We start from the raw sequence: 108,563 nt of genomic DNA on the forward strand, positions 1-108,563 counted from the left end.
TCCAGCAACCCGTGCGCATTGGCGACCTCCCAGTAAGTGGCATAAATCTCGCCGGCGCCTGGATTCGTGCAGAGATGATTGAAGTTGGTCGCTCTTCCGGCATGCAGGAGCAAAAGACGCAAGCAGTAACGATTGCGATCCACGCTGTTCGTAGAGTTTGGGGCCGCGTAGTGCAGTCGGTCGATGGGTAACGCATCTAAATCCAATGCGCTATGCCGGCGATTGTAAGCGGCAATTAAATCAGCGTGCCTGGCGAGAGGTATAAGCTCATCCCATAAAAAAAAAAAAAAAAAAAAGCCTGCCTTTCGAGCGTGTTCTGGGGCTCTCAGGACAGTCCTTGAAGGTGATTTTGGAGTAGCCAAATTGACCAAATTTACATGCTCGAGGTGCTTGGACAGGTCCAGCAGCAGGACTATAGATTCGATAAATTCGTGCCAAGTCAGCATGGAGACCAATGTCGATATAATAGGTAACAAAGGCGCACTTCACATACACTTGGCTGCACGCTGTGACCATGTTCTCGATAGTTAATGTACGAGGGATGCAGTGGTTGGGGAGGAGCAAAGGGAATGGCTTTGAGTGGTAAGGCTCAAGCAGCGAATGTGAAAGGGTGAAGGGGGTGTTTGGCAGTAGTGGATGTGGGAGGGAGTTTATTTTTGGCGAAGCGAAAATTGTGTTGGCATCAAGAAAGAGTATTGCAAAGGGCTATCGATCCATGAGTCATCGAGAACTTAACATCGTATGTTTATCAAAGAAATAGCACTGATTTATTAGATGTGTAAAATAGTCTTGACTAACCCGTCGAAGTCATCGAGGGGGATGCTCATGGAACCCTCTACTGGCTGCCTCACTTTGGGCTTGGGATCCCATGCAGTGACGGAATCATCCGTGAAGACGCTTTCGTCGATGTTCTCCAGGCCATCAAAGTCATCCGCAAGGATACTCACATTATCCTCCATTGGCTGCTTCACCCCGAGAGGCAATTCCCATTCTCAAGACTTGCATGTGTATCTGCACTTGGGCATGTAGTAAGGGGTTCAGAGTAGGATGGTGGTAGGTGGCGGTGATAGAGACGGACGGAGAGAGAGAGCGAATGAGAGAGAAAGACGGAGAAAATATGTTTATGAGGGAGAGAGTGGTCTATACGACATGGCAGAGCACCCTCTACCCAACTTTCTGGATAAGGAGCCTTGGAAAAGGTATGAATTAAGGTTAGAGTTACTACCTAATCCTTACAAGCTTGTTTTTTATTTACGCGTATAGAACATGAATCTCCTTCGTACTGCCTTTCCGTGCAGCCTCTCATCCTTCATTTGTACCTTTCTTCTTTCTTTTCCTCCTCCGCTGCATCGCGTCTTATCTTGGATCATCCATTATTCTTTTCCGCGCTGTCTCTGCCCTCTCGCAGGCTCTTCACGCACTTTATACAATCTTTTTTGTCTGTTCCTTCTATATCAGCAGCTCATGGGAAGGCATGCCTGAAGGATTGAGAGAATTCAGGTCCTTCTCGGGGCATGCGGGACCGTCAACATCGTCTGCTACTTGTACTAGCTGTGATAAACCTTCCCCTTGGCTTGATGTCTACTAACAAGCATCTGAGTTGTCATATTACTCACCCTGTCGGCGCCGGCATTGAGTGTCGTCAATATAGCCCGACTTCCAAAGAGAGCTAGCTGCAAGGGCGCAGCCCAATGTCCGAGTAGTTTTTTTGATGAGCTGATTTACGCCCGAGCTGCTTCAAGTGACGGGGTTGGGTGGATTAAAGATATACTGCTCCGAGATCCTGATCAAATCGTCGTGCGGACCTGAAATCATTATTGACTCCGTGCCATTGCCAATATCGCAGCCATTTTGCGGAAGGCTGGTTGAGCGGATCTTCCTTTGTTCGCATGTTATCTATAAAGGGCAACGTCTGTACGTGCGGCCGGTCTTTCGAGAGTTCTTGAGGCAGGCATCCTTGATCTGGTCAGGGGTCCCTCGATGCACTGCTGGCAAGGCTTAACGAAAATCGCCCCCAAAATTCGATGCTCTTGGCACCATATTGAATGTCCAGCTTCTGCATGATGTCGTGAAATGTGGCATCTACCTCTCGAAAGATATGTCGGTGGTGCATTGGTACCTCATTCCAAATGATAGCCTCTACTTCACGTTCGTCTTTATAGAAATGCCACCATCTGGCACTCTGTTAGAGACATATCAACAACTGGATTCTTCCCTTCCCACTTCAAAATATCAGCCTTTGCCGCTCCCTTGGGGAAGCATGGACAGCAGAGTCCCTCTTCTTTACAGTGATATCAGCCTTCTTGCGCTTGGCTCGAAATGCACAAACAGCCAGAAAGGGGATTTTCGACTAGCCACTCTCAAGGGTTGCACTTAATGAAGCGCTGAGGCCGTGGGATGCAAATGAAAGAAAGGAAGAGTGGTATGGGCATGTCCTAGACCAAGTATGCGCTGTGGTTATCATGACGCGACATGAGGGACATGGCGACATGACTTACCTCTTAGGGCAGCCATAGTATCTCCGTAGATAGTAGTTCTTCTGGGTCTTTTCGTACTTAAACCTAGGCACGTTGTAGGGTGTAAGTGGTGGCAGTGAGAGAGAAAATGAGAGAGCAAGAGAGAGAGAGAGAGAGCGAGCGAGAGGAAGAGCGATAGAGGGAGATCGAGTGTTTTTTTTTTTTTGGTATTTTTATTGATAATGATTGATGAGCACCAGCTGCAGTGGTCTGTTTTCTACTGTCATCTACTGATGGCCGAGCCCTGCGCTCGAACGACGGATAGCTAGCATCTGCGAAATGGCCTTCCCTTGTGCATCTCTGAGGGCAAGCACCAAGTCCTGTTGTGTCATTCCATTCGAACACTGCTGAATCACCACGACATTGTGAGCGATCTATGTATGCATCCAACGTTGGCGATAAGATAGATTGATTAATTTTCAACCAAAGTGCAGTCTAAATATGCCACACCCCCGTTTGGCACTCTATTGCAGCTCATGGTGATCAATACCTGTGCCAAGGCGCGTCGACGCGCAACCACCTTACTGTTCTCCGACTGGTGCCATGCATTCTCCTGCAGATATGTAAGTTTGATGGACACATGCTCTGCACGTGTGGTGATGTCCTCCGAAAGTTGAAGTGTCCTTGCCAGGGAAAGTCCTACAGTCAAGTCACTTAGTCCGATTTCTTTTTGCCTCGCCTTCCTTGAACTGCAAACCACGATATACTGACCATAATGAGTCTCCTCGGCAGATCCAGTTGAAAGACAGTACTTATATACGATACCAGACGTATCACGACCATCGCATTTCAACTGTAAAAAAAAAATGCGCATCAATCGATGATTTGGTAAGTGCATATTAGGCAGTACATGCCACTTGGGTTACAAGTACAATTTTTGCATACCTCAGTCTCCAGATGCAGGTTAATAACATTATGATACACAGTCAGACTGCTGGTCAGCTCATGAAAATGGGTTGCAAATAACACAAGAGCATGCGTGTGAATCAACTCTTCGCAGACAGCAAATGCGATCCCAAGGCCATCGTAGATGGACGTGCCTAGCAGATACAACACGAATAAAATTTATGGACATATATTATTTCGTGCGAATGAATTCGACGTTCAGGCAAGACTCCAGGGCACTTGCCTCGGCCCAGCTCGTCAATGACGACGAGGCTGTTCTTGTTGACGTTCTGTAGAATATATGCAGTTTCCTTCATCTCCATCATGAACGTCGACGCATTGAGTTCGATGCTGTCATCGTTGCAGATTCTACTAAACAGCTTTCATTGGCAGAAACGCGCGTCAAAACAGACTTGACAAGGCGCAGTGGGCCCCTAAAAATTATGCGCATCCGTTTTCGTACCCGGTGCATGATGCGAAACGCAGCGTATTCCGCTGGTACACTATCAGATAAAGCGCCAGCAAAAGATATTAATGACGCATTTAAATAAAGTATGGATACCATGCAGAAATTGCAAAGACAGAATAGCATTCGCCCAGCCAACCTACAAGCTGCCAATTTGAGCCATGACCGTTAAAAGTGCTACTTGTCTTAGATAGGTTGACTTGCCGCTCATGTTCGGTCCCGTAATGATTTGAAAAGTGTTGGCTGAACTAGCATAGGTGTCATTTGCTACGAATGGTGCAGAGTAAAGTTTCTCGATGATAGGATGTCGGCCTTGCTTGATAACAATCATGTCTGTGAACTCGGGCCGGACATAATTATTCACAGTAAGGATATATGCAAAGGACAGAAGCATGTCGATCATGGCAACGGCCTCTGACGCATTGTAAAGAGCTCCGATCTTGGATCGAATGCTACTGGAAAGATCACTGACTATTTTATCGGACATCAGATAAACCTCCGTCAAGGAATCGTTTATCTTGGCATTTTTTTTCATGAGTTCGAGCGTCGTGAAGATTAGGATCTTGTTTTTCTTGACAACATTGATAAATATCAGCGGGAGCATGCCGACCTCAAGCCGATCCACACTTGTCGAGAGGTAGTAGCCCATCGTCATACTGAACTGTACTTTAAGATTGATGTTGTACTCCTCGACGTATCGATTGACGGCCTCGAAAATGTCATTGATGGTTTCCTTGTATGTTTGACGTGCAACGTCGAGCAGTCCGTTACATCCTGCCTTAACAGCGAAACATCGCTGATTGCGCAACCCAACTGGCGTCTTTTCTTGCACCATGTTCTGCTCGATGACGCTGTCGATAAGGTCCCCTAACTTTCTGAGTCGGAAATCGGTCAGAAGCCGATGGACTGTCTTCAGGAGCCGGTTTTGGCATGAGTGCATGGCTTCCGCAACTTTCCTGATAGACTGTAGCGTATGCTTTAGGTTGATGATGTGGTTGATGCTCTGTTCGGAATGCTTGACACTGAGTTTAGCTGGGACTTGTATGAACGACGTTATGAGATGATCGACGTCTTTAATTGCCTTGAGCGAGGATCGAAGTGCATAAAAGGTATCCTCAGCCTGGGAGAGCTCTTGAACGCAATCCAAACGTGTGTTGATGGCTTTCTCGTCCGTGAGAGGCTGCAAAATATTAGAGCGAAGCAGCCTGGATCCCATGGGCGTCATGGTTGCATTCAGAATACCAAACAGCGTCTCTTTGTCGTTCCGGCTTGATAGGTTGATTGTGAGCTCGAGATTCCTAGCGGTGGCGCTGTCAACGATCATGCTCCCTTGACAGATCTGATATTTGAACAGGACAGTGTGGTTGAGAAAGGTGGCGTTCCGAGTTTCCTCAATATGGTGCATGACCGCGGCCGTTGCCGCCAAACAAAAATACTTTGTAGGGATATCAAGCAACAACGACGCCGAATCCTCCTTGATGATATACTTGTTGATGTACTGAAGCCCTATATTCATAGAAACAGCCGGTCAATTAAGGTTTTGGATGATACAATTTTGGTGGCAAAGGGCAAGTACGCAACTGAAGCTCTGTACCAACTGAATCGTTAAAGAGACGACGAGCGACTGGGATGATGATACTGGATGGAATATTTTCCTTAATAATATTAACCAGCTTTGAATTGACAGGATCCATAGCTGTATTCGGTACCAGGATCTAATAGGAAACTCCCAATGTCTCTGGTTAAACCTCAGCGTTGGCGTGATGCTTTTTGGTGGCGCGATTGATCCTGCAGCATCAAATGTACCTCAGAAGGCTCGTAGAGATTCAGTTTTTGCAGGGTTCTGACATACGTCTGCGAGTCTGCTATCTAGATGCGGAGCAAATTGTGAGATTTGTTGCTTCAGAATAAATGCTTAACAGATAACCGAACAAAGGAGTGATTAGGATACCTGACAAAGGATGACCTCGCTGGTTTTGAGGTCGCAGAAACACATTCCGACCTCTGCTCCTGCCCCTCGACCCTCGACGACTGCAACGACGAAGCTGTCTGTGGCCTTTGAGGAGATGCTTAGGCAGGAGCCCCTTGAGATACGCGAGGGAGCACCATAGGTTCTGCTGTTCTTGGTCTGAGATCGAGTACATACGCCTGAACGGGCGGATCGTCCGGAGAGAGAGCCAGTATTAGGAGGTGAGCAGGGTGTGGATGACAGGGAGCGGTTTTGATGATGATGCAGGAAAGGGCCCCGGTGCTCTTGAATATGCGGAGTGTATGGGGAAGAAAAGGATGATGGATTGGCAGACATTGGTAATGCACAATAAATAAGAAGAAAGAGAGGTAAAGAGAAGAGAAGGGGCAGCGAGGAATGTGTCCCTTTTTCCACTTCATTTTCGTGCCACCAAAAAGACAACGAGTCTTGTACCTGCCACTGCTATTGGCCAGGGCAACCTTCGCACACAACCCCCATTGAACAACTTTACACATCCTTTCTTTCTCATCCTTTCATCATTCCATTCTCCCATTCTCCCACCATATCTACACCCTTACATTCGCCCATTACATTCTCTTCCCCAGTCAGATTCTATTCTTCCCACACACTCAGCAGCAGCTGATCAAAGGACTTGTTATGGCATCCAGTTCACACCATGTATCCTCCCCAGACCTACCTGTCACTACCACCGCTTCACCTGCGCTTCCCAGGCTGACCCAGTCCCGTTCACCTCATCAACAACAGCAGCCCCAGCAGCCCCAGATCTCACCCTCTCTACGATCACCTGCGACCTATACCCGCACCATAGAGACGCCTTCCATCCTTGTACCCTCACCTTCTGCAACCCTCAAGACCGCCCCGAGAGTAGGCGTTCTTCCTCGGCCTGGAGGTGGCATGAGCCCTAGCACGCACGCAGCAGGGCAAAAACCCTCACTGAAGCATCACCAGCAACATCCACAAAGCTCGAAGGCTCAAAGGCTTCTATCATCGACGCAGCGATCCATGCCACAGCAACTTCAACAAAGTATGAACATGACAAGCGATTCTCCAAAGGTAAACAAGCTCAAACATTCAGGAAACAAAGGAACTGCTTCCTCTTTTGAAATGCTTTCTCTTCATGGCTTAATTGGTTCTCTTTGACCGTTGGCAATCTATATCTGGAGCAATACTGCTGCTCAATGCAATATTGAGTGTATCGTATGTGGATTTGGAAGTCGTGGTATCGTGGTACCTACTCAGCACATCCACGATCCCTCGTTTCTCTGTAATCATGAAACTGCATACTCTCCTTCTTTGTGGGATTGCCACACAAAAAAGAAGGCTGCTCATCGTTTCCTCTATATTCCATTCATTAGTCACAGTTGAGTGTGAGCCCGAGACTGCCGGTCGTTCAGGACAGTATACCGGCGCTGAGCGAAGAATCTGCACTAGGGCACGGGCGTGAACAGGGACAGAATCAGGGTCAGGGTCAAGGATCATCGCCAAGCATGGCCGCTGTCGGAACTGGCGTACCAATGGTCCCTTCGATGCCTTCACGGCCAGTTTTGCCGCCATCGGTGGCGACAACAGGATCATTTGTCATCGCACTCTCCTCATCAAACATATCTCACGCTGCTAACACCTCGACCCCTAAACCTCGCACCATACCCCCAACATTGCCACCAGCGAGGGCGCATGGGATTCATGCGCGTCCCTTAGTACGACCATCGTCAACTCTGCTATCGAATTCCCCAACAACCCGTGCAAGAGCGTCTTCCCACGCCTCAGAGTCTTTTCGTGCGACGCAGTTAGGCTTCGCCGGCGACAGTTTGATCAACACCACGCAGCCGCCTGTACCACGCGACTCAGTATACCCAGCTCCAGCGCTCCAGGCACCACAACAGGCACATCAGCCTAGACAGCGGCAGTCAGTGTCCTCTGTTCGATCTCCTGTGGATTCTGTAGGTCACTTCCGTCCTGCGCCTCCTCCTACACGTCATTCATCAAGTATTGTGATTCCCAGTATACGATCTCCAGTGACCGCCAGCTCTGTGCAACAGACAATAAGTGCTCCTACTGCGGAGTCAACGAGCGAGGACAGATCGAAAGATTCCACGACGCAGGAAACGTGCTCATATTCTAGCACCACAGATCTAGGTCTCGAGGAAGAGGAGGAAGAGGACGAAGAAGACGGCATTAAATACCTGGAAGGAGGAAAGCAGAAGAACTCGCTACAGAGGAAAGGCAGGAAGAGTTTAGAGAAGATGACAAGGTTATTGGCTGAGAAGAGGAAGAGGTCTCGACAACTGAAGACCTTGACATCCATGCCCTCAGAATCCTCTTCGGCATCGCCCTCAGCAGAAGCTTCCACAGCCATGAAAGCAGATATAACAGCACCGAAGCGACAGTCATTGTGGGCATCTCTCTTTGGAAACGGTACGCACTGCCTTTGGTATATGAAATAGCGAATGCTTACGCTGAATTGCAGGCTCTAATGCCTTCGTCCTTTATTGCAGGTAGCGCAGAGGCAAAGCCAGTCCTCTCTGATTCTCTCGTCAGGATCAACCAATCGACGCAGTCTTTGGTTTCTTTTACCAGCCATGACAAGGAGCAACAAGAAGTGGTGAGCAGCTCGTCTGAAATCAGTGCGCCCATCTCCCCGCGGTCAAAGGAGAGGTTATCTGAGCCCTCTGCCGATAGCGATGGTTCTGAAGAGTTGGCATCCTCGCCTAAACAATTTTCATCTGGAGAATCTATTGCAGAATCATCGACCGTTTCATCACCAGGCAGGGATGATATTCTTGAGGTCAATATCATTCGACATGAGCGGTCAAGGACTCTTCCAGGAATACTTCCTCAGTGGGATGGTAGTATCTTGAGGTCGCTCACCAGAGCTCTTAGTGCAAAGAAGACAGTGACGCCGCCACTGGAAAGCGACAGTAGTGATACCGATGTCACTGCTGAGACCGCCGCCGAGAATGACGGCACTGCCGCGGACGATGAGGATGGCGATGAGGATGCCGACGAGGATGCTGGCGAGAGCCTTGAAAGCGTCAATACTGGAAGTTTGTTATTTGAGCCACAACAGGTCGCCATGTCGGAATCCGCCAAGAGTATCTCGGAAGAAGCTCAGTCAGCATCGCTCAGTGCTCCAGCCAGGGCAGCATTATCCATACGCACCCATGTTCCACGAGAGAGAGTCCTGATTGCCGAGGCGCAGGTGCAGATAGGCGATGATATGGACGAAGACAATCCGTTTACAGATTCGCATGCGCTGACGATGACGTCTTCAGGCGTATATTTATCTGCCGTATCTAAGGACCAGCTATCAATTGCAAACACATCCGCAGGATCATCGCCCTCACCATCATTGTCGTCCCTGTCATACTTCACTGGGTCAGTGGCGTCTGGATCGACTTGGTCTCTACAAGGATCGCGACAATCTTTGATGAAGATGATTTTTAAATCAAGGACAGAAGCGGTACCTTCAGGAGGTGGAGAGGCGACTAGCGGTTCTGAATTATCCGCGGAATCTCTTTATCGCAAAGGCGAGGGCTCTCCAGGATCAGCAGGGCCTTCGACACCCTTGCAGTCGCCTCAAGTCGATCTATTTTCCGATTTCGAGTCGAACGCAGCCCTGGACACAGTTCTGGACGTCCAAAACACTGACGTGAAGCGTCGGTCCTTTGTCATCCCTGGCGCCTTTCCGGGTGGGGAGCGGGCTTCGGAGGAGACAGCGACAGAGTCAGAATCTGGATTCACGCAGTCATATGTTCCGATGTACACTGCCTCGGAGGGCGATTCTCTGGCAGTTGATCAGCCTGAGGAGCCGGCTCACTATCCTGACAAGGACATCAGTAGATGCTCGGATTTGAGGGAAGCGCAGCAGAATTATGGCAGTGACTCTAGTGAACATGAGGAGGAGATGATCAGCACCCAGCCTTCCAAGGGTTCATATGAGCGGGCGTCTTTTTTGCAGATGCAGCACTTGCCCCACTACAATCCTTCATCTTCAGCGTCTTCGCATCACTATCAACTGTCGTATTCGCAGGAGCTGACCAGTCCAGCAAGAATAGTCGCTAAGGCCAATGATGAGCAAATGGATCAGGAGTCTCTCCAGATTGGGGTATATAGGACTTCGGTGGCATCGTCACAAACTCCTACACGTATCTTAATGAAATCAAAGTCCCCAGCTCTGCACAAAACCAAGCAAGTGCCTGATAGCCAAACAAAGCGGGAACATCCATCGCCGTCGGTCCTTTTGATTGCTCAGACCTCAAAAGAATCGGCTTTTGACTCAGTATCTGTGTTCTCCGAGAACAGAGTATCTTCCGGGAGTCCCGCTATGCTTTCTCTCGCAAGTAGTAAGAGTGATATCTTAGGTACCCAGTCAACTAGCTCTCGTAATTCTGGAGCCACAGTCCCCGACAATTCGATCGACTACTGCCGCTACAAGGAGGAGGTGATCGACGTCATTGTAAAGAACCCCAAGCCGAACTGGAACCATGTGCAGGACTCAAAAGATTGGCGTCTGAAGGGTACGGCTAGAGCAATTTTTAATAAGGGCTCGGCAGCATCGTATGGCGCTGTTGAACCTCTTGTAGTGGATCTTGTCTCCTCAGGTTTGCGCTCCGTAGGACAAAACGTCTCATCACTGTCAACCTTCTCCTCCTCAGACATCGTTAAGCAGGGGACTATACCACATCCACAGCAAGCCGCCACGCAGGTGCCCCGCACTCATTCATCACAAGTCAGGACGAGTCCTCCACCACCCCCACCGCCGCGCAATACCAGGCGACCTCGTTCAAAGACACTGAGTCGACATGCGTCAATGGAAATCAGGCATCTCTCAGCCGAAATTGCGAAGGCGCAGCTTGCGAAAAGCGATGTAAATGCGACTGACACGACAGTGCCTAGTGGGGAGCAAAAGTTCCAGGGGAGTGACACCTCGGGCAGGCCGGATAAGGGGCACATTATGGAGGAGATGGGGTCTGAGCAAGCACGGAATTTCAACGAGGACTATCTTTACTTTCAAAACGACAAAACTCGACAGGACTTTCGATCCAATGCCATCATGTCGCAGGGGAGTGCGAGCAACTATGGTCAGACATATAGAAAGGATAATAGCGCTATCAACTCGTACTTGGAGCCTGTGGAACAGCAACCTCAATTGCAGCACCGACCGTCATCGACGCAGTACTACCCAAACCAGCAGCAGACAGGTACTTCAAACACCCTGGTGGCGACTTTACTGGAGCAGATTGCTTCCTTGCAGCAGCAACTGTTGCAACAGCAACAGCAACAGCAGAACTACCAATCTCTTGTCCAACTGAATGATGTGGAAGCTTTCGGATCCATCTCGACGGTACCAATGTCCATGATGGATCAGTCTGAAGGCATGACCATGAACAGTTACCTGCTTGGCAGTGGCCCTGTCAAATGTGTTACCCAGGACCAAGGCCAGCCAAAAGGACATTACGATGATCAGTCTGCGCAGTATATCAACCAACCTGGACAGGTCATGGAGAACGGTCAACACTCTCAGTATGACTATATCCAGTCATCTACGCAGCAGGTGGAAAACGACCTGTATCCGATTCAGCCCCAGCAGGAGGAGCCTCAGCTTCAGCCCCGACGCAACCATTTCTACGATGATGACCAACTGCAGTTGCTGCAACAGCAGCGCACTGAAAGAGTACGACAGCTCTCGGACGAGCACCTTATCCAAATGCCGCGCAACTCTGAAGAGTCGCTCCGAGGGTTTTATCAGCACCAGCAAGATCCGATGTTGGATATGCCCCAGGATCAGGGCTATGGCTTTCAGAATCCTGTTAGCGCTAACGATATCCAGACCACGTACGATCACGATGGGTACCAGAATCCATTCAATGACCAGCAGATGCAGGATCAGCTTCAGTATCAGCAGGGGTTGCTTCATGGACAGCCCATGACTTTTGGAGAAGGATACGACTTGATTCCCGCCCGAGATTCTACGGAGCATGGAGAGTTGAGGCTAATTGTTGACGACCGCCATATGGACGACTATTATAACCGCCATCAACACGGGAAAAATGAGGAAGTTCAGGAGCAGAAAGGGTTAACGCTACAGCAGCTCCGACAGCAGCATCAACACAACCAGCAGAATCAGCAGACCCAGATGCACAGCCAGCAGTATCGCCACTCAACAGATATCCACTACAGCAACCAGGGTAGCCAGGATGGCTATCAGCTTCTTGATGTTGCAACGACGAGACCTTTGTCGGGTGGAATTCTAAACACGAGTATGAGCCATGTAACCGGCATGGTTGCGGGGTCAGATTTCGGATATAGTACAGGAGCTCAATCATTGAACCCATTTGCACCTAATTACATGTCCCATGGGCAGCTACAGCAGAACAATGTGCGACGCCATCACTCGATGCATTATCCCCCACAGACTGCTGTTCTAACGTTGGGCACCCCTGAGCCTCAGCAGCAACAACAACAACAACAACAACAACAACAACAACAACAACAACAACAACAACAACAACAGTGGCAACAACAACAACAACAACAACAACAACAACAACAACAACAACAACAACAACAACAACAGCAGTGGCAACAACAACAACAACTACAGCAATTGCAGCAGTTGCAACAGCAGCAACAATCTTACTCAAATGTGCAGCTGGCACACCAGCCTCGGCCGCCGGTTTGGGCACCTCAGCACCTGACTTGCTTGCCATTCTCGTCCAATATGCATCGATGTCAGCTCTCAGACCTACAGCAAGAGATGCCTAATCTACCACCAGTGAAGGAGCTACTCTTGCTCTCATCGTCAACTTCAATTATGAACATGGGTGACTCACCTATGATCTCGTCATCCGGATTGGGTAGCTCTTCAGGATCGTCTTCGGCACCACTGTCGTTGCTCTCAAATGTTGTGCAGCAGGAAAAAGTCCGGATCGAGGGTAAGACGTCTTCGCAGAACGGTGCAGCAGGTTGGTCGGAGAGACCCTTTTCACCAGTTCTTCCAAAGGCCAAGGATGACCACCATTCAGCCATTAATAATTTGACGAGCCTCGCGGCGACAATGATGGCTTCATTGACACCAGAGGCTAAGACGGTTATGGAGATGTCTACAAGCGCACCAGATTCGCGTATGCAGACGAAGGAGCAGACGGAGAGGATTCGGAGACATTTTGATAGCTATCTTGCGGACCCAAAGCGGCGAAGCCGGCATTTAGATATGGAGGTGAATGACTCAAAGGATCAGATTGGATACGATGGTACGGATGATAGCCATAATGGATATGTCATTGACCGCGACGACCCTATGGATGCGACCTCGAACTCGGATTCGGAATCGGACTCGGAGGATGAGAACGAGAAGCAGGGTGTACTTATGAGTTGTACAGCGGATACGCTCTTAGCAACAGGCGCCAGTACGTTGGGTAGGAGCAAGACTATTGCCAGCACAGGGATTAGTTCCCGAGAATCGAAGGGATCTGCGCATCGGAATTCGACTCGTTTAGTTCCAAGCAACGGCAGCGGCAGCGGCAGCGGCACGAGTGGTGAGGAATATGACATATATCGGCCTGCGAAGGATATTTTGCTCCGACATCATTCGAGTTCTGGAAGTCTGCGGTCTGTGGCACGGCATGGCGACCAGAGGCGTTTGCCTCTAGAGAGCGAGCCTCAACTGAAGACTGATAAATATGAGACACCGGGTGTTCATGTGCAGCCGACAGGCCGTATTGGTGAGCATGGTGTTAGGGCCGGCATGGAGGTTGTAACTGGAAAGCAGCGGGTTTCACCGGCAATAGGGTTTGGAGTGACAGAACTGAGCTCGATATTGTTACCTCAACTACCATCTCAGCAGCAGCCTTCGCAGAGCCAACGACAGCCGCCACTACAGCAGCAACAGCAGCAACAGCAGTCTCGCAAAAACTTGCCGGTGCCGCCTGTAGCATTATCGCGCCCTCCTGTGAGTTACAAGGTCCCGGTGGGAAGTCCCCGTCTTGTGTCGATATCATCGGCATCTATGCTGACGACGACGAACGGGAAGACGGTGATGGATGAGGAAGGCGGTGACTGGGGGTTGACTGCACAGCCTCGACGGTATAACAGCGTGAAGCTCGGGATGACTGGAGTCACAGGCGCGACACGTCGTGCGATTGGACGGCCTGTTGAGCGGGGACATGGCATTGAGCGTGGACCTGAGGACTGTGTTTAGCCGTGCCTCATTATTGACAGTTGAATGCAGATCTTATCTTACCGTGAAAAACGTGCATTGCACTGTCTGCCCTCAATATGTGCATGCATTAGTCATATATCTACAACCCATAGTTAGGCATACGTATTTCAAAAACAGTGGTATGCCTATTCCATTCTCACGCATATTTGGGGATGTTGCGCTTTAACACCCCGATCCACCCCTATACCTCCCTCTACCTCCCTCCGTTAGCCTTTCGATTCAAAAGATAATGCGACAGAGCAGGGTATATTCTGTGCGCACGAATAAAAGATTTAATTTCAAATATCGGAAAGCCGATGCACAGCAGAAGCATGAAGCACAGCAGAAGCATGAAGCACAGCAGAAGCATGAAGCACGACTGAAGAAAGCCGCGAGCAAACAGGCGCGTCTAGGATAGCTCATCGATTCCATCCTCAATCATATCCGGGACACTGGAGCCATCTTCAAGCTCTCGAGATCCAAAAACGATGCCAAGGGGCCACAAATAAAATGGTAAATTGAAGATGAATTGGAGGGATGTTTCGACGCACTGTGTTTTATATTACATCTTGATATACATAGCATTCTAGTATGGCTCAAATTCCAATTGGGAGTAGTTTTTCATTTACGCCAGATCCCCCAGACACAGTCGGCCGAAAACCACCTAATGATAGCTCGGAAACGACCTCGCACTAATCAAGTCTAAAGTGGAGGAGCGAATATCTTATGCTCCTCCTCTTTCCCCTCGTTCAAAACCGCCTTGCCCTGGAAGCGTTCCACTAGGCGGACATCTGCTCTTTTCCCCACCGCCGTAGTCAACTCCTCCTAGGGTTGTTATCGCTCGAAGCCCTTGACCACTCCTCTGGCTTTCATTTATGAAGAGAGAGAGTGTAGAAGATATGTAGGTTTTATTGTAGCGATATACATATTTTTACAAGAAGGGTTCGGTGTGTGGGTTGTGGATGACGGATTCCCATACCACTGGTATGTTCTGTGGCCGGATCGCATGCAAAGGCGGTGGTGGGCTGCTTGTATTATCAGGGGTTGAATTAAAGGCAGCGGCAGAGGTATGTAAATTGTCCGAGGGCAAACTTAGGGTGTCGCTGGCTAGTAAGCTGTGAGGGTTGTTGCTCAATACCGTGTTCGAAGAAGTGGGAGAGAAAGAAACAGGGGTATTGGGGATCCACGATGCAAATGCCTTTGAGATCGAGCCGTATCGTGATTGTATCGAATCCTGTGCCAGTTCCTTCTCGGAGATCGATTTTACAAATACTGGGCGCGGGTGTGTCGAGAAACGGAACTGGTGCTCTACTGGGTCGGAGATCGGCTCCAATGGTGCTGATGGTACGATGCGGGAATGACGCGTCGAAGGAGAATGCAAGGGTATAGAAAATGGATAATCCATCGAATAGGCTGCAGGCTTTTGTGGACCTCTGTCAAATGAGTAATAAGGTATCTTTTGCAGTTCGTGGAGACCAGAATCGGTAAGGTGGTTGGAGGATTCGAGTATTCCTGCAGTAATGCCAACGTCACCGCCATCAACTACAATGTCGCCAGAACCGTTGATCGCCTCGTTTTTGCCTTGCTTCGTTATCTGACCTGCTTTCCGCTTAAGGACTACACAACGATAGTAACCAAAATAGAACGCGGCTGCTAGAACAGCTAGTGCCCCTAATGCACTTCCAGCAACAAGGCCGATGGAAGGAGTCTTTGATGGGGGCGATGTTGTCGTTGGTGTGGTGGATGGTGGAGCGGAGGAGGGATCAAAGACAAGGCTATCGGGAACACTCACAGCATATGCAGGATTATCACTCTGCCAGGATCCAGCAATTCCTGAGTTCAGGTTAAAAGCTCTGATAGTTGTTTTGTTGGCCGTATCTGTAGACTGGACAAAGGCAAAGGCGGTTTCGCCGTTGTAGCCGCCGATGGGCTGAAAGATATCGAGGTTGGATGTTGGGATGGGATCGGTCATCTGAGAGCGGATGGGCGTAGTAGCAGTGGTGAGATCCACGCTTGCGACCGCTTGTGCAGCCTATCGAAACAAAAGACCGGCGTTTTTAGTGCGAGGGTTATCTCCAATCTATACAAAATACTGCGATCTGTCAGGTATTTACCCCGTTACAGATAAAGACAAGAGAATTGGCAAAAGTTCCCGTGAATGAGTCGATGGTATCATAGCAATAGACCATGATGGACGTGTTGTAAGATTTAATGCTGGCTGTCGGGAGTGCGGAGGCGATTTTCGAATTTGTAAACGGGACTGAGAATGCATTGCTGTTGCTGGTGCGGGCGGAGGATGTCATGGACAGGAGAAATAACTGGCTGTTGAGAAATTGTATACTGGTCAGGTTTCCATAAGTCGCCGCGTCCTGAATTTCATTCGATAGAGTCATTGTGTGAATAAAGTGAGGGGTGTTAGCGTGGCTGAAAAGTGTCCAAGGAGATCATTAGTCATACTGTCTATCTGCATCCTTGCTCCTTACAATAGCCCACTGAGGTCCTTGTCGGAGCTGCAGGGCCGTTCTGTCTAATACGCCGAACTGTACTCCTGGAGCGTCAGAGTCGATGTATGCATGTATAAAAGTGCTATCGCCTGACGCCTCCTTGACAGGGAAGAGCAGTGTGTAAAGGATGATGACGCCCAGCTGTAGGGTTGTTGAACATCGATGTTCTTCCAACCACCAGTTCCTGTGCTGCTTACGCCATCGTTGGCAGGGAAAGATGGATTGTACTGCAAGCCAGAGATAGCCCCAGAACCTCCTGCAGACTTTATGACGTTCTGGCCCAGATATGTGAAGATGCCCTGGAATCAACGGCAGAAAAAGCGATAGAGGTAAGAACAGATGCCACAGCTGTGATATAGTTAGCTGATCTTTTTTATATTGTTATATTACCGTACTATCTACGCCGCATGCTTGGCTCTTCTGCGATTGTGTGATATCGTAAATGGATGTCAATCGAACTGTCGAAACAACTTTCCAGCTCATGTCCACGAGAGAGACAGGGTCCAGATTCGACTTGACTAGAATCAGCAGCAGCTCCTGTGCAGCAGCGCCCAGTGCAGAAGAGTTGAATCCTGTGGAAAGTCCATAAAGCGCATGTCCATCGCTGGCGACGCAGAACAGCTTCAGCACGCCCATGCGAGCGGTGATAGTGATAGGGAGGGTGAGTGTGGCCCGATATGATAGTGGATATGGATAGATATGGGTTTGAGGTGAAGAGGAAATGAAAAGAGAGAAAAGCAGTTGTCGCAGGTAGAAAAACACATGCGTGCTACTCATTTCCTCGGCTCTCACTTGTTACCGTTGTTGTTTGTCTGACTACCGGCGCTGCGACTACCCCAACAGTAGTGTTCAAGCCCAACCAAGCGAGTTTTGTTATAGGTAGTATACAACGATTTATTGATGTCCAAACACATTAGGATATGCAGTTGATGAAGAGGAATGGATGCTAAAAGGGTACAAGTCGGTGGGTCGATAGGATGCCCAAGGGGTCCCCCCCCCCGCTTGATTGGTTTCTGTTACCTCGCCTTGGTCATCTCGTTTTCTTTGTTCTTCTCGTTGTTGTCAATCGCCGAGTCCGTCTGCGACGCCTGGGTCATATATGTACGCATGCGATCCATCTCCATCTCACTACCTTCCAAGTGCAGAGGCTTCATCAATCTGATCTTGATCTTCTTGTAGATCTCTGCAAACGCAATAAAAATCACCAGGGATGCCAATACCAGGCCCCACTCATATGTCATGGCTGAGTGCTTGAAGACGTTGTGGTTCAGACCAGGGATGTAGACGACAGGGAAGACAAGGAGGGTACCAACAACAATACTCATCCAGAGCATCGTGTTGTGCTTCAACGTCTTAAGGTTCTCAATTGACCAGCCAGTCTCGCGAAGGGCACGGCAATTCACAGCATGGGCAAGAATCAAGAAGGTCATGCAGCAGTACGAAGTCGCACGCGCACGGAAGACGCCCTCACAAGACGCCGAATAGTGAGAGTTGCACCCAGATCCAAGGTTTCCATCGTTGAATCCAAAGATGACGATGACGAACGACGCGAATGAAAGGGCACCCATGGCCAAGCCGTAGATAAAGGTATCCATCACAACCTCAAACGAGAACAGACCTTGCTTGGCAGACCGTGGGGGCTCTCGCATGTTGGACTCACTTGGTGGCTCCAGTCCAAGACCCATGGCAGGAGGAGAGGATGTGATCATGTTCAAAAACAGAATCTCGACAGCGCTCATGGGGAAGACCGCCATGTTATCATTGTCCTTGAACGCCAAGCCGATAATTAGAACCACAATCTCTGCAACGTTTGCAGACATCAGGTGCTGGACGAACTTTTGGATGTTGGCAAACATGCGGCGGCCTTCAGCAACAGCCCTGACGATCGTCGCAAAATTGTCGTCCGTCAATACAATATCCGAGGCTTGCTTTGCAACATCCGAACCAGACTGGCCCATAGCGATTCCGACATTGGCAGCCTTGAGCGAAGGCGAGTCGTTGACACCATCACCGGTCATGGTAGCGAACAGGTTGCGGCGATGGAGGGCAGCGATCATCTTGACTTTGGTGTTGGGTGAGCAGCGGGCAACGACACGTGGGAGTTCAACCAGTCTGTCGACTTCTTCGTCTGACATGGCATCGAACTGAGCGGCTGTCATGATCAGGGGGTTGTTCTTAATGGAAACGTCCTCGGGAATGATAGCGACCTCCTTGGCAATCGCAGCAGCCGTCGAAGGATGATCGCCCGTCAGCATATGGACACGGATACCGGCCTCATAGCACTGAAGCACAGCAGGACGGGACTCGGCACGCGGAGGATCATAAATACCAACCAGGCCTAGGAAGGTCATGCTGGATTCTATTTCGTCGCGGTCCAATGCGCGGACAAGATCTGCGCCTGGGATAACTTCAAGTTTGCGGTACGCCAACGTCAGGACGCGGAGGCCCTTCTCAGCCAACAAGCTCATCCTCTCCATGACCATATTCTCGAATTCAATGTGATCATCCTTCTCGCCTACCAAGCTGTGTTCGGCATCACCCTCACACCAAGCAGTGCAGCAGGGAAGAACACGCTCAGTCGCGCCCTTTGTGAAGATGTAATGGTCGCCAGAAGACTCTTCGGTAGGGGGTGCCTGGTAGAGGACCGACATGCGCTTGACAGAGGAGTCGAAAGGGAACTCGGCGACGAGGTTGAAACCTTGCTCTACCAACTCGGGCTTGGCCAGACCAGCCTTGTGGGCAAGAACCTGGAGAGCAATCTCTGTGGGATCACCAATAGCAGACCATTCCCCATGGGTCTCTGGGTGGAGTGTACGACGGAGCTCAGCCATGTTACAGAGGGAAGAGGCCTGGAGAAGACGGAGATAGTGGTTGGAGCCGCTTCCGGCGACGCTGAGCTCCTCCTTGGCTGGGAATGCGCCGTTGACTATCTCACCCTGGCGGTAGATCTCGCCTTCGGGAACAAAACCAGTACCGGTGATGCGGTAAAAGCCATCGCCTGGGAGCCACATGCGGACGGCCACCATTTTGGACTGGGTCAATGTGCCAGTCTACGTTCATAATCAGAGATGCGCCGAATTAGTAGCTGCATTTATGAATTCTGTACCGATGAAGTAGCTGCAGCAACATTATTAGCTTCATAGACTCTTACCTTGTCTGAGCAAATATTAGTGACAGCGCCCAGACTTTCCAAACTAGATAGACGACGAACAATAGCCTTGACACTTGCCATACGACTGACACCAAAGGCCATGGTCAAGGTGACGACAGCGACCAGTCCCTCGGGAATGATGGCAATGGACACCGAAATAGCATAGATAGCAGTTTCCTCCGAGTACTTGAATCCGTGGACACCAAACACAATGATGACAAGCATAATGGCCGCCGCAAAGACAAAATATGCCATCTTATTGAGGCGCTTCTGAAGAGGGGTCTGTTCGTCGCCATCGACGCTCATGAGCGAAGTTGCGATCTTTCCGATCTGGGTGTCCATTCCAGTGCCGATGACGATACCCTTAGCACGGCCCTTGACAACAGTGGTGGAGGAGAAGACCATGTTGAGGCGATCGCCTAGGGCCTCGTCGACTTTGTCAATCACGGCCAGGTTTTTTTGCACCGGTAGGGACTCGCCTGTGAGGAGGGCCTCGTCGGTCTCGAGGTTGAAGACCTCGAAGAGTCGACAGTCGGCTCCGATGACATCTCCGTCCTCGAAGATCATGATATCTCCGGGCACGGCCTGGTTGTTGGGGATGGTGAGGCGAGTTTCGTCGCGGATGACCTGGGCCGTGGGCGAGGACATATTGCGGAGGGCCTCCATAGTCTGCTCGGCGTTGAATTCCTGCCAGAAACCGATTGCAGCATTCGTGATAATAATGAACAAAATCACACCGCCTTCAGCGAAATCCCCTGTAGCGAACGCCAGGACCTGTTTTGTCATTGTTTTGAAATGTTAATGGAGTAAGTGGCGCATTCCGTTCGCCGGAAAGATGGATCTTGGGATAAGGAAAGAGGAACTTACAGTGGCAATGAGCAGGACACAAACGAGAACGTTGGCTACCTGGCGCAGGAGCACCTTGTACCATTTGACACCGCCCTTGCCCTCGAGTTCATTGGGTCCGTGGGACTTGAGTCGGTTGGCAGCTTCTTCGGAGGAGAGACCTTCAAGGATGGAGGTGTTGAGTTGTTCGACGACTCGGTCGACAGAGTAAGAGTGATAGGGCGTCTCTGGCTCGAGATCGATGGTCTTTTTACCCATAACCTTGGCGGGGTAGAGGATAGGAGGAGATGTTTGTAAAGACGAGGCGGGGGGTCGAGGAGGAAGGGAGTGCAGGCCACGGAGGTCACGAAGGGGGGGTGGAGATGGGGTCGACTGCTGCGGAGGAGGGGATGGATTGGTGAAGGAAAAGGAAAAGAAAATGGAAAAAAGGGAAGAATGGGGAGTCGACTTTTTAAAAGGAACGAGGGGACGCTTCATTTTCCCAGCAGCAATACAGTTTCAATACAGTGGAGTAGAGTAAAAATAAAGCGCAGTGGGCCAGAGTAAGGCAGAGCAGAGTAAAGTAAAATGTTTGAGACTCGCTATCGGCCCCTGGACCGAGATACCCTCTCCCTGGCCATCAAGGGGGCCATCCATTGCCGCAGCACGCGATACTAGGGGGACCCAGCATGATTCCTTATCCATCGAGGGCTTGTCTGCTTGCCTGCTTGCCCGCTTGCCTGCTTGCCTCAACGGGCATGGGTGTGTACAGAGATAAGAAGAGGGGGAAGTGCGGACGGCACAGGTCATGGTGGGAAAGGATGTGGTCTAGTCGAGGGAGGGCAGAAACAAGGTTAGCCTTGCAGCCGAACCTTAATCGGCCGATTGAATTGCCTGTTAGATCAGACAATAAGCCAAGAACTCGGTAAGACGTACACGCTTGCCTCTTTGGGGATGGGCTGTCTTAGCTCCTGCCCTATGAGAACACTGCATACGTACATCGGACAAAGGGCAAGAGCACCACCACAACACATCTTCTAGAACCCTAGAACCATTAGGCTGCTGTCAATACCAGCGATGTAGTTCGATGAATACCATTCATGCCTCCCATCCCCATGGATCCAAGTACGCGTCTCAGCCGACATACGGGACATGTTGTAACGCCGATCTGGAACAAATAAACACGGACGGACATCGGAAGAAACTAATCAAATCTCCTCCTGAGTATGCGTGGAGGCTGCATCTTCAGTCTGGTGTTGGTAGTAGAAGCCCGTTGCGATGTGCACGAACCCTGTCTGTGTGTTCCAAAATGGCTAGTTTACCGGGATTAAAATGAATCTATTGCCTCCCAACGCCGGCTCTTGTCTTGTCTTTTTTTTTTTTTTTTTTTTTTTAAAAAAAATAAAAAATAAAAAACCGCCCAGCAGGGACAACAACCCAAATGATTTCACCTTTCAACGTGGATCAATCAATTGGCCCACCAGGCTGGTTCTGAAGATACGATTCGACGATCTAGTCAACCTCGTGCCTGAATCTATGGCTGGTTCTGAGCTATGCGGGATGAACCTTGAATATCTTGTTTTTGTATCTTTACCGAGGAAAAGCGAAATACGAACCTGCTGGCTGTTGTTCATAGCCCTGTTGGCCATGGAAGGACTGGAAGCGGAGGAAGAGAAGGTTGTTTTTCCTGTGGCTCCACCGGAAATCATCAACGGATCAACAAAGTCGCGTGTGTTTCTGTGCATCAGCCAATCATCGTGCGCCCTGCGGAGAAATCCCCATGGCATTGGCCAACCAGATTGCGCCCTCGAGCACGCGCCAGCTCCCTTTTCCTTCTGCCTTCCGAGGCACAGGATCTGTTTCGTATTCATCCGTAGTCTACCAATGTATTAACTCCAGACCACTGCCACCTGTACACTTGTCTTTATGTGCATCAGCGACCCATTCGACATAGGGGTGGACGGAGCTGATATGGCCGTTGAAAAAAGGCCAACCGACATGGAAATCACCAGTTCCCACATCCATGCCGATGTAATATCGCTGTACTATGGATAAATCCCATCGATTCTCAACGGTTCCTATAGGGAGAGAACCCGAGACCAAAATCAGGCGGCTGCTGCTAACGCCTAGCAAGACGACGCTTGGGTGAACGCGGGGCCACTGATGCGATAGTCCATGGCCTTCACTGCAAACTCTCCGAGACGTTTGCCTAGAAGAAAGTTACCCTTTATCTGGATGGTCCACTCCCACTGCGCAAAAAAGGGGCGCGCATGATAGGAGAGCTGAGCTGATCCTCAAGCGGCAGTGGGTTGCCTACCACTCCCTCGTCCGAACAGAAGTTTTGATGAATCACTCCATGGTCCACTCGACGCAAGCTCAGCAGCTCCACTGACCCCAATTAACACCTCCTCAACACCCATTCGAATCATCGGCGTTACTGCTTTTCCTCCCATGGGCATTATGCCTCCACCAACACCGATATCTCGTTCTCGAAAGACCAAGATTATCAAGGAGATCCAGAAGGCCAAGCGTTTCTGGCAAACCGCCAACGGACGCATTTCTTCGACTGACCTAAAGCCTTGGCTGGGATTTTTGGTGATGTACCGGCGAATCGGACGTGTGTATCTCTACCCTAGCCTCGCCTGTGTATGCCGCGGCAAGCGACTCCGACTATCTTTCCACATGGCCGACACTCTCTTCCGACAAAGCCCCCAGAACAGGTCTGAGTTCCAACGCATCAAAGTCTCGATCGATATCCTTCAATAGCTTGCTCTCAATGCAGTGATGTGGATCGTAGGCGGTATAATCACAAAAAATGACTACGTCAAGAATGTGAGAGGTTACAGCCTCCTCAAAAATATCCAAGTGCTAAGAAACATCCCAAATGCGCATGGCCTTACAATGCCTCATCTTATGTAGGAGTATTGCAACGCTACAACGAGTAAGCTGAAATTGCCGAACTCACATCCGACCAGTCATTGCGACGCCATTTTTGACATCTTCTTCCTGAAGCACGAAGTCCAGACTATCTTCGATCCGGACACTCGTTTCGTTCCAATGGAGTTTGATGGCATAATGTACGACGCTGTTCTGGAGGTGGACGCGTTTTTGGCACAGTTCAGGGCTATGAGACGTCGGCATCTCACATCGGCTTCGCCCCTAATCCTCCTGCCACACAGACAACGCGGAATGAGAACATGGTGCCGAACCAGTAGCGAATCAAGACATACCAAACTCCACCAACCCCGACTCAAGCACCCGCACCAGCCACTCTAATGCCAACCAAAGCCAACCAAAAAGAGAAAGCAGAAACCGAAACCCATATTCAACCCGTCGTCCAGACGTGCGAGAGCCATTCCCTCTGGGACCGTTGGCACGGACACATTCAAGTCCAGGAAACAAGCAACCATCATGGACACGACTTTCAATGTCATTTCCGGGACAGTTGTATTGGACTGCGGCACTCTTTCGGCAAAGCTGAGGATCGGTTTGTCCGAGGTCATGGATTCTGACGAGACTGAACGGGATCGGTTCCACAAGCACGTCGTTCACACAATCCAAGAGGTGGTACGCGCTGCGACAGACGCAGTCAAATACGCTCAGCGGGCGATTACGGCGTACATTGGCGCTCTCACGGCTCCCCGCCCTGGTCTGACACGATCAAACATCGACTACGGGAGGGAATAACTTGTCCAGCTTAGCGGCTTCTGCAATAGTGCCTTTTTCCAAAACATCCTCAGCGATATCATGACCATCCATGACCAAGGGGACACAGCATTAAGAGGCCCACGAGCGGATATCATGGTCAATGCCTGTGTGAGGGAAATAGCAAGGAGCTACAGATGTATCCATTTCAACGTACAGTCACCTAGCAAAACTAATTGGTCACTTTAATTCTTCTAGCCATGGAGCAAATAAATACATCTTCTCTTCAACACGACTTTCCTTCTCCAAGCACAATCGACAGCAGCTTGAGTAACCACCTTGGAAGATGGCGCCCCAGTGTAAAACTGCGCGCTGTCAAAGAATTGGCACCAAGCATATGGCTTTCGCAAGATAGAGGACTGGCCAGCCAATTCCCCAGATTTGAACCCCATCGAGCATGTCTGGTCCCTCCTTGGTACCGCCCTCAATCGACGACAAAGACAACCCCGGGACATCGCAATCCTGGCGATAGCTCTAATTGAGGAATGGAATGCTACCACAAGAACAGCTGGCAAGGCTGGTTGACACGATGACCCAGAGACTGAAATTCGTGAAAAAGTACAGAGGTGGAAATGGCAGACATTGAACGAGCCGCAACCCTTTCCTTCAGCATACACCATCCTGACATTCACCAAGGATATTTCCCTAGAGCTTCTCGACAGACATGAAGGCTTCCATAGCGACTGCATACCTTTTTAGGTGCGTTGTATATAGGTAATTTGAAAAAGAATGCGAAAAGCGTGGATGAAAATTAAAGTTGCCCAATAATAATTGTTAGGTGACTGTACAAGAGAGGAGGCACCTTTTAATGTCTGTCCACAGTAAAAGAAATGGCCTTTCCACCTGCGAGACTACATGGCATGGGTGCCTTACACCATTTTAGCGCAATCGTCTGAGACCAACATCCTTCATTCTTATTCTTATAAAAACACTTTTGTCCCTTTCTTTTTCTCTTTCCTCAGACCCACATTCTCACGTCATCACATCCTCACATTCTTGCATGCTCTTCCTTATTTCCCAACCATCTTTCGCTGTCGTTTCTGACGGAACCTTTTCTTTCTCTGCTCTACAATGGGCATCCTGGGCTTGTGGCCCTCTCTTAGAAGGAAAAGCTACGAGGCAGCTCTCTTAAACACCTTTGAGCCCGGTCGTAAGCGTCTTATCGACGTACAGACGTGCATTTTCTCCACCATTCGCTGCACATATTCATCATGCGCCGTGGACGACGAGGTACACCTAGTTGCCGAGCGTAAACTGGGAGGGCTTGCGACTTTCTCAAACTCGGTTCTTTACCTGGATGGCTCTCCAGCAGAAAAGATACTCACTCACAAGCAGCACAAGCAGCACAAGCAGCACCGGCGCCAGCGCCAGCAGCTAAACCCCTTCGATCAGCGCCACGCCGAGCCAAGATCAATCTCTTGGCCCCAAGAGAGCCAGCTCAACGCAGGGGGCAACGGAAAGGGTGCGGGAAAACGCGCGCGCAGCTGTGTGTTCGCAAGCACACTATTTCCTACCGATTGTGGCGGCCAGGTTTAAACTATTTTCTCTCTTGATACAGAAAAGTCGGTCTTAAAACTTACTAAGACAAAGCAAAGGATATAAAGAAGTAGACAGACAACACGCGGCTGTATTCAAATATAAAATTAGATTATGCCTTATTAATGCTGTACTTGTTTGTAAACTGGTTGATCTATGTATGCGAACCGCTTTTTGGTCCTGATGTAATGTCGGAGATGCGGATAAAGAAAAGAAAGAAAAGAAAAGAACCCCCCCCCCCCCCGATGGTATAAAAGGATCAAAAATGCTGTGTCTGTAAAAGCTCTCGTCTGCTGATGTTCCCGAAGCGAGTCTACTCCGATGTCCTCACAGGCACTGCATTAGGTGCGGCAGAGGTCGTTTGGACAACACTGTTACTGTTGCTGCTGCAACCGCTGTGATCGTTGGTATTCAACGCGCTCTGAGGTTCCTCATCATGAGAGGGGATCGGCTGATGCAATGGGGATGATACATCTGTCTCCTTCACCACAGCCAGCGAGACAGGCGTGCTGTCCACAAATGAAACATCTGTAGATATTGGCTCTGACGGACATGCCAGGGGAGAGGATGATAGCGGGACAGTTGAAGGAACGGGAGAGTAGCTTGCACCTAGCAAGCTGTGTGGTAAAGATTGATGATGATGATGGAAATGGTGGTGATGGTGCGAAAGATGAGGCACCGTGAGGCTTCCTGTAGACAGGCTTCGCTCCGGACTGGCGTTTCTGCTGGGAGCCCGACTGGTGTTCCGACTGACGTCGCGAGAGGTGCCTCTGCTGTTAGCATCTTCTTCAGATTCAGCGTATGTTGGCAGATGGATCCTCTGAACCATCAACCGCAGCAGGTCGTCCTCCGCAGGGTCCATGTTTCTCTCGGAATCGAACGAAACCCTAGGGGTAGTGAACGAGGTGAGATATGATGGTAGCTCACCGTCGAATCCGTCTGCTTCCTCCTCGGGATCCATCTGGTACTCGTCCTCGAATGCTAGGACCTTGAGTCCGATTTCGTTCTCAACTCGGAAGCGCTTCGTTCCGTCTGTGCCTAGGATTGAGAATCGCAGGATGTGTCCAACCTTCATGAGCCCATTGTCGGCCGAGGGATTACACTGGTTTAGATCGGATCCCATTTGCGGCATATCGAAGAGCAGCACCTTGTTCCAGTTCCATGCCTCAGTCTCGTGATTAGGAGGTCTTTCCCATCCTTCACTTTTTTGGATCTTGACCAGCCTCATATCGACCCGCTTACGTCCATCAGCCCTGTAGACCACTCGCTCCCAGAGTCCGACTTGCAGTACCTGAACATGCGTGCGTGCAGTGGGTGCTGTGATGGAGACCTGCAATGGGATCTTTGTGCTATGAGGCACTCTAACCTGGGGCATTGTAATCTTGTACTTGACCTTGTCCTCAGGACTACTGGCTGCACGACCACCTCGCTGATAAGCACGCGAGGCCTGGACAGGATGTCGACGATGGATGGTGACGGGCATTGTGACGGTGGAGGAATTGAAGTTGGTCAAGCCGGGCCTGGTCAAAGTTGCGGTGAGTCGGTAGGCAACCTTGCCGTGGGTTGTTGTCAGGGTCTCAGGCAGGGTATCGGGGAGTTCGAGCGCGAATGGGTATGCGTGCTGTCCCGACTGCAGCAGAGTGGGTGGTTGCTTGTGCTGGTGTGAAATGAGGTTCCAGGTATGCTCGATATGAGGGGCAGTTGTGTGCCGTGTTGCGGGCGAGTACGCATTGTCTATTGATATAGCAAAGTAGAGCAGAGCAGAGCAGAGTAGATATGAATGATTGGATTCCATGATTAGTAATTGGTATGGTCGAGAAAGAAAGACATGGAGAATGAACAAAGTCATAGTGGATCTGTCTCTGTCTTTCTAATAACGCTTCTTCAATCGATTATTGTCCCGCGTACCATCGATCCAGGTCACGGACGATCGGCCAGAGAACTCAAGCTGGAGGGTCTTGACTTTGATATTCTTGTACAGGTTCACATAGACAACTCCTTCTAATGTGGTGACCTGTCCGTTCATGAGAACGATCTCTGGCTGAGCCAGTTCGATTCTAAGGGTCTTGGATGAGACCGCAGAATGGTCGCCGCTGTGGCTGCTCCCGTGAGAAAAGAACGAAAAGGGTGAAATGGAGTGTGCTTGATGGTGCTGTTCAGAGCTGGCGGTATGGCTTGGAGACGCCGTTGCAGACAAGGGGCCTGAGGATGGTAGACTGGCGTCTGAGAAGCTGGAGGGGGACCTTGCACTGTTCGGAGTAGCAGGTGGGTGTGCGAGGACGGTTGCGGTTGTTGATGGGACGGGTGGTGTTGAGGATCGACTGTAGCTCTGAGGAGAGTGATCAGAGAAGTGCCGGGATGGATGGTGGTGGAGTGTGCGATGGTTCTCCATAGAGTCATAATCGGTATCCTGGTCGTCTTCGTCGAGGGCAATGCCTGCGCCATGGTGGTCCATGTTTTGGTGGTCCTCTGAGGGTGCAGGAGTGGCTCCCTGGGCCCTCATGGCTGGGGGCAGCCTGTCAAAAGACGAGGAAGATGAAGAGGAGGGTGCACACATGGGGTGTTGGTCTGGCGAGGAGAGGGGCGACTCTGCTGGAGAAGCAGTTGCGCTTGCGGTGTTGTGCCCACGGTAGAGTAGATGCATTGTGTCGCTGTCTGGTCTGTTGCTGTGTGTCCTGTGAAATGATGAAGGATGTTACTATTCCCTACAACATAAGTCTTTCCTGCTGAAGATGGCTGTCCCTTGTTTGTCCTTGATTGTCCTTGGTTGTCTTTGGTTGTCCTTGGTTGTCCTTGACTGCCTTGAGTATTCTTGACGGAAGGAGGAGTGTGTGAATGGAGGGAGGGAGGAAGAAAGAAAGAAAGAGAGAAGAAGAGAGGGAGAAAAAGAATTTTTTATTGGTTTTAGAGTTTTGGCCCTTTGTACCGCCCAATTGGTAAAGACTTTTTTTTTTTTTTTTTACCCTCAACGACGATGACATCCTCCCTTTGACAAACAGCGACAGCAGCAACAACAACAACATCATCATCAACAACAAGACTGGCTGACAGGCAGATGGTCATGACTCTGATTGTTTGTTGTGCTGCAATGGCATATGTGTATGTGTAGATGTGTAGGTGTACTCTGTCTCCTCCCGTACTGTGTCAAAGGGCATTGGCCAGCTCCCATGACCGCGGCGACCACCATTTGCCGCAGTCTCATCATTGGCCACGCTCATATTTTGCCATTGTCGCTGCCACGAGGAAGAAGGGTAGCCAGGTTGGAGGTTCTCTGTCGGTCTCTTTCCCTCTTTGTTGCATTGACATGTGTGTGTGTGTGTGTGTGGCAAAAAGAACAAAAAAACTGGGTCCAGTGGACTCGGAACCAAGCAGCATGCAGGTAAACATCGCATGTCGCATGGCTACAGATGCAAACGATAAATACCCCTCGAAGATCTCCATTGCATCGACGGTGTTCAGGGGTCTGTGAATGTGCTGCTTGTCCTACAATGGCTAACCGACGTGCTCAGTCCATCCTCCGTCATTTCGGTTTCAGTCGCCGAACAAAAAAAAAGACAAAATAAGACTCAGTGGCTCCCACGCTTTCACAGAAGGAAATTAAGCAAAAGCTACAAAGCGACAAAAGACGTGCTTCTTCTCTTCATGGCGACATTCCCTTTTGGACTCCTCTTACACCCTCAATGGGTCCAATGGCTCAATGGGTCCTCCTTTGAGGATCGACTAGACTACGGCAGTAGTCGCCATGGATATTACCGTCGACCTCACGAAGATCTGTCCTATCTATTCAACATGCAACGTACAGAGTCTAGAAAGTCATCGCGGAATTGAAAGCGCGCTTTTTTTTTTATCTTTTTTTATCTTTTTTTATTTTTTATCGCCGCTCTACTTCGGCGTCTTCGCCTTCTAGTCTTCTAGCTGCTCCGCCCAAGACTCCCATCGCCGTCCCACTTGCCTCTGCCTCCCCATGGTCGTCCTCCAGCTTCTCTTCCGCATACGCAGGTAGACCTGTCGCCTCAATCACACTCTCGTACGTCGGCAGTCCCGCCTCCGTCTCGCCCGCTGCCTGTGCTAGCGTCGATGCATCCACCAGTGCCGTCGACACCACTCGCACCACTCGCACAGGGATTTCCTCTGTTGCAACCGAGCACCCGTACGCTGAAGGCTCCGATTCGAATGTAGGCGTCGACAGCTGAGATACATCCTTCAATTGTTCCGACAACGGTGGTGCCATCTCCTCCAAGAGCCGACTTGATTCATCTCTCTGCAAATGATGGCGACTCGCAACCGTCGACGACCCACTGCCTTCCCCATCCTGCAGAGTCCCTTTCTCGTCCGCGACATATCTGGGCCGCTTGTCCTCTAGGTCCATACCAGTCGCTTCTTCGTCCTCCCCAATGATTTCTATCTCTATCGTGTCACCTTCCTGATCCCATAGTGTCGGCTCCTGCTTCTGATCTCCTTGAAATGCAGCATCCTGTTCCTCTTGCCTCCCCTCTGGTGCTGCACTTGGTGCTGCTCCTGCAACCATTTCCTGCCCTACTGGGCCCTGTTCCTCCAATGCCTTTGGTAAGTCTGATCCTAGGACAGACAGCGGCGGTATTGACGATGGCGGCGCAATCGCATAGGTATCTTCGTCGGTTGTGTACTCAATCTCGACCCTTAACGCATGACTGACCTGCAGCCAGTTACTCTGCACATCAACACAGAAATCGGGCGAAAGTACCAGCTGCAGGTTCAGCGTCTGCCTCTGTAATTCCTCAGTCGGTTCCTCGAAATAGACCTCAAGCGGTTGTGCGATCGCCCGGGTTAAAAGACGCGGTGCTGGGGGAGGTCCAGCTGAGTAAGGAGTTGGAAGAGATGCATGCTGAGATCGTGGTGAAACCGCTGACGAGTGCGCTGAGGTGGCGAGAGGTACAACCGCCCTAGGAACAGCCGCGAGAGATGATGTCCGCTGGTATCTAATATGATCATATCTTGGTCCGTTTTAGCAAGCTTGGGCTATGATCTGGTGATGCTCATAGAATACCTTGGTAGCATGTTCCTTACCGATCCGTCTCAATCTGCTCAAACACAATTTTGGCCTTGCGCAGCCTCACGTTTCGAGTCCTCGGCTTGGCATATAACTCCACTGCCAAGAGTGTGTTTTCGCAGTGCAGCAACCGCGGCACTTTGATTTGAATCTCGACCCCGCCACTGTCCAAGCCCATGGCCAGTCTTGGCTGCAAATGAACCGAGGGGTATACAATCCGATGGATTAGAACGGGTCGTCGCAAGATGAACTGCTCCGTAACTGAGGTACTGGTCCCCTGTGCAAACGTCAGCTCAAGGCTGATCTGAAGCTCATATCGAATCTTGCCGATCGCCAAATCCGTACTGTCTGGCAAATGTCCTGGTAGTGTTAGATCAATTGGTAACGAGTCGTGATATTTTCCTATTGGTTTGACTGGCGCGAATGATGACGGTGTAGGTGGAGCGGACCCGAGAATCATAGGGGTTGGGATATAATCATGCGTATGGTGAACAGGCGTCTCTGTTGCTCCTCCTGCTCCGGCCTCGTAGCGCAGTACTGCTGTGTCCTAGCACGCGAGCATCCAGAGAAAACACGAAAACAACGGCTAGCGGTATTAGCAGAACATCCATTGTGCAAAGTAGGAATATAAACGCAAATGACTGACTGGAAAGAGTAAGGACGGCGTTACCATCAGGCACAAAAAATAAAAAAAATAAAAAAAAGAGAAAAAAAAAGCACATATTACCGCGTATCCCATAAAGTCTATCCTGGCATCCTTGAGCAACAGTTCCGAGTCGGCAATCCAATCAAGTTCCACGGTTCCCTTCAATGAATACTGAAAGCCATCGTTGGAGCTGTCGTAGATCTCGACGGTATCCGATTCCAGCTCCAGGGTGGCAGTCAGACCCAAGGATGTGGTGTGAGAATAGAGCTGCTGCGACACGGCAACCACATCCTGGGTGCTCATAAACCGAAACGCAGAATACGGCGGCTCATGGTCCCGGCTGGGCGGATGATCACTGTGGAGTTGGTCATGGCCTGCTGCGGCTCCATTGTCATGGAGGTGGTGTTGAATGTCCGAGTATGATGGCGTGCTCTCGACGAACGCAGGCTCCGCAGCGTCTTGTCTCTGGTGGCATCCTGTTGACATGGCTGAGTGGCTCTGAAACGCTGTGTCCAGTATGTTTTATCCTGTATGCTGTCTTTCTGGCTCGTTGGTTGGTCCTTGTTTTGCTGAGGCTGTGGTTGCTGCTTGCTGGCGCTTGCCAAAAGGAGGAGGGGAAGGGGGAAAGGAAGGAACACAACCAAATTTGTGTTCTGTGCCTTGCAAACGAAGCAGAGACGGTTTGACTTGCTTATTCATCTCCTCGTCTATTCGCAACCCGGATATAGGACATGCTCCTCCACGCATCTAGCACACCCTTACTACAGCCACTCCCGTTGTCGGGTATCGAGAGAAGTGAGGGCTGCTATGTGAAGGACGCGCTGAAGAGAGCCGTCCACCGCATGGACGCACTCAATCGAAACACGTACTGCCACTGAATCTTGGCACGACCAAACTGGCAAAGGAAACGCAGTGGACTGAAGAAAGTCGCTCGCTGGTTCTTTGGTACTAGGGAGAGAATTGGCCCAAGACCATAACGGGGGTGAGGTAAGGCTCACTCTCTCTCATTCGCACTTTCACGCCCCCACATCCTCGCCCTCTCACTCTCCCACACCCAACCGAAGAAATTCTCTCTCTCCAATCCGAGCGACTTTCTCTCCGACAACCGGCTCCTTGTGGTCAATTGGCCTTCCGAGAAGGAACGAAAACACGATAATGAACCCTACTTATTTGTGCACGACATTTTTGCGGCCTGGCGTGCTATTTTGGCGATTACGGCATTCGACCATCGCGTGTAACGACACCGAGGAGTTTCGGTGGGCTCTTAATGATGCAACGAGAGCGGAAGCAAATTTATCCATCCCCCTTGGTCCTCTTTACTGACAGCATTGAGTGGGGTCGACCCCTTCCCTGCGCAACATTGTTTATATCGAGTACAGCGAATGATCTGCTCCACAGGACCCCCTCATCCTTTCCTACCGGCCGTGGCTCGATCCTTGGGTGCTGTCCTACATGATTCGAACTGTGATGTTAACCCTGGTGCAACCTTTGAGCTCCCCACTCTCTTCATCCCAGAGCTAAGGTTACTATCAGACAGTTCTGGGAGCCACTGTGCTCGACTGTTTCCGCTGGGGTCTCCCTGGGGCGTCTTTCCTTGTTTATTGGCGTGCTCTTGTGTTCTGAGTGAGTCTTGTCAGCCGAAGCAAGAGATATTCGAATTCTGCGGGCTCTTTCGCGCATAGAAACACTCTCAATCGCCAGCCTCATAGCTTCCTTAACTTTGGCGGGGTAGCGGGCTTCATGAGAGAAAAAAGGTGTTGATTAAGGAGAGGTGGGCGTGGTTCCAAGTAAATTGAGGAGGAATCGGTACCTGCAGCGTCCCGATCTGCAGTTTGATGTCAAGCTCCAAAGCTGTTTCAGGGACACTTCGCACTCGAAATACCGATACATACCTATCAACGATAGCTATTGCTCTCAAAGTACATCGCCCTATTTTTCTAGTTTCATCCCAATCTGGCGAGTATTGGCAGAGAATCTACAGAAAGAAAAATATGTAGGCGAACACTGAAGCAGTTTTGCACTGTAGTGTAGATCTTTAGTGTCGACAGGGTTGAGACTGCGGCCATTGTACAGATCTGGTCAGGGTCAATACCAAGAGTTGCTGCTTGGTGTGCCGGGGGATGAGGCTGTTGTCCTGTGAAGACTTGCGGCATTTGATAATCTTTTGTTCGGCTAATTTAGAAGGCATCGTAGGTTGTCCCTGTCATTTCGATATCTGTGAGCGTTCCTGTACCTATAGGCGACTGCAGGGTTGCTTGGTCATCGCGGTTGACCACGAAAGAACTACAAGCAGATGAAGATCTGGCAACTTGTAGCTAGAGGCGACGACACTCTTCGTTTAAGAGAGTTTGAAGGGTCTTCTGGATCCTCATCGACGTCCGATGGCGCGTCGTCGCATGATGAGGCCATGGCAACAGTTATTGGGCTTGACTCAAATTAGACAACTCGCGGTGGCCATTATTGTCCCTGATACAATACGGCATATTAAACGGTTTTTCGTCAATGTTGTCGACATCCATCACTTCTTTATCATTGTGTCGTAGGCTAGTAAATACAGACGGAGTTCAGTTGTGCTGCTGCCCTTGTACTTGCTCCTTTTTCTGTCGCTCTACAACGTTATTTTACTTGCATAGCCATCCCTTTCGTGCCAGTATGTTAGTGTTTGTGGTGCGGTAGAACAATTTGCTGATCAAATGACCTTTCTGCATGATAACCAATGCTTCCGTCTAATTCGCTTTATCATAGTTCATAACCCTTCTGGAGATGGATTCCGAATGGGCGTCGCTTTAGATAGTATTATTCTCAATAAATAGTTTTTGGAATTGATATTTGTCGACCGGTCATGTAAATAATCTTATATCTGACGCGAAAAGACGGACGTTACGGCTGCAGCTGTGCAGTAACGTACCGGTTGACAAACATAGGATTATTTACACAATCCCAAAAACATCGTAAGATATGCTTTAGTAGGAGGAAGATGCATTGTAAGGTACGGAGCGAAGAAGAAATGCGAAAGGCGCGGCTTTTGTAGGCGTCAATGCATGGATGTACTGCCAAGGCACCAAGCCTTTGTTTCGGCAGCCCTTGAGAGATGTAGGGAAATAAGAGGACAAGGTGTGATTGATGGCCTGGTCTGTCCCGGATATGATTGAGGATGGAATCGATGAGCTATCCTGGACGCGCCTGTTTGCTCGCGGCTTTCTTCAGTCGTGCTTCATGCTTCTGCTGTGCATCGGCTTTCCGATATTTGCCTTTATTCGTGCGCACAAAATACAGTTTGGCACGTCCCGTCTCTGTCGCATTATCTTTTGAATCAAGGCTAACGAAGGGAAGTATAAGGACCCAACTATGGGTTGTAGGACAATGATTAAAGGCATATTATGTATATATCCTAAGTCTACTGCGCTCGCCGTCGGGCTATGTTGACAGACAGGCAAAGAGAACAGATTCTTAAAGGCGATGTTTGCAAATAAATCGTTTTAAACACGCTAATCGGGTTACTTCCACGTCAAGTTCGTGACTACGCAAAGTAATGGAGATCCTAGGACGTTAGCATACATCAAGAAAGCAAGCACGCAAGCAAGCATTGTCATGCATCTCCTACCGGAATTGGACGAGGCGGATCGGAAGTTGCCCAGTTTTGGGATACGGCTGCCACTACCGCCACTACTATTTCCATTGTCAGCCTGATGGGCACCCACTGCGCTCATCGATGGCGAATGCAAAAGCACGGTGCCACCTTGACAAAAGCCCGTTGGGGAGGGATCCAGCGGATGAACAGAGTCCAAATGGTGAAGATTATGATAATAGTCGTTTGCGCCAGCGCCATGTTGTGTCCGCTGGCTGAGATGCGAAAATGCTACGGACGACGACAGTGGAGACGCTGAACTGTAATGCGAGCTCTTATCCACGACCAAAGACGTGGTCGATGACGCTGGCGAGACAGTAGCTGAGAACATACCCCTATTATGCACGCTCGAGGATTCCATTCGTATAGACGACGATGAAGATGATGACAGCGGAGATGTAGGAGAGCCTGCGTGAGCCATAGAAGATACAGAGCTGCCATATGCAGTGTTGACTGGCGGCAGAAGGTTATTGACAGGCGCCTGTGATAACGACCTCGGCTTTTGGACCCTAGATCGTGTCTTTTTGTTCAGCGGGCAACCTGACCCATTCAGCAGATGTTCCTTCCACTCTGCTTCGTCATTGCAAGGCAGGATATTTTGGCAAAGTGGACACCGAATAGTCGTTTCAGAAACAGCTAATGCAAGAAAGGTCGCACGATAAATAACTGCGATCATTGCCAAGAGGGAGAGTAGAGCAGTTTGAGCAGCCATTACGCTTACCGATACATCCCGCAGCGACATGGGCAAGGAACACATCTGCGGCCATGATTTCTCTGCAGGTCTCGCATTGCTTTACAAACTTTCGCTTCGAACATTCTTTCAGCATATGATCCGCCAATGTGGGAACCTCGATGATCTACATCAGCAAGCAGAGTAGTCATCAAACCAAATAAGTACAGCAGTTGACATAGCGCCGACCGAAAATCAAGGCTTCAAGTGCACTTACGATTTTGCAGTAAGAGCAATTGGCAAGCATGGCGCAATCGTTCCAATAGTGCACCACTAATCCTTCGTCCGTAAAAGCATTGTTTCGTTCATCGCAAAATACACAGAATCGATCTTGCGTTGGTCTAGAAGCGTTCGGTCCCTTTGGTACATCGCTTCCAGACAAATTCCCGATAGTCGTGTCCTGCCGTGAGTTTTTCGTCACGAGAGAGGAGCTCGATTTTGATTTTGATTGGAGCGGTCGGGCCGGCGTTCTAGGTGTAATTAATAGCCCTCGAGGAAGAGGCGGCTATTGTACGTCGCAGGCATTTGAATTAGTGCATAATTGGAAAGGTGTAAGTCGGATTGCAATGTCTTGTACCATACCTTAATCTCCTCTGATGCTGTAGAATCATTCTCATCCTCAGGCGAAAGTGCGCTTTGCCGTTTTACCATGGTTCTTGGAACACCTACAGTTACCACATCAGAGCTAACTTAAGTGGCCAAATCATGAGAGGAAGCAATCATTCGCGATTAAATAGCACATACCAGTGTACAGTGCTTGTGTTGCCTTGGCAGAGGACCGTAAAGGCATCTTCAGGCGCGCCTGGTGCGCAATCGCTGCATCTGACCGCTGTCGTGAGCTTTGGCGACTGGGTTTGGTTAGACCAGGGGAATCGGGCTCGACCAAGAGACTTTTCAAGGAATCCATATGAAGATTTACACCAAGCGGATTGGGAGCCGGGCATCGCCTGCTAGTCGATGGCACAGGAACGGATGAGTTTAGCGACAGGCGCAAGTCCTGAGTCGATAGTCCGGTAGACCTCAATACCGGCCGTGACAGCGCAGGCGAGTTTACAGCCGATGACCTCGGTTTCTTGGGCACCAGCTCCTTTTGGATGCTCTATGTTGCATAACAGTTAAGCGAGAATAAGAGAACGGTGCTAGAGAATAGCTGACCACACAAGCGTCTGATGCCTTTGCTCTTACCTCAATGATAAGAGGTTTTACGCCCGGCAGGAATTGCTCCACTCTTGTCTTACTCAAGAATTTGCAGACGTCAATGATTAGCTTACGAGTTGCAATGCGCACCTCGCCGTTGGTATGGCTGAGATAAGGAACCGCAAACTCAGTGATATTCTATTAGACATAATTCAAAAAACCAATTGTCAGTTGTTGAGTGAAACGACCCAAAAGCAGAGGTCATCTACTACAGCAAAAGGTCTAATGTTGCCTTACCTCGAAGTCGAGGCCGCCTGCAGTCCCCTTGCCTTCGGATCTATCAAACACACCGAATTCGTTCACGAGTCTGGCAACAATTTCAATCCTGGATTGTGCTTGCCGGTAGGGTACTGTGTTCCTTGCTGGCTTGAATACCAGAGGAAGGATGGCGTATGGAGTCGTCCTGAAACTGTTACAAAGCATTACGAGTCGGTCGATGGTTCCTTGGGTCACACGCGTGTTTAGATCCGATGCCTTAATCAGTAATAGTGAGAAGATCGGTTCCAAGGAACGGTATGTTACGGCATTCGGAATCTCGTTCTGAATGCAGAATTCTACGGTGACAGATAGGTTTACGATGAATAGCAGCTCTCGTCACAATGTATAACACAGGGTCTCATTTTGTCGATTAAGACTTACTGACAACTTGATCAAGCAGCGCTAACGCAAGTGTCACGACCTTCTCGCGAGTGTCTGTCAAGGCTATCGAAATGACTTGGAAAACGGCTCGCGCTAGTAAAGTCTAGTGTTTGCGCCGATGTTAAACGAGCTGTCCCGTCATCAAGGACTTTAAACCAACCTGTTTGTTGCCTAACCAACTTACTCGATCGTTTTGCTGGTCGTTGTCGTCCTCGTCATTCTCATTTTCCAGATGCTCCTTGACACATTCAATAGCGTATAGTCGGAGGTGGAGCTCGCGACTAATGAGGCATGAGACGACTTTGCTGGGAAATACCTGAAGCGACACAGAGAAGCTGGTTTGTTCCTGCTCTGTCAGCTCATCTAAATGAATCGTGCTGATATCATCCTGTCCAAGAATGAGCTGGCTGGAAGAAATGAATGAACGATCTTTTATGGCGGGCTGAGAAATCACTTGTTGTAGTGCTTTTGAGCCGTTCCTGGGTAACAAGGGTAGTCTGTGCGACGACTGCGGTCCTGAGTATCTAGCGCCGCTCAGCTGCTTTGAGACCCCAGTCGAGGACGATCTGAAAAGAGGCGCCGGTATCTTTCCTGAATAATCGCCCCTTCCCGCCCTGTCTAGATCAGAGCTGCTATCGCTGGGTGCTGAGGAGCTGCGATTCAGGACGGCTGGAGGAAAGATGCTTCGGCGACTGACAGGAACCCGCCGTCCATTGGTCCCGATGCTGCTGATCGGCAGACTGCATGCCTCAGCAGAGACTGATATATTGCTAACTGAAACGCTCTATAGTACCCAGAGAAGACTAGTCGTTAGCCGAATGGTCCGATGTGCGGTCGAAACACATGTAGCCCATGAGTCTTGCAGCGCTGCAGCAATAAGGTACCTTCGAAGCAATAAGTGACTTCTCATTATCGTTCTCCTCGTAAATCACGTCCGACCGTGCCAAAGAGACGACGGTGCTTTCATCTGTTGCAGTGATGACAAAGCCTCCCTGAGACAGCTGAGTGTTCATCCTTGCTTTCACAACTACAACCTTAGTCTATGGTACATATGGTACATAAGAGCTAAGTTAAAGCTATTTCTAAACAATTAGGTTGATGAATACCACCAGCTTTGACGTATTACCTTCAACTCCTGTGCCAGATCAAAATCATCATTTTCAGCAGCTTTGTGCTTCTCAATGTTCAAGGTCTGAATTTCGTCCGCAAACTAGTGACATGTCAAGCATCAGTATCCGTGGCCAGGCTTAACACTGTGAAAAACTGAAGCGATCTTACTACTCACCTTTACCGTCTCCTCGTAACCAGCTTTATACAATTTTGCAGACGCGAAGTCCTCCACTAACAAAAGATGAGAGAATATTCACGACCGTGAGCATCCAATGGCATCCAAATGCTAATCAAACTAAGAGCAACGTCTGGTGCCTACCCTTTACTGCGTCCTGCTTTGCCCTGACGAACCCCACTATCAGTTTCTCTACATCTTGATCCATGTAACTGGCTGGCTGATCCTTTATTTCCGCTATTGACAATCCCCGCACTGCATCCGACAGGTTGGGGACTTCAAGAGTCTCCAAAACTGGAATCGAAGAGTGTGGAACCGTTGTCTCTGTAAGTCCCTGACCTGGTCCATTCACGACCTCGAATTCGTTGAAATCCAAGCGTTCCGATTCTCCTTGCAGCTCATCTTCAAGTGTCTCGCCCAGCACATTCAACGCCAATATCGCAACTTGATGGTAGATATTGAGAGGATTCACATGGCACTGGCGAATGACGACACGTAGATACTCGCCCTCGACATCGACATTAATCGATTTCAACTCTCGCCCCGAGAAGTTGGAGGCAGTGTTGCTGTCAAAAGAGATGGAGCCAAGTTTTTGAAACTGCAGCACTGGCAAATTCTTCTTCCTGGCATCCACTCTAGGGACGAGATCAAGTCCGGCATCCTCGTCCTCATCCTCATATGCGCCATCGTTGTTTCCATAGTTGTTGTCATGATCGGCATTAGTGTTCCCATCAATGAGAGATTGACGTCCTGTGGCATCTGCGTTGATGGACTGAACACCTTTCCTCGAGCCCATCCAAAAGTCCAGCCTGCTCGCAATCTTGTACTGGTGGGACAAGATCTGAATCTTTCTCACCCTGGAGTGCCCACATGAGAATCGCAGCACCAAATCCTGTGGGTAGCTGCAGAATCTAGATGGCGATTTAAAAAGAGATGTTAGATGCGCATTCGATGACCACGATGCCATTCTCGGAGTATTCCTGTAGTTTACCTTGGAGTGTGCCATCCTTTACCGGAGGAGGTGTGCATTAGTCCGACAAGCTCCTCTGGTGAAAATCCTTTGTCCCATCCTGAAGCCATTTGAATCTCATACGGAAGCCGCTGGGGTGTCAGAACCATGAGATATTCCTGAAGTGCCTGAGCATTGCTCTGCCACGGGGCTCCTGTGTGGCTGTCACGGTCTCGTAGTGAAACGATCAATTGATCGTCCGCGCTATCCTCTGAGCGCTGTCGCAAAGAACCAAGGGACCCAGCCAAGAAAGGCACGCTACTTTGATAGAATATAAATCGTCAATTGGTGGATTGTAAATGGTCGCACTTTTTGTTACACTGTGAACAATAGGATTGAGGTGTAAATGTGCGATTAATGGTGTTGAGGACTTACGCTCGCGAGCGACCGATGAGCGACCGCCTGCGAGGGCGGAGACGGAGGCTCGATGCAGGCTTTTTGGAAGACTGGACATGCGTCGCTTCGTAGGTCGTAGGAGGTCTCATAGCGAGTGCGTAGGAGGAGGCGTGGCAGGAAGAGGGCTAGAGATGCAAAGTGGCACAAAGAGGATCCAGAGGCCTCACTTTGTGGTCTCTGTCGAGCGTTGCCAGCAGGGAGGAGAGAGATGGCAATGAGGACTTGGATGTTGGAGTATAGGATGGATGGATTAACAGAACAAAGAGACAATGGATTCCACTCTATTGTCATCAACGTGAATATGAAAGAATAAGAAAGACAAGGGCAGAGCAGATAACTGAGCGTGCACCTGCAGGTAAACAAAAAGGCCACGATGCATGCACTGCATGTAATAAACCATAGTCCACCCATCAAACCCGCCAAAAACAAACAAACAAATAAACAATAGCGACTTCCCATTTGTCTTTGCAGCTCATATCCCCGCCAATGGGTTGTATAAGCTACGTGGAAAACATTGCCGAGGGCACTCATTATTTTGACATTTAACGGGTATCATCCAAGGTTGTTCAAAATGGGAACAATTGTGCTTCAGAGTCACAGAGATGCCCTTTCTCGCCTCTTGTGTCGTCTCGTCTTCTTTTGTTCGTTCGTTCTTCCGCAGCTCTCTTTCCGCCTCACTGCTGCTATTACCATTATGGACCAAAGTGGGCGGATAGAGATATTTAAGCTGATTACGGTTGATCTCCCGTCATTTATTTGCTCTCTACTCTCCTCTTTTTTTATCTCGCTCTCTTTTTTGTTTCCTTTTCGTCTTGCTCTTGCACGTTGGACTAAAAAGCCCGATCGTGCGATAGTTGATAATTCTATCCTTGTTGTTCAAACAACCGAAGGTTTTGTGCGAACGATAAGTCAGCTGTATAAACTATTGATCGTCCGTATTAGGTTAGATAGTTTTTGCCGCCAACCTGACTTGATCAAGTGTTACTCAGGGGCAAGCAGCCAGCCAACAATGTACTGTGCTGGTATCCTGGAGGTTTTTGGCGAAAGGGATTAGGGCTCTATCCATGCCCAAACGAGCACTCTTCCTCTCCTTTCCCCTTTCCTCTCTTTTTTCAGGTTTCTTTGATCACCACCTCTACACCGAACCTCTATATCTGGCGACCTCATGTTTTCACAACTCTGCGATGGGCATTGGCGGCTTGTGGCCTTTCCTGAAAAAGAAAGGGTATGAGGCTACTATGCGCTTTGAACACTCTGTTCTCCCCAGTCCTTTTTATAGCGGCCCGATGCGTCAAGTAGACATCAAAAAATAATAATAAAGAAGAAGAAGAAACCGACAATGAGTGCAACGAGTAAGAAGAAGATAGCGGTGAAGCACATGCGGAAGATCAATATGGTCCGTGCTCTGTAGCAGGAACGTCTTACATTAACCCTCGATATTAAAACTCTATTCGCTGAACGTCAACAGGACTTGGACCAAGAACCCGATTTGGCGTCCGAAGCGCTCGGATGTGTCCAGGAGGCTGTCCTCCTCTCAGCGAACACCAAGTGATCCTTCAAGCAACTTGTTGGTTGATTTATTAAGTGTGTTACTACTTCAGACATCTTCAAGGAATTGGATCGAGAACCGTTAGACCATATCTCTGTGACATCTCTATTCGTGCGAGCCCCCTGGCAAAACGTGGATTGGCCAATGCATCCAGTGCATGCAACGCTTCATCGGTCGAGCACAGGACCTGGGCCTGCTGGACATAGGGAATGAAGCTGCAATAAGGACGAGAATATCATAGCCAGGATCGACATTGCTGCGATCCGCTGCCTCTCAGTTCTCAAATGAGTTCAGGTGAATCTACAGAAACAGCACCTTGGAGCTATATGAAAAGGTAAAGAGTTTTATTGACTTTAGTTCCAGCTGAGGTTTAACTCAGGGAGTAATTTAAGAGAATACAAAGTTAACAGCATTAGCTTTCGCTATAGCAGTTCAAGACTCATAAGAACAAGGGGCTATTATCAGATGAGCGCAGCATCAAGAGCCGTTGCGACTTCTCGGCCATCGAAAATTTTATCCACTTAATCCAAATCAGTAAAAACCTTCGGAGGCTCGTTTCTGTAGCGCCTATCAGCCAATCTTTCGTCTCATACTCGGAAGTGGAGCTGCTCCAGATCTTTTGACAGAGCGAGGTGCTCAATAAGATACTCAGGGTGCTAATTAGAACAACGAGTTATGCTCCTGCGCTTTGAGACGCAGAATACTGGCTGGCCGGCCAAGAACCAGAGTTCCTCGTTACAAGGCTGCTCACAAATGTAGGACAAGGTGAATCCAAACGGCGTAAGCCAGGATCCCCGAAACCGTACAGGAACACAGCAACGACGATGCCCTTGAGCGAAGTTCAACAGTACTTTATGTTCATTCGTCAAAGTGACTTCGATTCCAGTACCTACACCAAACGCGACTATCTCCTCTGTGGATCTCTTAGGACTGATAGTTTTCATCCTCAAGTACTCACCTTCAAGCTGAAGGAGCTGTAGTCAGTTCGATACAGGCGACTCCCCAAGAATGTTTTGTCCCTTCGAACCACATCCACAATCGGAGGAGTGGATTATTACTTGACCGAGGTCCGAAACACTGTGAAGACCCAGCAGGATGTTATCGACCTTTGGGAATGTGCGCCCGATTAAATCAAGGTCCTGGGTCTCGATTTCGGCCAAGCCTGTGTAGTCGGAACCGGTGCGTTGCTACCAAAGAACGATGGTCCTGCCAGTACGACGACGGGACCTGGAAGAAAGGATGATGATGTCGGCATGAGCAGCTCCTCCGAGGATACAACCCCTACTCCCGTTCCTGTCACCTATTACAACCTCGCAGTGAAACAGAAGACAGTGTACCAGCCCACGCTCATGCACAGAAGATGGATGGAAGAGCAAAAAAGCATCGCTCCAGGCGACGGTATAGAATCCATCAACGACATCGAGACCAGCTTTGCGAGCTATGTTACGGAGCTGGAGAGAGTAGAGGAACAACTGAATGAGTTTTACAACAGCAACAACCGGTTCAAGAAGCATAAGTGGGGCGCGAGAAGGGCCAGAGATGCGGAGTACAGACTCATAACGGATCGCCTACTCAAGTTGGTCGGAGGATCGTTCGGTAGAAAGAGAGAGGAAGCCAACAAGATTGTGATTGGGGTTGGTCTAGGCAAGCTTTCGACCAAGACGAGACTTTCCTCCTTGCACGAGTCCTTTCTGTCGTACTTTGTTCAGAAGGCAAGAACACTATCACAAAGTTATATAAAATCGTTCTATGTTTTTATTGACTTCGTCTTGATGTCCTAAAGGCCAGGTCCCTAGGCTACATCGTAGTTGGAGTGAATGAGTACTTGTACTTCGAAGAAGTGCCCGACGTGCAAGGAGTTTGTCGGACAGGTCGAGATCCGCAGGCAATGCTGATCAACCTGTGGCACTTTCATGCACCGCGATATTATGGCAGGGCACAACATTTGCAACGTCGTTCGCAGCCATTTAGTCCATCAACAGCGACTGCTCTATCTTCAGGCAGTAGATAAGGACAGGCACTGCCCTTAGATGCAAGATGCAAGATCGTACACAGAAACCGGGGGCAGTAGCAGCAGCGGTAGCGCAGTGGGGCAAGGGCAAGGGCAAGGACGAGCTCGAGGACGCAGGCGAGCAGCCTCATCCTTGGAAGGGGATGGACTGTCGCACTCCACAGTTCAGATGCAGTACTCTCTTGCAAGGATGTGTTCTGTGACGTATTTGAGCCTGAATTGCTCTGCACTCGATCTAGGATTTTGTTCCTCGTTCTTTCAGCTTCTATTGCCTTACAGGGCACAGCACGCTCCAGTAGCACACCAGACCAGAGAATTGCGACTTGACACTGAATCGGATCAACTCCTCTTCATCCCTACGTTCTCTCCCACTCATCACCACATACCATCATCATGTAAGTCTCGCGGCATGTTCCTCGCACCACCCAAAAATATTCTTTTTGCAGCGCCAGCTCGATACCTCTATGCACCAAACGCCGTTCCCTGGCGCTAAAGCTGATCGGTACCCATCATCACCATCAAAGAAAAAAAAAAAAAAAAAAAACACGCTATCTGGAGATCTGCTTGCAGAAACAGTGAAACGATATCACTTTACAGGGAACACCATATGGACACAGATGTGCCTCGGCATCATGTTTGATAACTTGCGCTGACTGTGCGGCATTCCCATCGCGACGTTCAATAGGTCTGGAGGATCAGCTGTTTCTCTCATCAACCCTAACTCGGAGGTCGCTCGCCGTGGCCAAGCTCTGCAGCTGAATATCAATGGTGCTGTTGGTCTAATGGAGGTCGTTCGTTCCAACCTCGGCCCCAAGGGAACCATCAAGATGCTGGTCAGCGGCGCTGGCGATATTAAGCTGACCAAGGACGGCAAAGTTCTCCTCAGCGAGATGGTACGACAAAATATATACCCTTGCTCAGCTTTGATGTGCTGTTCTTTGCTCATGTATACTAGCCTGGTCTCTAACGCGTCTCGTTTCATTGTCCCTGGATTCGATGGAAACCGATTTGATGCTGCTATCAGCAAATTCAAAACCCTACTGCCGCCATGATTGCCCGTGCAGCAACAGCTCAGGATGAGATTACTGGAGACGGCACAACTTCGATCGTCATGCTCGTCGGAGAATTCATGAAGCAAGCGGAGCGTCACATTGCCGAAGGTCTTCATCCTCGCATAATCACAGAGGGATTCGAGCTCGCGAAGAAGGAGTCTCTTAAGGTACGTTACGCTCGACCACAAGCTCCACAAAGTATAGAGCCATCCATGTATTAGTTTGAAATTTAACGATGACTTCCATCTTATTGTCGTCACTCAATAGTTTTTGGATACTTTCGCTGTCAAGAAGGAGATCGATCGTGAGCTGCTCATTTCTGTTGCTCGCACTTCACTCCGCACCAAGGTCCACCGTGCCTTGGCCGACACCCTTACTGAGGCTGTTGTGGATGCCGTTCTGACCATTTACCGCGAGAATGAGCCCATCGATTTGCACATGGTTGAGATTATGGCGATGCAGCACAGGAGTGAAACCGACACTCGTCTTGTCCGCGGATTGGTCATGGATCATGGCGCCAGACATCCCGACATGCCCAAGAAAGTTAAGGACGCATATGTCCTCACCCTTAATGTCTCCCTGGAGTACGAGAAAAGTGAGGTCAACTCTGGATTCTTCTACAGCTCCGCGGAACAGAGAGAAAAGCTGGTCGAGTCAGAGCGCAAGTTTGTGGATGAGAAACTGAAGAAAATTGTGGAACTTAAGAAGCAGGTGTGCGGCGACTCTGGCAAAGGCTTCGTCATCATCAACCAGAAGGGCATTGATCCCCTGTCGCTGGATGTCTTGGCAAAGAACGGAATCTTCGCTTTGAGGCGCGCCAAGAGAAGAAACATGGAGCGCATGCAGCTGATCTGCGGAGGTATCGCCCAAAACTCTGTCGATGATCTTTCACCTGAAGTTCTCGGATGGGCTGGACTGATCTATGAACACACCTTGGGTGAGGAGAAGTTCACATTTGTTGAGGATGTCAAGGACCCCAGCTCAGCAACCATTTTGATCAAGGGTAAGAGGGCAGGCGGTATCATGTGCGCATATTCCGTCTCGTGGAAGATGTCTTAACCGCCTTTGAACAATCTATTTATTATATCTTAATTGTGCGACACGGCTCTAGGTCCTAACCCTCATACGATCCATCAGACCAAGGATGCCATCCGCGATGGTCTCCGTGCTGTTAAAAACACTTTGGAGGATGGATTGGTAGTACCGGGTGCCGGTGCCTTCCAGGTCGCTCTCCATTCTCATCTTCTCAAATTCAAGGATACTGTCAAAGGTCGTGTCAAGGCCGGTATCACGTCCTTTGCTGAGGGCGTTTTGGTCATTCCCAAGACACTGGCCTCAAACGGTGGCTTCGACCCTATGGATGTGATTGTGACCATGCAAGAAGAGTACGCGGATGGCCATATTGTTGGTGTTGATCTTCAGAGCGGAGAGACGCTGGATCCCGTTGCAGAGGGCATCTGGGACAACTACCGTGTCGTCCGCAATATGGTGCAGAACGCGTCCGTGATTGCCACGAACTTTTTGCTAGTGGACGAGATGATGCGAGCTGGTCGCTCCTCGCTGAAGAACGATAATCACATGGAATAAGTTGGTTCGCCGGGCGGAACCACTCAAGGGACCCAGGGGTTGTGTAGATTCATCGTGTCCAGATCAGGAGACAAACAGTAAAGTCGTATACAGCGAATTTTTTTTTTTTATATGTAAAGTACATGTAAAGATGACATATGGTACAATGATCCGAAGGATCAACTAGAAGAAGGCTCAATCTTGGAAGCAATCCATCATGGCATCGAGAGGGTTTGAAGGATGAAGTCGTTGTCGCTTGCTGGCGTCTGCATCTAACAGAAGATAAGGTAGCACAGACTGTTAACAGGAACTCTGACAGCCCAATTCATTTGTTCAGGTGAGCGCATTTAAATGCACCGTACCTGGAGTCGCAGAGAGCATTTGATGCTTTCGCTTGGCCGAAAGGACATCATGTCTCGAACTCAAGATGCTCACCAGCCTGGGCACTGTTGAAATTCGTAGATCGGTTTAGTGCTCCATTCTCACTATTTGACAGCTTGACAATATAAACAGACACAGCACCCCGATACATACAAATGACCTTCATTCTTTCCAGCTCCTGAATGACATGCGAGTCTGGAGACAGAATGTTTTTTTGTATTTCTCCCGCATCCAGCCTCCTAATTTCGGTCCGTAGTGTCTATGTAAAGAGAGTCGAATTAGCATGCAGAAGAAAAGTTGGCTGAAGCAGAAGGAATCCTTGAGTGGTCTCTACCCTGTAATACTCGTGTTTGTCTTTCAACTCCTGGTATCTGGTCTGCATCGCGACAATCCGGGACCGTAAATCTGCATACTTTTGTAATCTAGACAGGCTCGGAGTCGGAGCTAGGGGTGCGATGGATGATGAATACAACGAAGGGTCATTCGAGGTAGCGGAGAGTCCCGCTTCATCCTGGTGTTGCTGCCATGTCTCTGGGAACATGTCGATCCAGTCCGACTCAAGAATTTCCTGAGCGCTCTTTGTCCTGATGATGACACCTCCTTGCCGCGCCTTCTTGCGGAGCTCATACTGGTTCGCCTCCAATTGCTCTAGCATCTGACGGATAGATTGACTGTTAAAGGTCATACGCGAAGACTTTGTGCTGATGGTATGCACTATGAGATTTGGAGGCAAACAGGATTTTAGTCGTGCTTTCGAGAGAAACGAACAGGCAATTGACCATCTCCATTTATCTGAAGCAGTGACAAACGTTTTGACAAGACAGCAGAGACGACGCCCTCCGGGATGGAAGTATGGGCCTCGCCCCTAGCGTTCAACCGTGCCCGATGGTGTCTCCAGTCAGACGGCGGTTGCATGGGTGTCTCCAACAGCCTGACCTGAGCGTTGATAAAAGCCTTTTTGTCGTGGTAGTACCGTCCCTGACCGACAAGGGTATCTCCATGGGTGGTCATGACGATGCGTTGAGTATTCTTATTATCCGGCTTGTCGTAATTTTCGGTGATGATTCCCGTATAGTGATGACACTCGGCTGGTGCAGATGGTTGCTGTGTATACGAACAAGGGAGCTATAGCCTTTTGAAACGTGAACCAGTCAAGGTCAAAATCTCTCTCCCCTGAGCCTGGCAAGAGCAAGTGGCTTTGTAGCTTTGTGGAGATGAGGTAAAGGCCTCCCCTCCCCCATCATTCTCTTTCCCTTCCCTTTGTCCGCCTATCCGTTCATCCAGCTGCCGCTTTCATCGGACAAGCACATTACGCTAACAACCTCATCAAGCATCAACACCGATCTTTTATTCGATCAAACCCTTCAAGCGCAAGCAAGTGTCTTTATTGTGGCCCTTTGGTTGACTGCTGTCGTTATTCGCCCTCACAGTCCGCACTCAATTACCCGAGCGGCAGCCAGAGTCATGTATCAGCAGTTCCAGCAACAGCCGCAGCACTCCCAAGGGAGCCAGCCCAATGGAGGACATCAGAACAGAGAAGGCGTAGACCCAATTCACATTCGACAGCTATACAGGAACGAACTTGCGACGCTGACGTTCAACTCAAAGCCGATTATCACCAGTCTGACGATCGCCGCACAGGAGAACATTGGTGTGGCCAAGGTTATTGTTCAAACAATCGAGGACAGACTCAGAACCGTAGGTGAACACGTTATTTTCAGCGTGCTGCCTTGTCGCCACGTCGTGGCGGTCTTCAGTAGCTCACGATCCCTGCTTCTTCATATTGTTCGCTTGATAGGCACCACCAAACCAAAAACTGCCTACGCTGTACTTGATCGACTCCATTATCAAGAACGTTGGCGGACCCTATCTGCATCTGTTTGGACGATCAATTGTCACTCTATTTCTGGACGCGTATGCAGTTGTGGATCCTACCGTTAGGGCCAGCTTTCAGAAGGTGTTGGGAACATGGCCCAATTGGAACACTCAGCTTTTCCCGAGAGATGCCATTACAAGAATTGAGCGTGGAGTGATGTCGATTCAACAGCAGCAGCAGCCATTTCAGCCAGCGGCAATGCATGTCAATCCTCACTTTACGGAACCGCACCCACGGGATAATGCGTTCAATGCTCAGGATCCTAGACAAATGGTAAGGAAAGCATATAACAAGCATTGGAAAAGACTGTTTCGTACGACTATTGCATGGTCTAGGGCTTCTTTTTTCTATCCATGTGTTCGCATGTACGGCCATCGAGACTTGCGGACACCTCTGGCCGGCCAACAGGACAAGGGATACGACCTATTGCGCAGCGTCGCTTGGACAACAGATCGTTGGTCCACAGAAGATCAATGGCTTCGCTCTTTCTCTCAGACCGAGATCGGCTTCTTTTCTCTTTTCGCTTTTCTTTCTTTTTCTGGCCTTGTCTTGCTTCAAGAATAAAAAAAAAATGTGGAGCGTCGGCATCGTCAGAACATCAAAACGCAATTAATCTTTGGGAACAAAAGAACACGGCCACCAATACCACCCAAGCTGAAAGGACGCCTTTGTTGAACCAAGGAAGACTCATGAAGGATACAAATCAAAGGGATATATTTGCGGATGGGCACGACTGGATGTATTGCTGTATTTAAGATAGCTTTGCCTTAGAGGTGTCTTTTTTCAGGATGGAGACTCCTACTTGCTCTTTACTTACTGCCTCTCTTTAGACGCCTTTGTCTGTCATGATCAATTGACTTCTGACCATCTGTATCTTTACTCTTTTCTGCGACATCATTGCCATGTTTTACATTGGCATGCTTCAAATTGCTTTTCGGGGCGCTTTACGTGAACTTTCTTTCGCTTTACTGATGCCTGGATATCACGTTCGAATCCATATATGACGAAAACGCTATCTGTGGCCACTCCAGAACCGTCCGGCCGAGCCCAGCGTGGATAAAGTCCTGATGCAGGACATTCAATTACTTCTCCTCCATAAGCAGCAGGCGATCATTGCCAACCCAGGGGACCAGGCTAGTGCCAAGCAAGCGACTATACTTCAGCAGGTTCGTGCTTCTCTGTTCGTTGTTAGCATAACTCAACTGTATAGAGGCAAGATGCTCCTATTTCTCATGTCGATAAAAAAAAAAAAAAAAAAAAAAAAAGGGCAGAAAACTTCATGCCTTGCATAAAAGAAATGATATCGTTGAGATTGCCGGTTATCTCTTTACCATTATAGCAAAACATGATTGCGAATGAGGATGATTCCCTTTGCATCTGCGATGCACTCCGCCTCAGATCCTAATGTGTATGTGCTTTTTCAACTTTAGTTGCTGAATATTGTGCAGACGACTCAACTGACGCCTGAAAATGCCAACATGATCAGGCAGCAGCTCTCCCAGCTCTGGACGGCCACTCCAGGTCTCCCTGGGTATCCTCCAGGGGCGATGGGTCAGAATCTCGCTATGGCGCCGCCTCTACTGCCACCTAATATGATGATGGCGCCTTCCAACAGCGTCGCGCCATCATCGTCGATTATGTCCGTTGCACCACCAGTTCCACCCTTTCCCGGTGTCGCGCCACCGCTCTTTGCTCCACACTTGCAACCATCTCCCGGATCATTGTCTAGCCCTATGGTCCCGATGGCATCTCTACCGACTCCAATGCCTATTCTTTCAGGGAACCTTCCGATATCTGGAGCGGGAATGCCCAACATGCCATCCGCGCCCGTCATGACTGGAGTTGTCGCACCACCACCGCCGCCTGTGGCATCTACCCCATCAATACCACTACCTACTACTGCAGCTGTACCTATTCTGCCCGGACAAGCGAGCGATCTGTTTGCTAGTTTGATGCAGTCGGGTCTGTTAGGACCGAACGGCACGTTGAACAACCAGCTCTTGCAGAATGCTGCCAACATGAATCGCGCCCCACAGTCACCTATGGTCGCCACGCCTCCACTTCCAAGCGCGCCTCTTGACCGCGTGGGCCAGAGCGAGCAGGATCAAAGCATCATGTCTCTTGGACTGATCGAACTTACGAGTCAGGATATTCAAAGGTTACAATGGCGGTGATTGTGTTTGTGCGAACATCGATATATGAACACAACTCCATTGACTGATCATCATGCTTGTGTTTTTCTGTAGGAGGGCGACCAGCGTCTATCCAGGTCATGTACGGCACACCGCCCTTGCAGTGCAACCAGTGCGGCTACCGATGTCCTAAATCTGCAGACGCACAAAAGAAGATGGATGCGCACCTGGATTGGCATTTCCGCCAGAATCGTCGTATGAAGGATAAAGCCAAGAAGAGCCATTCTCGAAGCTGGCTTGTTGGAGAAGAGGTATACATGGAAAACACTAATGGGCATATCATTTGCTCCGCAAGCTTGGACTCTAACTCGACTCATCGTTTTGGACCCTGTGTTTCACTAGGATTGGATACACTCTCGAGAAGGCGATTTGGGACACGGCCAGCAGCCTGTGTTTTTTGATTTCGGGTCTGGCATGAGCAAGGCCGTGAGCAAGGACGAGTTGGCGCTACAGGAAGAAGTCGCGCAGCTCAAGGAACAAATCGTATCTGAGACTTCGCTTGTTCAGGATCTACGCGGGGATGAGAGAGATACAGTCACAGTCCAAGGGGCTATGAACACCATTTCTAAAGGCTGCTCAGTCTGCAAGGAAAAGTTCATCAAGATCTGGAACGAGGCTGAAGAAGAATGGTCCTACAAAAATGCAAGCGTCGTCGATAAAGTGGTAATTGACGGCTATTTTCCTGAATTTGATGATCTGTGAGTTGGCGTGGCATTTGCACTTAAAGAAAATGACTTGTGTTTTCATGGATATAGATTTATCATGCAACCTGCCATGCAGATCTAGTTCGATCAAATCAACGCCAGGCTGCGTTGGTAGAGGCTGCATTGGCTGCAGCGGCTGCAGCTGCAACGACAGCGAGCGCAGAGGCAACTCCCCAGCAGACCAACAAAAACGCGTCGTTCCTTGTGGAGCCAAAGATGGAACAAAAGGATACCAAGGCCGACGACCTGTTGCTGTCTGATACTACTCAAGTCGAGCAATGGCCCGATATCATAAAACAACAACACTCTGTCGACCAAGAGATGACTGGAGCAGACTCCGATTTGCCGCTATCGTTGAAGCGCAAGGTATTGCAAAACTAGCTGTGGCACTTTGCTTACTTTTGCCTCGCTAATAACAAGTTGCTTCTGTTGTTAATCTGTATCTTCTTTGTGGCATCATGGGATAGCTCGAGATCGACCAGCAAGAAGAAGAGCAGATGGCGACAAAGAAAACTATTCTTGCGTAGGACTCTTGATAATCTGCTATCTATCTTGTAATAAAGCACTCACGAATAAACATGGTGCTTGGTACATTTAGTAAGAGCAATCGACATAATTGCAAAATATGCCCGCGAACGATTGCCGTTTTATTATGATGCGTCTAGCAAGGCTTCGTTTGATCTCTGCAATGCTTGTTCTGGACTGTGATCAGGGTGCTTCAATCATCTCTGTGTCCTGTTCAGCAGCGACAGCGGGGGTTGTATCTGCTGCTGTTTCCATTGTCGATAATGGCGGAGCTGTCTCTTTTTTCTTCAACTCTAAACCCGCAGGAGCGACCGTTTCCGAATCCATGACAATATCTTCGTCCTTCCCAGCTTCAGTAACGGGTGCAGTCGCTGGCACAGGCACAGTCTTTGCTTCTTCAGATCCTGCCTTTGTGGTTGTTGCAAAGGTGATAGCCCTGGATGGTTCTGACATGCCGTTTTGGTGTGCTCCATTGCCATTGCTTGCAGCGATACCAGCAGCATTCACAATGTCATGAGCCGACTGTAATTTCGTAGCCGCAGCAGGAAGTATGTCGACAGTACCACGGGCCCGTCGGCTCGATAAACCACCCACCGAAGATTTGGATACCCTTCCATGCCGCACTGATTTTGAATACCGAACACCATTCGATGCATTAGTCTCCTCATCCTCCGACTCTTCAAACTCGTTCTCTGGCACCACTCTCTTGTCCCATAGTCTCTCTATTAGCGCAACAATAAAAACTATGATAAGGCGAGCGGAACAATAAAAACTTTTCGAAATATCTGGTAAGCACTTTACGATTACTTACGAGGGACTCGCTTGTCTGGATCGTCCTGATCCTCGTCATCCGACAGATCCAGATCACGAGGCACAGGCTGCATCTGAACGGAAGGTGCACCCTTTGACCGTGCCAAGTTCTCGAAGACCTGCTGTTTGATTTTTTCCAAGTACTCAACAGTGTTCGCGTTGTCCATATTGCTTGGTTTGACGTCGAGTTCGTAGTCTGGTCCAAAGTACTCGTAATAATCATTGAAGGGCATGTCTGGCCCAACCTCCTGTCCCACTGCGACGCCGGTCTCATAGCACCACGCCCTAGCAACATTGCGCATTGTGTATCCTCCACCTCCAACCATCAGCAATGGCAGATTCAGACTCTTCACAAACTTGACGCAGTTTGCATGACCTAAAATATCATACATAACGTGCGTCTCAGTCTAATAATTCGGAGCAACAATAGCAAATTAACGATATGTAAGCAGGAGGTCTCCTCTTACCCTTCATAGACAGATTGAAGCACCCAAGCTTGTCGCCACTGAGAGAATCAGCTCCGCACTGTAGTACGATCGCGCCGGGCTTGTACCAGTCCACTACATGCTGGATCACCGGCTCAAAAATGCTCTTGTATGTGACATCATCGATTCCGTCTCTCAGTGGAAAGTTGACAGCATAGTACTTTCCTGATCCTGCGCCAACATCCTGAAGATATCATAGAACAGCGGTAGCAATGAGTTAGCAAATCCATTCTTTGCCATTGTAGCCAGTTCAACATCTCTACATTGCTTCAAACTGTACCCTGACTTCTCCTGTGCCTGGAAAATACTCTCCATGCTTGTGAAAACTGACGGTCATGACACGGTCTGTGGTGTAAAATGCCTCCTCCACCCCATCCCCATGATGGATGTCAATATCGATATAAAGCACGCGTGGATGATACCTCAGCAGCTCCAGGATGGCGAGCACGATATCGTTCACGTAACAGAATCCACTGGCCTCTGTCTTTTTGGCATGGTGAAGGCCTCCAGCCCAGTTAACCGCAATGTCGCATGAGCCATTATTCAGCCTTGCAGCGCCCTCTGCTCCATATTCACCAAAAGAATGTGAAGAATTGAGTCATACTAACTTCAATGTCAATCATTTGCGCCAGAAGAACACCAGTACTGTGGAACACTGAGCTTACCCATAGATCCCCCAGCAGAGAGTTGGCAGTATTCAAAGAGACCCTCAAAGATTGGACAATCATCTCCTACGTTGACTAGATGAAGAGGTTTCCGATTTCGTGGTCAATCTTCTGCATCTCATGACACTGAATAATTTCTCACGAATGAAAAAAATTCCTGGTTACATTTCATTTGCTCTTTGGCATAAGCGTCCATGTTATCAGGCGAGACCCGGGACAGAAAGTCGATGTACTCATCCGTATGGAAAGCCGTCATTTCTTTTTTGCTTCCGGGGCGAGCTCTCTAGCAATTGCAAAACAGAAGCAAGCTAATAGATCAGAACGATGGTCACTCGCTTTCATCTAGTAACAACTGTTCTCGGGCAATTGATCAACTGCAAACGAAGCAGCGGACGATTGTTCTCTCCGGCGTGCATCCAGGGGCGCTGCCCCTTCCAAGAATATGGCTCTTACGTAAATTTCCATCTTATTGTACAATCCATAATTCATGACCAGACTGTGGCACATTCGGATACGATGAGGCTTCATAGGGTGTCCAGGTCCATAATGATAATTGCCAATGTTCTGGTCGTAAAAGTAGGCGACGCGCTTCTTGGGCTCGGCGCTTTGTTGTCCTGCTACCTGCATCATTTCCATATCAGCCCGTCTTGCAGCCTTTTTTTCCGTGTTCCCGAAAAAAGAGAAGATAAAGAATCATATTAGCGTTGCTGGAAAGAACGAAGGACGTCTCATAAGTCCATGTGGTAGAGTTGCGCGCTACCTCTGATTCGCCTCCGCGAGCCATGTGTTCGAGTGATGTTGTTTCTTATACCGGAATCCGGCTGTGGGAGAAAGGCGTGTGTTAGGAGTGAGAAGGAGAGAGAGAGAGAGAGGAATTGAGGCAGGGACAAGAATGAAGAAGAAACAGAGCAACAGAGCGACAGATGCAGAGAAGTCGAGAGTGGGATTCGCTAGAAACCCTTAAGGAGCGTTATCGCCAGCTGCGGCACGTTTATTTCCAATCAGAATCCTTGCGCTCCATGCACCCCCATGCGCGTGCTATCTCTCTCTCACACAACGCACACGCAGAAAGCGCTAATAGGCATTGCATTTCGATAAACACATACTGACAAATATTCGAGGTGTTATATTTATGGAAGTTAAATCTCATGTCCCGCTGAAAAAAGAGGAATGGTATTCCCAAGCCCTAATAGATATCCGAAGGACGCGTTATGCTATTGTCCATTCATTCATTCCTATTCAATGATTGTTCATGGCTTCAATACGATTTTATGCCCGCAGAAAGTCAGGGTCAAGTAGATACCAAGGTAGCAGCCGAGATCAACGAGATACAATAAACCCTGCTATATGGCGTAAGATAATGGCAAACAATGATGATATTTGCTTCATGTCGGATTACTTGTTAATTAACTGCTATAGAACTAGGTTTCTAGGTGTATATGTGAAACTACCCTCCCCCAAGGCAACCCCAGGGAGGAAAGGTATGAGCCTCGGTAGGAGTAATCGATATTATTTTATAAGGCTCATATAAAGGTAGTCGAAGAAAAAAAGTAACAATCTCAGCGAGTGTCAGGCATATCGAGGAAAAAGAGCATAACTTCGTACTGTAAGGAATTGGAAAGGAAATAAAAAAGTCCAGTCTCAATGAGAATAAAACACGCTAGCGCTTATGAATGCTTCAGCTGCGTAATTACTCAGCGCTCACAAGCTTTATTCCTTTGAAGCTATGCATAAGGAAAGCCCTGGATATAACAGATCAAATCAGTCGTTTCTGGAGTCGCGACAGTGCTTACGATCTCTGTGGAATAAGTTTAAGATTGCCTGTGAAACTGACTTGCTTCTTTATTCATGACCAAATAAAGAACCAGGTCGTTTTTCACAGGCAACTCTAAAGAGTCTACGCTTAAAATAAAGGACTAGTACCGACTCATATTACGAATTAAGGTAATTAAGGCTTGAGACGGGTCTACTCCCATTTTCAACTGCAACCAGTGGCATTTACTTACCCCACACTGTCACCCGTACTTTAGTCAGGTTGCGTCCCCGTCGCACCGAACCTCATGCGACTACGGCCGCCATCCAGGGGATCTCGACTGCCAATCACGACTCGACCTACGGCTTCTAGAAAGACATAGCAACGAATAGTGTTGCTCCTCAAAGTCCAATGTCCGTATCAAGTCACGAGTGCGCTCTCTTGTCTGATCAAGTAGCCCTATAGGATACGTCTGGCTACGCACGCGTTCCTAATGGAATAAACCTTGTACTACATTCCCCATGCGCGGGGTCTATTAACCAATCGTTCAGACACGTATACTCCAAGGCTTGCCTCAGGTCTCAGCCCCATAAAGCGTATAGTCCCATCAGAGCCATAGATTCTCAGTCTGTAATACAACATCTCTCTATCCTGGTCCCTGCCCTTGCTCTTTATTCTGCATACTACTTATATGGCTGCCTTCTGCCAAGCATTAGGCCAAATCAAACAGAAATGATATGTGGATGGGAAGTGTGAAAGAGGGAAGCAGAGAGGTCGACAAGGTAAGAAACGTATTGCAGACTGAGGTTCTATGTTATGGATGCCACGGTTCTATGTATGCGATCTATGGTTCGTCCCAGCGTTCTTTGGACTCGTACAACAAGGTGCGACATGTATTTGCTAGGAATAGGACAATGGACTAAGGCAAAGTGCAATGTACTCGGCAGGTATACAGTGGCTTCCAAAATTGTCCGGATGTTTTCGGCTTTTTAGTACAGCTGCTGCTACTCGGCAAGCAGAAGCGCTAGAAGGCTGTAATTCCAGAGCTATTGGCCAATCAATGGCGGACATACTACCGACGCTCAATGAAAGTAGGTCGTATTATGGTAAATTTCTGTAAGATGTGAAAAATAGTATCCATCCGAACAGTTTTGAGAGCCGGCCCTCTAATGTACGATATTCGACTATCAGCGCTTGATGTTAGCGCCCTTGCCCTGCTAGCTACTCTGAAACGCCCTGGCATAATGCGGATCAAACTCTGGCGAACTTCCATTATTTCAAATTTGCGTAATTCACTTCCAAAACTCCTGCAGTCCTTTGATGGGTGGCTTCACCTCTTCATCTCCTCCTGCAATTGTTTACAACAGTAGCTGAAAAGACGGCTGATGATAATATCCCTACATCTCGGTTATGAGACTCTATTCAAATCGATATTCGCCTTTTGGCTCGCTGATGACGCGGTGTAATGTTGAGTGATGTTCCTGGATAGAGCATTTACGCACAAATTCACTTGTCATCATCCGCGCCATAGCTTCGTAATCAGCCATAGATATGTGTTCGCGCTTGAAGACACGGTCCCTGGCCTTTCAATAGCAGTGAAGGGACCCCCCTAGAGAAGTAGTTCGTATTTGCTTTGCGACGAAGCGAGCTGTCTCATTGCGCTGAAGTATCTATTTAAGAGCTCATACATTTTCACCTTAACGTTAGTGTAGGTTACTTTGAAAGAGAACGGCTATCGGTACGGAGTCCAGGGCTGCATGCGCGAATTTACCATATGGGAGTGATAGCCATGATCATATTTTTATGTAAGTTTTAGCAACTTGTGGGTAATGAGCACGGATGAGTTTCTTGACGCTCTCGTTCTATTTCCGAACAGACATTCCTATTGACGGTAATTTAGTGCTTTGAGAAAACAACAATAATAATGCGTTGTGGGCCAGCACAAGTACAAAGCGTCTGGATATATCACCTTAAAGCAATAGCCTTGGTTTCTGCGGATATGGCGAGAAAGGTCTAGTGGTACGCAGACTCCAGGCTATGATCCCAGCATCAACAAACACGCTCACGTCGTGTCTATCTTCGTACAGACATTTTTTAGCGATCAATGTACCACTTTGAAGAACATTGCTGTGAGAGCTGCAGGTGGGTGGCGCCTGAGCTTACCGCTATGGAGGAAAAGCATAGGCTATGCATGGAGCAAGAAGTCATGGCACTTGTACATACGCCCGAAGATACTCTGAACGCGTATACCTGTCTATTTTTCACGAAGATGCTCCGATTAGTCATCAGTCTATTGCGTTAATGGGCATCGTTGCGAGGATACAAGTGCGATGTGTCTAGACATACCGCTTTGAAGGAAGAGCCTGGTTGCGCTATTGACGATGAACCCTTGGTTCCATCTAAACCTGATCTGAGCGCCTGTCCCACGTCTGTCGCCCGCACTGACATTCAGCCTTGTGTTTAGATTATTACTTTAAAACAGTTACTGTATGCTGTCAGCGAATAGGTATCCAAGCTTACCAAAGACACGAGACCGCGTCGCGGCTTAAAGAGTGCTGCAGACCACGCAAGCGAGTGTATCCTATATTAGGCACACGCGTCCTTGAGGATAACGGCTATCAGGTCGATGCTTGCGTTAAAAGTTGGCTCGAGCTGATATCATGTTGAAGCACGTATGGAGAAAACGATGAAGCTGTGTGGCGCTTGAATATACCATAGATGTGAGCCATCTCGCGCGACCAGGATGATACTGCGCGCGCGGAGTGAATGGGGCGATTACTTGGAGGTCGCCGTTGAGATTAAAGGCTCTCAAGCTGAAAGTCGCACCTCTATTGGCGCGAGCTGAGCCAAGATCCCTTGAGAAGGAAACTTCAGTTCACAGACATGTCGATGATGGTGACGAAGTGCAACGAGGATCATGGTGAGGTCAATGAAACAAATAGTCTTGAGACTCTCCTTGCAAGGTGACGATGCCATATCCTTTGTGCTACATTTGTATACTCAGCAGTTTATTTAGCATCACTCTTTACGCTGTCTAGATGCCTGTAAATCCGCCCATTGCGCTCTGGGGCATTTCCTCCGCACCCAAATTCACACTCGGCGTCAATGCTGACACCAGCAGACCTTGTGCTACTGCATCCTGTCCAAATGACGACGACGGCGATCTGGTTCCACTGGCCGCGTTGGGTGGTATCGCGTAATTCGAGCCATCTACCATTGATATTTGAATCTCTCGCTGGTCATATCTCTGCATTTGCTGTTGTTGTTCCATTGGCTGCTGATAGCACCTGTTTGCTACAGAATACGGACTGGCGGGCGGCGGAACTTGCAATGGCATCATTCCTCTTTGACCATTGATCCCGCTCAAGGTGTTCGAATCGTTCGATACATTCAGAGGTGAGCTGCTGTCCACACCCATATATGAAAACGGAGACGACGGCCGCTGTTGTTGCTGCTGACTGTCCAAGTAGCCCATGGCCGAACCCTCGCTCGTGACTGATGTGAGAGAGTCCATATGAGCGCGACCCTGTCCAAATGCGCCTTCGCATACGGCCATATTGTTCTGCGAAGAAAGTGATGGCTCTGAGTTCATTGACGCAAAAAATGACGAATCTTGCTGCATGGAGGACCGCAATCGCTGCTGTTGTTGCTGCTGTTGTTGCTGCTGTTGTTGCTGCTGTTGTTGCTGCTGTTGTTGATACTGATCCCGGTACGGTAATTGCTGCGCTGGTTGCTGAAGCGGATGATACTGTGCTTGCGAATGTGCTGTTGTCAGCATCTGCCCGCTATTTGCCTGAAATAAGAACGGGAACACCTCACTCTTTGTCGTTTTCAGTTCCTCTGCAGTTCTCTTTATCAGCGGAGGTGGGATCGCTGTTAACTGTGTCTCATCCCGTTGTGACGCCATTGCTGCTGCCGCAATACTCGTATATTTCCTCTGCTCAGTCGCCCCAGTCTTAGCCTTCACGCTCGAATTACGGGACTTGCGTCTCCGGACCTTATTGATATCGTGGATCCGAGTGTGCTCCTTCAGGACATCGGAGCGTGAGAACTGTTTGCCGCATCCTTCGTGCGGACAAACAAAGGGCTTTTCACCGCCGTGCGACCGAACGTGACGAGCAAGATGTGCGGAGCGGGTAAAGGTCTTGTGACAGTTAGGCCAAGGACAGAAATGGGGCTTCTTGAGAGGAGCGACGTCGTAAGGAGTTTGAAGTGCCGAGACGGGGGTGACTGTGGACGGTGGGACAATGGGGGTCATATCCATCATCACCATCATGGATGAGCCCATTTGTTCCATCTCTGTAAAGTTGAATTGAGGCGTAAAGTATAAAAAGGGCGCATTAGTGATCATTGTTCCGGGGAAAATCAGGGTTTGCGCAAAAAAAAAAAAAAAAAAACAAGTGTTCATACGTACCGTTTTGTCCAGGAAGCGACATTCGCTTGTAATAAGGTCCTTCTTGGAGACGTGGCGAAGAATCTTGACGGGTGAGATCCATGCCAGTCTCAAGTGTCAGTAAATGGCTGTTATCCCTCTTGACTGCACAGTTTGCTGTTATCGGAATAGTATCCTCTGCGGCTGGGGAAACCGGGAGCTGTGGCACCGCAGAATACGAGGATACCATGGCAGGATCTGACGTGGATGTGGAGACCAAAGGTAGGTTCAACGGTGTGCTTGATTCAGTGAGAGGTGTGGGATACGGATATGATGCATATCCAGATGAGGGTGACTCATACAGGAATACTGGAGCTGAGGGGGGAAAAGGAGCAGTCGGTGATTCCTCGCAAGGGAGAAGAACAGTCGGTGTCACTGTGGTGCATGCGAGCGGTGCGGACTGAAAGATGGATGTCATATTGCCTGGCTGGGATCCGGCCATGATATGATTATCTTTCGAGACTGAGTTCGTATGCGTCTTGGTGTGCCGAGTGAGTTCGTCGCTGCGAGAAAATCGTTTGATGCACCCAGGGTATTCGCACACATGTGTCTTCTCTCCGGTATGTGTTCGAATATGTCGTTTGGAGTGTTCAAGACGATAGAATGACTTTTGGCAGACAGGGCACTGGAACGGTCGCGCTGGCTCATCCGCACCATAAAATCGAAAAGATTCTTGACTGGGAAAAGGTGTGGGCAGCTGTGATTGTGGGATAGAAAGATAAGATGGCTGAACCGCATTCGGAGAGGCGATAGTTGCGGCCGAAAAGTTGGTCGGTGTTGAAGTAGTATTTGAAATGACTGTGTTTGCGGTTGACGTGAAGCCCACGGAAGAAAAGGCCATGATCTTGCCTGCAGCGATCAGGGGCCGAAGATCCGACGTTGCAAACTGTGGCGTGGATTTTTGTAGAGTGAAGGGGAGGCTGGACTGAAGATCGGCAACCTTTGGCACTGATGTCGAGGTCGAGAAGAGATAAGGATCTGAGGCGAGAGTGCAGATGAGGCTATCTGGGGAAAGTGATTCCGACGAAAGAAGCTGGATCAGATCTGGCAAGAGTGGTTCGGGCGGAGGGGTGTAGGGCGGGATGCAGTGTGAGGAACAAGGAGAGGAGAGAGTCGATTCGGGAGAGAGTGGAGGAGATGCTGATGGTGATCGATGGTCGGAGATGACCTGCGATGGGTCAAGGAAGGGTGGAAACTCTGTTAGGCTGCTGTGGTGGATACTTGGCATTTGAAAGGAAGAAAACGTGGTTTCTATGAAGGAGGGGGTGCCAAAGTCAAAGTTCGCTGGTTATTTCTTCTGCATCAAACCATAAAACCGGTAATAAAGTGCAGTGAAGGCAAGAGCAGCGAGGAAATGAAAGTGTGAACCAGAGTGCGAATGAGGAAACAAACAAAGAAGAAATGAACCTTGAACAAAGTCAACTTTAAAAAAGTATCGCTCCTGGGCCGGTTCTTTTTTCGTTTAAATCAACGATGGGTTACGGCAAAAGGAAGAAGCAGTAGGAAGGAAAGGCGGTAATGGTCGGATGCAAGTGCAAACTGCGAACTATGGGAAGGGGGCGGTGGTGGGCGTAGCCAGGGAGGGGTCCGGGAGTCTGAACGTCAAGCAATGAATTACCGATACTGTGGATAGGGCGAAGACCGAGGATGTGAGCAGTTTTGCTCTGCGTACGGAAATAAAAATATCCAATAGGTTCAAACGGGGAATGGACGTCCTGTGTATGTGTGCAGTTACAGATGTCTTTTTAGAAGTGGGGACACCGGAGCATCAGGCTGTGTTATATAGCCAATTACGGAGGGACTAAAGCGGAAAAAGACCGCGCGCGGTCAATTAGCAACACAAGAACCAGAGACAACAGAAGTGCCGCCACCAATCCTGGCCCTCGACATTTCGATCATTTATTGGATCCCCCGGCTCTGTCTCTCCGCACTCGAGTCTTACTAAACCTACAGACAAGCCACTCGTCCATTGACTGGTTGCGCCGAAACCGCCTTTGTTGCGACACTTGGAGCAAAAGAAGATTACAGAAGGTCCAAGATCCTTCCCAGCAAGCTGGTCCGTTTCATACGCATCTGATTCTGGCCCAGTCTGGATTCTGAGTACAGTGACACATGCAAGGTAAAGTGAGGCCAAGTAGTACCGCGGTCTTGGCGGGGTGTGTGCAAAAGGAGTCTTTATTTTTGAAGATGGAATAGCTGTCGAGAAATAGGAAACAGGCTGTTGAAGAACCTACTTCGTCGAAGGGTAGAGCTCATCGCGAGGGATGATCTCCGTCTCGTGTGAGGCGAGCTCCTCCCACTCCCTCATATACTCGTTCTTCAGCATGTGCTCGACATAAGCAGCAGCGTGCTTGCCTTGGATCTTGGGTCTCAGTCCATAGGAACGCAAACGGAACATCACAGGCGCATACATGGCATCCAAGGCAGTGAAGCGACCAAATAGATAACCCTCGTCGCTATCCTTGGCAACAGCCTTGGAGCGCAGACCCTCCCAGATGCTGGATAAACGGTAGATGTCCTTCTCAACCTTCTCGTTGTAGAACTTGGGGTCGAACTCACGTCGTTCGCGAAGGTTCATGGCGTAGTTTCGGATGGCGCCAAAGCTGGTCGCCATCTCTGCGGAAAGTGAGCGGGCATAGGCACGCTCATATCGGTCGCTGGGCCAGAGCTGTGGATAATCTATGTAGACGCAGGGTATATTGCTACGGCGATTAGATTCCCATCCAACAACATACTTTGGATTTCCACAAGGTCTCAAGCTGTGGGCCACTTTATCCTCCATCCCAAGCGAACCACCTGCACTATTTCATCCGATACATCACCATGCAAGGTACCGGCGCCTCCGCAACACAGGCACGATCCTTAGGCCTCTAGGCTTTCCTTGTACTCCATCTCCACATATCCCATTCATTATTTGCAAGCACTGAGTTAAAAGGTTCCCACACCCATGTAACGCCTCTCCAAATCCCCTTTAGAGACAAACCCCCACCTCTGTCGTTCCTACCCTTCATTTTGTCTCTCCTCTCTTTATTCAGTTGGCGTTCTCATCTATCAATGACGACCCCTATTCCCAAGAAAGAGTGAACACAGGTCGCAGTTGGTCCCACTCTGTGTCTCATCCCATACCCAGTTTTCTTCCATGGGCAGCCATGGAATCAAAGTCCTTTGGGCGACTGAATAAGCGTACCTTCAGCTAGATACTCCATGATCGCAATCGATTCAAAAATAATGTGCTTTTCGCCACCAGCTCTCTTTGACACATGAAGAGCGGGGACCTTCGAAGTAGGACCCGCGCGACGCATTAATTCGTCGGCAGCAGGCAGGCCCAGGTCTGGAATCTCCGGTGTTCCAACGATCAGCATCACGGTCTCAAACTCGATCTTCAGAACCCGCATCGCCAGCCAGGGTCGGAGGGACCAGGACGAGTAGTTTCGGTTCAGAAGATAGAGACAGAGATCGAACGACATGGCTCTGGTTATGATATGAGGGTATAGGGGGTTTCTTCCAAGAGCTGAGGACAGTGGGCGCCTCAAAGGTTGATTCGCAGTTCGGGATGGGGATTCGGAAAGCAAAGGAATGAGTTGGGCATTCAACAACCGGCCTCGACAGGACCTCTTAAAATTCTCACGCTGTTTTGGATTCAGCGGACTCTCTTTATTGCCTAGAACCGTTGCTTGGATGACACTAAAATGTTCGTTAAGATTTAGGAAGGAAAGAAATCTATGACAATTTTCTTTAAGTTATGCCACTCCGAAGGTAGTTGTGAAGGCAAAATGGCTCCGAAAAGTGCCTATTGGCATAGATATATCCTGATCGAGGGGATACGGATCGGTCGCTGGGAGAGTCCTCCCTGGGTCACCATGACCGTGATGGGTCCCGAGGACAGTATAGCCAGGATAACTTGAACTCTGTCTAATGCTTGCTGGATATCATTTATTTACTAGTAACGTCCGCGCCCAATTCAGAGGAATACGCGGGCATATTATTAATACAACGAGCAAAGATAGAATGGCTGTAACTTACAAATTGTTCATGGAGCTTTCAAGCCCAATAAAGCGTGTTGTTCTAGCGATGTCCACGCGGCTCCTACTGCGGTTTGAATGTGGTATGTGGTGACTGATGGGCTGGGGTCTGCTGGCGTTTGACGCTTCTGACCCTTGTTCGCTGCGGCTGGTGTTGACGGGTCCTAGTCAACTGCTCGTGGACGGACCCAGGACTGGTGTTGTTGTTGTAGGACTTTGCAGAGGCATGTATTTGTCAGGCCTCTTTTGATCCAGTAGTTGTGTTTGGCATACGTGGGCTATGTCCCCGCTCCCCACTGCATCGCGATCGGACAGCACACGGTATCCGGGACAACATTTAGAACGAAACGGCAGCTTGGCCAGGAACTGGTTACAGTCCAGACGGAGACATTTTGCGCTTGTATAATACTCATGTGCACCCAGCACGACATCCCAAGCTCTTTGCCTAGATAGTGCAGGGAGATACGGGAGTATACATTAGACATTCATCATCTTCGGAACAGCAACAAAAGACACGCATTAGGACTTACTCTCATGACAAGTCGTTTTTCAAGCGCTGAGTGCTTTGATGCTAGTCTGGTTTTGAGTGTTGAATCAATGCAAAGAACTACATTCTTCCAAGCTGCCTTCCTCCAGCCCTCCGGCCCTCCGGCTCTCCTATCCACCTGCCATGCACAAGATACCCTTGATGGAATAATCTAAATATGCAACCTGCACTTTTTTTGCGTCCCATGTCTTTTTCTCAACCATTTGTGTCCAGGAAAGCTGAGCAAATAGTCCAGAACATTGATTTCGCTGTTAATCTTGTTGATGCTCAGAGAACTGCTGCCGTCGCTACTGGTGGGGGTGGGGGTGCTGGACACGTTGGCACTGTGGCTGGATGCTCGGCCGCTCGGGTTGGTCATATTTTTAAAATAGTTGTCAAGTGTCCCCATTCTGAAGCTTGGGATCCGGCTTTCCAGCTCATCCACCCCTGCACTTCGCTTCCTGTCTTGTAGTAGTGAACAGAACGTTATCGCGGGTTTATAAAGGAAGGACCTTCGTATGGTGAGAATATGATGTTTGTTGGGGTGGGCAGAATTCAGTACGGAGGCCGTCAAACTATTTGGTTCCCCAGGGTCCAGCTCTACTACGTATAATGGTATTATCGGCTGGGAGGCGATCTTCCGGATTATCGAAATACACCTTGATGTTGTCAATCAGCTTCGATCGTTGCCGCCAGTTGATTCCAACACGCGGGAGGAGGGGGAGAGGGGGGCTCGACGTGCAAAGTACTATGTTGCGACGAAAGCAATACTTGCGCTGCGTCCACAAGTGGCTCCAGACCCACTCCTGCAATGATGCCCTACCCTTGGCTGTCATCCAAATGTATGTCACCGTCGTCAATGTCAGCGTCGTCCAGATCAACGAATCCATCCTCAGTATTGGAGCTCTCGTCCAGATCAACGTATTCACCCTCGATGTTCAGATTGTCATCCTGCGTATCCTCATCGTCAGTATCATCATTGACATCATCCTGGGTGCTATCCTGTAGCGCTTCCCCATCAGTCCTCTTGGCAATTTCCTCTGCGGCTCTATTGGCGGTTCCCGGGCGTAAAATGGAGGTGTTGTAGTCGAGGATGTTAAAGACAAGGGCGTTGGTTGAGACTGTTTGTGGCATAGTCTAGTTTATCCTTCTACGCAACGATGCATAGTTCGGAGCGGTGTTTTTATATTCTAAACTAGTAGAGCTGCCCGTGGCACACGCCACGGGTCCGAGACAAAAAATAAGGTAGCTACACTATTATAAAAAAAAAGGCTTTATTGCACGTTCAGCAGATTTCTACAGACGATATTTCGGGTATAAACGCCCTCCCTTCCATCTATGGCGCTATTTCCGACTAGAAGCTTGAAGTTGTCTCGGTGTTTGCAATGCGAGAAACCGACATACAGTTGCCCAGCACCAAAGACGTGCTGAGGAAGGTAAACACCAACGTAATCAAGTGTTTGTCCTTGCGGCTTGTTAATGGTCATGGCAAACGCAGGCTTGACAGGAAACTGGCGCCTAGTGAACTTGGTTGGCGTAGATCCGTCGTCCAGGGTCGTGAGAGGTATGCACGGAATAAGCACCGTTTGATTCTTGAAGTCACCGTTAAGAATCTCGGCACTGATGTATCTCCAACGGAGTGATCGAACAATCAGACGGGTACCATTGCAGAGACCGGATTTGCCGTCCATGTTTCGAAGGAGAATGATAGGCTGGCCCACCTTCAACAGCAACTCGTGGAGAGGCATACCTGGAGGATTATTGCACGTTGAGCTTTCCATGATCTGGAGCAGGGTTTTGAAAGTCGAGTGGACTGTACGACCTCCTGTCAAGACCTGAGCAGCAATTCCAGATGAGGCAACTACGATCACGTCCCTCCTCGGATGTGGGCAATCAGAGTGTTGTACAAAAAAGACTTGTCCGCTTCTCTTGGTCCATTAATAAAGAACACCTTTGCCACACCTTCGTCCTTGTTATCCAGCTCTGCTGTAATTGCAGCTTCACAGTGCTTTTTGATCGTCTTTGCAGAGATCCAGGTCATGAGCCGCCTTAGCCGCAAGCGCCTCAGTGTCGAGCTCTGCATGTTGTCCAAGTTTGTCACTGTTAGGTTGGCGATCGGTGAGGCTTCGAAAGTCTCGAGGCATCTCTTCATAGACCGCCAGACTGGTCCCAGCTCCCTTCAAAATCTCGCTGACGTGGGACAGTGCAGTGCTCTTGGCATCCTCCAGTAATCGGGCGATCTCCAGCATTCGGGCGATCTCCAGCAACGTACGGAAAGTCCTGAGATAGATCATCAGCGAACGATTCCCGTAATTAGAGAGGATTGAATGGGCTGCATAGATGTAGAGCCATGGCGAAAAGATGGCGTAAGGTCGCGGAACTTTAACGCCTGTTACCAGATCCTCAGTGAAAGGCCGCCATGCAAGGGGTAACGCATCTAAATCCATTGCGTTATTCCGGCGATTGTAAGCGGTAATTATGTCAGCGCGCCTGGTGAGAGGTATAAACACATCCCATAAAAAAAATAACTTGTCTTTCGAGCGTGTTACTGGGCTTCTTAGGGCAGTCCTTTAAGGCGATTCTGGAGTGGCCAGTTTGGTCGCATCTGCATGTCCGAGACGCTTGGAGAGGTCCTGCGGCAGGGGCAGGTGCCAGGTCCACATGCTCTGGTTCGTCCAGATGGTGATTAGCACGCTCATGCCGCTGCTCATTTTCGCGGGCGCACTGGGCGGCATAGGCGAGAATTAGCGCTGCACGCCTGATGAGAAGTACATCAGCGGTTAGTTCAGACTGTTTTGTTAGTCCACCCCATAAAAAAAAAAAAACCTGCCTTTCGGGCGTGCCACTGGAATTCTCAGGACAGTCCTTGAAGGTGATTTTGGAATGGCCAAGTTGACCACACGTACATGCTCGAGGTGCTCAGACAGATCCCGCAGTAGGACTATAAATTCGATAAATTCGTGCCGAGTCAGCATGGGGACCAATATCGATGTAAAAAGTAACAAAGACACACTTCACATACGCTTGGTTGTATGTTGTATCCATGCTTTCGGCAGTCATTGTAAGAGGGATGCAGCGGTTGGAGGAGGAGCAAAGGGAATGGCTTTGAGCGATAAGGGTCAAGCAGTGAATATGTAAGGATGAAGGGTGTTTGGCAGTGGTGGATGTGGGAGGAAGTTTATTTTTGGCGAAGCAAAAATTGTGTTTGGTAATAAAGAGCAAAGAGCCTTGAAAAGGGCTATCGATCCATGAGCCATCGAGATCTTAACATCAAAGAAAAAGCACTGCAAATTGATATGTCTATTTGTTAGATTCATTGGATGTGTAAAATAGTCTTGAGTAATTCGTCAAAGCTATCGAACCACCATCGATATCATCCATCATACCTAAGACTGAGTACCCACTGCGGCTGTTGCGGTGCGGAATGAGCGAGGGACACGGTGACATGAAATACCTTTCGGCCATGCGTAGTAGGTCTGGCGGTCGTGGTTTTTCTTTCACTTTTCGCACTTAGGAATGTTGTAGCGGTTTCAGAGTAGGATGGTGGTAGGTGGCGGTGATAGAGACAAACAGAAAGAGAGAGAGGTGAGAGAGAAAGACAGAAAATATATTTTTTTATTTATTTATTTTATTTATTTTTCTGGGTCTCGAGTCCATCGAATCTACGCGACATAGCAGAGCATCCTCTATCCAACTTTCAGCTTGTAGATAGTAGATTGCTTTTTTATAGTAGATTTTTTTATTTTGTGTGGAGTAGTAGTCGTATAGAGCACTGGCTCCCTCTAGTATGCTCATACCTCTGTTCTCGAGTGCAAAACAAAAGCGTCTAGACGCGTCCCGCAGTCGGCATCATAGGCCTCCCAGATCAGCCTACGGTCGCCCGTGATCTTCATGAGCACATAGTGGTGTCGCAACATGGTTTTTCCTTCTGCCCATACCGTATAGTCCTCGACCTGCTCTTTATCTAATGAACCTCCTGCACCACCAATAATGGTGTACACCGTATGATCGTCCTGTCCACGCATGTAATTATGTTGATGACCTGAAATCACTAGGTCGACGTTGTGCTTCTGAAACAGGGATACATACCGGGTCCGGACAAAGGATCCCCAGTTCTTCTCGCCCTTGTCCACCCACGCGTCCTTCTCCCAGTACTGCGTGTAGGGTGAGATATGAACCAAGACGACCCTGAACCATGCCTGCTTCGAGGCCTCCGACCTCAATTCCTCCTCGAGCCAGCGATCCTGTTCACGCGCATCGAGGTTCGAGTCCAGGACAATGAAACGAACGCCAGAAAGTGTATAGGCGTGCCATGTGCGCTTGCCCGTGTATGGGTACAGTCCCTGAGGATCAAAGTCATGGTTGCCATGAGTGTAGATCAGAGGTGTTGTCTGGCCGATTTTGAAGTAGGAGAGAGGTGAAGCAAAGTCCGTCTGCCAGTTGTCAAGTGAGTTATAGTCCTGAACCGCATCGCCTGCATGGATCAGATAATCGACCTTGTGGTGCTCTGTCATTGCTTTGAGGACCTTGAAAAACTGCGCGACCTCACACTGGTTGTCAGAGACGGCTCCAAAGCGTGCAATCTCCCGATCTGCGATCAGAGGCGGGTTTGGGAGATGAGAAAAGGTGTAGGATCGGAAGAGATGTGACATGGCTCTTGGAGGAACAATAGAATAGGTGATATTGCTGTTGACGGTCGGCATCCCGGAGAGTGTTGCGGTATAGACGACATGGGTTTTGTCCAATACAGTAAATGATGTCGATCCATGCGTCTCATCCAAGTCGACCTGACCGCTATGCTGAGCGGCTGAGACCCAGGTCAGACCCATCTCAGGCAGTTTGCAGTTCATTTCCCAGATCACCAACACTGTTGAACTGTCCTTGACAAAGAGCATTGGATCCTTGCGATAGGAGCAACGCTTGACGTCCCAATTGAACGCCCAGTTCTTAAGCTTGAAGCCAGCCAATGCAGACCATGTCGACATGTCCTGGAAGTAGAGGTAGAGTAAGAACAGGTACAAACCGAGACAGACCACGATCGGATACCGGATCTGTCGTCGACGTCTGGGGATGAATGACAGGCCTTTCTCGACCCAGTCCTGGATACTGTTGGTCGGTCCTCCGTGGAGCATCATAGGATGGCGACTGTGAAATCTGGATCCCAAAGGCCCTGATCCCGTTGCAGAGGGTGGCGTGGTTATAATTGTCGGCGTAACAGCTGTGGAGATGGGAGCGGGTGCAGGCATGCTTTGTCGGCGCTGGTGCTGTGTTGCCATACCAGTCTTGCTGGCACTGAAACTAGACATTGTTGCTGATGCCTGTATATGTTAAGAAAGATGAGGACAAGGCCAAAACAGCGTTCCTGGACGATGTGTGATGCCATACAGACAGGGTCCAGTGCGGGGTTGGGAATATGCTTACTTTGGGCTGGCCCTTACAAGGCGAGGTCGATCGCTGTTGTTTCTTGGCGATGATGTTGCTGTTGCTGTCGATGAAGTGGTAGTGTCGGCGCGGGGATGCGATGAAGAGGGTGCAAAGGAAGATGATGGACCGATCCCATTCGACCTCATCCAGAAGAGGAAAAGGGAGCCCCTTTGAAAATCCATTCAGGGCTCTCATCTTCCGTGGACCATTCACATAGCATTCCTCTCTTTTTCAAGCGATATTATTATTATTATTATTATTATTATTATTATTATTATTATTATTATTATTATTATTATTGCTGGTATTGCACTACTGCAGTTTGTGTTCCGGATGTGCGGGCCCCGGTAGTCAACTGGAGACCATCAGGATCTACCGGTAGGATCAGTGCTGTCCGAGGCGCAAACACACACCAATACTCATGGAACGAAGGACGAATAGCCCTTAAATTGCTCCCAGTGTGCATGGAACATTGAGAAGGAAAGGATGTCTGTGTATATGTTGCAGCCAGTATATATATATACCAGCGCCATGGCCATTCGCTTTCACGTACAATAGATGAGACAGAGAGTAGAGATACACATGAAACAGTGGCGGCGTATGCGAAAAAAACAGACGCGTACCCGCGTGTAGAAAGGAAAGAGTTCACGCGTTCCGGAAACTGGATACTCTCCATACAAACAAAGGGATTCATCCGCATGCCGTGTAACGATCTACATCTCCCGTCCATGACACATAGAACACAGCGATGGAGTACTCGTACACCCTTTCTTCCCAAGCAGCCGTCTTCCTTCATATCCCGCCCGGACACTCATCTCCACTTACCATCAGCACTTTGTGTAGAACACGGGTGGGCTGTATCTACTGGCATCTTGCACATGAAATAGACTATCGCCTCAATGCGTCATCTACAATGCCCCTGCTCAAACCTTGTCCATTCCCCCACACACTAATTCGATGGGAAATGCTTATGGAGCGAAAAGGGTTTTCTCCTCTCGCTCCTGAGAGAATGGCATCTCCTAATGAAAGATGAAGCCAGGCAAATACCAATAACGGTCTACCGTGGTGTAAGTCTATATGTACATCTAGCCACCTCTTCTTCATCTGTCTACAGTACCGAAACCTTCTCTAACCTATCCTTCCTTCACACAGACAAACCTACCCACCCCCTAACTACATCACTTGATCTATATCAATGCGACACCTCTGAGGGGCTCCATTCCTACCTTCCTTTCTATCCCTTCCTCATCTCCACGACAACTTATCTGAGCATATCTATTTCATGTACAACCACAACACTCCAGTCAGTAATAAGCACCATCTTCGAATCAGACCAAATGTCCATCCTTCCACAAACGACTCTTATCTCCCAGTCCATGTCGTTGCCTAAGCGACGTGGCTCCCCTGCCTTCCCTGTCCGAAACCTACGCCGATACATCGCGCTCCTTTCGCAACAGCTCGCCATTGGCGCGTCCATGATAATCAGGCATCCCTTCACACCACCTCCGGTCCCAACCTGGCCCCTACATCTAGCGCTCTTTGTCGCCATGGTTCGTGCTACCGCGGATATTCAAGAGCACATCGTTGAAGACATTTCTGATATCCGCCATCTCATCGACACATTCTTCCATTACCTACCCAAACTGCCCCAAATGCGACTCGTGCCGTTCAGGATCCCCATCCCAACTCATGGTCGAGGGTTCCCTGGAGAGCTGCAGCAGCTCGAGCTGTCTGAGAATGGGCATCGTACCTTACCGGGCCAATGGATTGCAGACTCGAAGGTGTGGGATCGCATCATGAAGATGCCACTGGCAAAGTCTGCCAGGGGCTCAAGAGACCCGTACGCAGCAAGGGAGGGAGAGAAAGTGATTCTTTATACGCATGGAGGTGGATACTTTATTTGCAGCACGGCAACCCATCGTGAGCTGTTATGGAGGATCTCTCGAGCCACCGGTCGGCGTATCTTTTGTAAAAAAAAAAAAACTGTGCTTTCTTTGTGTAGCATGAATTCAAGTTTAAAGCATGTTTGTTTAACATCGCATCACTTTGTTATCGTTATTGTTATTTCATGTATGCAGCTGTGGACTACCGTCTAGCGCCAGAACACCCCTACCCGGCTGCCTTGCAAGACGCAGCACACGCGTTTTCACATCTAACAGACCCCAAGGGCTGTGGCTTCGACCGCAAGGACGTCACCGCTGCCGGAGATTCGGCTGGAGGCGGATTGAGCGTGGCTATGATGATGTACCAGCGGGATCATCACCTCGCCATGCCCTCCAAGGCCTTCCTTCTCTCCGTAAGTAGCTCATTCCACCCCACTAGCAGCTCAAGGAAGAGGAACAGGGGCAACAGAAGTCATATGTCAGACTGTCTTTGGGTCCCTTTTTTTTATGTAGACGTTGGATATTTGCACAAAGTCCATGGAAGAAGGCACTGACTTTTTGCTGCAAATGCTTTCTGCTTTCTACATATTTCTCCGTGCATTCATTCCTCCTCCTCCTTTATTACTGTTTTCCCGTCCTTCCAACGTCATGGATCGCGTATGAAAAAAAAAAAAAAAAAAAAAAACGTCCTTAGCCGTGGTTGGACCTGACCATGACTTGCGACTCGTGGGTTACGAATTCCATGGACTACCTCCCAACCCCGCCCAAGATCGAACACAAGTTCAACCCAATCTCCTTCTACTGCTCCGGCCGTGATAAGATCAAAACCCTGGCTCGACACCCGTACATCTCTCCGCTCTGGGGCAGCCTCGAGGGCCTACCACCGCTGCTGATCCAGTGTGGAGAAAAAGAGCGTCTACGTGACGAGTGCATCCTATTCACCTACAAGGCCCGTGGGTCCTTTACTGCTTATGATGATCTGCCTGTCCCGCCCAAGAGCCTGGAGGGTAGGGGACTGAATCCGAATGTGGAATTGGACATGTATCCGGGGATGGTTCATGTCTTTCAGGCGATCCCATTCTTGCCAGAGTCAAACTTGGCCCTAAAGAGGATGCTGGAGTTTATGCAGCGCAAAGAGACAGGGAAGGAGGAGGCCGATGCGACTGCTGACGTTTCTGTTTCAACTGCAACAGTAGTGGTAGTCTGTGCTACAAAGGCACTACAGACTGATCAGGAACGACCCATGATGGAACGACTGGTTGATATGATGGTTGAGAGCACAGTATGCAAGTCGATGGAGGAGATTCCACTGCATCTGCAACTGATAGCGGATGATGCTCGACTGGAGGGCCTTGAAGGAGAGGCAGTGACGACCATGTATATACTGTGAATTTTACTGGAAAACGTTTGTCGATTCGAACTTGGATAGATACAAATGAGACTAAGTGAATGTCACCCAAGCGAATATCAGGCGATGACAACTAGATTGCAATAGCCGCCGATAAATAGAGAAATGGAGACAATGTCGCCGGAATCTGCTTCTTTCTTGCTTCGATTACCTATTCCTTCTGCAGATGCGCCGATTAGTTCAACTTACGCTCAACAGTGGAGACCGGGCTAAGGGAAATGAAGTACAGCCAATTTCTAGGACATCCAAGTTCAATTGTAGCAATCCATAAAAAAGACCCTGGCCTTTCTCCGCTTGGCTTCCGAGCTGGTACATGTGAAGAAGTTCTGGACCCAGTTCGTGGCCGGTGCGACCATACTGCAAAAGATAACACTGTATTCAGGATCCGAATCACGACATCAGTGTAAAGCGAGAGTCGCAGGTCGACACAAATGATCCCACTATCGTACCCCACTCCCTCCGTTCGGCCGTCCTTAATACCCCTCATCGCGGTACTTTAGTTTACACCTAGTCACTTATAAGTAATTTTCAAACTTCATATTCGTCCTACACCAGCCCTTCGTTCGAAAAGATTGCCAACAGATAAATGGTCCATTACTCGTTCCCAGATCACTGAGATTTTGAAATGTAGTGAAGGCAACGCTCGAATATCTATCATATCTTCAGACCGTTTCCATAGCGCGACCATAGATGCGCATAGAAACCCCACAATGCCCCTGACGCCATATGACACGTTTTGTATCTTGCTACTTGTGCTATCTTCCGTCGTGCCTGCGAGCAGAGACAAGGCATGTCCCTCTGGCAAGTCTCCTTGCATTGTCTCTGAGTTAACTATCGCGACAATATGGCCCTCGTTCAATTATTGCTATTGACTCGGAGTCTTTTTAGAGTATCAGCAGCTTACAAAACGCAGACGAGCTCCATTGAGTTAAACATCATCATGCTAGGACTAAAGCGCACATGATAGTCATCATTGACATACCCTCTGAGCTTCAATGCGACATTGCAAGTGGGCGCGATGGTATCTCGCGGCGTATCGAGATCATATAATGTGGAGTCATGGGGCCTGGTCTCTAGCTGCCGCAGCTGAAGGAGGGTATTGTCAATCCTGTACGCTGCTTTGGCTATTGCGCCGAGGACGATCTCCTTGGAGTTCATTTGGATGGGCGATTTGGAAAACACGCAGGACAATGTCAATAGAATCAGGGGTCGCGCCCCGTCCGGGTCCTTTCAAATTGCCGAGTACTCTCGGGATTGCTCCCTCAATCATACGGTCCTATCATTTGACGGAAGAAAAGCGATGGTACACCCGTTAGTATGTAGGGCGGGATAGGACAAGACTAGTTGACTGCCGTTCTTTCAGGACAGTGATGCAGCTATACGTGTCGAAAAGAAGAGCTGCAGTTCTTAACCCCCCGGCTCTTATCCGGGTGCGTCACCCACTGCTGCTCAAGTGTGCAGATTATCTAAACAGGACATATAGAGAACCAATCTGGCTAGAATTGTGGCGTTTTTTAGGCATAGCAATGTATACAACGGAGCATAGCACAATGAAAATAGCTGCCCTCTAGCTTTGTTTGTCTACAGGTATAATAGAGTCTTCTTATGGCCTCAAAGCCTGGATACGATCTGCCCGCAGGACTGGGCTGGTCTTTCCTTGTCCGTGAGCCTCTGTCGGCTGTTGTTGCATGGACTCGGTATGATCGGCAAGCACAGCTGGGGTGGCGCTGTAGTTGTCTATGGATGTGCTGCTTTGAAAAAGCTAGTACGGTGCTGTTAGTAGAGCTGATTCTATGTGAGTTGAGGTCGCGGCTGACACTTGTGTAGAGATCCCACGTTCTTTTCGGTGGTCTGCACGAAAAAAAAAAAAAAAAAAAAAAGACACACCAACAAGCTGACGCATCGTATCTGGCCTACTCGGCACTCTAGTACAGGAACCACACAGCAGTCAACCCATTCATCCATCCGATCTGACCACACTCACGCGACATGCATATATGAGTCCTGTAGTGGAAAATGCATGCGACTGCATCAATTTGCTCTCCAGGGTATGAGTCCAAACATCCCCGTATACTCTCTCGATAGCGCGCTCAAGACACGTCCACAGCAAGCGTGGATACGGGCCAATCAATAAAATACTGCGAATACGCGCGCTAAGCACGTGTTGATATTCAAGAAAAAGGGAAAAACAAAAAATATCCATCGTATTACATGTAGGCGCATTTGCGCTTCTGCTACGATATCTATTCATATGTAACGAGAGGTTCTCGTGGATGTAACAGCGAATTGTCTTTGTTTTTGTCGTTACAACGCAAGCATTTAGGACATGCGGTCCTGACAGACAACAAGGCGCAAGATAAATCCGCCAACTACTGTAGGATCGACACGCCCGAATTGGCGCCACCAGAGATGCCAACCGTCTCCAGACGCGTCGTATTCCCATTTAGATCACATTTTCTAAGCTAACGTTACTCCAAAGGCCTATGGTAATCGACAGTTTAATAAACACGGCGTGGCAGTTTTGACCGTCTTGCCGCCCATTATGATCGTGTTCATCACCATTTGCTATTATTGTCTTTGCATCAAAGCATTGCTGTTTTGTTCTTTTTTTTTTCCAAGGTATGGACAAGAAACCAAGGAATATAGCCAATATTGGCACCGCAATACTACCAGGACCATGCTGCATAACTAAAAATACCGAGAATCAAAAGTAAAAGCGTTCGCGCATATCAAGTCTAATGAGCGAGGAACAAGGGGGAACGATAAGGACCGTAGATGGCTGGATGGAACTCTCTGTTCCGTCAAGAGAGAGACATATGTCATATAGATCGAGCTGCATCGGCATACGTTCTGAATCTGACACTGTGGGATGTGGCAGACCTTTGAGGCTTTGTGTAACCCATTTTTTCCCGCCGTTCACTTTGATAATTTTGAGATAGCGCATTAGTCGATAACCTGACGCTCGATGCTTTGCCTTCGCCCACTTTTGAATGTTATGGATAATGTTTGTGCGATAACCTCGGAGGTTATTGACTCTGCAACAAAAGCAAAAAATCCCATTTCCAGTGACATAAGATTACACTTTTGGTAACTTATCGAATCGCGTCTAATTGCTCCACGTATTTTGTGGGAAGAGAACACAAAATAGGGTTTCTTACGGTCTTAAGCCGACGAAACATGGCTTGGCGTGTTCGAGAATGCTAATGCTAAGATGTAAAAGAGAATAACCCATATCGGAGTTGGTCCTGGCTAGCTCAAACGTGTGGCGAATAAATGATTTACACTCTCTGGTACGCATACATTCACTGGCAAGAATGATGCTTTGATGACAGGTGTCCTCTGCAGTTTATGGAAAGGAGGTTCATTTGGAACCATCACAGTGACAGGATGTCTGCAGCCACCATACTCCTCTTCTTACGCATACCCATCGAGAAGACATCTCTCGACAAACCATATTACAGAGGTTAGCCAGGTTAACTGCGATAGTTTCCCTGAAGCAAGCATCTATTTCTCTATTCATCTGGACAGAAGGCAGATTAGGTTTTAACGAGGAGTGTCAAGTAAGCGTGGTATTAGAAAAGCGGTTATTCGACAAGTTCCCTTCGACAATAACCTGGACATGACGGTCGACCAAAACAGCAGTCGACTTGCCCTTGTTGTGACTTTTCCATTAGCCGGATTATCGATGGTACGTGTCTTTCCTACCTACTGTGTCAAACAGTTCGACACAGCCAGGACCAGTGTTACAAATGCCCCTCAAATGTCCGTCATAGTCTCTATACGTCACGAGACATTATCGCGCTGGTCAACCTCCACACAATCGACAGCAGCTTGGTGCCCCAGTGCACAGCTGCGCGCTGTCAAAGAATTGGCGCCAAATACACGGCGTTCGCAAGATAGAGGACTGGCCAGCCAACTCCCCAAATTTGAACCCCATCAAGCATGTCTGGTCCCTCTTTGGTACTTCCCTCAATCGACGACAAAGACAACCCCGGGGCATTGCGACCCTGGTGAGAGCTCTAGTGGAGGAGTGGAGTGATTTACCAAGAACAGCTAGCAAGGCTGGTCGACACGATGCCCCGGAGACTGGAATTCGTGAAAAAGTACAGAGGTGGTAATGGCGGATATTGAACGAGCTGCAACCCTTTCCTTCATCATACATCACCCTGACATTCACCAAGGATGTTTCCCTAGAGTTCTTCGGCGGATATGAAGATTTCCATTGCGACTGCATAGCTCTTTAGGTATGTTGTATATAGGCAATTTGAAAAAGAATGCGCAAAAGCATGGGTGAAAATTAAAGGACTACAGTCACCTAACAAAGCCAATTGGTCAACTCTTCTTTCAGCTGGATGAAAAGTAATTCACTGCGGAAATTATCTGCATTATTGTTCACAATGAAGGATGTGGAGCTTGGTACGTTTGCTGTCGAGCACCTTCGCCTGTCAGAGAGATGTAAGGAAGGCCTCCGCAAAAGTGGAGCCTACGTTGGGTCTGCAGCATCTGCTTTGCGAACGCTGTTATTGCGGTATGCTCATTACACTGCTCTGTTAGAAACATGCATCTCCGGTATACTTGGAGGATGCACCATAGGGAATCGATCAAGTTAATCTTCGACCCCTCCACCTAGATGCTACCCCGATGAGGGGCGAAGTAATTGGCCCGCATATTTGCAGCTACCACGTCATGGCGCGGAAGTAATAACAATAGACCTCTGGGCATTTTGCCGTAAAAGGTTTCTCTGCCGCGATTTCTCCATGATACCCACAAGGAGTAGCCAAGCGTATCTGGTCTGGATTGGGCTCTAGTCCCACTAATCCTTGTCTGACGACATTCTGGCGATATGGACATCGTGCCATGGACAGCAGAGGGAAAAGAAAACAAACAACAATGATAGCGTTGGTGGAAACCATTTGCAGAACACCCGAGAGTGTGGGGTAAACTAGCGAACTAGCTTGCTCTGCGAGTCCAGGGTAAGTAACTTTGATTGGTAGTGAGTTCAGAATCAGGGTCAACTCAATTGGCCAATCAGCGTGCAAGATTGCAGTCCGATCATTTTGTGTGAACAGTTCTGTCGTGTGTACAAGTAAATAAGGTTTTTGTAACGTTTTCTTCTACTCCTCTTCTTTCTCACTTCCCATTTCTCCATTCCAACATGACATCCTCCACCATCCCCATCATCAACGACATCTCCATCCTTTACTCCGAACCAAAGATCGAATCTGCCCGCGCGCGATGGGTCGAGCTCTCCACCCAGTTCGAGAACCTCTACGGCTGTATCCCTGACTTCATCGCCCGCTCCCCCGGCCGCGTGAACCTCATCGGTGAACATATCGACTATGCCGGCTTCGGTGTTCTGCCCATGGCCATCGAAGACGATTGCCTTATCGCCGTCGCCATTGATCACTCCCAACCCGCCGTGAAGCTCGCGAACCTCAACCCCAAATATTCCACCCTGGTGTTCTCGCCCATATCCCGTCAAGACGGCATCGTCTCCATCAACCCAGAGGCCCACATCTGGTCCAATTACTTCTTGGCCGGATACCGCGGCGTCCTCGAGGAGCTCCGTGTCGAACAACCCAAAGGTATGCTCTGTCTCATGAGCGGAACTGTCCCCACTGGCGCCGGTCTCTCCTCCTCCTCAGCCATCGTCTGCTGTGCCGTCATCGCGACTGTCAAGGCCCAAGAATCCCTCCTGCCCCAGGACAAGAAGTCACCCTCGGCTCATGAGCTCGCCATTCTTTCCATCCGCTCTGAACGCTACGTCGGCACCATGGGCGGTGGCATGGATCAGGCCTGCTCCATCCTCTCAAAACCCAACTCGGCTCTTTTCATCGAATTCCACCCAGTGCTTAAGGTCACCCCGGTCCATTTCCCCAAGACTCTCCCACCCATCGCCTTCGTCATCGCGGACACGCTCGTCACCTCTGACAAGGCTGTCACGGCTCCCGTGCGCTACAATCTCCGCGTCGTCGAAACCCGTGGCGCGGCCAGGATCCTGGCCCTGGCTTTGGGGATCCCGATCCCGGCGACTGGCAAGCTGCACCTGAAGCAGGTCTTGGATGCGCATTTTGACAAGATTGGCTACGAATCTGCTGGCAAGACCGAGGCCGAGACTGACATTGAGAAGCTGACAGAGATGACCAACGTTGTCGAGCGTGTCTTTGGCACGGAGGAGATTAAATCCGGGATCTCGTTCGCAAAAATGTGCGAGCTCGCAGGACTAAGCGAGCAAGTATTCACAAAACTCTATATTCAGCAACCGATCCGTACTGAAAAGTTTCATCTGTACCGCCGTGCCAAGCATGTCTACAGCGAGGAAAAGCGCGTGGTTCAGTTTAGGGATATCTGTGAAAAGTCGATGCGGCAGGAACAGGGCGTCGTTGCTGAGACGCTGTTTACGCAACTGGGTGAGTTGATGGATGCATCGCAGGATTCATGCCATGCGCTATTTGATTGCTCGTGTAATGAGCTCGAGGAATTAACGGCCTTGGCCCGTCGTGCGGGTGCGTATGGATCGAGATTGACGGGTGCTGGATGGGGTGGAGCGACGGTTTCGTTGGTGGCCGAGGATAAGGTGCCCGAGTTCATTGAGTACTTAAAGAAGGAATTTTATGCGAAGCACCATCCGGATTTGACTAGAAAGCAACTCAACCGCGCCATCTTTGCCACCGCGCCCTCCAGTGGAGCCGCGACCTTTGTGGGACATCTTTAACCCTGCTCGCTTCGTGTATTTAGTCTATCAGTCTGTTTGTGCATTCAGGTACAAATGTGCTTGTAAATAAATATTTATCGCCAGTCAACCAATCACACCGCCTTGAACTTTCGTTCAGTTCAGCCTGGGATCTTCCTTTTCCTCTTTGATACTTTCCCAACCACTCTTCCTTCAAAACCGAAATCGTTTTCAGCAATGGATCTCAAGCGCATCAACTCTCTTATCCGTGAGATCCCTGACTTCCCCAAGCCAGGTATCCTCTTCAAAGATATCTTCCCGCTATTTCAGGACCCGATTGCTGTCGAAATGGTGATCACTCACATTGTGAACTACATCAACACCTCCATCGACAAGAAGATCGATGTCGTCGTCGGCCTCGATGCCCGTGGATTTCTCTTCGGCCCATTGATTGCCATGCGCCTTGGTGCTGCCTTTGCCCCCGTCCGTAAGGCCGGAAAGCTCCCTGGCTCAACCATCCAGGTTTCGTACGAAAAGGAGTATGGAACTGTAAGTTGTTCGTTTCTAGTCAGGAGTAAATGGAAAAAAAAAAAAAAAAAAAAACTCCAGCTTTCTTACAATTCCTTCCATTGCCTTTCAACAATGTTTTTTTCTTAGGATATCTTTGAGATGCAGGCAGACTCGATCAAGCCCGGTCAGAACGTGATTGTCATTGATGACTTGATCGCTACCGGTGGCAGTGCTGCCGGTGCTCAGGAACTGATTAAGAAGTTGGAGGGCACAGTCCTCTCCTTTATCTTCTTGATTGAGCTTGAGTTTTTGAAGGGTAAGGATGTCCTCAAGGCCCCCGTCTATTCCATGATCAAGGCATAGAGATCAACGGCCAGGAACGAAGTACATAATGGAGGAGCAAAAACCAACTAGGGACATAGAAATAGTATCCAAGCAATACAAGAACGGTGCATATCCTTAATTACTGCATTTTTTAAATGCTTCCGCATTGCGGAGAAACTCGTTGAGCGACAGTGCTATCATTTCAAGCAGCATATGAAGGGTGAAGTACTCGGCAGTCGCTTGATACGTACTATATGGACGTTGTGCCGGCAGATTTACTTTCTACGAACATAAAATAGGGTATATCCGTGCTCCGACTAGTTCGACATTCAAGTAACGGTTGCGAAAAAAAAAAAAAAAAAAAAAAAAAAAAAACGACGACGACGATGTTAGCTTTCTTCGTTCAATTGAGAATGGTCCTCGTACCGATCAATGATAAAAAAACTTACCACGGCCACGCTCTTGTCGCACGGTGACACTCGCGAATCGTCGAAATTAATCCAGCTGTTCGGCGACTCACCCCTCACGCAGGCCGTATAATGTCCACTGCTCACCTCACCCGAGTGGTTCGACACTGCATACAGATCATACACCGCCGGCTCCGCTGTACCTGTCGAGGTTCGTTTTGGTAGATACTTTGTCAGGTCCAGATCCTGAATCGGATACTGCACCATCGCCTTGATCTTATTCTTGAATGGCCCATCAGACGAAAATCGTTTCAACTGGATCAACAGCACATCCGGGACACGACTGATAGTTAACTGCTTGGTTGCCTTCCGTGGCTTCTGACACTTGGGGCAGTTCCATGCATTATCGCCTTCCATAATCTCAGGCTCTACAAACGCATTCAAACATGACAACAGCGTCTGCGACTGCCGTCCGCTCGTCTTGGCCATGATTGGCAAGGCCAGATACATGAAGGCATTGTAAGTCGTTGATGTCTTGCCACACTTTGTACATTGCAACCGGTTCATGAACTGGCCCTGAAACAAATTCACCACGATCGAGTTATCTCTTCTCAGATACCGCTGCCACGCAATCTCCGAGGCCTCATACTCGGGCAAACTCTCCATTCGAGCCTCATCCGCCTCCGATCCCTCGTCATCCCCCGGAGGCGGTGGCCTGGGCTCGAGTTTCAAATCCTCATGCAGCCCATCTAAAAGGAACGATAAAAACTCTTGCGAATCGTGCTGTTCCGTGCCCTTAAACTGCGGTGCAAAGCCTCCGATCGCATAACGGAAACTCGTCGGTGACACCACTAACGACTGCCCGCTCCACATGTTCCTGATTAGATCTGAAAACGCATCTGCGAGTTTTCCCTGCGTCCCCAGAGGGTTCTTCACATTGATATGGCGTTTGAAACTTCCGTCCAAGAAATACCGCGACAGCGGTGGTGTTGCGATCAAGCACTGGATCACCGAGTTCATAAAGCAAGTGTTGCCGAGATTCGTCAATCCAGTTTTGCCCAGCTGCGATCCTCCGATCTTTGAAAATCCAGATCCAAATTTTGTATAATCCTTCAGGTCGTTCATTCCTGGAGGCTGTGGAAGCGGTCGCATGGGCTTTGAGGGGATCAGGGGTCGGATCGATGATGTTGAAGGCATGATCGAAGGCAGAGTTGGTCCTGACGACATGGGTGCCTCTGATAATCCGATCGACATACTGGTGTCTGAAATCGGAATCTTAGCTGGAACTGGTGGTGAGGTCGCGTGCTGTACTTGAGATCTATCGGTCGCTCCGAAGTTGTTCCAGTGGTCGTCGTAAATCGTTTGGCGCCTCTGCAGCTTGCCCGCATCGCTCCTGTAAGCCCGCGGAGTCGGTGTTACGCCCTCCAGCTGACTTTGCCGTAGATCTGGCGGATGACCTCCATATGCTCCATCACTGATGGCACTAGCACTACTTGGCGGGGCGGTGTTATAAGTTAAGTGGGCATGAGGGTAGGACGAGGCGTTGATATTGGTATAGGGCGTCGCACGCGGAGGATAGGCCATGTTGGGCACGTTCGATCCTATCCTTGCGTTCACCATCGATTGAGGACCATCATCGCGTTTTAGCTAAAGGGCAAGGATATGATAAACGGTTAGATGCATAAGAATTGGAGATAGTCCCATGGGGATTCTGGCAATTTCGTTGACTGTTCGACATACATAATCGTCAAGGTTCCGTCGGATGATATTTCCATCGCGCCGATTGATACCTCCACCTCTGGAAAGCTTAGCGAATATAGCACTGTTATGGGACGAATAGTCGTAAGGGATGGCTGACAATCCTGGCCGATGCTCAAAGTTGTCCATGGACGTTGCGGAGGCCTTATTACTAGCATCCGAAGATGGGGGTGTCGACGGCCCTACACGTCCCGTACCCCCCACGCCTTCTCCCTGGACCCATTTCATCCCTGTGCACTCGAGCCACGCATCGAACCCGCCGATGAGAAACACAGGCCTCCGAAAAAGCGGTTTCTCGAACTCCAGGTCGTGAAGGGCTCTGAACAGATTGCAGAGTGGCCCTGAAGTCGGTATCTCTGTCGAATTTTGGTCGTAGTAAATCACAAGACTAAAAGATGCCCTGTCTGCAAACAATTTCCGCTCCGAGGGTGGGTTGTTGAATAGTCCCTGGTCCGCAATGGTTTTCGCAGAAACACTACAAATTCAGATGAGTTGTTGCGAGTATTAGTGCCGCGTCCATGATCATACTCGACCAAACCTCCTGGCTTGCAATTTTTGCCCAGCCTTACCCATCTCTTAGCGCAGGTGGTTCGATATTGACGATTGAAGGCGTCTTAATCCTCGCATGAGCGTATTGGACCTGCATACGCACATCAATCAGCAACAACGACGCTCCGTCTGGCTGCTTCATATATTCCAACAACCGCTGAGGCTTGATCGAAAGTGGATACTTATAACTATCGTCAGAGGCTCCATTGCCTCGTGATGTTATAATCTGGACATTGCTCGAAACGGCTGGTAATTGTTCAGAGGCCTTTTTGACACCTTCACCTTTTCCGTTCGCAATTACTGCTGGAACAGATGCTGGGGGTATCATATTGTATGCTAGTCTTGGCGCAGAAATAGGGTTACTCAATGGCTGAAGCGGCAATCTAGGTCCTGGTATGATAGGTACTGCGGCCATACTCGTTGGCGCCGGTGACGTCGATGCCTGTGGTCCTGAATTTATCATACCGCCTACAGATGAAGTGATAATTGGTTGAAAGACTGGCGACGAGGCTGATGGCGAGGAAGAGGTTTTGTAGATTGTTGGCTGAAGAGGCTTATACGATGCGAGCGAGGTAGCTGGTGGAGCCGAGGGAACCATACTGCCGGGAGCGGTCATGGACATGGATACCATCGATACTTGAAGTCCTGCCATTTGGTTAGGATTTGAGTACAAAAGACTCGATTGCTCAGACTGTGAAGTCGATATCTGAAAAGCGGATAGAGATGTCTCTAGTGTCGAGGATGATGATTTCAGTACCGACGACGATCCTGCTATCGGTACATGACCATCATGTCGCGCCGACGAGAGAAATTCTGGTTTTTTTGGGCGTGGTGGTGGTTTGGGACGACCGGCCTTGGCGGCGGCGGCCAGGGCAGATGCCTCGACATCCTGAATTTTCTCATACTTGTCCAGCAACATCTCTTTGATCTTTTCCGTGTCCGGAATCAGCGACACGACCCTCTTCTTAATCGCCACGTACTCTGGATCTGCCTTTAGTTTTTCGAAATCCTTGTCAAAAGCCACAGTCTCAAGGACAATGCTATCAGTTGAGAAGAATAAGGAGGGCTGGTTAAAAATGCTCGCACATTCAACAATGAGTGATGCTCTCAACGATTATGTGTAGCTATCCTGTCACTTTTATTCTTCCCAATCCACTGAAAGTACTGTGTTCGGACATCTGTTCTCTGCGTGCATCGACGTATGAAGTGCTCTATCGATTTTGCTTGCCCCTGTTCCTGAAAGTTTCTCGCGACGAGAAACAAGTCGAACATCAAGTATGATCAGAGCCCTCTTCAGCCCTTAGCATTGTTGGCGTATATGTTGCTGTTTCTGATATCAAATCCCAGTGGGTCACAAGCGGCGGCATGAAACATTCGACAAGACTCTGTCCGCTACATATCGATAGCCTATCAATTTGAATGCCAAGAGCCGCCCACTCACGTTGTAGCCTTGAGGTACTTGACAAAAGCTTCCTCCCATTCTCCTTTTACCCGTGCTGTCTCGGCCTATTTCATTAGGAGGGCGTCGAGAATCATCATTAGCGATAAGCATTCAAGCATGCGAACAAGGAGGAGCCTTGGGAGACTGCTGGAAGAAAAGGCCCGCGGCAATTTTGAGAGCGATAATGCCCATTGCCCTGAACTTGAGCTTACATTATTAAGGATGCCCTGGGCTGAGCGAATATACTGCTTTGCGGTGAAATTGGGGTCGCGCTGGATGTTCGCGGCAGCAACAAGGTCCTGGAGCTTTTTCTGGGGTGGGTCCAGGACCGTGGTTGTGGTTGTGGTCGGCAACATGTCTGTTGATGCCCTCGTTGTTCCTCGCACAGTAGAAGGGAGCGATGGGACACCAGGGCAGCCGAAAGATGAGACTGAGCTGGAAGGGAATAGAGGGAAAAGGGTAGGTAAGGTAAGGATGAGAGCGTTGATGAGGATGAGAATGAAGGTAGGGATGGGGATGAAGATGAGAGTAGGATGAATAAAGAGGGGTGCGATGGGTGTGATTTAAATGCGGTCATGGCAAAATAGCCATGCCCCGTGCCACCAATTTTATTACTCCTCTTCCTGCTGGAGTCCAGTCGTCTACTTGTGGTGCGTCAGCTTCCAGGTCTTGACACAGGCATCCGCACCAGTCGACACCACCCTGTCCTCGTCCACGAATACGGCTCCAGAGACACTCAGCGCATGTGCGTTCGCAATCAAGATCTTCTTCGTCGGCTTCTCGCGGCTCCACACATACACATTCGTGTCAAGCGATCCGCTCACAGCGTACTGTCCGCTGGGCGACCAGCTGATCGAGGTCACGCGCGCCGTATGGAAGACCCACTGCTGAATCGCTGTCTCCCCAGACACAACATCGTACACGTAGATCTTGCCTGTGCTATCGCCCGCCGCTACAAGGTTGCCCTCGGGGCTGAATGCCAGCGCAGAGATCGCACCCCTGTTCTTGACCAATGTATGTACCGCCGACAACTTGGTGCCCTCCAAGCCCATCACATAAACCTTTCCGTCCTGTGCATACAAATGTATTATGATAATAAAGCAGCGCGACGATCAGCAGTTAGTTTCCGAGCTGAGTCCTTGGCCATGTCGTCTAGGCTCGTTGTGCAGTGATCGGGCTTTGTGATCGTATACCACGTACCTGGCTGCCGATAGCAACGACCGATCCCTGAGAATTAATTGCAATCGCCGTGGCATTGTATCCAACTGAAAGCGAATCCATCTTTTTACCATTCTGGATAATCTGAATCTCGCTCTCTGTCGCAATCACAATCGTCTGATCGTCGCTGGCAGAAACACCCTTCGGCAGAGTATTGGTCGAGATCACTAACACATCGCTGAGGCTGCTCCTGCTCGAGATGCGGAGGGTGTCATCCATACCTGCAGAGATAAGTTGGGCGCCGCTGCCTACCATCTGCATGACCTGATTTCCATGGCTGGCCTCATTTAAGGGCGTGGCAATTCCAGAGTCCTCATCCCAGGACATAACTCGGCCATCATAACTGCCGGTGAACAACGTCTTTTTGTCCTCCGAGATCGCAAACGCCGTAATCGCCTTTTGGTGACCCTATATATTTAACATAATATGAATCCGCATAAGCTCGCTGGATGCAGTATTTGTAAAGACTTGCATTAAAAAAAAAAAAAAAAAAAAAAAAAAAAAAAAAAAAAGGGAGAGAGAGAGAGAGAGAGAAAGAGACGGTAAAATACCTGGACGACACGGGAGGTCTTGCTGGTGCTAGGATCCAAGTAGTTGAGGTCTCCAGACAAGGACAAACTCAGAAGGTGGTTGTCCTTCCATATGTTGCCAACCTGCTGTCCGTGAAATGTAGACTCCTGCGAGGAAAGGTCGAAGGTGCTATATCGGCCAAGAAAGAAACGAATGTCAATCGTCAGTCTACCATTCATAAAGAACCAGGTACTGCTGAATGTCATCGCGCGCGATTTACCTGACGGCGCTAGATGTTTCTACATCCCAAATCTTGGCAGTCTGATCAGCAGAGGAGGTCAGGATGCGAGTATTGTCTGGAGACCAAGACAGCGCAAAGATGCCCCCGCTGTGGCCGCGATCCGCGGCAGAGAGTTCTCTTAACTTATCGCCAGTCTTGCCATCATAAATGAATATCTACGGAAGATGGGTGAGAGGGAATATTGTTAGAAAACCATAGGGCGCAGCCACCTATTAAAACTAGAGCACTACATGTCCAACGCATACCTTCCCATCGGCCCCAACAGACGCAAACATGTCGCCATTGCTGCTGAACTTGACTTCCTGAACAAAGCGCGTGTGATCTTGGATGGATTTGTTGTAGACAAATGGGACACCGTTCGAGAACACGAGCGTGTTATCATCGCCACCAGTGACCGCGCGGAAGGGGCGCATCTGGCGGATGGCGACGGTGTTGACGGTCTTGGAGTGACCCATGATCTCTCCGCACGAGGATCCAGAGTCGGCTATGAAAGCGTGTCCAAACCTACATAGTGCATTCAATGTTAGTGCATTCAATGTGCGCTTATAAGCCCTCATGGGCGCAGAAACAGTGCGATTGCTTCACACAAAAGCAATTGAGAAACAGGGGCACAGACAACAAAAACTGTCATACTTTTCTCTCCCATCGCCTACAGCAATGATGCGCTTGCTCTCTCCGTCCCAGGCAATGTCATTGATCCTTCCGCTGATAGCCTAGTTGGATTCATATTGCAAATATGACAAACAAGAACACGGGCGCAGTCAGGGGCTATAAGAAACTTTCGTGATGATTTTGTGAGCACGCGGACGTACAACAACGAACTTACGTGGCTCTCCAACTTGAGAATCTGCTCATCCCCAACAGTATCCCACACTCTGACATTGCCCCTTTCGTCTGTGGAGAAAACAAATCGATTAGAACAATCGTCGACCGTCCATTGCCCACGAATCATATATGTGAAATGACTCGGTGTGGAATGCTTACCTCCCGAGGCAATGTAATATCCAGAAGGAGCGTACTTGGCCACGCTAACGTTGCATGAGTGCTGCGTATATTCTTTGGCAATATGAGGTTTCTATTGGAGGTAATGCAAGCACTTTTTCAGACAACGAACGATTTTACACGACACGCAAGACTGGTGCGTTATTTTTTTCAGTCACTGTTGATAGATCTCAGTACCTCGATGTTGCGGATAAAGACAGACTTTCCATTGGTATAGAGGATGGACTCTCCTTTGGGATCTGCGTCCAGGTGGACAGTCTGACCACGAGTGGTTGTGGGAGCACAAGCAAAGATGGAGGCTACGCATGAGGATGCAAAACAAGACAGGGTCAATCGCAATTTCCATCTCAAGGGCACAAAACTAATGGAGGCGCTCTTGTCGTAGTTTTTCATGAACAGAAAGACGACCTACATCGGACGGCGGACATGGTTATATACTCTGTCGTTTCGAGGGGAACAATTGAAGAAGGACCTGAAGGTCAAGGTGGAATATTTATGTCACTGTTCAATTGCAAGTCTTATTATCCTGTGGACTAAAATGTAAAAAAAGAACTACTACTACACAGCTGCAAGGATAGTCACAGGCACGGTGCTAGGTCTCAGGACATCCTGGAGCGACGTTCCGTTGGCAGTATCCCATATCAAGTGGTGGGTTCCATTGAACGAGTGGAAGGTGAACTGGTACGCGATCACGAACTTGGCTGCGACATTGGCTGCAATGGGGACGGTGGTAATTGCGGATGTCGCTACTGCAGTATCGAACCTATGCTGAAGATGGGTCCGGTCGCATAGGCAACGGCCTCAGTGTAGAGCCCAACGATAACAGCGCCCCCGTGAAGCGGCGGTACCCAGACATGAACCAGATCAACTGGGACTCAATAATTGCAATGTTGGGACTCGCGGACAGTTCTTGCGCCGCGGGATGACCGGTGCGATAGCGACCATTTCCTGCTTGGGCTGCTGCGCGTTCGAATTGGCTCAGACAACAACAGGAACCATGGAGCTGTGCGTAAGGACAATGGTCCTGGCTAAGTGTGCGGTCTGCAGAAGCAGAGATACCAGAGAGCGGCATCATTGAAGAGAAAAGAGGAAGGAGAAGACATCGAGCGAGGTTAAAGTGAAATGAAGAAAGCGTCGTACGCATTTTGACTGACGGGGCCATCGGCGCAGTTGTTAGGATCCTTCCCTTGTGCTTGGAATAAATAAAGTTCGTCATGGATGATGTCTGGTCACCGCTTTCGTGCGAACATAATAGAAAAGACGTTTTTACCAAAGACCTACACTCATATCGATCACCAACACAAAAAAGAAGCATGATCTTAGCAGCAGGAGCGCCACCGTCATCGACATTCACTTCCCACAGTGGGGAAGAGGAATCCCTGGATACCAGGCAGGACGGTCATGACATCGACATCAGGGAGGAGGAACTAGAACCAGAAGGACAGCGGATGACTCGGCTGCGAGAGCTCCTCAGCAAATCACTCCAGGAGACCCTGAAGGCATGCAACTACAGGGCCATCTGTCAATGCTTCCCGACCCTTGCTGCTGCCAACCCAGAAGAACTACGCAACGCACACGAAAAAGTCTTCCAGTTTCTGAACGTTGAAGTCGAAGTATGTCTTTAAAGAGCGTTTCGCTCGTACGCCATTTTGATCGTGGTTCATGAGCTAACAACTATGTTTTGTATTCAATAACATCGACAACAGAACGAGTTTGAACAGATTATTGAGGAACGGAATGTCGTGTTCAAGCTGAATGGACTCGACAGACTTATTGCGGACGCCAAGAGTAAGGGAAGAACTGCTGGATCACGAACAATATTGGAGCTGTAAGTCACGCCAACCTTGGCCCAGCATCGTTGGAAGTCATGGCGAACATTGGCGCTTTATCTAATCCTCCTTTGGTATTGCAGACCTCCGGAAATTGCGGTCCGGGCACGCACTGTACCAACAAAAGAGGCTGAAATCGAGCGACTCAAGGCAGAACTGGAAAGGGTAGCAATCAGGAAACACAAGATGTCTTTGTAGCGGCACTGGATGGAATTTTAGCTGACAAAGGCATTGACCTATTTTGCTTGATATTTAGGTACGGCTGGACAATCGACGACTAGGTAATGCTCTGAACCATGTCAAAGCAGAACAATCGAATATCAAACTGGAACTTCTGGAGACATACAACGATTTGGAAGAGGTATGCTGTAGCTTGCCAATGCCCACTGCTTACGTTGCTATAGATCAATCCGACAGTAATTCCTCCCCTTTTTATTTATCGCTTTGTCATTTAGGGTGCCACTGTAGCTTCTGGCATGCCTATCCACGAGATGCAACGACTGCTGGAGGCGACACTCCGGCACCTTAATGATTTTTGAATATGCCTATTTTGCGCTAAAATAAACGATTATCGAGTATTCAGGCGGCATCCGTTCCCTATGCTCGCTGTCTGCGCCAATTGACATCGATAGTAGGGGCATATGTCCTGATTCCAGCGCTTTGCATGTTGCGGATCAAGACTGCCAAAAAAGGAGGTGATAAGGGAGTGGTCTGGGGACAAGAGCGTGGAACCGTGGTTATCGCAACACACAGGGCGGAATACGGGTGCCGCGATTTGATTGTGTAGCCACGCTGAAAATGATGAACACTTGGATTCAAGCACTTTGCGCCGTGGACCCTGTCCGCTTAAGGTTGCTATGGACGATATGCCGAGGCTTTGAAAGACGTACCTGCCCAAAACAATATGCGCACATCCGCAATGACCTGTATTTGTCTGTTGTATCGACAACTCCATGCCGCCGATGCTTCTTCCGCACCTTGCCATAATCCTGTCGAACATGCCTCTTTATCCGGCTGCTGACGCCGGCACCTGCTGTGCCGATCAAGTGGATAGAGGAATTAACTGACGTTCCTTGGGACACTTCTTAGAGTAGTTAAATGCCTAGCCCAAGGTCTTGGCGATGTAGTGCCGCTCGCCACGCTCAAACAGCCGTCAACTCAGTACACTGTTGGATTTTTTGAAGGAAGAAAGGACCACCATGGTTAGCATTTACGCTATTAGATCCAAGATTGTCTTTCACAGCATAAAGACACGCACTTGATGCTCACCATCATACTTAGACAATGCATGCTCTTTGCTGTTTACCTTTCAACCGCGCAAATATGATCCTAAGCTCGCTTCGATCGTAACGCTTAGTTGTGGAGTTGCTTTACACGGGTCTCACTCGTCCCGGACAATCACAACCGCATCAACGTCCTCAATTATTCGTGCCAATATCGCGACGCTTCCTTAGCGGAAAGCGCGTTCTGCGTGGCATGAGTAGCAGGGATGCTCGTAGCTCTTGTTCTCGCAATTTCATGGTTCGTCTCGTATGAGTGATCTGGTGAGACGAGGCAGCTTCTGGTCGACCAATTCAGCTGCAGAGGGTGCAGGAGCGAGGTCGTACTGAAAGTGTCTTCTGCTGCTGACGGAAATGAGGCGCCATCGCTGCCTATGATTTGTTTATTGCATAAACATTGATTAGAATGTATTCTCATTGAGTCTTAAAATGAAGAGGACAATATGCACTGCTTTTTTAACATACTCGATGGTGTCTTGCAACGCATCATATGGCCTTCAATCGCACTAAGGATTTGCAAGCATATGGCGCCCATTGTCCACACATTATAGCCAGTACCTTCGGGCGTAATCACTCAGTTCTGGCTTGCGTTGGGAGCCCCAAACCCGATAACATCAACACGCCGTGTGTCATTCTTCGCCAAAAAGTGGCTCCAGTCCGATACGATAGCATCTTCTTTCCGGGTACTGAGGAAGCCTTTCTGTGATTATTATTCTGAGTTGTCGCTATCCCCTGCATCGCTGTCAGCAGCATCCACCAGGTTATTCCAGTGATATGGCTCTTTTTGACCTGTTCAAAGGTTTCAAAATATTTACTGTGATGAACAGAAGTAGACATAAAACCGCCTCGTTTGGCCAGACAAAGTCGCCATGAATAAAGAAATTTATCACGTGCTACGTATACATGCACCGCAACCCGTTCTTTTTTGCCCAAACAACAATGTGTCGTTGATCCTTCACTTCATCCTTCTGTTTCCTTCCGATTCAATCTTCTTCATCAGCGAGTTGTTCGACCAAGGCCATGTCTAATACCCCGCAGGACCTCGAGGCTCTTCGTGCTGCGGTACTTTTGTCAAGAAGCAAACCGCTGCAGACGACCTCTCTCGCATCAACGTTTTCGTCAACCTCAAACACCGCAGCTATCAGCATCAACAGCATGCGCCCAGATACTAGGCCAAGTTCGGCTTCGCCATCTAAGACAACAGCAACATCAACTGACTCAACCACCAAAGCCGCCCTCACGCAAGCTGACATCACAGGGTTACCTGAGGTCGATAGGGAGGATGGAGAAATCATTGACGAGGAGAGCACCAGCAACAATGGCACTAGACCAGACTCTGGCATGGTTAGAGCCCCAGCAAACCCATCAAGCACTACAGCCTTCACGCCGCATCCTATGCCTACTCGACTCATCCATCCTATATATCATTCAGCTCAGGAGAAACGCCCAGGGCATATTCCAGTCATGATCAGACCTCTACCACTGCACCCACCACCTCCTGCACAGAATCATGGAGCCGTTACCAAACGCCAGAACAGAAGCTTTGATGTCGATACAACACCGGTCACCCAAGATGCCGACTTCACTGCCCTTATGGCGGAATACCAGCTTCGAAGAGCAAAGACCGATATTAAGTTACCAACCGCGACAGCAAACGTGGAGAAAGATGCCTCGGACGACATACCAGGACTCGGCACGATCAAGAATCCAGGGTGGTCCCCAATGGAATCAAATGCACATGAACGAAAAAATCGCTCTTTTGCAAACTCCGGTCCACGTCCAGGCGACCATTTTCGCGCGCCAGGTTCTTTAACCCATCGTGGAGGGCGAAGAGCTAGGTAAGTGGGTTGATATCGAGTGGACGGATGCTTGCTGTCTTTCTTTGGGGCCTAATCTTCGACGTTGTTGAATCGTCTGTCACAGAAATAGGACGTGTTCGCTGGATGTACCGCCGCCACATCGCGCTGGCCAACATCCTGAACTCACAACCCGTCTCAACCAGAATACCCCAGCGCAGCAGAGTAAGATGCAGCACGTTTGGATGAACAGAAAGAACATTCGTAGTGCAGCCTTGACCAATATTGATCGCGAACTGACACTCCGATCCATGTTCCGACATCCTGTTTTTTATTAGCATCAAGCAAATCTCAAATCTACGCACTCGTCCATCAGCTCATGGATCATGGCATCAGCTCTGAGCAGTTTATGCATATAGGTATCAGTCCCAAGATCATTCAGGATGTCGCTTATCAAAGGGCCCCTCACCAATTAGTCGCGTCCACCATGCCCTCCCATCCTGGTTCAAGTGCATCTCAAGTTATGGGCTTTGTCGCCAATCAGCAGCCATCTGCACTTTATCCCAGTTCTGTCGCAAACTCTTCGCTGCCCCAGTCTACACAGTCATTACCGCAGCATCCTGCATTGCCGCCCCAGCAAACTTCATACGCGGAGCAACATTCGACACAGAATACCTTTACAGCAGCGGCTATCCAGAATCAAGCACAAAACCAGTGGGCACCCCTCTTTCAAGCACAGATGTTTCTCGACCAACAGCAGCAACAGCAGCAACAGCAAAATCAGCAATTGTTCTCCCAGATCCAACCCGCACTAACGTCCGCTACGGATAATGTGGCGTCGAAGCAGCTGGAGATGATCATCGCTTTGGCATCTCAAGTCTTGCCTCAGGACTGGTACAGCTTGCTGCAGAATCGTGGCATGGATGCAAATGGCGCACCGGCAACTATCGATATCTATCAACCCACATATGGATCAAGCATGGGCGATCCCCCGTCCAGCACTCCATGTAATGAGGATATAGCAGCTGAACAGGACCATGACAGACAGATGCTACTGTCGCAGGAGGCGCAATCACACGAGGAGCAGATGGACCGCGCCTTGGAAGAGCGGAATTACCTTGCAGAAGCAGCCTACAGAAGCAATGAAACGCTTGCCATGTCAACAACTACTGGAGTCGCTCCCTCTTATCCACCACCGCCGCCGTCGCATCCGCCGCCCTCTCCCCCTCCTCCACCTGCAGCGTCCCCCCCATCTTCTCCATCTGCGGGAATACCCCTGACATCTTCACCTACGCCGATATCTTCGGATTTTCCACCTGCTGAAACACCACCATCTGCTATATCTGATCAGAATATGGACAGTGCATCAAAGGATGACACACCCATTGAAGCCGAAGTGCAAGAAGGCTCGACATCGTCGCAAGACGAGATGGATATGGAGCTTGATGACGATGCTGCACAGACCACCAACATATTGAAGGGCTCCTGGAAAACCATACAGGACGCATCTCCTGAGGTTGCGATATCGCAGCATTATCCTCATCCCAAGCAGCCTACCGCTACTCGCATCGATTCCGTAGGTTCTTCCTCCTGGATAGAACCCCGTTCTGCGCCCGCATCGTTGGCGGGTACACCCACAAGGCATCGCAACACCGGAGATCAACGGCTCACTTCAGCTTTATCTCGATCTCAACGCAATGGAAGGCGGGCCACTGCCATGGACTTTATTCAACAATCTCACTCACCCGTGCCGTTCATACAGGAGCGTCAACAGTCGTTACTAATTGATATCGACGAAGACAGTTGCAACGACGACGACGATGATGATAATGTTGGCGATGAAGTGGAAGAACACAGCAAGAGCGCAGCGTTAAACATGATCCTTAGGGAGAGAGAGGAGGCCAATCAGAGGCAGCTCAAAGAGAAAGAAGATGTTATTCAGAGGCAGTTAAAAGAGAAAGAGGAGGCCATTCAGAGACAGCTTAAACAGTTAAATGAGCGTATTAAGGCAAAAGAGCTGGCAATGCAGTCTTCAACGTCGACATCACCATCGAATCCCTCAACACCCAAGACTCCCCTTGCATCCCAGTCAGCTTTGAATTCCCCTGTACGGTCACCAGGAAGCCTTTCCAACGTGGAGGAGCTGACAACGGTGGCCACATCCGTGGCAAACGTTTCTGCGGCTACAAGTGATATGGAGGGGCTCCGCCGATCATTAAGCGAGCATACCACAAGACTTGAACAGCTTCGATTCCAGCAGCAGGATTGCGAGCAGGAATACAAGACTGCGACTGGCGAGCTAAACTCGATAACTTCCGCCAACACAAACCACATACAGGACCTGGAAAACCTCAAAGGAAGCGTCGACCAGGCTGAAGCATACGTGGAGCTGAAGCTGCGCGAACTCGAGGAGGCAAAGCGTCGTCTTGAGGATACGAGAGCACGGATTGAGCCGCAGATTGCTCAGCTTTTACGTGCGGAACGGATGAAGGAAACCCTGCGGACTCGTATACAGTCAAACCGCGAGAAAGCCACAGAAATTAAGCAATCGATCGTCAGCCTCCAGCAGGACATCATCCGCATGCGGACCCGTCTTGTACTCCTTGAAGTAGGATCAAAAGTGTCAAATTCGCAGACGGTCATAGCTACCTCGATGTCTTCCAAAGCGCTTGCTGACAAGTCGACTTCCGCTCCTGCTTCCCCGACGAACTACACTCAGGACCCTGTTTCCGCGTCGGGATCCGCGACATCTACAGCCGCAGCTTCGTCTGGTACTCAGAATACTTCTACGCTTGGTAAGATAAGGTGGACGCACTGGCTGCATATTCTGTGGAGGATTTTGTTCCTGTGAAGAAACGAGCTGACCTGTGGCGTATTTTTTCCGTCAATAATAGCGGTCAAGCGTGGAAATGAGTCGCGAGATCAGCAATCCCCTCTTTTAGCAGTTAAGAGACCGCGCGTGGATGTCCGCGAGATATTGAACAAGAGAATGAAGGAACTGGAGCAAGAACAGGCGTTGCTGCGAGCAGGACTTGTGTCTACGCAACCGAATAGCCTCACTTCGACGAGCAAAACTCCGGATCCAAGGGCCGTTCATTCCACTTTCCTCTCAACTGTCGCTCCAACCCAAACGGCGTCGCTAAATCATTCAAACAATGTAGCCACCGCTCCGCCGCCACGTGTCCTACTGGCGCCTCTGCAGAAACCAGTAGCCCCATCGGATCTCCAAGCCGCCACGAGTATTCCTATCATTGGATCCGGCAAGCCTCCGAATACTCTAAAGGGCCTATCAAAGCTCGACCGGTTTCTGGCGCAAGTCATGAACATGCCGGTGACTCCTGCATCGGCTCGTCCACTCGAACGTACTGTAGGAGCTTGGAGGCCAGTTCCCGGCATCAAAAGGCTTTTTTTGGCTGATACCTGTATATGCGATCTCAGCCAGTTGTGTTTGCCCTCAAAGCTCGATATATATTCGGCCCCTGGCTCGCGAACAATGTCTCAGAGCGGATCGACCGCTGTACGATCATCGACCGCGATTGCACAGAGAAAAGCGCAGGAATACGAGTCGCCCTTGACCATGTTCCGCTCTTTCCGTTTTTCGCCACGGTTTCAGGGAACAGTTCGTGGTGGCTATCGGTCACTTACATACAGCAACAAAATCGATCCAAACAAGCCGATGTGCATCTATGAACTATCAGGCGGAGCTTGCAACGACGACTCTTGCGGCTCCCAGCACGTCCGAGACTACACCATGACGGATGAAGAGCTGGTGACTGATATGGCTCGCTACACTGAAGGAGTGACTCCAGAATTGCGCAACAAGTTCATCAAGATGCAGACCACCAAACTAGCCGAACTTCGAGCATCGGGGATCGACAACGCCGATCAGCTAATCGACTGCATCATCCAGACCCATCAAGACTTCCTTCATCAGCACAACCTCGATCCTCACCAGACTGTCAAGTTTGCTGACCGTCTCCCTGCAATCGGTGGGACAGCGCATGATCCGGCGCCGAAGAATAGTTCCAAGAACTCACCAGGTTACCGCGCCGTGGATCGAATTATTGGGAACAATGGATCTGATGTGCGGAAACTAGACGACAACCCTATTTTGATGAGAGCAGTTTCCAACTTGCGAGGATCGTCTCAAAAGATGAAGCGCTACCACGAACATGTATCGGCGGAAAACTATGAACGCCTGGTGAGCGCTGAGCCCCACAATGACAGTATTTGGGTTGAATATGCAATCTACCAACTTTCAGATGCCGCGGACGAAAACAAAGACACCAAACTTCAACGCGCACTGTCTGTCCTTTCGAACGCAATAACCATCAATACGACCTCAGAGAACCTATGGAGTTTTTACATGGACCTGTACTCCCTCCATGGAACAGAATTGGAGACCCGAGAAATGTTCGAACAATGCCTACGATGTGCTCCTAGAGCCGAGCTCATTTGGTTCAGGTAAGCTGAGGATCTGCATCAACAAAAAATATCACTGTGCGCTGCTAATTATTCGAACGAAGGGCTTATCCAGAGCGAATACTGATATTAGAATACTGGAATATTGGAATGCTGTTCATGAAATGACTAGATACTACACCTGGGAGAAGGGCCGGGACGAACGTGTGTATGTCCTGGATCGCATGCTTGAGAGAGCCTGCGAGAAGCCAAACGGAGAGGAACTATTGGTATCGAATCGCGACTCCCGCTTCACGCTCGATGTTGTCCTACAAATCTTGAAGACAATGGTCTCTGGAGACTATGTGGAGTCGGCCAAAAATTGGGTACAAAACTTCTTGACCTGCGCCAGCTGGAAATCCGTTGTTCCCTCTTCGCTCTCGTATGCTCGGCCGGACGATGTTTGGCAGGAGAACGATATGGTGGAGAACATTGCGGGGACTCTTGCGGCAAGGCTTCTTACGCCGACGGATCTTTGTATCCTCTGGCTAGCGTACGTGTATCTAATTTGGTTCCATGAGTTACCGGAGGAACTCTTTTTCGACTATCCAAACGACTATCTCTCGGATAACCGGCTTTTTGAGATCCATTGGCCTACCACAGAAGAACTTGATCAGGAAAACGAACTCCATAGCATTGTCCACGACATCTTTCTGGGTCTGACTGTCTACTTTGTCGATTGCGAGGCTCGACCATCGCTTGTGGCGACGCTGAAGAATTTCGTCGGATTCTTGATGGCGCGGGGTCAGCAGCAGGAGCAGATCTTAGAGCTGGTGAACCCTTCAAAGTTTCCTGGATCACAGCCTGAGATTCGCGATCTGTTCTGTCAAGTGCAAATGGTAAGATCATGTTATTATTATTTTTACCAAACTTCATTGACATGGGCTTGTTACTGACTGTATGATTTCACTTTATAGCACTTTGATGAGCATGAACACGCGAAGCGAGATATGGAGCAGGCTATCCGGGAGTCGCCTCATCAACCGTATCTCTGGAACCGGTTCGCTCGTATGCTCCCTGATGTGGAAAGGGCAACATGTCTTCAACAATGTGCCCTCGCGTTTTTCGTGGTGGACCTGAGGCATGAACTTGCTTTCGATCGCTCTGAGCTTACTCGTCTTCTTTACCATGTACTCCTGGGATTGGAAGTTCCAGGCGATTTCGTTGCACCTCCAACACGACTGGACATTGCCACGTACAAGAATAATATCTTCTTGTGGCTGAACTATTTGTGTCTATTGGCCCTCGAATCCAGGCTCAGCAATGCATTTACGCAACTCGACTCCGCATTCAAGTCAGCTCTAGATGTCCTCCCTGTGGATACAAGGGCAGTGGTGCAGACGGAGTAAGATTAAGGACTCTTTCGCTTTATATCAGTGTCAGCCTTATAGTGTGCGATATGCTAACTATCGTGCCGTTATTGTTTAGACGCGCTACACATTTGATTTTGAGGGAGCTAGACAAGACTTTGAGCATCACGGCCCTTGGTAACATTATCTCGACCGCTGCCAAAGACATAAATGTCACCAAGATGAATCCATATGACCGTGCGGAAAATGCAGAAGTTAGAGTGCTGCCGATATTGGATTTTTCTCAAGTGAACAGGGTCGTTGAGGCTGTTTGGGAGCACACAGCCGAATGCGGAAGCGATTTACGTGTAGACATTATCGATTCGCTCCTACGATTTTTTCCCGAAAATCCGGACCTTTACCTCTGGTAAGCACCGGCTGTTGTGAGATTGTAATGGGGTGCCTCTGCGACATGGATTTTGTACACAATGCGCTAGCTCATACTATGTGATCCAATCCTGGTGTTCTAGGATGGGCGAGGCTGAAGAATTGGCAGGACATGCGGACGGGTGTCGAAAAGTCCTTGTGGCATGCTTGAAGCGCTTTCCATCGTCTGATCGCGTCTGGAAACGGTTTGTTCTTTTTCACTGCACATATGAATGAATATTCTGTTGCTGAACCTGTTGCAGACTATAATTCCAATGCCCAACCACCCTTTTCCTCTGTATTTTGTTTTATTTTCATGTATCTTTCTAGGATGCTAGATATCTTTGTGGACCTTAAATCTCAGTCAGGCATGGACTTAATCGTCAAGGCAAGCCTAATCTCGCCTTTGGCGGCAAAAGTCAGCAAGATCGCGACATTGATCGAATGATAAGCACAGGTATATTCTTGCTTGAAATTTGAACAACATAGTGTCCCCCATCATACCCTTTGAAAAAAGTTATTCGATCAAAAATAAAAAGAATAAAATTTATTATTACGATACTATTTGAAGATGCTTCAAAAGTACCTTTTATTATTGTTAACTGTGGTCTGAAGGAAAGCTGCAAGTGGGGAAGAAAGCAAACAGCAAGCTGCCCGCTCCGACTATACCGCAACAGATCCGCATTTTGTGCGCGAAAGTCGTCCTTTAGCCACGGTCGTTTGACATTTTAAGAAATTGACATCCTCCCAGCCGCTCCATCACATCGAACCTCAGCTGTCCTAGATAGTGCCCCTACACTTGTTCATCCGCGGCGTCGTTGGTCTCTTTCACATCGGGTGCTTGTCGCTGCCTCAGGGTAGATCCCATAAAATCGTTACTGCTACGTCTGTGCTCTCCACAGCGGTCCTGTCCGGTATCACTGTGCGCATGGTGTCTCGATTTTCCTGCGCTACCACTCCAAACACCATTCGAACACTCTGCTTCCCTGCTTCTCCCATTGAGTCGCCCGAGAACATAGCAACTTCGTCCAGTATTTGCAGTTGAGTACGCTGTTGCTGGATGTGGTGCAACACTGCTGGTGATGGTTGTCTTTTTTTTTTCTTTTTTTTTTTATAACAAATTGTCTCTCGAGTCAATTGGCTCTACGAATCCATCAGACTAACTAACAAAGATCTACTATCGCTTTTTTTTTTTTTTTTTTTTTATTAACATAAATCCCCATGAGCACAAGACGCATGGTCCGCAAAGGCCTTGAAGCCATAGATGCCTTCCATGCACGGCAGAGCCGCATCCCCTACCAACTATGTTGGCTTGAGGCGTCAAATTCATAACCCATGTCGCATAGCTAGCCTAACCTAACTCCTGCGTGACCTGTTGCGCGATACACGTCTCCTAATCCAGATCCAATGTTAATAAAGTTGTTTTTAAACCGAATAACCCCTCCATTATGTCCAACTTCCCTCGCCCCAAGCAATGCTGTAGCACCCTATAATCCGCGGTCCGTCTACCTTCCTGGATCTCCGTTGCAAGTAACCGTCTCCCTTTCAAATCAGAGAAATCACCAACACTACGTTGGTGTCCCCGATCACCGTTGCGTCCTCCGGCGCGTTTGCTCATGAAGGTGATTCCAACTGACTTTTCCCAGGCGACAGTGTCCTCGCATCGTTTGTTCCATATCTTGGTCCTGCCAAATTCTTCGATCCTGCTCACGAACTTTGTCACCATGATCGTCGCAATCCACTTAGTGGTGGTAAATAGCTGCTTCCAGGTCTCAATGAGTCCCGTTGGCACCAAACCTCGGTATAAGTCCTTGACCTCCCAATCTGCCTCACTCTCCGGCTCCTCTTCTTCCGCAACCCGATATGTCCCTCGCCTTTCCGCCGTCCCCTGAATCCACTGCATTGACTCCCAGATAGCCTTCGTTCCTGTTGCCGAGAAGTTGGGACAAGTCGCAGTGAAGGGCTTGTCCTTCCGTTCGGCCTCCTCTCTCTCCTGTTCCCATTTTCGCACTGCCTGTCTCCATGCACGATATCCATTCAACTCCACTTCCTCCACCGCGTCCCTCCACTCTTGTCGCTGGTCGCACAAGGTAGCTGAACAACGCCAAAGATGATCGTTCGTCTCTGGTTCCCTCTCACACCTACGACATATGTCCGTTTGGTAGATATCTGGATGTCGTTTCTTCATCGCCTGCAATGTCGGCAAATCTCCATGCAGCTTCTTGATCCTGTGCGAACGTAAACGACAGTCTTCCAGGCTGGTGTATAAGCGCTTTGGCGGGTTGTTATCGTGTAAGATCCGTAGCGTGGGCGCCCATGCTACCGACCGCCAATCCTTGATGTAGGTCCTCGTTCGATGCTGCAATGTCCACTGATAATGGTGCCGTACCGCGGACTGCAACTTCAGTATCCTCCTCAAGTCCAGGTCTGCACTGTGCGTTGCAAACTGTGCGTGGCATTTCAAATCATGGTGCTGCGTTGCGTCTAGCCTCCATAGTCCTGTATCGATCCCATGTGCTGCCTTGGCAACAGTGTCTGCAGCCTCGTTGCCACTATTAACATAAATCCCCATGAGCACTCAAAGATCTACTATCGCTGTCCAGGGACGTGCATATAAGGATCGTGCACATAAAGAACGTGCACTTATAGAGCATGCGATTTAAATAATAGATATATAGTAAGTATATTTTTGAGACAAATATCAACTGGAGAGATGGCCGAGTTGGTCTAAGGCGCCGCGTTAAGGCCGCGGTCTATTCGTAGGCGTGGGTTCAAATCCCACTCTCTTCATGATCTTTTTGCTTTTATCCCGAGAGTAGCTCTGCTCACTTGGTACTATAGACCCGCAACCCAGAGTTACTTGGCAACCTGGGTTGTCAGTCTTATTTGACAACCCATGCGGAAATCCATTTGCTACGTTGAGCATGCAAGTAATATTTTTCCTGTATTCAAACGACGACTGCTTCTCGAAGGAGTCTGCCGTTTTCGTTCAGGTTGCCTTTGTCTTCGGCAAATGCACCACGTGTTTTACGCGGATTTCCTGCAGGAGTTGTCAAATAAGACTGGCCACCCGGGTTGCCATTATAGATTATCTTCTAACAGAGACGAGGAACGCATGGCATCGAGGAAACTCTTCTCTTTGTACTATGAGGAAAGGGAAAAAGGGTGCTGAGTTGTAGTCGTGCAAGCAAAAGCATTAATAGAGCACAGATCAAACGTACTATTGATGGACTCCTTGGTTGGGCTATCTAGTTTTATGTGGACACATTATATGCCGAAGAAACTTAACCAGAATGTGACCAAGCGCGACAGAGATCAACTGTTCTTCTCCCGGGCTCACTCGCATATTGTCTCTGTGCGACTTTGGATGATGCGTCTGTGCGTTTGTGCAGCAACGTGCATGGGCCATCTTGGACCAACGCTGCGGTGTATGTAGCTGCTTCGCCCAAATCCTCAGATTCCAAGTCATCTACTGATTGCCCATCCGCTGTAGTCTATATGTGGACACCCTCTATGGAGACTTTAGTTAGTTACCCAGCCATCTTCGCGATAATGCCCTTGACCGTGCATCACCTTGATCACTTTGACCATAGCTGTTGCAAGATTCCTTGCAACAGATGCCGTTCTGTGGTTCGTAGTGTATACAAAGGCCTTTGCAATGAGTGCCTGTCCCAGTGTTACTGTCCTCCTGATGACCAATGATTGTACAATGAATTCCTTTTAAACCAAAGCGCACCCCTTCCCAGGCGCAAGGGGTCCAGCTCAACATATCTCATCAAGAAAGCGAGAATAAACAAAAAAGAGATCCTCACGCGCATCATAGACATTATACCTTCCAACCTTCCAATGTCCATATCTTAAAATCCATATTTTCTTAAATGCTATTGCGACTCAAAAAAAGGGGGGTTCTCTCATTGGAAAGCTAATCATGCGAATGATCCATTCAGCTTTAAATGCGGATACACCAATAATACCAATAATGAGATTGTTGTGCACTGTAGCCCACACAACGGATGCAGGTTTTTTTTGCGTCTGTAGAAAATCTGCTATCCTTTCTATGGATCCGGTAAAGCGTCATTGCAGCGGCCCCAAGGTCGTGGAGGTCTAATTCGAGGCATTTAAGCCAAGTTCCAATCGGTCTAACTCAAGTGATCCAAGGCTACTTTCCCTAGTCCCTATGTAGGTAGCCATCAAACAGATCCCTCGTCAATAATAACATCTGAGCCGTTCTGTGCAATCTGAGTCCTTTCGCTGTGCCCTCTACAGATCTTCTCTCAGGACAATGACGACGAATTTTAGAGGTATGTCAAATATTACAATCTTGCGCTACAATTATGGCAAAGAAACACGCAGGATAATTTTTAAACAATTAAGCAAAGCACTCATAGATAAGCTTGCAGAGGGAAAATCCTTACCATTGACTGCTACTGCGTCTTTTGTTCCAGCGCCCGACAGCATTGTAGCTAAGGATGCTCTGTTTATACAACTCTAACTCTATTCTTCAGTAGAATGCATATGTGCCAGTACGGAATGACCCCAGCACGAGCGAATGTGACTCTAACTCCCATGTTACTATCGAGGATCAAACAGAAAAGTAAAGAGGGATCATGAATACAGTCAATGAATATAGGAAAAAGGCAGGCACATCCAGAATGGATTACCACTCCTTCCATCGTTTGGCTGAGGAAGAAGTACACCTTCCGGCTGACTCTCCCATATCATTCCACTAGTATTCACGCACATCGAGGCACCATAAACACAATACGCTGTTTCTGCCTTAGCTTGTGCTTCTTTAACGCTGTTCAGTTTTTCCTCAGCGGTACATGCAGCGGCACTGCTCATTAATGATACCAGTGGATGCTACGCTCAATTATACTTAGGAGCTAGTATCTGTACCTCAAACACAGCAGTACATACAAAAGTACACACGGGGTAACATGCGACCCATCATCCCATCCCGCCCCTCGACTAATGCTTCTACACACTGTCATCATCCAAATGCTCACGTTAGACCCTAGTGCGGAATGCAACGATGGGCCATTAGCCCCATAAAGATACAACGGGAATCCTCACGACGCACTTACTGGGCAACACCCATGAGTTGTCAAAAAAATTGAAAATGTGAATGTTAAACCAGGGGCCCCCTAGCCTGAATTGTCCACTAAGAAATAAGAAAGGGACAATATATCCTCTGTCCATCCGGAAGTCCATTTATCATGCTGAACACACAAGCCAATTCCCGCAGGAAATCGATGTAGCTCGTTTAGCCTAAAAATCGTGCTATAACCTAACTAATACCTTTCCTGTGTTCGCACCTGCTTCATGAGGGAACCTGTTTCTTGCGCTAAATATTTTGAATGAACTTCCTGCAGGGATTGTCAGATGGAAGAATATAATCTCACCCCCTCCCCGTGAGATTATCCAAAGCACGCAGTGAAATCTTCTTCTCACACCCTCTAATCTTACACCCTGTTATTTTATAGATAATCTCACGGGCATCCTTCCTTTATATAAAAGACGCTTTATGATTAATACCGTTATCACCGCACTGCAATTTAGTGCGTGGCCCAGGTGTGTCAAGAGTGCAAACTTTAGTATATATCTCTCTCTCTCTACCAGTGCGCACTTTTGTACACCTCTCTCTCTATACCAGCACGCACTTTTTTCCTTCCGCCCCGACCACGCGCCACCGTACCCAATATGTAATTGTTAATAGATTGCTCTTGCTCCTATCACACATCTAGTCCCATCACCACAATTCGTTTAAGGGCCCGGTCTTTTTAGCCATCGCTTCCTTGATATAGGCTGTAGTTCAGCTCCGTTCTCTGATACCAGGTGTGTTACACTCTTGACACACCTGGGCGACGCACTAAATTGCTGATTACCAGTAGTGCGGCGATAACGGGGTGTCATACTAGGTCTACATATAGATTCACATATCAGTTTCCTCATCGCTGGAGAATCTACCCCTTTGTCCAGTCCAATAAGAGGCAGGATTGAGCCAGATTCCACTCTGAAGTTGAATGACGGGGTGCCATGGAAAATAGAAAACAGACAGTCGTTTGTGATCATATTGGAGTAGTACTTTACGACTCAAAATCACTATCGTGGATCTTTGCAAAGGTTTAATGATAGATTTAGTATGTTATCATGTCGTCAGTGCTTCGCCTAGCTTCTAAAATATCCCAGTGCACTGTTGACACTGATGCAACTAGTATATAAACCCTATCACGCATAGAGCTAGATAGCAGCATTCGCCTAATAAAATATCCTTTTCACCCTAGATCCCTCGATACCCCAGATACTCCAATCGTTTGCATGCCGACGCATAGGGAGCTACCTAGCTTTCACTGTCGTGGAAAATGGTAAGCAAGGCGAGACCATGCGCTTTTCCGTCTCTACATCTACCCAATTTTTCGTTGAGTGCGACCGAAGCAAGTGGTTATTTTCTGACTTGGTCAATGGCACAGGTCTGTCCTCGTCCCTGACCGGGAGGCCCTGTTCAATGCGATGCTCCTGTGTCTGGATCGCCGCTTTCTTGTCCAGCAGTCCCTGGACACAGTTATAGAATGTACATTCGTTTCTCTGTGCCTTGATCATTGTAGTTAGCGTAGCGTATAGTGGGATGCTGGCGAGGAAGGTAATTTGCAACAGTGATGTTGGGCGTAGAGTGTTAGAGTGTGCACAGAGAAAAAAGTTGCGAGAGAGAGAGTGCATTTCACCATGTCCTCCACCTTGCATAGAATATATAACTCGCCTCATAGTCTACAAATTCTCTTCTTGACCATATCCCCATGACCAGGCAATCTCGAGCAACGGCCATGTTGTGTCATTCTCTCTCTTCGTCCAATTACTTTGCGCCCATCTGCAGCTCGTCCTCTTTTCTCTTTCGAAATGTGCAAGGCTGTTTGCATGCAATGATAGACTTTAAGTCAGGATGGTTAGGAGTTGTCTTATGTAGAAAGAAAACAAGAGAGAGATTGCTAAATCGCGATGGGTAATCAATGGCCATAGGCATCAGCAGTATCAGCAATACTACATATTCACCAGAGTCCGTTATATAAGGCTATAGTCTATGGTCTATCCAGACCGGGTATCCGGAGAATGTCCTGAGATCCGTTTACTCATAGACTAGACACTCATAGACAATTGCTCTCAGTAAGCTCTTGATGCTCATCTTGCGCATTGTCCAAAGCGCCTTTGCAATTGAGGAACATTTGGAGGTACCACCACCTGTTCGCTTTTTCAACCTTCTTCCATGATGAACTGAGAAGTGCATTTGGACTTAACTCACATATTTGACGCTCCAAAACTAGGAACTAGGGAGATTCATTCAATTGGGCTGTAACCGTTGGATTATTTTCCGATGCACACGACAAGCGCGACGCGTATGGCGCTGCACGAAAGGTCGTTTGTAGCAACCGGCTTCAGAATAATACCTCTGATTGACGAGCAGCTTCACTGCATACCGTGGCAAGAGGCAACAGGGTAATGCTGTGTAGGGGGTCTAATAACGAGTTCTGTAACTTCTACCATTAGTTCTATTTACAATAGGAGACACCGCGCGAATAGGACTCCGGCGAGGGCGTGCTTCTTTAGATCGGAATGTATTAACATAAAGGTAAGATAAACTAGACGAAAATGGAAGGAAATAAATATGGGGATCTGTTTAGCTAAATGGTACGAGCTAGGACTATATTCCTTTGGGAATGACTGGGGGTAGTTGCAAGGAGTTCGCATATGTGATATCCGATGAGATGAGGAGTCGTGACAATGAAGTCCTCCCCTCTGGAGTCGTTGTATGCCGATATCCGCTGATCAGGCCTCCGTTGTACCTTTATAATGCCGCTTCACGAGGGTAAGCCGATGACAGATGTTCAATAAGACGATCGGTGACCGGGGAAGCGCTGCAGGGCAAGTATAATGTCTAAATAAGAGCGATTGACGGTGCAAAGGTGGCGAGTGATCAGGATCGGCATTCTCTGTTGACTGTATCTCGTTGCGTGGGTTGCCGACGGTGGTAGTCAGTACCTGTCGTTGATGCAGTGTTATCCGGACAATCTGGACGAATGCAATGTGTGATACAAATGATTTTTGGAAAGAAGACTCTGGCTCAGTGGTTCAGGAACCAGACCGTTTATTCTTTTATTCTGGGGGCGGTGCTCTTCCCCGTGATCTAATATCAACTTTGCGAGGGCAACCGAATGATTCTCATTTACTACCATTTGCATAGGTCGATCGAACTGGGGAAGCCCTCCGTGAGTCTTCTCTAGCATCACTACTCTCAAGCCTGGACTCAGCCGAAATCATTGCGGTCTATTCCATCCGCAACAAGGTCCGTCGCAGTCAACAGGAGTTCGTTGTGGTTATGGTTGGCCATTCATATTTTTGCACCTGCCTCTTGCTGCAAAACACGGGGATTGTGTGCAGGCGCTTCTTTTGCGTGACGCAAGGGGACAGCAGGCGCAGGTATAGGATCAGTCTCGTTCTCAAGCGCTGGTTCAAGGAGCAGTGGCAGGATCTGGAAGGTTTCGAGACGAAAGTTGGTTCAGAGCTCCTAGTCGCCTATCCGCATTACATCGCCTCCACCAGGACCGAGGATCACCCACCAGGACTGAGGGTCACCCCGCCAGCACTTGTACGAGGAGTGTGCACACCTTGTTCTCTACAGAATCCTCGACACCGCAGCCAAGGAAGGAGGAGCGACTGAGGAAGAAGCGGTACGCAGATGTCATAGGGATCGCGAGAGAGCTAGCCATGATGGGGATAGCTGATCCAGTAATTCATGATGAAGCGATACAAACGCTCAGCAACCTCTCAATCTCGCTGAAACGGAGACAGGGGCTCATGGAGCTACAGGACGCGTCTGACAACGAAGCAGGTCTTGGTGTCACCAAAGACCCACTTGTGATGAAGCCGAAGCAGGTCTTGGTGTCACCAAAGACCCACTTGTGATGAAGCCGAAGGGACGTCCAAAAGCCAAACGTATCAAGAGCATCAGCGAGATGTCGCAACTATCCAAAGAATTCCATCCCGCTGAAACAGACCTTGAACAATAAACGTGCTTTTAAACGAGGCCCTACAGATTATCTCCGTGAGAATATGGCGCTCACCTCCCCATGAAAAAAAAAAGCTCGAATTATTCTTACCTGGGTGTGAGAATATATTATTCCTTATCAGATAAGACT

At 49.1% G+C, this 108,563-nt stretch overlaps 28 protein-coding genes and 1 non-coding gene across 29 annotated transcripts; 12 read left to right on the forward strand and 17 right to left on the reverse strand.

Moving 5' to 3' along the window:
* Positions 1 to 2,695: 2,695 nt before the first annotated feature.
* On the reverse strand, positions 2,696 to 6,193 carry BC939DRAFT_416404 (DNA mismatch repair protein Msh4). The gene is made up of 10 exons (XM_051553008.1): positions 5,819 to 6,193; positions 5,674 to 5,736; positions 5,462 to 5,582; positions 4,011 to 5,373; positions 3,865 to 3,904; positions 3,619 to 3,781; positions 3,402 to 3,556; positions 3,228 to 3,309; positions 3,007 to 3,155; positions 2,696 to 2,890 (listed from the first exon to the last, which is right to left on the reverse strand). Exons 1-10 carry the CDS (start codon positions 6,170 to 6,172, stop codon positions 2,744 to 2,746), a joined length of 2,637 nt encoding a protein of 878 aa, XP_051407202.1. The 5' UTR covers positions 6,173 to 6,193; the 3' UTR covers positions 2,696 to 2,743.
* Positions 6,194 to 6,336: 143 nt separating this feature from the next.
* On the forward strand, positions 6,337 to 14,348 carry BC939DRAFT_466769 (uncharacterized protein). The gene is made up of 4 exons (XM_051557683.1): positions 6,337 to 6,910; positions 7,213 to 8,272; positions 8,353 to 12,401; positions 12,462 to 14,348. Exons 1-4 carry the CDS (start codon positions 6,494 to 6,496, stop codon positions 14,055 to 14,057), a joined length of 7,122 nt encoding a protein of 2,373 aa, XP_051407203.1. The 5' UTR covers positions 6,337 to 6,493; the 3' UTR covers positions 14,058 to 14,348.
* A 609-nt stretch (positions 14,349 to 14,957) lies between these two features.
* On the reverse strand, positions 14,958 to 16,193 carry BC939DRAFT_466771 (uncharacterized protein). Its single transcript, XM_051557684.1, has one exon. It carries the CDS (start codon positions 16,027 to 16,029, stop codon positions 14,989 to 14,991), a length of 1,041 nt encoding a protein of 346 aa, XP_051407204.1. The 5' UTR covers positions 16,030 to 16,193; the 3' UTR covers positions 14,958 to 14,988.
* Positions 16,194 to 17,284: 1,091 nt separating this feature from the next.
* BC939DRAFT_466777 (Na+/K+ P-type ATPase) lies at positions 17,285 to 20,987 on the reverse strand. Its single transcript, XM_051557685.1, has 3 exons — positions 20,580 to 20,987; positions 19,713 to 20,486; positions 17,285 to 19,611 (listed from the first exon to the last, which is right to left on the reverse strand). Exons 1-3 carry the CDS (start codon positions 20,814 to 20,816, stop codon positions 17,578 to 17,580), a joined length of 3,045 nt encoding a protein of 1,014 aa, XP_051407205.1. The 5' UTR covers positions 20,817 to 20,987; the 3' UTR covers positions 17,285 to 17,577.
* Positions 20,988 to 25,934: 4,947 nt separating this feature from the next.
* On the reverse strand, positions 25,935 to 28,571 carry BC939DRAFT_16358 (uncharacterized protein). Its single transcript, XM_051550310.1, has 2 exons — positions 27,687 to 28,571; positions 25,935 to 27,512 (listed from the first exon to the last, which is right to left on the reverse strand). The coding sequence occupies exons 1-2, from the start codon at positions 28,420 to 28,422 to the stop codon at positions 26,092 to 26,094; spliced, it is 2,157 nt and encodes a 718-aa protein (XP_051407206.1). The 5' UTR covers positions 28,423 to 28,571; the 3' UTR covers positions 25,935 to 26,091.
* Positions 28,508 to 29,134, reverse strand: BC939DRAFT_466782 (uncharacterized protein). The gene is made up of 2 exons (XM_051557686.1): positions 28,742 to 29,134; positions 28,508 to 28,579 (listed from the first exon to the last, which is right to left on the reverse strand). Exon 1 carries the CDS (start codon positions 28,981 to 28,983, stop codon positions 28,807 to 28,809), a length of 177 nt encoding a protein of 58 aa, XP_051407207.1. The 5' UTR covers positions 28,984 to 29,134; the 3' UTR covers positions 28,508 to 28,579; positions 28,742 to 28,806.
* A 178-nt stretch (positions 29,135 to 29,312) lies between these two features.
* Positions 29,313 to 32,161, reverse strand: BC939DRAFT_466785 (uncharacterized protein). Its single transcript, XM_051557687.1, has 3 exons — positions 31,535 to 32,161; positions 30,825 to 31,354; positions 29,313 to 30,736 (listed from the first exon to the last, which is right to left on the reverse strand). The coding sequence occupies exons 1-3, from the start codon at positions 31,937 to 31,939 to the stop codon at positions 29,650 to 29,652; spliced, it is 2,022 nt and encodes a 673-aa protein (XP_051407208.1). The 5' UTR covers positions 31,940 to 32,161; the 3' UTR covers positions 29,313 to 29,649.
* A 2,418-nt stretch (positions 32,162 to 34,579) lies between these two features.
* BC939DRAFT_466790 (uncharacterized protein) lies at positions 34,580 to 40,698 on the reverse strand. Its single transcript, XM_051557688.1, has 15 exons — positions 40,317 to 40,698; positions 39,924 to 40,202; positions 39,077 to 39,843; positions 38,933 to 38,988; positions 38,774 to 38,857; positions 38,532 to 38,687; positions 37,832 to 38,431; positions 37,648 to 37,750; positions 37,246 to 37,562; positions 36,997 to 37,146; positions 36,556 to 36,910; positions 36,394 to 36,476; positions 36,029 to 36,316; positions 35,803 to 35,938; positions 34,580 to 35,717 (listed from the first exon to the last, which is right to left on the reverse strand). Exons 1-15 carry the CDS (start codon positions 40,424 to 40,426, stop codon positions 34,951 to 34,953), a joined length of 4,251 nt encoding a protein of 1,416 aa, XP_051407209.1. The 5' UTR covers positions 40,427 to 40,698; the 3' UTR covers positions 34,580 to 34,950.
* Positions 40,699 to 41,373: 675 nt separating this feature from the next.
* BC939DRAFT_466794 (uncharacterized protein) lies at positions 41,374 to 41,690 on the forward strand. Its single transcript, XM_051557689.1, has one exon. The coding sequence runs from the start codon at positions 41,402 to 41,404 to the stop codon at positions 41,648 to 41,650; it is 249 nt and encodes an 82-aa protein (XP_051407210.1). The 5' UTR covers positions 41,374 to 41,401; the 3' UTR covers positions 41,651 to 41,690.
* Positions 41,691 to 42,873: 1,183 nt separating this feature from the next.
* On the forward strand, positions 42,874 to 43,739 carry BC939DRAFT_16560 (uncharacterized protein). Its single transcript, XM_051550319.1, has one exon. It carries the CDS (start codon positions 43,140 to 43,142, stop codon positions 43,665 to 43,667), a length of 528 nt encoding a protein of 175 aa, XP_051407211.1. The 5' UTR covers positions 42,874 to 43,139; the 3' UTR covers positions 43,668 to 43,739.
* BC939DRAFT_466797 (uncharacterized protein) lies at positions 43,580 to 44,104 on the reverse strand. The gene is made up of 2 exons (XM_051557690.1): positions 44,083 to 44,104; positions 43,580 to 44,061 (listed from the first exon to the last, which is right to left on the reverse strand). The coding sequence occupies exon 2, from the start codon at positions 44,026 to 44,028 to the stop codon at positions 43,813 to 43,815; it is 216 nt and encodes a 71-aa protein (XP_051407212.1). The 5' UTR covers positions 44,029 to 44,061; positions 44,083 to 44,104; the 3' UTR covers positions 43,580 to 43,812.
* A 54-nt stretch (positions 44,105 to 44,158) lies between these two features.
* On the forward strand, positions 44,159 to 46,634 carry BC939DRAFT_466798 (T-complex protein 1 zeta subunit). Its single transcript, XM_051557691.1, has 5 exons — positions 44,159 to 44,292; positions 44,583 to 44,790; positions 44,922 to 45,116; positions 45,217 to 45,952; positions 46,061 to 46,634. Coding segments are annotated over exons 1-5 (1,617 nt in total). The 5' UTR covers positions 44,159 to 44,290; the 3' UTR covers positions 46,537 to 46,634.
* BC939DRAFT_466805 (kinetochore Sim4 complex subunit Fta4) lies at positions 46,635 to 48,022 on the reverse strand. The gene is made up of 4 exons (XM_051557692.1): positions 47,706 to 48,022; positions 47,231 to 47,610; positions 47,050 to 47,155; positions 46,635 to 46,961 (listed from the first exon to the last, which is right to left on the reverse strand). Exons 1-4 carry the CDS (start codon positions 47,905 to 47,907, stop codon positions 46,849 to 46,851), a joined length of 801 nt encoding a protein of 266 aa, XP_051407214.1. The 5' UTR covers positions 47,908 to 48,022; the 3' UTR covers positions 46,635 to 46,848.
* A 132-nt stretch (positions 48,023 to 48,154) lies between these two features.
* BC939DRAFT_466811 (uncharacterized protein) lies at positions 48,155 to 52,293 on the forward strand. The gene is made up of 8 exons (XM_051557693.1): positions 48,155 to 48,594; positions 48,695 to 49,045; positions 49,804 to 49,938; positions 50,203 to 50,914; positions 51,019 to 51,215; positions 51,307 to 51,627; positions 51,720 to 52,034; positions 52,136 to 52,293. Exons 1-8 carry the CDS (start codon positions 48,361 to 48,363, stop codon positions 52,193 to 52,195), a joined length of 2,325 nt encoding a protein of 774 aa, XP_051407215.1. The 5' UTR covers positions 48,155 to 48,360; the 3' UTR covers positions 52,196 to 52,293.
* On the reverse strand, positions 52,294 to 55,037 carry BC939DRAFT_532997 (uncharacterized protein). The gene is made up of 8 exons (XM_051561683.1): positions 54,914 to 55,037; positions 54,607 to 54,807; positions 54,319 to 54,436; positions 54,154 to 54,228; positions 53,769 to 54,049; positions 53,471 to 53,672; positions 53,005 to 53,379; positions 52,294 to 52,915 (listed from the first exon to the last, which is right to left on the reverse strand). Exons 1-8 carry the CDS (start codon positions 54,935 to 54,937, stop codon positions 52,377 to 52,379), a joined length of 1,815 nt encoding a protein of 604 aa, XP_051407216.1. The 5' UTR covers positions 54,938 to 55,037; the 3' UTR covers positions 52,294 to 52,376.
* Positions 55,038 to 58,940: 3,903 nt separating this feature from the next.
* Positions 58,941 to 60,780, reverse strand: BC939DRAFT_481412 (uncharacterized protein; the record flags this gene model as incomplete). The annotated part of the gene is made up of 2 exons (XM_051559022.1): positions 58,941 to 60,205; positions 60,321 to 60,780. 2 exons carry the CDS (start codon positions 60,778 to 60,780, stop codon positions 58,941 to 58,943), a joined length of 1,725 nt encoding a protein of 574 aa, XP_051407217.1.
* Positions 60,781 to 60,810: 30 nt separating this feature from the next.
* Positions 60,811 to 60,975, reverse strand: BC939DRAFT_389160 (uncharacterized protein; the record flags this gene model as incomplete). Its single annotated transcript, XM_051551879.1, has 1 exon — positions 60,811 to 60,975. A coding segment is annotated over one exon (165 nt), but the record flags the coding sequence as incomplete, so codon positions are not given.
* A 1,107-nt stretch (positions 60,976 to 62,082) lies between these two features.
* On the reverse strand, positions 62,083 to 64,214 carry BC939DRAFT_16739 (glutathione S-transferase-like protein). Its single transcript, XM_051550334.1, has 2 exons — positions 63,526 to 64,214; positions 62,083 to 63,017 (listed from the first exon to the last, which is right to left on the reverse strand). Exons 1-2 carry the CDS (start codon positions 63,803 to 63,805, stop codon positions 62,569 to 62,571), a joined length of 729 nt encoding a protein of 242 aa, XP_051407219.1. The 5' UTR covers positions 63,806 to 64,214; the 3' UTR covers positions 62,083 to 62,568.
* Positions 64,215 to 68,527: 4,313 nt separating this feature from the next.
* On the reverse strand, positions 68,528 to 70,462 carry BC939DRAFT_466834 (Metallo-dependent phosphatase-like protein). Its single transcript, XM_051557694.1, has one exon. It carries the CDS (start codon positions 70,190 to 70,192, stop codon positions 68,678 to 68,680), a length of 1,515 nt encoding a protein of 504 aa, XP_051407220.1. The 5' UTR covers positions 70,193 to 70,462; the 3' UTR covers positions 68,528 to 68,677.
* Positions 70,463 to 71,457: 995 nt separating this feature from the next.
* BC939DRAFT_16801 (Alpha/Beta hydrolase protein) lies at positions 71,458 to 73,680 on the forward strand. Its single transcript, XM_051550340.1, has 3 exons — positions 71,458 to 72,278; positions 72,389 to 72,606; positions 72,888 to 73,680. Exons 1-3 carry the CDS (start codon positions 71,648 to 71,650, stop codon positions 73,581 to 73,583), a joined length of 1,545 nt encoding a protein of 514 aa, XP_051407221.1. The 5' UTR covers positions 71,458 to 71,647; the 3' UTR covers positions 73,584 to 73,680.
* A 4,983-nt stretch (positions 73,681 to 78,663) lies between these two features.
* On the forward strand, positions 78,664 to 80,340 carry BC939DRAFT_466836 (galactokinase). Its single transcript, XM_051557695.1, is given in 3 exon segments — positions 78,664 to 78,684; positions 78,697 to 78,701; positions 78,715 to 80,340. 1 exon segment carries the CDS (start codon positions 78,757 to 78,759, stop codon positions 80,314 to 80,316), a length of 1,560 nt encoding a protein of 519 aa, XP_051407222.1. The 5' UTR covers positions 78,664 to 78,684; positions 78,697 to 78,701; positions 78,715 to 78,756; the 3' UTR covers positions 80,317 to 80,340.
* Positions 80,341 to 80,511: 171 nt separating this feature from the next.
* Positions 80,512 to 81,147, forward strand: BC939DRAFT_402991 (adenine phosphoribosyltransferase; the record flags this gene model as incomplete). The annotated part of the gene is made up of 2 exons (XM_051552708.1): positions 80,512 to 80,823; positions 80,932 to 81,147. The coding sequence occupies 2 exons, from the start codon at positions 80,512 to 80,514 to the stop codon at positions 81,145 to 81,147; spliced, it is 528 nt and encodes a 175-aa protein (XP_051407223.1).
* Positions 81,148 to 81,182: 35 nt separating this feature from the next.
* BC939DRAFT_16908 (uncharacterized protein) lies at positions 81,183 to 85,107 on the reverse strand. The gene is made up of 6 exons (XM_051550352.1): positions 84,999 to 85,107; positions 83,843 to 84,862; positions 83,256 to 83,748; positions 81,558 to 83,162; positions 81,360 to 81,425; positions 81,183 to 81,194 (listed from the first exon to the last, which is right to left on the reverse strand). Exons 2-5 carry the CDS (start codon positions 84,739 to 84,741, stop codon positions 81,384 to 81,386), a joined length of 3,039 nt encoding a protein of 1,012 aa, XP_051407224.1. The 5' UTR covers positions 84,742 to 84,862; positions 84,999 to 85,107; the 3' UTR covers positions 81,183 to 81,194; positions 81,360 to 81,383.
* A 700-nt stretch (positions 85,108 to 85,807) lies between these two features.
* BC939DRAFT_466843 (quinon protein alcohol dehydrogenase-like superfamily) lies at positions 85,808 to 88,777 on the reverse strand. Its single transcript, XM_051557696.1, has 10 exons — positions 88,707 to 88,777; positions 88,472 to 88,593; positions 88,277 to 88,367; positions 88,119 to 88,186; positions 87,926 to 88,005; positions 87,538 to 87,796; positions 87,272 to 87,447; positions 87,033 to 87,180; positions 86,464 to 86,889; positions 85,808 to 86,333 (listed from the first exon to the last, which is right to left on the reverse strand). Exons 1-10 carry the CDS (start codon positions 88,720 to 88,722, stop codon positions 85,905 to 85,907), a joined length of 1,815 nt encoding a protein of 604 aa, XP_051407225.1. The 5' UTR covers positions 88,723 to 88,777; the 3' UTR covers positions 85,808 to 85,904.
* Positions 88,778 to 88,852: 75 nt separating this feature from the next.
* BC939DRAFT_481421 (uncharacterized protein) lies at positions 88,853 to 89,366 on the reverse strand (the record flags this gene model as incomplete). Its single annotated transcript, XM_051559023.1, has 2 exons — positions 88,853 to 89,057; positions 89,143 to 89,366. 2 exons carry the CDS (start codon positions 89,364 to 89,366, stop codon positions 88,853 to 88,855), a joined length of 429 nt encoding a protein of 142 aa, XP_051407226.1.
* BC939DRAFT_16939 (Nnf1-domain-containing protein) lies at positions 89,365 to 90,459 on the forward strand. The gene is made up of 3 exons (XM_051550355.1): positions 89,365 to 89,907; positions 90,001 to 90,122; positions 90,207 to 90,459. The coding sequence occupies exons 1-3, from the start codon at positions 89,509 to 89,511 to the stop codon at positions 90,319 to 90,321; spliced, it is 636 nt and encodes a 211-aa protein (XP_051407227.1). The 5' UTR covers positions 89,365 to 89,508; the 3' UTR covers positions 90,322 to 90,459.
* A 1,892-nt stretch (positions 90,460 to 92,351) lies between these two features.
* On the forward strand, positions 92,352 to 99,936 carry BC939DRAFT_466853 (uncharacterized protein). The gene is made up of 9 exons (XM_051557697.1): positions 92,352 to 93,241; positions 93,327 to 93,424; positions 93,538 to 95,994; positions 96,094 to 97,663; positions 97,794 to 98,499; positions 98,578 to 99,005; positions 99,089 to 99,376; positions 99,480 to 99,581; positions 99,706 to 99,936. Exons 1-9 carry the CDS (start codon positions 92,424 to 92,426, stop codon positions 99,821 to 99,823), a joined length of 6,585 nt encoding a protein of 2,194 aa, XP_051407228.1. The 5' UTR covers positions 92,352 to 92,423; the 3' UTR covers positions 99,824 to 99,936.
* A 2,146-nt stretch (positions 99,937 to 102,082) lies between these two features.
* On the forward strand, positions 102,083 to 102,165 carry BC939DRAFT_t169. Its single transcript has one exon. It is a non-coding gene; the product is annotated as a tRNA-Leu (tRNA).
* A 5,284-nt stretch (positions 102,166 to 107,449) lies between these two features.
* Positions 107,450 to 108,431, forward strand: BC939DRAFT_466875 (uncharacterized protein; the record flags this gene model as incomplete). The annotated part of the gene is given in 6 exon segments (XM_051557698.1): positions 107,450 to 107,510; positions 107,609 to 107,633; positions 107,649 to 107,844; positions 107,857 to 107,917; positions 107,995 to 108,095; positions 108,371 to 108,431. The coding sequence occupies 6 exon segments, from the start codon at positions 107,450 to 107,452 to the stop codon at positions 108,413 to 108,415; spliced, it is 489 nt and encodes a 162-aa protein (XP_051407229.1). The 3' UTR covers positions 108,416 to 108,431.
* Positions 108,432 to 108,563: the final 132 nt, after the last annotated feature.

This window comes from Gamsiella multidivaricata (assembly GCF_025024155.1).
Source record: "Gamsiella multidivaricata strain RSA 2152 chromosome Unknown BC939scaffold_101, whole genome shotgun sequence".
NCBI lineage: Eukaryota > Fungi > Mortierellomycota > Mortierellomycetes > Mortierellales > Mortierellaceae > Gamsiella > Gamsiella multidivaricata.

Coding starts and splice junctions, on each gene's coding strand:
- BC939DRAFT_466843 (XM_051557696.1), bottom strand. Junction 87,797..87,925: donor GTAGGCGATGGGAGAGAAAA/GTATGACAGTTT, acceptor TGCACTATGTAG/GTTTGGACACGCTTTCATAG. Junction 87,448..87,537: donor CTGTTGGGGCCGATGGGAAG/GTATGCGTTGGA, acceptor CATCTTCCGTAG/ATATTCATTTATGATGGCAA.
- BC939DRAFT_466777 (XM_051557685.1), bottom strand. CDS start 20,816: ATGGGTAAAAAGACCATCGATCTCGAGCCAGAGACGCCCTATCACTCT. Junction 20,487..20,579: donor GTGTCCTGCTCATTGCCACT/GTAAGTTCCTCT, acceptor ATGACAAAACAG/GTCCTGGCGTTCGCTACAGG. Junction 19,612..19,712: donor CTAATATTTGCTCAGACAAG/GTAAGAGTCTAT, acceptor TTATGAACGTAG/ACTGGCACATTGACCCAGTC.
- BC939DRAFT_16560 (XM_051550319.1), top strand. CDS start 43,140: ATGAGCAGCTCCTCCGAGGATACAACCCCTACTCCCGTTCCTGTCACC.
- BC939DRAFT_532997 (XM_051561683.1), bottom strand. CDS start 54,937: ATGGCTCGCGGAGGCGAATCAGAG. Junction 54,808..54,913: donor CTCGCGGAGGCGAATCAGAG/GTAGCGCGCAAC, acceptor ACGGAAAAAAAG/GCTGCAAGACGGGCTGATAT. Junction 53,673..53,768: donor CAGGCACAGGAGAAGTCAGG/GTACAGTTTGAA, acceptor TGATATCTTCAG/GATGTTGGCGCAGGATCAGG.
- BC939DRAFT_466797 (XM_051557690.1), bottom strand. CDS start 44,028: ATGAGGCTGCTCGCCTGCGTCCTCGAGCTCGTCCTTGCCCTTGCCCTT.
- BC939DRAFT_16801 (XM_051550340.1), top strand. CDS start 71,648: ATGTCCATCCTTCCACAAACGACTCTTATCTCCCAGTCCATGTCGTTG. Junction 72,279..72,388: donor CACCGGTCGGCGTATCTTTT/GTAAAAAAAAAA, acceptor TCATGTATGCAG/CTGTGGACTACCGTCTAGCG. Junction 72,607..72,887: donor CCAAGGCCTTCCTTCTCTCC/GTAAGTAGCTCA, acceptor AAACGTCCTTAG/CCGTGGTTGGACCTGACCAT.
- BC939DRAFT_466853 (XM_051557697.1), top strand. CDS start 92,424: ATGTCTAATACCCCGCAGGACCTCGAGGCTCTTCGTGCTGCGGTACTT. Junction 97,664..97,793: donor GCCGAGCTCATTTGGTTCAG/GTAAGCTGAGGA, acceptor TGAAATGACTAG/ATACTACACCTGGGAGAAGG. Junction 98,500..98,577: donor TGTTCTGTCAAGTGCAAATG/GTAAGATCATGT, acceptor TTCACTTTATAG/CACTTTGATGAGCATGAACA.
- BC939DRAFT_466782 (XM_051557686.1), bottom strand. CDS start 28,983: ATGATGAGACTGCGGCAAATGGTGGTCGCCGCGGTCATGGGAGCTGGC.
- BC939DRAFT_16358 (XM_051550310.1), bottom strand. CDS start 28,422: ATGCATCTACTCTACCGTGGGCACAACACCGCAAGCGCAACTGCTTCT. Junction 27,513..27,686: donor GTCCGTGACCTGGATCGATG/GTACGCGGGACA, acceptor CTATATCAATAG/ACAATGCGTACTCGCCCGCA.
- BC939DRAFT_466798 (XM_051557691.1), top strand. Junction 44,791..44,921: donor AAGTTCTCCTCAGCGAGATG/GTACGACAAAAT, acceptor TGCTGCTATCAG/CAAATTCAAAACCCTACTGC. Junction 45,117..45,216: donor CGAAGAAGGAGTCTCTTAAG/GTACGTTACGCT, acceptor GTCACTCAATAG/TTTTTGGATACTTTCGCTGT.
- BC939DRAFT_16739 (XM_051550334.1), bottom strand. CDS start 63,805: ATGTCGTTCGATCTCTGTCTCTATCTTCTGAACCGAAACTACTCGTCC. Junction 63,018..63,525: donor CATGGAGTATCTAGCTGAAG/GTACGCTTATTC, acceptor GCGTCTACATAG/ATTATCCACAGCTCTGGCCC.
- BC939DRAFT_466785 (XM_051557687.1), bottom strand. CDS start 31,939: ATGTCAACAGGATGCCACCAGAGACAAGACGCTGCGGAGCCTGCGTTC. Junction 31,355..31,534: donor TAGACTTTATGGGATACGCG/GTAATATGTGCT, acceptor CTCGCGTGCTAG/GACACAGCAGTACTGCGCTA. Junction 30,737..30,824: donor GAGCAGATTGAGACGGATCG/GTAAGGAACATG, acceptor TGATCATATTAG/ATACCAGCGGACATCATCTC.
- BC939DRAFT_466771 (XM_051557684.1), bottom strand. CDS start 16,029: ATGACCGATCCCATCCCAACATCCAACCTCGATATCTTTCAGCCCATC.
- BC939DRAFT_416404 (XM_051553008.1), bottom strand. CDS start 6,172: ATGTCTGCCAATCCATCATCCTTTTCTTCCCCATACACTCCGCATATT. Junction 5,374..5,461: donor TCTCTTTAACGATTCAGTTG/GTACAGAGCTTC, acceptor CTATGAATATAG/GGCTTCAGTACATCAACAAG. Junction 3,557..3,618: donor CCCTGGAGTCTTGCCTGAAC/GTCGAATTCATT, acceptor TGTATCTGCTAG/GCACGTCCATCTACGATGGC.
- BC939DRAFT_466834 (XM_051557694.1), bottom strand. CDS start 70,192: ATGTCTAGTTTCAGTGCCAGCAAGACTGGTATGGCAACACAGCACCAG.
- BC939DRAFT_466805 (XM_051557692.1), bottom strand. CDS start 47,907: ATGACCACCCATGGAGATACCCTTGTCGGTCAGGGACGGTACTACCAC. Junction 47,156..47,230: donor ACAAACACGAGTATTACAGG/GTAGAGACCACT, acceptor CTCTTTACATAG/ACACTACGGACCGAAATTAG. Junction 46,962..47,049: donor GGAAAGAATGAAGGTCATTT/GTATGTATCGGG, acceptor GAATTTCAACAG/TGCCCAGGCTGGTGAGCATC.
- BC939DRAFT_466836 (XM_051557695.1), top strand. CDS start 78,757: ATGACATCCTCCACCATCCCCATCATCAACGACATCTCCATCCTTTAC.
- BC939DRAFT_466794 (XM_051557689.1), top strand. CDS start 41,402: ATGCCCAAACGAGCACTCTTCCTCTCCTTTCCCCTTTCCTCTCTTTTT.
- BC939DRAFT_16939 (XM_051550355.1), top strand. CDS start 89,509: ATGGATGATGTCTGGTCACCGCTTTCGTGCGAACATAATAGAAAAGAC. Junction 89,908..90,000: donor TTCTGAACGTTGAAGTCGAA/GTATGTCTTTAA, acceptor CATCGACAACAG/AACGAGTTTGAACAGATTAT. Junction 90,123..90,206: donor TCACGAACAATATTGGAGCT/GTAAGTCACGCC, acceptor TTGGTATTGCAG/ACCTCCGGAAATTGCGGTCC.
- BC939DRAFT_16908 (XM_051550352.1), bottom strand. CDS start 84,741: ATGTTGCTGGACAAGTATGAGAAAATTCAGGATGTCGAGGCATCTGCC. Junction 83,749..83,842: donor CCACCTGCGCTAAGAGATGG/GTAAGGCTGGGC, acceptor CTGAATTTGTAG/TGTTTCTGCGAAAACCATTG. Junction 81,426..81,557: donor GCGACAAGAGCGTGGCCGTG/GTAAGTTTTTTT, acceptor ATGTCGAACTAG/TCGGAGCACGGATATACCCT.
- BC939DRAFT_466790 (XM_051557688.1), bottom strand. CDS start 40,426: ATGAGACCTCCTACGACCTACGAAGCGACGCATGTCCAGTCTTCCAAA. Junction 38,432..38,531: donor AGTCACTTATTGCTTCGAAG/GTACCTTATTGC, acceptor TGGGTACTATAG/AGCGTTTCAGTTAGCAATAT. Junction 37,751..37,831: donor ACGACCAGCAAAACGATCGA/GTAAGTTGGTTA, acceptor CGCAAACACTAG/ACTTTACTAGCGCGAGCCGT.
- BC939DRAFT_466769 (XM_051557683.1), top strand. CDS start 6,494: ATGGCATCCAGTTCACACCATGTATCCTCCCCAGACCTACCTGTCACT. Junction 6,911..7,212: donor TGACAAGCGATTCTCCAAAG/GTAAACAAGCTC, acceptor TCCATTCATTAG/TCACAGTTGAGTGTGAGCCC. Junction 12,402..12,461: donor AACAACAACAACAACAACAA/CAACAACAACAA, acceptor CAACAACTACAG/CAATTGCAGCAGTTGCAACA.
- BC939DRAFT_466811 (XM_051557693.1), top strand. CDS start 48,361: ATGTATCAGCAGTTCCAGCAACAGCCGCAGCACTCCCAAGGGAGCCAG. Junction 49,046..49,803: donor CTCAGGATCCTAGACAAATG/GTAAGGAAAGCA, acceptor TGGCCACTCCAG/AACCGTCCGGCCGAGCCCAG. Junction 52,035..52,135: donor CGCTATCGTTGAAGCGCAAG/GTATTGCAAAAC, acceptor ATCATGGGATAG/CTCGAGATCGACCAGCAAGA.